Here is a 144,179-nt window from a genome sequence, read left to right on the forward strand (position 1 = left end):
TATGATTACATCCGTCCCCCACTCTGCGGTTGGTTTCCCAACCGAATCGGGGGTCGCGATAATCTATGCCCGCAGGGACGTCATGATGTCGGACGAAGTACGTCCGACCAAGGTCGCAAGGCCAACTCCCAACGACCAACCAGAAAAATGGGTTCTCAACGCGAGATACCCAGAACAAAAGGTCACATTGGGTCACGCCTTATCCCCGACCACCAAAGCGCAACTGAAGCAGCTTCTCTTCAGGAACCAAGACATCTTCGCGTGGACACCCGCAGACATGACCGGGGTCCCACGTGATATTGCGCAACATCACTTGAATACCTTGCCAGGTATTAAGCCAGTGATCCAAGGCCAACGCCACCTTGGGTCAGCTAAAAATCAGGCGATGCAAGAGCAGATCGAAGAACTGCTCTCCGCAGGCATCCTGCGGGAAGTCAAATACAAGACTTGGTTATCCAACCCAGTCATGGTAGAGAAACCTTCCGGGGGCTGGCGCATGTGCGTCGATTACAAAGACCTTAACAAAGCTTGCCCAAAGGATTGTTACGCGCTTCCAGAAATCGACGAAAAAGTCGATAATCTCGCACCATTCAGGTGGAAGTGTTTCCTCGATTGCTACAAAGGGTACCATCAAGTACAAATGGCAATCGAGGATGAAGACAAAACGGCATTCCGGACTCCCACCGGAAATTACTGCTACACAAAGATGCCGTTCGGGTTGCGCAACGCGGGCTCAACCTACCAAAAGTTGATGAACGACACTTTCCGCGGGCAAATAAGCAAAAGTGTCGAAATCTACATGGACGACCTAGTCGTCATGAGCATGGAAGAGGATACCATGCTCACGGACATCGAAAGAACATTCCAAACTCTGCGCAGCGTTAACATAAAGCTCAATCCAGGGAAATGCTCATTTGGAATGGAAGAAGGCAAGTTCCTTGGGTTCATCGTGACTAAAGATGGATTCAAGGTAAACCCGTAGAAAGTCCAGGCGATCGAGCGCATGCCATCGCCTTCATCGATGAAGGATATGCAACGGCTAGCCGGCAGGCTAGCGGCACTCAACAGATTCTTAGCCAACCATGCAGCTAAGTCTTATCCGTTCATCAAGACCCTGCGGAGCTGTTCAAAGAAAGAACAATTTCAGTGGACCGCAGAGGCTGAACAGGCCTTCCGGGAAATGAAGGAGTGTTTGATACAACTCCCAACTCTAACCGCACCACGCAAAGATGAGCCACTCATATTATACCTATCCGCCGCGGATAACGCGGTGGGTGCGGTATTGATAGTGGAGCGAAAGGGGGTTCAAACACCCATCTATTACATCAGCAAGATGCTCAACGACCCAGAGACGAGATACTCAATAATGGAGAAATTGTTGCTAGCATTAGTACACGCTTCAAGACGGTTGCGACGCTACTTCGTAAACCACGTCATCACAGTGCTAACCAATTACAGGATCGGCCCGATCCTATCCAAACCCGACATCTCTGGGAGATTAGCAAAATGGGCAATCGAGCTGGGCGCGCACACAATACACTATAAACCGCGCCCCGCGATTAAAGGCCAGATCTTAGCTGATTTCGCCGCCGAAGTACCGGTGAATCGCATCCAAGAATGCGAAGAAGCACAAACTCCTGCACCAACGCCATCCTCCTCAGAGACATGGGCACTATTCACAGATGGTGCCTCCAACGACGAAGGTGCGGGTGCAGGTCTGCGACTCGTCAGCCCTGACGGCCAAGAGCTTACATATGCAATCTGCCTCGAATTCAAAAGCACAAACAACGAGGCAGAATATGAAGCCCTGTTAGCGGGACTACGTTTAGCAGTCAAAATCGGCGTGCAACATCTGGAAGCACACGTCGATTCCTTGTTAGTTGCAGGACAAATCCGCGGCGACTATGCCGCAAAAGGGGATATCATGATCCTCTACCTCGAGCAAGCCCTGCAACTAATATCCAAATTCGCTTCGTTCAATATTCGCCATATTAACCGAAGCGAAAACAAGTCCGCATATGCACTATCAAAACTTGCATCTACCCGCTTCCAACACTTGGCAAAGGAGATACGCATCGAAATCCTGCAAAATCCTTCGGTACCCCTGCGCCAAGTCAACGTCATTCAATACGGTTCAACATCATGGATGACACCTATTATCGCATATCTACAATCAGGTGTGACTCCCGAAAGCAAATCAGAAGCACGCAAGCTACAATACAAAGCGTGCCACTATCAAATAGGAGACGGTATCTTGTACCGCAAATCATACCTCGGGCCACTACTACGATGCGTCAACCCCTAGGATGCCACATACCTCATCCGAGAGATACACGAGGGCATATGCGGCATACATGCTGGACCACGCATGGTAGTGGCCAAAATCATGAATGCCGGGTATTACTGGCCCGGCATGCACCTGGACGCCGTCAAAGAGTTGCGCAAGTGCATTGACTGTCAACGTCATGCCCCAAAAACCTTGCGGCCAAAGAACAACTTAGTCCCCGTCACAACCGCATGGCCCTTTCAGAAATGGGCAATTGACGTTGTGGGACCATTCCCTGACGCTCCGGGTGCGGTCAAATTTATCATAGTAGCGATCGATTACTTCACAAAATGGGTAGAGGCAAAACCGCTCGCCTCAACCACTGCTATGATAACAAGAAAGTTCATTTGGGAACACATCATCTGCCGTTTCGGATTACCAATGTGCATTGTCACCGATAACGGCACCAACTTCGCTGCCGACGAATTTCAAAAATGGCTAAAAGAACTACATATTGAGCACATATTCTCATCAGTCGCACACCCGCAAGGGAACGGCCAAGTTGAGAGTGTCAATAAAAGCCTAGTCGAAGGGATCAAGGCGCGGTTGGGAACGGCCAGGCGTGGCTGGGTCGATGAACTCCCAAGTATCTTATAGGCTCATCGAACAAGCCCAAAAACAAGCAACGGGGAAACACCCTTCAGCCTAGTCTACGGTTCAGAAGCGGTGATCCCCGCGGAAGTAGGTCTCCCATCTCCTAGAATGTTGGCTATTGAAAAACTAGACAACAACACGGAACGCAGGATCGATTTGGACCTCTTGGAAGAAAGGCGCGAAAACGCTGCCATCAACGAGGCCAAATATAAATCCAAACTTGAAAAGTACTACAACACGCGTGTCCGCGTTTGTACTTTCAACCCAGGAGATTACGTCCTACGTGACAATGAGGCATCTAATGCCGAGCGCCCAGGCAAACTTGCCCCCAAGTGGGAAGGACCCTACCTCATCAAAGAGGTCTTAGGGAAAGGCGCGTACAAATTGCAAACACTAGAAGGCGAACCTATCGCACGTACATGGAATGCACAACAGCTTCGACGCTGTTATATGTAAGCCATGTTCTTACATTCCTCTATGTAACCTATCGGGCCGCAGGCCATTTGCAAATAAATAAATAAGCAATTTTGTACATTATTGTTTGTTACTACTATTACAAATGCGTGTTCCACTTTGCGGTATCCCAAAAACAGATTGGCAAAATCTTCATTCGCGATACCCATACAAAGTGGTATCCACACACAAATATTGTAATAGGCCAGCAGAAGGCAAAAAGACTTGCATATTTATCCGGCCGGATAAACAAGCTTTTTGATAACACTTAACACAATTCCTGAGCCCAAAAAGGCAAACAATGGAATTGACGCGTACTCATACGACAAAGGTATGGAGTACACTCGACCCCATTCACAAATGGGTAGAGTCCCGGATATATGAGTTTTTACAAAGCTTACACAATTCTAAAACCCTAACGCGGTAAATACCAGAATTGACGCGTACTCATACAACAAAAGTATGGAGTATACTTGACCCCGTTCATAAATGGGTAAAGTTACGCATACATACGTTCAGACATGCAAGAATTAAACACACTTGTACAAACTGAACAAAAAACTTTATATTCAAAAAATTCAAGCACCCACGGGATGCTTAATAGATTTACATAAAGTTCCTATTCTATACAAGAGGAAAACAAAACGGAGGCACGCTAGCCAACCTAAATCCTATTTTGTGCCGCTGGTTCCCGCATCTCCTCCGGCACCACCAGCGGGTTCTTCCTCTTCCGCATCCGGATAAAGCATCCGCAAGCGATCAACATAGTCCGCAGTCTCCAAACAACCGTCCAGTTCCTCTACACAGGCAAGGGACGTATCATAAAAGGAGACTTCGGCCGCTTGAAGAAGCGACTCGGTATCCACATCCCGAAAGCCGGATCGATCTTCGATATCACCGCCTATAGACATGACGTTCAGTTGGGAAATACAGCGGTTATAACCAGCTTTAAAACCAGCGTCACGAGCACGCTGCTTGACCAAGTCCAAGCCAGCCGCGGTCTCAGGGGCATCCATGATAGCCTCAACAATCTGCAATAAAAGATCATAAGTCTCGGATGATAATCCAAGCAAATATAAAGGCAACAAATACTTACACGCGCGATACCGTGAGTCCGCAACCACTCACGGTCAGCCTCCAGCTGGTCAAAAGAGGACACCAAGGCATCCTTGGCCTCAACAGCGGCATCAGCCCGCTCCTCCGCAACAGACACGCGGATAGTAAGGTCTGTAACCGCGGCCTCCCGGGCCTGAACCTCAGCCTGTCAAAAAACAGCAAACAGTTCACTCGATAAGCATTTTCGAAACAATGAAGGAAATATACAACAGAGGTAACGACACATACCTGAAGGCTGGCAACAACCTTATCCAAACGAATGCGCTCCGCATTCGCCTCTTCAAGAGCCTTAGAAGAACGGCTCTCCTTCTCTGCGGCCTCTTCAAGGGCCTTTGCAGCACGCGCCCCGGCTTCCTTGGCCTCCTCAAGCGCCCTTAGGGCCTCGGCCTTCGCCTGCTGCGCTTTAACCGCAATGGCCTCAGCTGCAGCTTTTTCCTGGCCCAAGGCAACATTCGCTGCCTTGGCATTCGTTAACTCCTGCCGAGCACGAAACAGAGTGTCATTCTGCTTAGCCCAAGATTCGTTCCACTTCTTACGCTCATTGGACAACTTTTCGTTCCAACTCTTGCGTTCATCAGAAAGAAGTTTGGCAACAGTATGCACCTGTTTCAGCTGAGCAGGGGCAGCCCACTCCGCGGTCTGTTTCTGCTTCTCAAAAGCAGCTCTATCCTTCTCAAGCTGCTCCGCACCCGCATGGGCAGCCTTGACCAACTTCTCCGCCACAGCCCGCATGCGAGCAGCTTCTTCCTCGCGGCGACCCAACACCTTATAATCTTCCAAAATGGCATTTGCCACAATGGAAGATCCTATCAACATTGTTGAGAGCTGGTTTATGCGCAGCTCGCGGGGTGCAGCACGGGCACGTTCCACTTCAAAAGGGGTGCCCAGACCACCCAAAATCTCCTTGCATGCAGAAGGGTCATTGGAAATATCATCCCCCTGCATAACAGTCCAGGGGGTCGGTGATACACAGTACTGCGACCCTGGGTGTAAGTGCGGTAGTAGTACTCCAATTCAGACTCCCCAGGCTGAATTGGAGGACCATCATAACCCGCACCACCGGCAGACGAGCCGGCACCCTTCTCACCACCAGGAGACTTCTGCGGCTCAGCATCATGCTGTCGCGCTTCAGCGCCAGTTTTTTGCGGTTCGACATCAGAATGTTGCTTCCCAGTATCAGCAAACCGCACACTCAAATTATCTCCCTCATTGGGAGAGATCAGATTGTTGGACGAGTCAACGGTGTCAAATATCTGGGTCGCAGCATTCTCTGCGGCACCCTCCTTCCGCACGGATGACTCAGGCACCACCTTCACGGGAGGTGTCGACGGCACCTCCGTTGTACCCGCACCCGAGGCACGCGGGGGTGACTCCGGAGCATCAAAGATAGAAAAATCTTCATCTTGAGGCTCTGCAAAAACAAAGTCAAATAGCTGTCAAAACAAGTTATACATAACATTTCAGACAAGCTATGCAATACTTACCAACAGTAACCGCAGGTTTCTTCAATGTCGGAACAGTCCTCTTAGACTGCAGCCTCCGACGTTTCGGTCCACCAGCACCAGCAGCTGTCTCTTCTACTTGCCTTTTCCCCGCAGCTGTACCCAAACCCTCAAGGGTATCAGATACTATCACATAATCCAAGTTTCTACGAAAAGAAGAGTGAGAGATACATGCCGCCTGCGGTACCAAATGAGGCACAACAGGGACCTCTGATATTTTCCTTTGGCGAAAGCGCACACCTTTCACCGTCTGCCTCTTAGGCACACCCTTCGCATCAGGGTCCCCTAAGGCCCCAAGATCACCTGCATGAAAACCATGCACGACGTGAGTCCGTGCAACCCTTATTGTTATCACAAAGGTAAAGAATTCCTAAAGATACCTTTACCCCGCGGCACCTCAACTGCCAATGCTGCTTCAGTAGGCACCCGGAAGTTATCGCGGATGATAACATTAAACTCCTCCTCCCCATCCGCACAAACAACTTTTTCCACCTGACCCTTGAAGTCCGGGGCAAACATCCTCCATACAGGAGCCTCCTCTGATAACAATCGCACAAGTCAATAACGCATACAAGGATAAGAAAGTTAAACAAATGAAAAGTACGTACCACCACTTTTCTCCCGCACCACAGGTTTCGATTTCTTGTTCCTCCGCATCAACATCATGCGCAACACCCACAACTGGGTGTTGGTCAACTTCACAGACTCAATAGTCTGCAGCCGCGGAAACCACTCCACCGTCTTCACACTTGGGACCGCAATGGTCTCTGCGATGATCGTCTCGGTCACATTCCGAAACGTCATCCTTGCAACAATGGCAGCAGCCTTGATGTAAAAGAACTTCTTCTTCCACATCGTCATCCCCTTGGGAGGAGTCATCAGCTTGGGAGTACTATCTCGCTGACGGAAAGAAAAGAACCCCATGGACATCGTCATTTGATAAAACCGTCGGAAATCTCCAACGGTGGGCTCTATTTCAAGAGCACGAAAGGTGAACTCGAAATTTCGAATCCGAATCATACCAAACGGACTCATTTGAGATATATGGACCTTGTACCACTCCAAAACCTCGACAACAAAAACGGTCAGAGGTAACCGGAGATTGCAGTCACTAAAAAAGTCCGACCACATGGTCACGTAACCGGCCGGAGCGTCGGCACCGGTGTCACCTTCAGATGGGTAGACTGCCCCATATTCAGAGGGCATTTGAACGTCAAGCATTAGACGATCAAAGCTTTTCCTGGTCCACTTTAACGCCGGTAAACCACCACCGGCAGCTCCCTCTTCCTCCTCCTCCGCCGCCACCGGCGAAGATGGCTCTGGGTTTTCACCCTCCACATTGTGTGGATTTGATGGTTCAGCCATCAGAAAATATCAAAGATATGAAAGAACGTGAGTAGAAAAACTAAAAACCTCACCGGAACTTCAAGAGATATCGTCGGAGAAGACAAAGAACAAGGTTTCTCTCACCGGCAAATTTTTGAAATTTCGAACAAGTGAGGGGAAACCACGAACGGTTTCCCCTTATATACCCATCGCAATAAATGCGGAGGGAGAAAACAAATCATCACGTTCAAAAAGAGCGAATCGTATGACACCACGTGTCAAGCGCCGTTTTCGCTGACGGTTATCACGCGCGCGTGGCCGCCCACGCGCCTGACAAAAGAGACGTTTACACTCTTTGCTACAGTGCATTTAATGCCTCGGGCAGTGCAAACGTCCTTTCATTTCAGCACATGCCAGGAAGATCTCACCAACTCACACGTGAGATCAGCCACGTATGCAACAAAAAGCGACTACATTATCCAATTATAAGCGGCATGCGGTTTCTCTGGTATACCGCACCATAACCCATACCGCATGTCGTTTTTTAACATACCCCTAAAAATAGGTAAAAATATATATCTCTACACTGTAAGGGGGTATAATACCTATCCGCACTACCCACGAGCACACGTGGAATATGCGGACATGACACACACGAGCCCGTTCAGGTGTGTCAGATGCTCAGAACCAGCGTTGTCCGTTGGACTGAACCGCATCTCAGACACAGGTAAACCGCATTGCCTTCATTCTCTTCAAGCTTCAAATCCCTCCTGTCCGGTTCACAACCGCAGAGGTACACGAACACCTTCTTTAACAAAAGGAAGGAAGGGAATGTACGCGAACGCACATCAGCAACCCTGTCTCCTGAACCTTCAAGAGCTACATCCAAGCAACACACCCGCTTCGAGCGAATATGGGAATGCAACACCGCAGACACTCATGAGTAGCTGCGGACATAACCATAGCTTCCGCAGACTGGTTGCTACGGAAGAGCCAACGTAACTCCACATCACCGAGCGAAGCTACTTCAAGGCAAACTCGGTATTGGAGCGGGAAGGTAAGTGGCTCCAAAACGAACGCAGATACGCGATCTAAACGAGCCCTTGTCGAACAGCAAGCGTCCGAACAGCGGTAACAAGTCTGCTTATGACTTTGTTTGCCCGCCTATGGGCCGCATAGAATAAACAATGGTGGGCATACCCTTGCCTATGACCATGTTTATTTACCCATAGTACAAATCTACATTGTTCGACCAAACATGGCCAACAATGACGCAACGAGGTAACCGCAAAGGACGTGCGGTTACTAGAGAGCTATGACGACAAACACGAAAACCCAACAAAAAAGGGATCGTCATCTCATGACTAGATGCTGAACATAGCGCTCGAGAAAAGCACTTACAAGCATCAACTACTTTTGATCCAGATCTCAGAGATTGATCAAAAAAAATTTCTTTTCTTCTTCATGCACCAATTCAACAATTGGTTTGAAGAATAGACCACCTTTCAGAAGTGGGAAACCTCTGCATACCTTCAAACCACCATCTCAGAGGTTGGTTCGAAGTTTGTGCAGCATTACTAACAAAGTCTCCAAGAGACTTTCGGCACAACAACAGGTGGCAAGCCACCTGGTGACATAAATCGGCTGAGAATTTCGCATCAGACGAGATTCCTTCACCGATACGGAAGAGGCGTCAGATGACCCTTCCAGACCTCCAGCTTGATTTACACACAGAAAAGACCACACATGGTCTAGGATCTTCTCCAGACTCCAAACTACCTTCCAAACACCATAGTCCAGTACTCCTCCCACATACAACTTGTATGTGGCAGCAACACTAGACTGGGGGGACTTGAAGGGGTATGGTCCCAGATCTCGCGTCAGCATCGACCGCGAGTGACCATTACCCTTATCAAAACCCCCACTAGCTAACAACCTACTTGTGCCCATGCGAGAACGCGTCGGCACAAAGGTTGAATCCAATCTATCTAGTAACGAAGGAGGACTTACATGGAACATGAGAACGGTAGAGTGATGCGACATAGCATCACATCTGGTGTATGAAAACGGAAGTATTCACAGCGATGCGCCATCGCACCTCATCCAGTGAACACTTCTATCAATACAAGAAAGCCTTACCTTAGGCATAGAAGAAGATGAACGTAACGGTGCGGCTGACACCGCACCATATGGGCATTTTCGTCACGACAAGGGATGCAGGCAAATAGTCTCTGCGGACGACGATGCGGCTAGCACCGCATCTCGCGTATTCCTTGATCACAAGTAGGAGACGCGGTAACTTCAAATGTTACCGCACGTAGCGATGCGGCTTGCACCGCATCCTATGCATTCAACAAGTGGGACTGACACCACAGTGCAAGTGGCACCAATGGCAGTTACCTGTCAGAGCCACGTAAGCAATGGACTGACGTGGCGTAACCTCCACAACCGACAAGCCTGACACACCTGCAAAGGTGCAGCACGTCGTCAGTCCATCCATCATCATCCTCCTTCACTCCTCGGCTATAAATACCAACCCCAAACCAGGTTTGAGGTATCTCTTCACAACTCTCTCACTACTACTACTATCTTACTTTGCTTCCCAAGCAAACTACTGATTCTCACGCCGGAGAGTGGTAACAAGGAGCACCCCCACCCCATCCTCCTTGTTACGAGTCACGGCTTGTTTCCTTGTGCAGGAGATCAACCACCGGTGATCCAGCCAGCGATCCTCGAGAGGAAGGGATTAACCCTTCTTGACGAGACCAGTGTGTTAACCCTGCCCGGTTAACCATTGTTTCATCAGTAAAAAAAAATGTTGAGATTAAATTGTAAAAGGTGAAAAGCTTTGAATTGAAAGTAAAAGAAAATTAAAGGGTTAAATTGCAAAAGATGAAAACTTTTGAATTAGAAGTGAAAAATCAAATTAATCAAAGGGGTTAAAATACCAAAGATCGAAACTTTAGACTTAAATTGCCAAAGATTGAAACTTTAGAGTTAAAAAAATCAATTAAACAAAAGAGATAAATAGATTTAGTTAAATTGATATTTAATATTATTATTATTTAATAAAAGAGATAAATAAAAAACTAAGGGTGAGAAATAACCAGAGAATGACACGTGTCCAAAAATGATTTTTGTTTATTAGTATAGAAAGATTATATATGTATATATTTCTCTGTATATATTAATTCTGGATAAGATCAAATGAAAAATTAATTTTGCCTAATTGGATAAGAAGCAATCTTGACATTTCATTTTTCAAATCAATGGTTAGATGAAAAGATGAAAGTGTATGAACAAAAAAAGATGGGTGTAAATGTATTTTTATAAAAGCCTATTGGATAATTTTTTCTCTCACATGCAAGGCACATGCCTATTCATCTCTTATTTTTTAAACGTTTTTAGCTTTTTCATACGACATTATTTTTTTTAAATGCACTATAAAATCGAGGATTTTTATATTTAATTTGAGCACAATATTGCTATATAAAATATGAAACAAAAAACCCCAAAAAATTGTCTTAAATTTTCATGTTGTATAACTTTTTTGTGCTGGATTTTTTGAACTACATTTTTGTGCTACATCTTTTACTAGATTTTGTGTGTTGATTTTTTACTAGATTTTTTTTAAGCTGGATTTTTTGTACTGGATTTTCTGTGCTACATTTTTTTGTACTAGATCTTTTGTGCTAATTTTTTTTTATAAAATACTTTTTGTATTGTATTTAACTAGTAGGGTGCCCGCGCGATGCGGCGGGGGCGACACTTTGCATTGCAAAACTCGTTTCTGGTAGTTTTCTTATTCGTATAATATTTATGATAACATTATTGTGGTGGATATATGTCATAAGTTTACACATATGTAAAAGTTTTGTTCTTTTATAAAAAATAATAACCAAAAGACAAAAAATATTTTTTTTTCTATAAAAATTAATAATCAAAAGACAAAAAATAAAAGATAAATTGTTATAATTGTAAAGTTTGTTTATTTTATTGGTTAAATTATAAAGTATAATTTTATTCTTTAAAGTTCATAACTTTTTATAAATATCCACATAGTACTCATCCAATAAACTTTAAGTTTAAAATTTTCGTTTTTATAAAAATAAAAAATAGTATTTGACTCGTAAGTACGTTTTAGAGCTTTAACTTAAATTGTTAAATTTCGGGTTTTTACAAATATAAAAAATTTATATTTTTATAAGATTTCATAAACTGTTTTTATAAAAAATAGGATGATAAGAGTTTATATCTTTATTAACTTTATATCATACTAAGTTCAAATTTTTAGTTCCTAACTAATCTTATCTATATGAGTCTACTTTTAACTAATAATCCCTAAAAATATGCAACACAATCTACTACTATGTATCTAGTCAAGTTGGCAAATAATTATTTTTGAACTGACTAATATTATCTATAACAATATAGTTGAACTTATAATTCCTAAAAATTTGGAACCCAGTTTAGAATTTATCTATTAAAGATTGTAAATTTCTGGAGTATTTTATTTATATTACTTGTTATAAAAATGTTTATAAAATAATTATTTTTTTATTAACTTTATATCATAGTAAGTTCAGTTTTTTAGTTTAGCTTTAAAGTTTATTACTTTATTACTTTTTAATTAAAAAATACAAATTATTAGATTAATATCCAAGAATAACTGCAATAATTATTTTTTTTTATTAGTTGACTTATAATTCCTAAAATTTTGGGACATAGTTTACTATTTATTTACTAAATATCGTAAATTAGTCTTAAATAATTCCTAAAATTTTGGGATATAGTTTACTATCTATCTACTAATCCGTAAATTAGTATTAAATAATTCCTAAAATTTTGGAACATAGTTTATCTTCTATCTACTAAATATCAAAGTTTTGTTTTGTTATAAAAATTAATAATAAATAAAGTATAGAAAAACTGTTTTAAACATGTAAAGATTCTTTTGTTAATAAAAAATACTAAACAAATGACAAAAAATAAAAAATAAGTTGCTATCGTTATAAAGTAAGTTTATTTTGTTGGTGAAATGATAAAGTTTATAATTTTATTGTTTAAAGTCCATAACTTTTTTAAATATCCACATCATACTCATCCAATAAACTTTAATTTTAAAATTTTCATTTTTGAAAAAGTAAAAAATAGTAGGTGACTTGTAGGTACGTTTTAAACACCTTTAACTAATGTTAAATTTCATTTTTATAAATATTTAAAAAATCATATTTTTATAAAACAGTTTTTATAAAAAAAATAGGATGTAAAAGTTTATATCTTTATTAACTTTATCTTTTTATTTAAGAAATACAAATTATTCGAAAAATCTATAATACTATATAATTAGTTTTTCATATCTCGTGTCGTCCAACTGTTTTTTTTTTATAGAAGGCACTAATGGATATATACGAAATCCTTGTGAAACATGACTGTTAAATTGAATAAGTTTAGTGTGCTTTGTAAATACAATCTTGAATTTACTCCAAACCAAGAGGTAGTTTTCATGTTTTGGCCATTCTTGGTAATCGAATTTATCTCTTTGGAAATGATCAAGTACGAACATGTAAATTATATAATACGAACATGATTAAGTACTAAAGTATATTAGTTCACTCGAGATGTAAATTATATGTCACACCCCCAAAAATCCACACGCGGAGTACCACCGCTTGGAGGCGTGACATGACCAGGATCAAGCCACCAATCATATTGAACATAGCATTTAAAAATTAAAACTAATCAAAACAACCCATCACAATATAATTGGTGTTTATCAAAACGTAACTTGAGTAGCGGAAGCATAAGTATGTAAATCCAATGTAAATCATAAGTTCAATGTTTAAACGTTAACATGGCATCCACGATCCATGTCCCACAACGACCTGCTCCTCCCTGTGCAAGCTCCATATGTACCTAAGGTCCTGCAAGGCATGCAGCAGAGAGTCAACAACTAGTTGAGCGAGTTCACAGTAAGTAAGTTCGTAATAACAAATCGTATATTCATTTAGTGGGGGGCTTCCCATGTATGTATGTACTACTAGAGGGGGTTTTCCCTGATTATATGTATTACTAGCGGGGGTTTCCCATGATTACATTTATTTCCAGTGGGGGGGGGGGGCTTCCCATATTTATACTTACTAGACTATTTGCAACCATGAGTGTTCTTCTTAACCCGAGAACAGGAATACGTACAAGGTCACGTAGGTTTTACGTGAGTGCCCTTCCCCGAGGACAGTGGTACGCGTGGGGTTTACGTAGGTTTTACGTAAGTGTCCTTCCGACCCGGAAGACAGTAGTAGGTATGAGTTTACGTAGGTTTTACGTAAGTGTCCTCCCGACCCGGGAGACAGTGGTAGATACTAATTTACGTAGGTTTTACGTAAGTGTCCTGACTAACCTGAGGACGATGGTATATAGTCTAGCAATAGCGTAAGTACGAGTAATTATCCAATTCAAATCTTCCAACCCAATTCCTAACCCGGGAATCCCATGCCTTGGCTGTGTGAACTCACCTTGGTTTGCTCGGCAGATACACAGAAAGTCAATCAAGCTATAGGGTGGTCAACCACGTCCGGATGAAAGTAGCGATAGGTGATCCGAACAAGGGTCCTCGATGGAACGGGTGTGCTTGCCGTCGGGTTTGAGAGAGAGGATGAGAGAAAACTAGGGTTTTGTGTGTGTTGTGTTGATGTAACAAATGAGAAGTATACACCCCTCCTACCTCGGTTATGCGTGTAAAGAGAGGTGGGCCGAATCCCTCATTTGGGCTGCCCTCGATCCGTGTGCAAGTGTAAAGCCCGAATGCGTTGTGCGATCGGGTGTGAGTGGTGTATTTGGGCCGATTACATACATACATACACAAAGCACGTATCAACATAACATTCATATAATCAACAAGGTTCACATAAGCACGTAACGTTACACAAAGTAGGTTCGAATTACAAGTTGTCATATTATCCCCAACTTAAAAGAAATTTCGTCCCGAAATTTGGTACGTACTCACTAAGGAAGCTAGTTAAGTTGCATGGTTTTCCTGGGGTGTCACATCCTCCCCCCGTTGATCTGGAATTTCGTCCCGAAATTCCGTGGTAGCTTCAGCCTCAGTAGTGGTTGTACTGTTCGCGAACAATTGGGGGTACTTTTCTTTCATCTGATCTTCGCGTTCCCAGGTGAACTCTGGGCCACGACAGGATTCCAGCGAACTCGAACAAGAGGGATTCTCTTGTTCTTAAGGACCTTAACATCCCGGTCCGTGATTTCTACTGGTTCCTCGACGAATCGCAACTGCTCGTCGATAGTGAGTTCCTTCAGAGGAACTATGAGGGTCTCATCTGACAGGCACTTCTTCAGATTCGACACATGAAAAACGTTGTGAACTGCACCGAGTTCAGCTGGTAGGTTTAGTCTGTAGGCCACTTTGCCTATTCTTTCTATGATCTCGAACGGTCCGACATACCGCGGATTGAGCTTGCCCCGTTTGCCAAAACGAACCACACCCTTCCAGGGTGAGACTTTGAGTAGCACTCGATCCCCAACTTGGAACTCGAGCGGTTTTCTGCGTTTATCAGCGTAGCTTTTCTGACGGTCGCGAGCTGCCGCCATGCGTTGTCGTATCTGTGCAATTCGTTCAGTAGCGTCAACTACCATTTCTGGACCTGTAATCTGACTATCCCCCACCTCTGCCCAACAGAGAGGTGACCGGCATTTACGTCCGTACAATGCCTCGAATGTAGCGGCTTGTATGCTGGTGTGGTCACTGTTGTTGTATGAAAATTCCACCAAAGGAAGATGTTTTTCCCAGCTGTTGCCGAAATCAATAACACATGCCCGAAGCATGTCTTCTAGGGTTTGAATTGTGCGCTCAGACTGCCCATCCGTCTGAGGGTGGTAAGCCGTGCTCATGTCTAATCGAGAGCCAAAAGATTTGTGCATCGCTTGCCACAGTTCTGAAGTGAATCGTGCATCCCGATCCGAAATAATAGAGGTTGACACTCCATGCCTCGAAACAACTTCTTTCAAGTATATGTCTGCTAGTGTGGAAAACTTGTCTGTTTCTTTGATTGCCAGGAAATGAGCAGACTTGGTGAGTCGATCCACGATCACCCAAATTGTATCGTTCCTACGCTGGGATCTAGGCAGGCCAGTAACGAAATCCATGGAAATTTCCTCCCATTTCCACTGTGGTATCTTTGGTTGCTGAAGTAAGCCTGCTGGTTTCTGATACTTTGCCTTGACTTTCGCACAGGTCAAGCATTTTCCGACATAAGTGGCAATGTGGGCCTTCATGCTAGGCCACCAATACGTAGTCTTGATATCGTGGTACATCTTATCCGAACCAGGATGTACCAAGTAGCGAGACTTGTGTGCTTCATCCATCACAAGTTCTCGTAAGCCGCCATATAGTGGGACCCAAATACGCCCTGTTACATAGTAGGCGCCGTCTTCCTTCTGTTCCAATCGTTGCCTCGAGCCACGTAAGGTTTCAGCCCTTACGTTTTCTGGTTTCAATGCTTCTACCTGAGCATCTCGTATTTGTGTGGGAAGACTGGACTGAATGGTGAGCTGCAATGCTCGTACGCGCTTAGGTGTAGTATCTTTTCGACTGAGAGCGTCAGCCACAACATTGGCTTTGCCTGGATGGTACTTGATAGCGCATTCGTAATCGTTCAGTAGTTCAACCCATCGCCGTTGGCGCATGTTTAATTCCTTCTGCTTGAAGATATGCTCGAGACTCCTGTGATCGGTGTAGATAGTGCACTTGGTACCGTACAGGTAGTGTCGCCATATCTTGAGCGCGAAAACAACAGCTCCCAGCTCTAAATCGTGCGTCGTGTAGTTCCGTTCATGAACCTTGAGTTGGCGCGAAGCATAAGCAATGACCTTGTCATGCTGCATTAACACACATCCAAGCCCCTGAATGGATGCATCACAATAAACCACGAAATCGTCCGTGCCCTCTGGCAATGAGAGGATAGGTGCACTGCAAAGTCTATCCTTTAAGTGCTGAAAAGCGGTTTCCTGAGTATTACCCCAACGGTAGGTGACACCCTTCTGTGTCAGTAGTGTAAGCGGCTGTGCAATCTTTGAGAAATCTTCAATGAATCGTCTGTAATAACCCGCCAAACCCAAGAATTGGCGTATTTCCGTTGGTGTACGCGGTGCAGGCCAGTTCCTGATCGAATCTACCTTGGATGGATCAACATGGATCCCATCCTTGTTTACCACGTGGCCTAGGAAGTGGACTTCGCGAAGCCAGAAGTCGCATTTCGAAAACTTGGCGTACAGTTGCTCCTTTCGAAGGAGTTCCAAGATAAGCCGTAAGTGCTGCTCGTGTTCCTCCTGACTCTTGGAGTAGATCAGAATGTCGTCAATGAATACAATCACAAACTTGTCTAAGTAGGGTTTGCACACCCTGTTCATAAGGTCCATAAAGACTGCCGGTGCGTTCGTTAGCCCAAATGGCATGACTAGAAACTCGTAATGGCCGTAGCGAGTTCTGAATGCTGTTTTGGAGACGTCCTCATCCCGGACTCTCAGCTGATGGTAACCTGACCTCAAGTATATCTTGGAGTAGTAACTCGACCCTTGCAGCTGGTCGAATAAGTCATCTATGCACGGAAAAGGATAACGGTTCTTCACCGTCACCTTGTTCAGTTCACGGTAGTCAATGCACATCCTGAAGGTACTGTCCTTCTTTTTCACGAATAACACTGGCGCTCCCCAAGGCGAAGAGCTTGGACGAATGAAGCCCTTTTCCAAGAGCTCTTGTCGTTGCTTTGACAGTTCTTCCAGTTCAGTTGGAGCTAAGCGATACGGTGCACGTGCTATCGGTGCTGCTCCTGGTGCTAGCTCGATTTGAAACTCGACCTGGCGTTGAGGCGGTAGACCAGGTAAATCCTCTGGAAACACTTGAGGAAATTCGCGTACTACTGGAATATCTTCCAATTTCTTTTCCTTTGCTGATGCATCAGTGACAAGTGCCAGAATGGTAGTGTGGCCCTTACGCAAACACTTCTGAGCCTTCAGGAAGGAGATGATGCCAACCACTGCACCACTCTTGTCGCCTTGAACTTTGAGAAGTTGCTTACCCGAACGGGGAATGCGAACTATCTTCTCCTTGCATAAGATCTCTGCGTGATGGTGGGATAACCAGTCCATACCAATGACGATATCGAAACTACCCAAAACTATGGGTATGAGATCGATCGAGAAAGTCTGACCCGCGAGGATAAGATTACAACCCTGAACTATGTGCGTGGCCTCTAGACTCTTACCATTAGCTAACTCTACGACGTGTTTGGTGTTTAGGAGAGTTGGTGCACGTTTTAACAGTTGGCTAACTTTCAAAGACATATAACTTGTATCCGCACCCGAATCAAACAAAACAGTAACGTAAAAGTCGTCAAGAAGAAACTTACCCATAACTACGTTCGGATCGTTCCTTGCGTCACCTCGACCTAGCACAAAAGCTCGACCCCTAGTTTCATTGCCATTATTGTTCCCACCGTTGTTACCATTGCCTTGATTGTTGTTGTTGTTGTGATTCTGGTTTATCTGGGGGCAATCCCGCTTGAAATGGCCTTCAGCACCACACTGAAAGCATCCCCTGTTGCCTCGCTGTTGCTGGTTTTGTGGAGCTGGTAGTTGCGGTTGCTGGTTCTGATTCGCAAGCCGTGGGCTCCTACAGTCTTTGGCCTCGTGGCCCATCTTGAGACACCTTTGGCAACGACCCTTGTTGCACTGGCCGCTGTGGTGCCTGTTACAGTTGTGACACTTTGGATGATTTCCCTGATATCTTCTCTGCCCACGACTACCAGAAGGCTGCTGACTAGGACTCTGGTAGTGGTCAGTCTTCTGTTGCTGAGCCTGAGACTGAACTGTTGCTGAACCTTTGCTAGAATCCCCTTCCCACTTTCTTTTGTTGTCACTGGGGGTAGTAGGAGTAGCGGCTGAAGTGGTAGCACTGATGCGTTTGGGCAACTTGTTCTGTTCCACCGCCTGATCCGTGAGGCGATGAGCAAGACGCTGGATGTCTTGGTTGTTGTCGAGGTTAGCCAATGTCACATGGCTCTGAATCTCTGAGGCTAGACCCTTGAGGTACAACTCAATGCGCTTGATCGGAGGGTCCACCATGGTTGGACACAAGATGGCCAGTTCGTTCGACCGTTTCGTGTAAGCTTCGATTTCCAACCCCGTCATTTTCAAATGATAAAGCTCCACTTCCAACTTGTGGATGTCATCGCGTGTGCAGTATTCCCTTTTTATCAATTCCTTGAAATCGTTCCAAGGGGTGGCGTTAGCAGCCGCCAGCCCTAGAATCTGTACTTGCGCATTCCACCAGGTTAGCGCAATCCCTTCCAACGTGCCAGTGGCGTACTTTACCCTGCGAGCCTCAGGGCATTCACACATCTCGAATACCAACTCGAGCTTTTCGAACCAATGGAGGAGTCCAACCGCTCCTTCTGTGCCACTAAACGTGCTTGGACGACAGTCCATGAAGTTCTTGAATGTGCAGACAGGTTGTTGTGCGTGTTGACCTATTGTGTACGAATAGGGAAAAGTTAAACACAAGAGTTGGTCTAGGAGTGTAGGATCTAAAGATCCTAGTGTGAGTTATAACTACAGGATATACCTCCTGCTTGTGCGGCTGCAAGTGCCGCAACAACTTGTTCGTTAATGAGAGCCGTCAACTGGGCTTGAGTCATGTTAACACGTCCAGACATGATCTTCATAGTAAAAGTAGCATAGGTAAGAGAGAAGTTCGTGAAAAGTGCGATGACAGAAGAGAGTAAGCACACAAGTGTTCTCAAGCAATAGTAGTTATGTGTATCCAAGCATACTACGAGCAAAGTTCTATGTGATTCTAGCAAGCAGGTAATAAACATAAACCATATTACCTAGGATGTTGAGTCTTGCACGTGGAGCGAAGCGTCGTTGTGGATCGTTGAGAGCACTGTTCTGGTTATAGTCTGGTTTTAATAAAAACGTTTTCCCTTATTAAAACCGAGTTCTCTATAACCAATGGCTCTGATACCAATCTGTCACACCCCCAAAAATCCACACGCGGAGTACCACCGCTTGGAGGCGTGACATGACCAGGATCAAGCCACCAATCATATTGAACATAGCATTTAAAAATTAAAACTAATCAAAACAACCCATCACAATATAATTGGTGTTTATCAAAACGTAACTTGAGTAGCGGAAGCATAAGTATGTAAATCCAATGTAAATCATAAGTTCAATGTTTAAACGTTAACATGGCATCCACGATCCATGTCCCACAACGACCTGCTCCTCCCTGTGCAAGCTCCATATGTACCTAAGGTCCTGCAAGGCATGCAGCAGAGAGTCAACAACTAGTTGAGCGAGTTCACAGTAAGTAAGTTCGTAATAACAAATCGTATATTCATTTAGTGGGGGGCTTCCCATGTATGTATGTACTACTAGAGGGGGTTTTCCCTGATTATATGTATTACTAGCGGGGGTTTCCCATGATTACATTTATTTCCAGTGGGGGGGGGGCTTCCCATATTTATACTTACTAGACTATTTGCAACCATGAGTGTTCTTCTTAACCCGAGAACAGGAATACGTACAAGGTCACGTAGGTTTTACGTGAGTGCCCTTCCCCGAGGACAGTGGTACGCGTGGGGTTTACGTAGGTTTTACGTAAGTGTCCTTCCGACCCGGAAGACAGTAGTAGGTATGAGTTTACGTAGGTTTTACGTAAGTGTCCTCCCGACCCGGGAGACAGTGGTAGATACTAATTTACGTAGGTTTTACGTAAGTGTCCTGACTAACCTGAGGACGATGGTATATAGTCTAGCAATAGCGTAAGTACGAGTAATTATCCAATTCAAATCTTCCAACCCAATTCCCAACCCGGGAATCCCATGCCTTGGCTATGTGAACTCACCTTGGTTTGCTCGGCAGATACACAGAAAGTCAATCAAGCTATAGGGTGGTCAACCACGTCCGGATGAAAGTAGCGATAGGTGATCCGAATAAGGGTCCTCGATGGAACGGGTGTGCTTGCCGTCGGGTTTGAGAGAGAGGATGAGAGAAAACTAGGGTTTTGTGTGTGTTGTGTTGATGTAACAAATGAGAAGTATACACCCCTCCTACCTCGGTTATGCGTGTAAAGAGAGGTGGGCCGAATCCCTCATTTGGGCTGCCCTCGATCCGTGTGCAAGTGTAAAGCCCGAATGGGTTGTGCGATCGGGTGTGAGTGGTGTATTTGGGCCGATTACATACATACATGCATACACAAAGCACGTATCAACATAACATTCATATAATCAACAAGGTTCACATAAGCACGTAACGTTACACAAAGTAGGTTCGAATTACAAGTTGTCACATTATAAGTGCAATAAAATACCCTTCCATCGGAGCATGTAGATTTTTAGTAATGTTAATACATACAACCAACTATATGATTTTTTTTTACATGTAGCAAGGTTATAATTCAAATCAAAAACCCAAGATTAATTCTTTTAATTAATGCTTATCTTATAATTCAAAATCTTATATGATCGTTCTTTTAATTAATACTTATCTTATAATTCAAAATCTTATATGATCATTCTTTTAATTAATACTTATCTTATAATTCAAAATCTTATATGATCGTGGTGTATCGATTTTGAAGGAATACGTAAACTACAAGTTAGTTAGTTTTGTATATAAACTTCCCCATCCCGTCACTTGTGTTTCAAATTTCTCCAACATATCATCACAACACACCATTAGTTCAAGAATATCAGTTCACCAAGCTTTGAATCATGGAGTACAAAACCCTAGACCTCACACTCGTCTCCGCAAAGGGTTTAACAAAGGCCGGCAAACTGAGTATTTACGCCGTTGCATCCATCTCCGACTCCCGCACAGTGATCAGCAAGGTTCAAAAGTTCAAAACCCCGATTCACAAAGAAGGTGGTTCGGACCCCACGTGGAATTTCCCCATGAAGTTCACCCTTAACAAAGCCGCGAGCCTTCAGAACCGCCTGACCCTCGTGGTAAAGATCAAGGGCGCGAGAATGTTGGTTGATAAGAATTTGGGAGAAGTTCGTGTGCCGATCAAAGAGCTTCTTGAAGGCGTAGATCCCGAAGGGAAGACTACGCAGAATGTGAGTTATCATATGATAGGACGGGATGGTGAAGTGAAAGGTGTTGTAAGTTTTTCCTATAAATTTGGGGAAAAAAGTTCCTCGAGTGGTAAGGGTGTTAGATCCTCGTCGGCTTATGCTCAACCGTGTGCAGCGGATGGACATTCTAGCTCTAGTAATGGGTTTGGAACCAGTTTTATTGGTGGATTGTTGATCAGTGATGTTGCTAACAACGCTGGCTGCGGTGGTGTGAGACGTGTCAATTCTTTTCCTACGTTCTCCAAGCGTGTCTTCAGAAGTCGCGTCCTTGCACCTTTAGTTCGTTAATTTCCATTTTCTATGTTTAGCATGTTACAATTTCCTGTTTTATAGTCCAAATGTTTATTTAGCAATGTGCATTAGATAGGGTTTGAATGTGCCTTTGCTGTTTGAAATTGTTTTGATCAATCATATAGATTGTTTGATGGTTCGCAAATAGATTATCTAACACTTACATGCTAAAATGACTTGATGAACCTCTGAATCAGAAAGTGTTTGTTTTGCTATATATAGCAGTAATACAAAAGGTCTTGTTTTATTAGTTATGTTATCAACCCATCCCATTAGAGGGAGGGGGTGGTCACTAGTGATAGATTTCTATCACTCCCAATATCTAATCAACTCATGTCATGTCATCATCTAATCAACTCATGTCATCATCTAATATTCTATCTAATATTCTATCACTGGTGATAGAAATGTAGTGGGGGTGGTCACCATGATAATTTTATCAAATACATATTCAAGTGAATGTACACGTGTTATCCAAATACGTGATCCAAATACATGCAAGCCTTATCCAAATACATGCAGATCAGAGCCTTATCCAATCAACTCGCAGCATTCAAAATTTTCAACGCGTGATGAAAATAACGGTTATTGATTTCGTGGAAATATAACGCGTGGACGTTTGGAGGCGGGGCGGGATATAACGCGTTATTGTTGGTGGCCGTGATAGTTTAACGCACCGCCCCGGGTGCTCTTAAAGAGCACATGCAGAAGTAGAATTTAAGTTTGAACATCTTTGGGTGTTTGCTTATTTGTGGAATTTCATAGCTTATTGCTATGCCAAATGTTAAGATGCATTGAGAAGATATTTATTATTAGGTATCTCTGCCATCCATATAAATATTTATATAAAGCTCCTAAAAAGGTCTTAACTAGTTAGAGGCCTTTGAGAGGAACTTCATTTTGGGTTGGTTCAAAGGTCTTAACTATCTATCCCAATTAGCTTCCAAGAAAGAATGCAATAAAAAAACAAGTTGAAGATGACAAACTTGATAATTAGAGAGGGTGATAGAAATTGTTTGTGTAGAGATATAGGTTGAATAAGTTGTTGATAAAATGTGTATATATAAAAGAATTTTAAGGATTTTTTTTAAATAGTAGTCGTTCAACGGCTGGTTTTTTCGCAAAAGTAAGAATCACATGCTCTGAGGCCTCGTGAGAAACTTGTTGCCCCCAAGGAGCAACACCGACGATGATGTTTAACGAGGTGGTGTGTGGGGTGTGATCCCCCCTTCACGCCTCGACGCCGGGTAGTCTTACAATTTCACATATAGAGTTGAGTTATCCTACACAATGTTCTAAATCTTGAAAGGATAAAAGAACATAATGGATGGTAAAATATAAGATAATGCTGACCAACATAACACAATGCATAGGAAAATGACACAATGCCAAATAAAAAGAAAGACAATCTAAAACAAAAATTCTAAAATCTAATATCATAGAGTTGACCGAAAATTCTAAAATCTATTATCGTAGAGTTGACCGAGACGTTACAATATCGCTAGAATGATTTCAATCAAAATCTGTTTGATACAACTTATTAGTTTTAAAAGACTATATGTACTTGAACCAAACCTTCATGTATATACTCTAAATGACTCAAATTTTTTTTATCAAATTAATTAGATATATTAGCCGTTCAAAAAAAAAAAAAAATAGATATATCCAACTCACTTTAAATCTCGTATTTATTATTAATTAAACAAGATTTATTCGACCATTAAAGTTTTATATTTATCTTTCATTAAATATACCATTTATAGGATTGTGAAACACGTATATCATTTCATTTATAAGATATCGTCACAAATCACCATTTGTTCAAGAAACATCAGTAGTTCTTCAATATTCAAATCATGGATGACTACAGAACCCTAAACCTCACCCTCATCTCCGCAAACGGACTAACAAAGGCCGCCAAACTGCATGTTTACGCCGTCGCATCCATCTCCGACTCCCGCGCAGCGATCACCGTTCAAAAGTTCAAAACCTCGGTTCACAAAGACGGTGATTCAGACCCCACGTGGAATTTCCCCATGAAGTTCACCGTTAATGAAGCTGCGGGCCTTCAGAACCGCCTGACGCTCGTCGTGAAGATCAAGGTTGAGAGAATGTTGGTGGATAAGAACCTGGGAGAAGTTCGTGTGCCGATCAAAGAGCTTCTTCAAGGCGTATATACCCAAAAATTTTCTATAGAACCGGGGGTCGAAAACGTATATACCCAAAAATTTCTATACGAAAACTACATATATAACACTACTGAGTGAAAAGTTTGGGGGGTTGGTCGCCCCTCCCTGCCCTTCTATACGCCACTGTAAACATGTAAAACTTGTTTTATACCATGTGTTGCTCGGGTAATTAATGTAATGTTGTGACAACAATCTAACCATTGCAAAACATAACACAGGAGAAAAAAACATCAAAAAGGTGTCATGTACTCATGTACATCAACTCAAATCTAATATCATCTGCGTTACATTAACCGATTCAAAATTAGATCGAAAGAAAATTAGATTATATAAACGATATTGAGTCAAAACTACCGATTGTTTTGGTAACCCTATAGTTCGTTGCACTCACACTAGGGGGGGGGGGGATAGTGCACGGTCCTCCCAACCGCCGGAGTGATCTCACTCCGGGAGCCGCTACCCGACCAAGCTAGCTCCGCGGTGACTTCCCCATGCCGAGTTCTTACCCTGGGCGACATATGCCACTCCCAAAACTCGAACCCGGTACCTCTGGGAAGAGGTGGGTGTCGGTGGCCAACTGGGCTACCCCAGTTGGTTTCGTTGCACTCACACTAGCGTTACTGGTATCTAGTTTCAACCAATCGTTGCACTCGCACTAGCGTTACTGGTATCTGGTTTCAACCAATACTCATGAGAATCCAATGCTCCCACAAACCCTTGCATGAATTTTTGTTATATGGTTGTTTAACAATAGCATCTAGGTGAATCAGGTGATATTAGGGATGAGATAAATATCGATCATATCACATAGTATCAATACCAAAATTTGGTTAAACTAAAACTGAATACTGGACGGTACATCTTCACATAGATCTGAATCATGTAGTTTTTGTTTAAAAAATAAAAAAATGAATAGCAACGACAATATGATTAAAATTAAATATCAAATCCAAAATGTTTTAAATAATACATTAATCAGTTATGATTACAATTTGTACTCATAATCTATACTATATAATAAAAGAAACCAATTTCGGGACACTTGTCATCATATTAGACCATGTATCTTATGAATAATTATTATTTAGTTTAATTAATATCTTCTAATTAATTATAGATAAATCTCCTATTAAATATTATTTAGTTTAATCTCTTATAGATAATTATTATTTAGTTTAATTTTAATTTAATCTCTTCTAGAAAAAAAATCATAATTATTTATTAACGAAACATATTTTTTTAATAAATTATCTAACCATAAATTTTATAATTCGTTTGATGAAAAGGGAACACATTCAAATATCTTATTTATTTATTATGGGGATTTTAATTATTGTCTATTAGTTTATTTTAAAAAATTTATACATAGTTAGGTTCAATATTTGTTTTGTCATAGATTAAATTAATATATAACTTGATTGTTCGTACTTAGGTCCTTAATTTGTTTGTCATATTATTATAACTAAATATATAACTTGATTGTTATTACTAACCACCTATAGTGTTCGTTTATTTTTGAAAAATAGAGATTAAATTCAAAAATTTGATAAATCACAGGGATCATCCATATACTTTACTCGACACATTGTTTGCATAATTTATTACTATCAAACTATAAATATATATATAAAACAAAATGTTGCAATACGTCGTTAAAATCAAGCTAAAAATCTAATAATTATGTAAATATTTTTTGGATTCAAATTATTTTCGGTAATGTGCGAATTATAATTGTAACTTTTTATTTCTCATTAAATATAACGTAATACGTAAATATAATAATAAGTATTATATAATATAATATATTTATTTTTTTATCATTTTCAAAGATTACATTATAATAGTAATATATATCATCTTTATATTAACTCATTTATGTCAATTTGGTATATAAACGTCTCTATCTTTGGTTTGCATTTACAAGAAATATTTGTTATATAGTTTAGATTGTTTAACCCGTGTAACACACGGGGAACTAACCTAGTTATCATTAATCATATTCATATCCCCTCTATTTAAAAGCCCCTAATATTCCCACATCCTTATATCTTATTTCCACATCCCTTTTCATTATAGGGGGTTCATTTGAGAAGAATCTTCTTAAAAGAAGAAAAATCGAATTAATCTAGACCATATATTTTTTGGATCGATGGTTGTGAATCAAGATATCATTTTTGTCAACTTTTAATTAATGCTTTAATTACTAAGGGTAGTATAGACATTTTGATGATGTAGAATATTAATAAATATTTTAAAGAGTTACTTAATTCTTATTAATGCAAACATAAATTTCTCCTTCACCATCATTAATGTATTGGCTCCTACACAAATTTTATTAGAAATGACAAAATTATTTAAAAATTTTGTGTCATACACATATTTTATTATGACTCGCAAAATTATTTAAAAGTGTTTGAGCCCTACACATTCGGTATATCCTCCACCTCTTCCATGGGGAAACGGATCGACTCGGTATAGGGTATTAACCCCCAGGTGGCTATGGGACTAAGCTAACCTGCGGAGTGTCACACTCCGACGGTTGGGAGGACCGTGGAATATCCCCCCCTACATACATACAGACATACATACATACATACATACATACATACATACATACATACATACATACATACATACATACATACATACATACATACATACATACATACATACATACATACATACATACATACATACATACATACATACATACATACATACATACATACATACATACATACATACATACATACATACATACATACATACATACATACATACATACATACATACATACATACATACATACATACATACATACATACATACATACATACATACATACATACATACATACATACATACATACATACTACATACTACATACTACATACTACATACTACATACACACATACACACATACACACATACACACATACATACATACCGACATACACAAACACATATATATAGATACTCACGTTATACTCATATGCATACGTCCACATGGTTACGTACATTTAATATTTAAAATAAGGATAATTATATAGGTTGTTTCTTACACATTTGTGACAAATTCTTAAATGTCATAGGAAATGTGTCACAACTTGTATTGGATTTAAGCATTTTGTCATAAATCAGTAGGCAATTGTATTGATACATGGATTGTTTCCTACGCCTTTGTGACAATTTGCAATAGATTTAAGCATTTTGTCATAAATGCGTAGAAAATTGTATTGATACAAGGATATTTATCGGAAATGTGTCACAAGTTGTGACGCAATCCCTACGGATGGTTTATGAATCTATATTTTCTCATAAATCCGTAGGAAATTGTATTGATACATGGATCGTTTCCTACGCCTTTATGATAATTTGCATTGGATTTAAGCACTTTGTCATAAATGCGTAGGAAATTGTATTGATACAAGAATATTTGTCAGAAATGTGTCACAAGTTGTGACGCAATCCCGACGAATGATTTATTTTAATTAATAAATAAATATTTTGTCAGAATTGTGTAGGAAATGATATCATTTTCCTTTATTTATTTTGCATATATTAATATTTATTCGGTAAACAATTATAATTAACCTTTTGTAGATTATTTGTGACAGATTTGTGACGGAACTGCCAATTAAATAGGGTTTTTTTTATTTTTTGTCAGAAACTTGTCACAAGTTGTGACGGAATTCTGACGGATGGTTTAAATAAATTAAAAAATAAATATTTCGTCATAAATGTGTAGGAAACGATATTATTTCTAACAGATTTGTGACGCAACTGTCTATTAATTAGGGTTTTCTTATTTTTCGTCACAAATTTGTAGGAAACGATATTATTTTCCCTTATTTATTTGGCTTACATAAATATTTATTCGGTAAAGAATAATAATTAACCTTTTGTAGGTTATTTCTAAGAGATTTGTGACGCAACTGTCAATTAATTAGGGTTTTCTTGTTTTTCGTCATGGATGCATAAAAAATTCGTAACAAAATCATGAATTTTTTTTTTGTAGGAAATTCGTCATAAAGGTGTTGTAATCTGTGACGAAAAAAATTGTGTAGGAAATTTCTGTAGCAAATTGTCCCATTTTCTAGTAGTGTATCCTACACCAAAATATTGTTTAATTGGTATAGGAAACATTGAAAATGTAAGATCATGTGCAGGATTGTTTTTATTGTGTAAGGTGCACAACTATTTTATAACATAAGCTTATTAAATGATTAGAGTTTATTAATTTGAATAACAAAAAAAAATAATAGACTCATTAAATGATGATTTGTTCAAATTACCTTTGTATTCTTTTTTCTTTTAATTTTTTATTTTTAATTATTCTTATTTGAACTCTCCACTTTCATTATATCCTATATATATATATATATATATGTATATATATATATGTATAGAGAGAGATAAAGGAGAGGGATGTGTGAATATTAACTCCCTATTTAAATTCCATCGTCATTAATTCCACGATTTCTTCTAAAAATATTAGCTCATCAGGGTTTGAATCATGGAGTACCCTACACCTCACTATTGTCTCCGCAAACGGACTAAAGAACGCCGACAAATTGAATGTCTACGCCATCGCATCCATCTCCGAAAAAGGCTGGATAACTCAGAAGTTAAAAAGCCTTGTTGACAAAGACGGGGGGTCCGACCGTGTGGAATTTCCGCATGAAGTGTACCCTTAATGAAGTTGTTGCCCTTTAGAAACCTGACGCTTCGTAAAGAATAACCTTGATAGATTAGTAACTAGGGTAAAGCTAATGAGGAGAAATATGAATATGCCATCTATATTGTGGAACAAGAGAAAATTACGGAACATTTATTTACGGCTTGCATTTTTGCGAATACTGTTTGGATGGGGTTTAGTGTTTGGTGTAACATTCAAAATATATACATATAATATCTTAAAATTCAAAATAATAGTAAATAGTCTAGTTTGACACACACGTAAGGAGCCATAAAAGATTTAAAAAAAAATTAAAACTAATGCTTAATACTAGATTAAAATTTTAAAATAAATATACATAATAATCATCTTAAAATTCAAAATCTTTTATAATTGTAACCGATTTGAAAGATGTCAGTTTCACATTAGGAATACAATTTCTTAGGGACTGTTTGGTATGGCGTAATGGAGTAGATGAGTGAATGGAATGGACGAGGTAATCGAATAGACAAAGGAATGAAATAGATCATTACATTCCATAGTCTTGTTTGGTTACCATGCATGAAAGGATTAAATCAATACATTGTGTTGTTTGGTAGGCAAGAAAAAAGGAATGAATTAAATCGATGATGGGTGGTGGCGATGATCGGTGGCGGCTAGTGGCGGTGGTCGGTGGTAGCGGTGGTCGGTGGGTGACGGTTGTTAACGGTGGTGGCGGCGATGGTCGGGGTTGGCGGTGGTCTATGGTGGCAGGTGGCGGCGATGGTCGATGGTGGTGGCGACGACGGTGGGTGGTGGTGGTCGACGGTAGCTGGTGGTGGCCGTGGAGGATGGTGGTGGTGGTCGGCGGAGGGTGGCGGTTGTGGTCTGGGTGGTGGTGGTCGGTGGTCGGTGGTGGCGGGTGGCAGCGATGGTAGTCGATGTTGGTGGCGACGACGGTGGGTGGTGGTGGTCGACGGTAGCGGGAGGCGGCCGTGGAGGATGGCGGTAGTGGTCGGGGTGGTGGTGGTCGGTGGTGGCGGGTGGCGGCGATGGTTGTCGATGGTGGTGGTGACGGGTGGTGGCGACGATGACGGTGGGTGGTGGTGGTCGACGGTAGCGGGTGGTGGCAGCGGAGGGTGGCGGTAGTGGTCGGGGTGGCGATGGTTTACGATGGTGGTTGGCAGCGATGGTAGTCGATGGCGGTGGCGACGGGCAGCGGCGGTGGCGGGCGGCGGAGGACGGTGGTGGTGGTCGGCGGAGGTTGGTGGCGGGTGGTGACGACGGTAGGTGGTGGTGGTGGCAAATGATGGAGGTGACGTAGGCTGAGAGAGGGAATGGAATGGAAGAAAAAGGGGGAGTGGATGGAATAAATTTGAGGGAATGGAATGACTTATGTAATGGATGATTCCATTACGTTGACCAACCAAACACACTTTTTTCATTCACTCGCAATAGTTCATTCCATTTCACCTCTCATTCCTACATACCAAACACTACCTTAGTTTTGCATATAAAGACCCCTATCTCCTCACTTTGTTTTCAGTTTCTTTCAAAATACCATAACACACCATTTGTTCAAGAAATATCAGCTCATCAAGATTTGAATCATGGAGTACAGAACCCTAGACCTCACTCTCATCTCCACAACGAGTTTAACGAAGGCAGGCAAATTGAACGTCTATGCCGTTGCATCCATCTTCGACTCGCGCAAAGTGATCAACAACGTTCAAAAGTTCAAAACCCGCATTGATAAAGATAATGGTTCCGATCCCACGTGGAATTTCCCCATGAAGTTCACCGTTAATGAAGGCGCGGGCCTTCAAAACCGCCTGACCCTTGTGGTAAAGATCAAGGGTGTGAGAATGTTTTTGGATAAGAATTTGGGAGAAGTTCGTGTGCCGATCAAAGAGCTTCTTGAAGGCGTAAAACCCGAAGGGAAGACGATGCAGAATGTGAGTTATCAGGTGAGAGGGCGGGATGGTGAAGTGAAAGGTGTTCTAAGTTTTTCCTATAAATTTGGGCAGAAAACTTCTAGTAAGCGTGTTAGATCCAGTTCCGCTCAGCGACCGCGGGCGGTGCGTGGAACGAGTGGACATAGTAGCTCTGGTAGTGGGATTGGAATTGGTTTTCTTGGTGGCTTGTTGATCAGTGATGTTGCTAATAGCGCTGGTTGCGGTGGTGGTGGTTGTGGTGGCGGGGATGATGTTTGTGGCGGCGGGGGTGGTTGTGGTGGTGGTGGTGGTTGTGGCGGCGGGGGTGGTGGCCGTGGTGGTTGCAGTTAAGGACTTAGGTGGTAGATAATAGGGTATTGTTGCATACTTGCATTGCATGTATAGTTTTTTTTACTCTTTTTTCTTGTTCTTTTGGTCTTCTAAGTGTTGATGGAATTGAAAATTTTCTAGGTGTATATAAAAAATACAGTTTAGACAAGAAATTTTGAGTTAGTTAAGCTAATTTTGAGTTAGTTAGCTAATTTCTATATCAAACATGAACTAAATACAAACAATTTAAATGATGTATTATAATCTATTTTGATGGTTATTAAAACTATCCGTGTGGTCACACATACTGTCTTCAACATTATTTTATAAAGATATAGAAATAAAGACCAAAATTTAAATGATATATTATAATCTGTTTTTTAGTATTTGATTTCGATCATTACTAAACCTACCCGTGTGGTTACACGGGTACTACACCTAGTACAGATTTAATAGAAGCTGAAATTATAATAGTAAAAATTAATCTATTGCTACAAGAATCTTGCAATATTCATCTCAACAAACCTACACATCAGATTTTAACAATAAAACTGCAATTATAAGAGTAAAAATTCACTAATAAAGCATTGTTTACATTATTATCGTCTGTAATTGAGGTATGTGTGAATTTAAAATGCAGTAAAAAACTTACAAATAACAGTGCTGGAAAACAACACATGAGTTAAGGGGTAGCACGGGCTAAAAAATTATGTTCATAATTAGCCGATACATAAAAACAAGGAGAAAAACATATATTTTGCACTAAAAATGTACTTCGCCAAGAAAGTTGAGGGGTAGCGCAGGCTACCCCTCAACATAAGCTAGATCCGCCCCCGAGTTCACCCAACATGAATGGACCTGGGTAATAAAACTTTTCTACTGTAATAAAGGGAGCCATACTGCGTGTGTTGTTCTTTGAGCAAGTAATGTTGATAATCCACCTTTAATTAGGGGAAAATTGAATCCCAAATTTGAGGTACTTCCCGAGTTTGACCGAGTCATGCTCGAGTTTATCTACGTCTGGGCGATTCATGACCAAGTTCAAACTTTGATCAAGTTGGAAATCCATGTTGATTCCACCGAGTCATACCCGAGTTTAACCGAGTCTGATTCCTAGTTACCGAGTTGGTGAAGATTGCTATGAAGGACCCCCCGATTCCATGCCGATACCAAGGCCTAGTCGGCTGAGTTTTTCAACACTGCCCAAACACAACCAGCGTAATGCACACCCAAACGAAGATCACATAGAAGCCACACTAAGGACAATCGTTAAAGAAGTGGCATTGGCTTGAGCATGGGTGGACGTGTTCGAGGACAATACAACTGGTAATATTTTTTATTGTAATTTTAACTTTCTAGGAATGTTATTTTTTAATTATTGTAGAAATAGTAAAAAAATATCAAATAAATTATTGTATAAAATCGATAACAACTTTTTTTGCAATAGATCTCAATACTTAAAGATTAGTACACTGCCTCGCTTAACAAATTTGATTATCATTATCAAATTGCTTAGGTAATTTTTTACCAAAACAATGAACGTTCATTTTTCTCAAACACCGATTTGTGAGATCTTGAGAAAATCAAGTAAGTGGTCACTGATTTCGTTAAAGAATATATTATTGTATGTGAACTTGCAAAACGATTTAACGTATCTAGATTTTTATAAAAGCTCTATTGATGTTTTAGTTTAATTTTAAAAATTGCAATTTATGACAATCCTAGATTCGTAGGAGCGTTTATTTGTGGAGGGATAAAGGAGGTGACTGATTACTTGTTATCAAATGCTTTTGTGAAAGTCAGGTAGCAACAAATGTTTAGTGTTTCTAGAGTTTTGCTTTGAATCAAAAGTATATTATGATTCATGTGTGTGTAAGGATTACTAACTATACGTTATACAAAGTTACTAATGTATTATTATTAACATACATTTTTTATGTTACCCATGTCACTAGACTCTTAACTAGTTTTACACATATATAAGACCACTTGGTATGGGGCTTGGCAAGGGACATCATGGGGCAGTGGCGGATCTAGGATTCCGACCAAGGGGTAACGTGTTATAAATAAGCCGTAACGAAATCGAAAAAACGTCAAATTTTTCCAAAATTTACACTAATTTTTCCAATTTTTTTTCCGACCAAGGGGTAGCGGAGGTTACCCCTACCATAGAGGTAGGTCCGCCCCTGTCATGGGGTTGCGTCGGGACTCAACACCATTTCAAGCAGAACGTCGGCGTCGAGATCAGTAGGGAAGAGACAGCGAGGACGGGCACAAAAAAACAAAATCCCTCTCACACACATATACATACAACACACACACACATATATATATATATATATGTTAGGCTCGTCCTCAATTTTCTTAGGTTCATCCTCTTTGCCCCATCCTCACATCCATCCTACGTAGCGCTGACGTGGAGGCCCATCCTCCATCAACAGTGGCGGACCCAAGATTTTTTTCTATTGGGGTCCATTTTTTTGTGTTAGAAATTTTCACAACCAGACATTAAAATTTCCAGGTCGGTCATCGTAGTCGGGTCAGGTCGGGGCTAGGAAACAATGTAGAAGAATTTAGTGGACATGAAACCACTACATTATTAATAACCATTTTTAAGAATCAAGTTATCAAAATTGTGATGATTAATAAGTTGTTTGAAACCAATAGCTGCCTAAACAACACAACTACTTTACGTAACTTCAAAATTTTGTTTAAGTATTTTTTTTTAAACGCCACTATTTGTTGGAAGTGTTATTTGGTAATCAAATGTGAAATAAAATCATCCGGAGACATTAAATTTATCACTTTTAAAGAAGCAAATTAGAGGGTCATTGGGTGGTTGTGATGTTTTAAAATACTAGTTTAATTTTGATGGAAAAAATAAACTAAAAAACAATAGGTGTAAGACTTGAACTTGAGACCTATTTGTTGAAACACAAAGAGATTTACCACCATACCATCTTTTCTTTTAATACTATGTGGTCCAACTAATTTATTTTATGGGGTCCTTTAAAAATTTAACATACCGGTTCTACTATTTTTTTTAAAACATTGAGGTCCGTAAACCCCGACCCGCACCATATAGGTCCGCCCCTGTCCATCAACCATACCGAGTAGCCTAAGGAGCCATAAAATACTAAAAAAACATTAAGGAATGTGAATAAAAATCAATTTGATGTGGACAATAGCATAGTGAAGAATGATATAAGTTGTGTCACATTGTATACAACGAGACATGAGCCCGAGTTTAAATAAATCGACCCAAGTACTACATACATTTTACACCTCATCATATCAGGTGTCGTTAGGTCAAGCCCAGGCTCAATCACGATCAAACTCCATGACTAAACAAATCACGCTCGAGGAGGTCGACATGTAAAGGCATCTCACCTTACATCATAGGTGTACAAAACCCGGTTTTGGACCTAAACCGGTTCGGTTTATATACCGGCCCGTTTTTTTTAGTTTGGTCTTAAACCAGTTTGGCCCAAATCGGTTCGGGTTAAGAACTGGTTTTAGAATTGAAAGTTGAAACCCCAACCCACCCAAACCGATCTGGATCGGGTTTCAAACCCGGTTTTAGCGTTTAAACCCTTTTTGTTTCAGAGTTTGGATACTTTACAAACAACAAAAGCCCCCTTTCGCCTGTGCTACCGTTGCTCCGCCGTCACCGCAACCGCCGCCGCCGTAGCGCCGCTTGTGTTCTTGCTCTGGGCCTCTTTTCTCGCCGTTTCTCAGTACTCTCTCTCCCTCTCTCTCTCTCTCTCTCTGTTTCTTACGCATTCAGTTTGTGAGTTTGTGTTCATTATTTTATTATATTAATTTTACTATTTAGCTTGCAAAATTCAGATTGATTGTTGTAATGAGCCTTTGATTATGTTGGATGAATAACGTATGTTAATATTAGGTTGTGTTATTCGAATAGATTAATTGATTAAATTTATTAGTCTCCACAGCTAATACTCTATGCAGTTAATATCGCCGATATATCATCGGTGGTATATAGGTTATCGGTCCGCTGGTGAGATATCGGTGCAACATAGCGGTCAGAATATTGATACCGATATTATCGGCGAGATACGCCCGATTTCCCCGATGTAGTATCTTTCTTCTTAGTTCTACAATTCGTCTTTCTTTTCATTGCTGCTATTAGTGTTTTAAGTCTTAATTGTTAATTGTTACTGTTTTAAGTCTTAGGGGCCGTTTGGCAACATCTGAATGGTTAAGTGCTGAACTAGTAAGAGGTCTGAACCATTAAGTGCTGAACCAGTAAGAGGTCTGAATCATTAAGAGCCTATATAATGCTAACCGTTCAGAGGCAAATGTCTGACCAATTCAAATTAGAGGTCTTAACCATTCAGACTCTGTATAAATCTTAACCATTCAGAGACAAATGTCTGAACCATTCAGACGTCTACTCGTGAAACAAACAGTCTGAACCATTAAGTGCTGAACCAGTAAGAGATCTGAACCATTAAGAGCTTCATTAAGAGGTAAACAAACAACCCCTTAATCATTTCCTACTTGCTACAATTGTTAGTGTTTTGCAAGTTGCAAAAGGTTAATTTGTTAATGGTAAGAGAGTATATTGAACTGTTAGTGTTTAATTGCTATACATATAAATTCTGTCTGATATTAAAATTACCGATATCCCACCGCAATAACAAGTATATGCGTCTTACTACTCTTGTTTAGTTCCTTGGGTATGTTAAGAGTGCGATCGGTGCTAAGTCTTTCTTCTTGATATGGTAACTAGTTAAGGCACTAGGTGATAAACTGATAGTAAATTAAAATTGATACTTAAGCTGAAGTGTGTGGGTTTTACGTCATAGTTGTCGAAGGTGCAATGCACACTAAAGGCGCCAAGGGTGAGCCTTGGGCCTCAACGCAAGGCGCTTAGAAACGAGGTACATAGTATACAAATACATTTTTAGGGGATCTAGACGTGTTTTAGGCTTTTTTTAAGGCAAGTCTAGGCTGTATTACGTCGATTTTAGGTTTCTTTAGGGCTGGTATAAGTGTTTCAGACCTGTTCAAACGATTTTTGGCATGAACTTGGCCTGAAAGTGCGACTTTTGAAGCCAACCTGAATAGTGCGCCTAGACTCGTGCGTGGGTGAGCCTTGACAACAGAGGTTTACGTGTTGGTTTTTCTTTGACTTGTATAGACTATGTGTACATTTATATGCAATCTAAGTAGCTAATGCGGTAAAATATCGGATATCGGTCAAGGACCGATATTTGAGATATCGTTTATTACGGTGGGATATCGGTAATTTTAATATTATGCTAAATTTATATATATATAGCAATTGAACACTAACAATTAAGTATACTCTCCTACCATTAACAAATTAACCTTTTGTAACTTGCAAAACACTAACAATTGTAGCAAGTATGAACTGACTAAGACTTAAAACACTAACATTTAACACTAAAAACTAATAATTAAGACATAAAACACTAATAGCAGCAGTACGAAGAAAGACGAATGGTAAAAATAAGAAGAAATGTAAGATATCGGGAAAATCTGTGATATATTGGTCAAATATCGGTCAACATCGGTGATATTATAGGTACCAATATTCTTACCGATATTTTGGCGGTAGGGGACTGAAATAATTTAATCATGCTGGGTAAAAAATGAAAATCACGTTAACAACAAAGAGAGAGTAAATAAAAAAAAAAAACTCATAGGTAAAAACAAATTTTTTTTTATCATGACACTATTTATCGGCTGATAATAAAAATAAAAATAAAAACTATTTATCGGCTGATAATAAAAATAAAAACCATTCATCTTTCTTCGTATTGCTGCTATTAGTGTTTTATGTCTTAATTATTAGTTTTTAGTGTTAAATGTTAGTGTTTTAAGTCTTAGTGAGTTCATACTTGCTACAATTGTTAGTGTTTTGCAAGTTGCAAAAGGTTAATTTGTTAATGGTAGGAGAGTATACTGAGTTGTTAGTCTTAAATTGCTATATATATAAATTCAGGATGATATTTAAATTACTGATATCCCACCGCAATAACCGATATCCGACTTTTTACCGCATTAACTACTTAGCTCCTAGACTAGAGGTGCGTTCGCCGTGTAAACACAACTAGGCACGTATATTTTCGATTTTTGTTGAGGTCAGACTTCCCGATGAAGTCTGGACTAGCCACGAACCCAAGTGTTCAAGTACAAACCCTAGCAAATGCGATCTTCGAACATTTGGCCCGTGACAGTATTGTTACTAAATAATCTCTGCACAATGCAATTGTCTAATAACACCATTAGTGTTTTTAACAATTTTCTGCATCTCCATTAGTATGATTTCATTGAAAGACAAAATTCTGTTTTTTTTTTAAATATCGTTGGTTTACGAGTCATCAATGTGTACTTGTATAGTTGCATGTGTATGTGACAATGCATTGTATGCATATAGTCAACATTTTAACGCATTGTATTAAACTTTTCGAGTTTAACATAATCTTTTAGCCATTTAGGTTGCCTGCACAATCACAATGCCGCGCAAGCCAACAAGAAGAGCCCATTTGCAGAAGGCTCAGCCCGCTTTCTCTCGTTTGGCCCGTTCTATGGCCTTACTTACGTCTGCCCGCAAGGCGAAACCGCAGAATAACAATTCCACGGTGCACCGAAAAGTTCCTACCAACTCCACAGGCACGAATTCCCCAAAATAATATCTTTCGCAAATATATCTTAACAACTATAATCTGATTCTCACTTTTACGTATCAAAATAGATGAACATGATACTAAAAAGTCAAAGTCAAAGAGGAAAGAGCCACATTCGTCGTCTGAAGACGAGGATTTTGAGGTAATTATTTAGTCACCTCCATAAAATTCGAAGTTTTTAATTATTTGGTAACGAGTAAAATGCCATTTTTGTCCCTGAGGTTTGGCCAGTTTTGCGACTTTCGTACAAAGGTTTGTTTTTCTGCATATGGATCCTAAAGGTTTGAAATCTTGCCATTTTCATCCAACTCGTTAACTCCATCCATTTTTAACGTTAACTCAAGGGTATTTTCGTCTTTCTAGACATTTTTGATGATTAAAGGGTTTGGGTGGGAAGAAAGTCAACAGAGGTGGATCTTTATTTTTATTTTAATAAAAAAATGTCTAAAAAGACGGAAACGCCCCTCATTTAATGTCGAAAAATAGATTGAGTTAACGAGTCGGATGAAAATGGCAAGATTTCAAACCTTTTGGATCCTGATGCGGAAAAACAAACCTTTGGACGCATGTCGCAAAAGTAACCAAACCTCAGGGACAAAAATGGCATTTTACTCATTTGTAATTATTAGAGTTTATCTATTTTCGTTTTCTTTGAAATTTGTAGGGAGTTGTACAAGCCGATTTTGCGTTCTTTGACCCGAAGCCCGATGATTTCCATGGAGTAAAGGTCTTGTTGCAGACTTATTTAGATAATAAAGAATGGGATTTAAGCAGCTTTGTAGACTTAATCTTGCAACAAACTACCGTCGGAACCGTAATAAAGATAGAAGACGATGAAGATAACGGAATTTACGGTTTTGTTTCTGCTCTTAACTTGCATAGATACAAGGTGAGTGTTTATTTCCGTATATCCATGAATCTTGATATTTTGTAAATTACGTATATAGCTTAAGTTTTTGTTTTTTAATTCAGGATTGTAAATGTATGATGGAAGTGAAGGAGTTTTTATTAAAAATGTGTCAAGATAGTGACAAAAAGGATAAGTTGAAATCTTATTTTGGAGAAAGAGCAGCACATGTCGGTCTTCTGGTCTCGCAATATGTCGTGAATCTGCCACCTCAGCTTTTACCACCGTTGTATGATGGTCTCTTCGATGAAATCACCTGGGCTACCGAAGATGAGGTTAGACGTTATTTTTTAAAGGAAATAAAAGATAACCCGCCACAATATTTTATTTATTTATTTATATTTGTTTTATGAAAAAAAAAAGAGTAAAATGCCATTTTCGTCCATGAGGTTTGGCCAGTTTTGCGAGTTGCGACTTTCGTCCAAAAGTTTGTTTTTCCGCATCTGGATCCAAAATGTTTGAAATCTTGCCATTTTCATCCAACTTGTTAACTCCATCCATTTTTCTCCGTTAAATCAGGGGTATTTCCGTCTTTTTGTTAACTTAAAGGGCAATTCGGTTTTTTTCAAGGCTATTCGATTTTCATCCAATTCGTTAACTCCATCCATTTTTCTCCGTTAAATCAGGGGTATTTCTGTCTTTTTGTTAACTTAAAGGGCAATTCGGTTTTTTTCAAGGGTATTCGATCTTTTCACATAAAGTGAAAAAGACCAAATTACCTTTAAGTTAAGAAAAAAAGACGGAAACACCTCTGACTTAACGGAGAAAATGGATGGAGTTAACGAGCCGGATGAAAATGACAAGATTTTAAACCTTTTGGATCCAGATGTGGAAAAAAAAACAAACTTTTGGACGATAATCGCAAAACTGGCCAAACCTCAGTGACGAAAATGGTTTGTTACTCTGAACAAAAACTGCGAAATGGGTCTGAAGTCTTGTGAATTTTGTTAAAAGAACTGGTAAATATTGAGAAAATATTTACCTTTCAGACTTTATTGAAATAAAATGTTTATGTAATTTGTATTTTTGTTTCTAAAGCCGACAGAGGAGTTTAGGAAGTCGTTCCGCTTCAAATATTATTTATTGGTCAGCAAAGTATACAAGGTATCATGGATTGTAACCAACCTTTCTTTTGTTCAACATCTGGACTATGGTCAACCTTTTCTTTTTCGTTGTTGACTTTTAGCATAAAGGAGACCAGAAAAAGAAAGTTGGTAGCTCAAATGAAGAAGATGTAATTTACTTGAAGCCAGAAGATGAAATATTTCATAATGTACCCCTCTGCTTTTATCTTATTTTTTTATATTGAATATATAATATATATATATATATACACACACACTTGAAAATACTGATATTTTGTCAAATGCATCAGCTCAGTGCATGGTCCTTCTGCTTTCCATTGCGCGGTCAACAGGTCACCACCAACGAGGCAAGTCTTGATTTTGACTCATTATAAAAAAATGGAGAATAAGCGTTACATCAAACTGACATGACCCGTTTTGTCTCATACAAAATTACCCATTTTCAACTGTCACGGGCTGTGCCTTTGGTTTTTATTTACATCTTCTGGTAGGGATGGGATCGATACAGTACCCGTACCAGTACCGAAAATACCAGTACCGAATTTGAACAAAAATGGGTACTGAATACCATACCGAATATATTGGTACGGTACAGGTATTTCTGTACGGTACCCGTTTTGGTACCACTTTGTTTTTTTTAGCACCCGTACGGGTACCAAATAGGTAAAATTGGTACGAGTACCAATACAGTACTGGTACAAAATAGGTAAAATTGGTACGAGTACCAATACAGTACGGGTACAAAATAGGTAAAATTGATACGAGTACCATAAATACCATAAATACGAAATAAAAAAAATTATTTACTATACAAAATTCGGTACCAGTACCATATTTTATCTGTACCCGTACGAATACTGAAAGTACCAAATGCCGAAATCAATAAGACTGAGTACCAATACATGTACCAAATACCTAAAATCGGTACGGGTACGGGTATTTGTGAAAAAAGGCCCATCCCTACTTCCGGGTGCCAATTGTAGCTTGATTATTTGTTATTAATTATATTAATACGGTTATATCATTATTTGATGCCATATTTTCTTCATATTGTCTTGCAGCTTAAAAACTACCAACCAATGGGTTTAGTCATGGCTGTTGAAGCGACACGCGTCTCAAGTTTCAAACAACAGCTGCATTCATTAATCGACGAATCATAACTTAAACCCTGCTGAAATTTTGCCTCCCTGATATCATCTTAATCTCCAAATGTTACGAAAACCGACAACCTAATATAGCAGCTTCAAGCCTTAAAACTATTTGATTAAATTAATTATTATTATTATTATTATTATTATTCTGGTTAGTCAAAGATGCATTTGAAGGACAGTTATCAACTTGTCATTAAAGTTGATACCATAAATTTTGAATTATGCATCACATCATATGTGATTATGTGGAGTGGATTAGCGTTGTTTGTTCGGTCTGGTTTGCGCACCCAGCTGGTTACATGGTCCATTGGGGTGGGTTAGTTTTGAAGGGTGAATGGGTAGGGGACCTCATGTGGTCTTCTTTTAAAGATTCTGTACTATGGTGTTGCTTCAATGAGTGGAAGTTGGAATTGATGTGTGAAAGATTGATTTCAATGATTTATGTTTTTTTTTTTTCTTTTTCTGGTGAAACCCCTGAAAAGCAAAGGCCAGTCTCTTTACTTCATTATTTGGTCTAGTGAGAAAAGCGCGAAAGTGCGTTGTCTAGTCGATAACAAGTGGTATGTGCGATTCAAGCGTGACACTTTAGACAAACCTAATATCGTTTTGTTCGGTTTATATTAGAGAATGAGTGACGCCCTTGGAAGTTTTCATTGGGTAAACAAAAGCAAATGGGTGATGTTTTACCGGGTAAAGTGAACAATATTGATTGGTATTGACAGCGATAAAAATGTTTTAAATCTATCACCGAACTCGGTTAAGCATCAGGGTTTTTAGTGTTACTAAATCTTGATTAATGTAATTTTCAACCTAATGCCAAACTCAATTTAATCAAGCATACAATTTAGAGCCTTCTAACATTAACACAGTTTAATCACCAAAAGAGGTTCAAAAGTAGCGAGAAAAAGAAAAAAAAAAAAACATAGTTTTTTGAACAGTGAGAATCTTTAGCTTGTTGTGAGAGAGATCTCACACCCTCCAAAACAGAGGGTCCTAACCCCACTCTAGCCAGACTATGTTGTCTTAACCGGGCTCACGCTGGCGTTAGATTTTGGGAAACCATACCACCCACTGCCAGTGGCAAGGGCTTGCGCTGCCACAAGAGAGAATCTCTCCGGCGCAACACGCAGTGGACTAAAACCCGGGGTGGCTCAGATTCGAACTCTTGACCTAGGGTCTGAGAGAACTAGCCGTTATTGCCTTTATCCACCAAATGTGGCACTAGTGTGGATTGAACTTGAGTCTCCAATGAGAACCCCAAGTCTTTCCAATCACTAGACCACAAGTGATGGATAAAATAAAGGTTTCAATATTGAATAGATTTCATTATTAAGAAGCCATAATAATAACTATTATTTAAAATTTGAACTGAATTATTATAAGCCTCCTTATGTGAATAGTTATTATGATTTGATAACTACTAACAATGTTTTCATTAGAGGGGGCAATCTTGACCCAAACCCTTTCAAGTGGGTCAATTTGGGTTGCTTTTAAAATTTTATGGGTTGGTTTGGGTAAGATATTTTAACTAAATGGGTCACAATGGGTCACTTGAAATTCCATCTTGTTATTTTCGGGTCAAAACGGGTCGACAACATTAAAGAATTGGGTCAATGTGGGTTAGTGTCTTAAAGAAACGCGGTAGGTTTAGGGTCGGAATGGGTTTCGAGCCGGCACAAGTATCCGCACGAGACGGGTTACGGCACGAAACGGATTATGGATCGGAACGGGTTCAGTTAAAATTGAGTTTCGGGCCGAGACGGGTTTCGGCATGACACAGGTTTTAGATCGGAACGGGGCCGGTTCGGGTCGGTTTCGGGCCGACACGGGTCTCTGCATGGGACGGGTTTCGGATCGCAACGAGTTTTGGGCCGACACGAGTTTTCGCACGGGTTTCGACGCTTACCGTTTCGACCCGTACCGTTTCGACCCGAACCGTTTCAACGCGTACCGTTTCGACGAGAAGCGTTTCGACGCGAACCGTTTCGACGCGAACCGTTTCGACGCGTACCGTTTCGACGCGTACCGTTTCGACCCGTACCGTTTCAACGCGTACCGTTTCGACGAGAAGCGTTTCGACGCGTACCGTTTCGACGCGTACCGTTTCGACCCGTACCATTTCGACGCGTACCGTTTCGACGCGTACCGTTTCGACCCGTACCGTTTCGACCCGAACTGTTTCGACGCGTATCGTTTCGACCCGTACTGTTACGGATCAGTTCTGTTCGAATTGTTTTGAGTCTGCACAGTTGGATGAATCAGTTCAACGAGTCTGCACAGATCTGATACAGAATTCGCATAAGTTTGAATTAAATCTGATTGCTGATTCGCATGGTTTGACAAGTCACATTATTCCCAGATCTACATAGACATGATTCGCACTGATTGTTTTTGAAACGAAGGCACGGATAAATCTTTGATAGTCTGCGCAAATCTGTGACATTTCACACGAATCAGAAACATCAGCTGCTGAACAGAACCTTCATTCGCCGAAATTTGTCGTTTTGCGCAGCATTTACACTTGCAGAATCGACAGTTCTCCGCAGAATCTGTTCGACGGACCCGTTTCGCTGATTATTTGTTCAAGGTTTGTTTGATCGAAAACAGCGATAATGGATTAAAACTGGTTGTTTGTTTGATCGAAATCAGCCGCTGCAGAAATCGTTGACTGCAGATCTGTTGTTGTTGTTCAGTCCATACGCTGTTATTTGAAATCAGTCCGTACTGCACAGATCTGAGTTTTGCGTATTCTGTTCTAATTTGGTCTGCATCAAGTGATAAAACAGGTTGTTTGCGGCTGATTATTTGCTGAAACAAGTGATAAAACATTTCTAAAAAAAAAAGACCCGATCCAACCCGAAACCCGTTCTGACCCGGACCCGACCCGACCCGAAACCCGTTCTGACCCGGACCCGTTCTGACCCGGACCCGTTTCGACCCGAACCAAATCAACCCTTCTTTATAATTGACCCGTTTTGACCCGAACCCATTTTGACCCGAACCCGTTTTGACCCATGACCCGACCCAACCCAACCCGACCCGTTTGCCAGGTCTAGTTTTCATCATAATTATTAATTATTAAATAGTGTGAGTTTTGATAATCTTAAAGAAGAAAGTTGGTGGGATTTCTCACCGACCCCCTCCACTTTAGACATTTACCCTTTAAACCTTTTTTGTTTTTATACTTACTTAACTTTTGAAAATCACAATTTTAATCCCTTAAATACTAATTACGAGTTTATGTTACAAGTATTTTCACCCCTAAACTACTACTCCATTTTATAATTTTTAGAATAATTTTGAAATTTGCATTTTTAACTCCTGCTATTACTCCCTTTTGTGCAATTAGCTTTTTCGTTCCTTTACTTAAAAAACTATTTTATGTGCGTATTTTTGTATACGTGTCAGTATAAATTTGAGTTGATATACGTTTTGAAGTAAATTTTTTTTGGAAAGTCCATTTTGTGTGTTTGCCCCTTTTGTTCCTTTGCTTAAGAAAAGCTATTTTTACTTGCGTATTTTTACATGCGTGTCGGTATAAATTTGAGTTGGTATACATTTCGAAGTACTTTTTTTTAGAAAACAAGTCAGATAAAATAAAATATTTTTCGTGCTTATTTTGTGTATGTTTCCGGTTGTTCTATGTTTCGCAATAAATTTAGTTCCGAATCGAGTGGGATGAAATATAATACGTTTACGGTATAAATTATAGTTACTCTACGTTTCAACCACGCCACAACATGCTACAAGTAAAATTTCAATCCTTGATGTGATTATGTCTTTTGATTACACGTGTCAGTTTTCCGTTTATACGTGTTTAATGTTTTTTTCGGTACATCTTCTATGTATGAATTGGTCACATATAAGACACGTTATGATTGTACATTAAAATTTTGATTGCTTTAGGTAATCTTGATCCAATATCAAAATGCTATTAAATTAACTTGGATACGTCAAAACGTGCGCTTTCATATGGTTAACGCATCACATAACATTTGGACTAATCCATTCAAGGTTTAAATGTATCCGCGCCACAACGTGCACGGTTCTAATTACTATAGTTTGGCTTAATCATGTATACGTTTTATTAAACGAAGATAATTATGTGCATTACATCATCCTTTGACTAAATTATAGAGGAATTTGACTTTACCTTACTTCTTGTTCTATATATGTACGAGGAATTTGACTTTAGACCATGGGGTATGGTGGGGCTTGGGTTGGGGCATTTGTTGACACGTGGAATGGGAGCCCCCCCCCCTCCCACTCAAACCCACGCCCATGGGGTATGGTGGGGTTGGGTTGGGGGCATGAGTTTGGTTTGGCCATTGAGAGCACGCCATGTCACCTTACTAGCCCTACTAGCCCGCCCCACGCCCGGCTTCAAACCCACGCCCCAACCCAAGCCCCAGGGTGGTGGCTTGGGCGTTTTCAGCCAACCCACACCCCAACCCAAGCCCCAAGCCCCATATCCCATGGCCTTACGTTCTTCTAATATACACAATTCTATATATATCTATTAGATTAAAACTCGGTGTATTAATGGGTTTAATTTATTTTTTTAAAAGGAAAACTTCATTAAAACAAGACCACGCCGGAAAACCGGACCGGAACCAAACCAAAAACAAAACCCTTACATAATTACAAATTTACACCAATTTAACCAAGCTATAGAATTACATTTGGATCTATGTTTATACCAAAGGAAGGCCATGGATCTAACCTCACTAAAAATGCAATCCACCTTCATAACGGCTTTCGAGAAGGTAGCCTTATTCCGAGCCAACCAGAGACACCAGCAAGCCGTAAACATTATGTCGTGCAAAGCATCCCTTTCCCCGGCTTTAAGTCTTCCGGAACTATGAATCTGCACCAAATCTTTTAACGAGAACGCAAAAATTGGCGGTAACCGGCACCATCTACTGATTTTCTGCTAAAGAATAGTAGCCGTCAAACAAGAAGTAAATAAATGGTCTGCTGACTCGTCCTCGGATCTGCACAACGGGTACAGCCCATCTCCGATAACAATGCCCCTTCTCCTTAACGCGTCTGATGTCGAGATGCGACCCATAACCGCTCTCCAAATAAAAGCGTTGCACTTTAAAGGGACCCATTTACACCAATCAAGCAAAAAAACCACTGTCATTGACAGGAGCACCCTCCAGAACTCTCTTAAGAGAGCCAACCGAAAAGCAAGTTGAACTATCACCCTTCCAAATCCACCTGTCGTTACCGTCGCTCAGGGAGACCGAGTCAACAGCATCAGTCAAAGCCGACAGCTCCATCATCTCATCCTCTAAAGACGGGTCGTGCCTCCATAACCAGTTACCTGCTAACCGATCCCGAACCAGGCAAGACTTGACCACTTCAAGCGAAAACAGATTAAGGTATATATCTTTGAGAGGAGAATCCGTCAACCAAGGATCCAACCAAAAAAGAAGGCTATCACCTCTGCCGACAGAACCTCTAAACAGATTGCGAAGCTTCGAACCACCCTGAACCGGCTTATTGAAAACAGCCACGATATTGTGCCAGACCCACACCGAGGGACTTTTTATCCGGAAGAAACGACCAGCCCGACCCACTAGCATGGATAGAATCAACCACCTTAACCCAAAGGTTATCCTTCTCACATTTGTATCTTCATCCCCATTTGCAAAGAAGAGCAATGTTAATGTTATGAAGATTACTAAGCCCCATACCACCGCTTTTTTTAGGCGAAGCCACAACATCCCAAGAGACCCAGTGAGTTTTTTTACCTCATTAGACCCTCCCCATAAAACCTTCTTAATTTTACCTTTCAAGTCCTTAATAACTTTTACCGGGGCTCTGTATAGAGAGAAGTAATAACTCGGAAGACTCTGGAGAACGGAACGAATGAGCGTTATTCTCCCTACCATAGACAAGAACGCGGATTTCCAAAGAGCTAATCTAGATTCGAATATATCGTACACTGGCTTCCAATTGTTAATTCGATTCATATTTGCCCCCACTTTCAACCCAAGGTATTTAAAGGGGAGGGTGTCCTTTTTACACCCCACCACGTTAGCTAAATCTTCCACCTCCGCACTATTCGCCCCTATCCCATATAAGTTAGACTTGCTAAGATTAATCCTTAAACCAGAACACGCGTGGAAACACCTTAAGATTCTCACGACATTCATAGCGTTGTTCTCACCCCATTCCCCAACAATCAAGGCGTCATCCGCAAAGAATAAGTGAGACAACGTCGGACCATCATTCGGAAGCTTAATCCCCGGTAACACTCCGACCTCCACAACTTTGTCAATAATACACGATAAGGCTTCCATGGCCACCACAAACAAGAAGGGTGAAATGGGATCACCTTGCCTCATCCCTTTACCACAATTAAACTCGAAGGTCGGCGAACCATTGACCAGAACAGACGCCCTAGCCGAAGAAAGAATACCCCAAAGCCAGCTGCACCACTTCGAACCGAAACCCGTTTGACGAAAGATATCCACCACAAAACCCCAATTGATATTATCATAGGCTTTTTCAAAATCGATTTTAAAAAGAAACGCCTTCCTTTTGATTTTTTTTAACCAAGAGCATACCTCGTTAATCATGAAAAAGTTATGTCTTTAAAGTTGTGCGAAATGAATAAATATAATTTTATATACCATATAATAAAAATTATATCTTTAAAAACCATTATTACACGAGTTGAATAAATATAATTTTGTATACTAAATAATATATGAGTTATATATCTTTAAAAAAACCTACGTATTATACGGGTTGAATAAAATCTAATTTTATATACCAAATAATGAAAATGTTATACCTTTAAAAACGCCGTGTATTACACATGTTAAATAAATGTAATTTGTATACTAAATAATAAAAAAAGGTTATATCTTTAAAAAACCTATGTATATTACATGGTTGAATGGCCATTTAAATGATAAAATGTTGATACCAATTATGAAAATTTGCTTTATAAATTATGTAATAAAATCGATATAACATATTTTTTTAATAATGAAAATAAAAATATATATAGTATAGACAATATTTAATATTAATTAATTATATTACTTAATTAATATATAATAAGTAAGAAAGAAAGACGGGGAAAACAAAAAATTAGACACCTTCAATGATATGTTTGACACATTAATTTCTTTTTATTATATGATAATGATAATGATTGATATGTTTCACACATTAATTTCTTTTTATTATATGATATAAATATAAAAAGATATAGATATTATAGATTAAGCTAAGTGAATTATACAAACAAAAATCTATACATATAATAAAAGAAACCTCTTTAGGGACACGTGTCAATCAACGAGGCTATCAAAATTTGAGTTTTTTATAAATATTATTTTAAGTGTGATAATATCTTTTCTTCAATATTTGAATAATTTAATCCATTAAAATTTTTAAATCTTTCATTCAAATTTTATCTAACATTTTGGGTTTTGAATTATTTATTAATGAAGTAACGGAAAAGGGATTAAACGTAGTAGGATATGTGTCATTTTATGCTAACGCTGATTAGAATTTGAAATATGAGATCATACAATTGAATAGTAACTTAATCATTAAGGAAGGTCGATTTGGTTGAATTACTTGATTTCAAAGTTAAAAAAAAAAGATTTTTCTTTTCTTTTTGTACCATTTAATTATATTTGGCTCCTAATACTCTAATATTTTCGTTCAACTTTTCAAATCGACCAATTACATTAAGTTAGCAGGTATTGATTGACACTTTATTTGAAAAAAATCTTTATTGAAAATGAATTGTGTTAATGTGGTCAACAAAATTAATTCTCAATTTTTTTTTATTTCTAATTTTAATATTCTTCCTTTTGTTTAATTTATTCTACCGTATATTATGTTGATTTACTTACTTTAATAATTTCTCAATTACGAATGTTATAATAACTTTACTTCTAAATTACACCAAATAGATCCTAATCTATCCATGCTATTATGTTGATTCACTCTCTTTATTAATTTTTTTAATGACGAATGTTACTTTTTGTGTTTACAGATACGTATAGTGCATTCATAAGTTCCTATATCTTTTAAAAAACTTAAACATATTAAGTATAAGTACTTGGTGTCTTTATAGATAGATATATTTTTCATATAACTAAGTTTTTTCATTAGCCATTTTGGAACAGAATGCTTCACTATAACGAAATCGTTTGTTATTTTATGCTATAACTTTTTCTTATTATCACGAAAACCAAACTTTGTATTACTATGTTATCATTAGTTTTTTTTTATGATACAACTTTTTTTTCTTATTTGGTACATAAAATTACGTTTATTCAATCCGAGTAATACATTGGGTTTTAAAAGAATAACCTTTTTTTATTATTTACAATACAAAATTACATTTATTTAACTCATGTATTACACAAGATTTTTAAAGATATAACTTTTTTTTATTATTATTTGGTATATAAATTACATTTGTTAAATCCATACGATATACGAGTTTTTTAAGGATATATTATTTAGTATATAAAATTAAATTTAGTAAACCCATGTAATACACGGGGTTCTAACCTAGTTAATATATATTACTATCTTCAATTACGTAACCATATAAGGGATAGAGAATATTACTTTTATATACATTAATAATTTGAATTTAAATAGATTGTAATGTAATGTTATCTTGTAACCAAGATAGACAATTTTTTTAACAAAAAAATAAATATAAATATAGTATAGATAAAATTTAATATTAATTTATAAATTATTTAATTAATATAACATAGCTAAAAAAAGAAGTGGGAAAATAAAAAAAAATTAGATGACTTCAATGATTGATACGTGTCACACATTGATTTCTTTTATTATATAGTAATAGATAGATAGTTTTTTTTTTCTTAAATACTTATAATACCTAGTTTGGAAAAATAGATCTAAGTTTAATGTTTTAAATTGAGATAGATATTGTGATTTTAATATTCGTAACACTATGTTGTAACACTATGTTTCTATATTTAACCAATATAATTTTGTTTTTACGAAAAACCTAGTTTAAAATTATACCTAATTATTTCCTTTATCACTCTATGTTCCCCGTTCTTACTTTTATCTCTCGATAAAATATGAGTCTAATCCTTATGACATACATATACTTTAACAAACAAACGTTAAAACATACAATAAATATATATACAACCCACACATACAAATTCACAAACAATGTAAAGTTTATTTGACATGGACAATGAAAAAAAAAACACGAACTTAAATTAAGATATAAAAAAATATAATCATGAAAATTTGTTGAATATGTGTTAAAGTTGTAATTAAACTTGTGATTGTCACATATTAGAATTTGACAAAATGAGGAATATATAAAATTTTAGGACATTTCAATTCCAGAAAATGATGGAAAACGAAATTATAAGTGGGTCCCAATCTTAGACTTGGGTCCATGACACGTGTCAGTATCACATGGTAGGACTATCTGGGGCTGATTAGTTGGGGTCGTTCTTTCTTCCAGTCTTGTGAATGGACCTGCAATCATCACATGCAGCTTATCTCTTATACCACTGTAGCACAAGGTACAACTCAAACATGCATGGTTGTTCTTGTAGTACTTTTTAATGGTAAATTTGTATCACTGACGGACCATAGAAATATTATTGTACTACCAGTGGAACCAGCCGATCATATCCATCTCCACTAGACAATAATAGTTATACACCAATTTCACAGGAAACCCAATAAATATGAAAAAAAAACTCCCTTATAGGAATCAAACCCAAAACTATTAGTACCAAAATTTTATCTCATCCCCAAAATGCTCTTAAGCTACAAAAGCCATAGATTGTTCTTGTAGTACTCATTTGGTTTTATAGAACTTTCTTTTCATTTCTTTGTAACTATAAACTATACATATAAAGATGCCCTATATTGCAATTTATCTGTATTTCATCTCTATGTTTAACTTCTAAGTAAATGCTAAACCAGTAAGATGTCTAAATTATTAAGAGCTAGTATAATGTTTAACTATTCAGAGGTAAATGTTTGGCCATTCCATATAAGAGGTCTTAATTATTCAGACTCAATATAATGTTTAACCATTCAAAGGCAGATGTCTGAACCATTCAAATATCTGCTCACAAAACAAACAATCTGAATCATTAAGTACAGTGGCGAAGCTTGAAAATTTCCACCGGGGGGTCGGAAGTCACCGAACCTAAAAATTCTATATAAGTAAATATTTTTTTTATAAAACCGGGGGGTCGAAAACGTATATACCTAAAAAATTTTACACGAAACGTACATACATAACACTACTGAGCGAAAAGTTCGGGGGGTCGGGCGCCCCTCCCGGCCCCTTAAAACCTACGCCCTTGATTAAGTACTGAATCAATAAGAGGTCTGAACCATTAAGAGATAGAAACAAACAACCCCTTAGTCATTTAGTTTAATAAAAGTATGTTATTTTTTATATGTTTATTTATTTGTGTTTGAACAGAAAAGGAGAGAATAACGTTTATTTATTTCTAGTAGGTTATATAATACCCATTAACAAAATAGAGAAAAAAAAAACTATTATGTTACTGTCTGACACATAAAATAACTTTAATTAAAAATAAGCTTTTGTGACTCTTTAAGCTAACGAGGCCTAGTATTTTGGGACAGTAATATAGTACAATTATTCACAAAAACAACTAACAGTGGTCGTACTCCAATAGTTATGGCTGGTGGGGTAGTGTGTGTTAAATAATATATCCACTTTGCTAGATTCAATTTTTCATCTTTGTAAGATCAATTTGGATAAATTCAAACATACCTAGTATTAATCACCTCGCGTTGCGGCGAGGGTGAACACTAACGTCACACTACTGCCAGCGACCACTAACACTGAAGTTGCGGCGTGTTAATGCGAAGAAATTAAACCGAAACGTAAAACATAAAATAGAATAACTAAGTTGATCTAGGACTCGCGTGTTACGATTAACCCACGTCTATTTTTTCCCGTTTAACTGGTTTATCGTGATCTATATATAATATATATCATTACCACTATACAAACCATAATACATACATTACAACAACCATTGCATCAATATGTTGCAAATTATATGACTATACAAACCATAATTCATGCGTTACAACAACGCAAAACAAAACAAAATATGAGATGAGGAAATGTGGCTAGGCCTATGAGTACAACTAATTATGCATAACATACAACAAAATATAAGGAAATGTGGCTATGGGTACAACTAATTATGCATAACATATTACCCTCAATGCACACATATGTTGCAAATTTATAGTATATAATATAATGTGACATTTATGTGAATTTTTTATACATTTATTACTGTTATTAAGAAATGTAAAAACATGTTAACAAAAAAGTTACGGTATCCAGAAGTACTCTGTTAATCAGTAAGAATATTTCTGAACCATTAAAAGGTAGTGTAATATTTAACCATTTAGAGGTAAATATTTGAACAATTCAGATAAGATGTCTTAATCATTCAGACTAAGTATAATGTTTAACCATTCAGACAGTGGTGGATCTAGCCCAAAAATTCAGGGGTATTCCTTATATAAAACTGAAAAAATAGAAAATTTACACCACGTAGACGGAGTTAAGGGGTTTATTTACACTACAGAGACAGAATTGAAGAGTAGCCAGTGCTACCCCTGCTTGTACACTAGCTCCACCCCTGCATTTAGAGGCAAATGCCTGGACCATTCAAACATATGTTCATGAAAAAAAAAAAAAACAATCTAAACCATTAAGAGCTGAAACAACCAACCAACCTCTTAAAATCTTCTATGAGTTAAAAATGTTTATGTGTAATTATCATCTAATATATGGAAATTTATATAATATATTGAAATTTATATGAAATTGGTTATGTATCGTTTGGATTGACCAAATGATGGACACAAGCTTATATATGCAATAATGCATTTTATTAAATTTATCATTAATGATGTATAGTTTATATTTATGTTGAAGTTAAATGAACTTAATACTACTAGGACTAAATATTTATTTCCTACAAGATAATAACATCACAGGATGGCAACCTAGGTGTAGTTATAGGTATAAATTTAAGTTTCAATGAAGAGGGGCCTACATGTTATTTACAAAAGTTGAGGGTAAAAATAAGTATACATCAAACTATACCATAAAATAATATCCTGTAAAAGCTTGATAAAGAGGAATTAAAGTCAGAATAACGGATCGTGCCGGTTGATTCTATGTTGGTCAAATTAATAGGAATAATAATACTTCATTCACTATGTTTGACCAAAAGTATAGACCATACAACTAAACCATGTGTGCTCAATGCTCATTTTGCACTACACAACACATGTGACTCAACCACCAATATTTAATGGTACAAGTCATATTAATCACGTGGTTCACAACACATTTTTAATCAGGTTGATAACTAAATAATTTAAGGGTGATTAGCTGATCATGGTATGGTTTAGAAAATTTTATAATTCAAAGAGTTAACTGTAATTTACGCGTCTCTGTGTTTTGTTTACTTTTCCCATTTCAGGTCAAATTCAAAATTGCACCGTTTTTCTCCCTGACATTTTGGAAACGTGTCATATTAGTCCAAAAATATCCACGGTTAAAAAATTCAGTTAGCTTAAGAGTAAAATTCGTTTGTTTCTAAGTAGTTGGTCAAGGGTTCGATCCGGGCCAGCTGCAATTTTGATTGTGGTTACCACCAAGCTAACTGAATTTTTTAACTGTTGTTATTTTTTTGGGCTGAAATGACATGTTTCTAAATTGTCAAGGAGGAAAATTATGCAATTTTGAAATTTGACCTGAAATGGCAAAAGCGAACAAACCACAGGGACGTAAATGACACTTAACTCTAATTCAAATTATAAGTTAAACTGTTAGTAACGATTTTTAATTCAAGTAAACCCAAATCAGGTCGTAGATAACTTGAAACTTAAATCAAAACATTATCTTTTAGCATATGATTATGTAATGTTGGAACGTATTAATTACTATGTATTTACTTTTATAGAAACGTAACTTGAGACTTGAGTACAAAGAAAAACAATTTTAAACATGAAAACCTTTAAAACAAACTAATATTGTATTTAACTATTTATCATTGATTGGTTATATACTTATATTACTTGGATTAAGGGAACTATAATATCTTACTAGGTTATAACCCCGTGTATTACACGGGTTTAAAAAAATGTAATTTTACATACTAAATAATAAAACAATATATATTTAAAAACCTCATTTATTAGACGGGTTGAATAAATGTAATTTAATATATTAAATAATCAAAAAATATTATAATTTTAAAAACCTCATGTATTGTAATTTATATACCAAATAATTAAAAAGTTAAATCTTTAAAAACTCTATGTATCACACAAGTTGAATAAATGTAATTTTAGATTAATAGTATATTAAATAAATATAATTTTGGATTATAGTGTATTAAATAAATATAATTTTGGATAAAGTCTTATATATAAATTTATCAATATATCTGATAAATAATAAAAATACTAATAATAGTAAAAAATCTGATTTATATATTAAATAATAAATATAAAAGAAAGGCGGAAAACCCCAAAAATAGATGACTTTAATGAATAACACGTGTCACATATTGTTTTCTTTTATTATATAGTAAGTATATAGATATATATGTTCACATCATCGGTTGTTTCAATCGATAACATAATTTGTTTTCATATCATGGATCGATAACCAACGCAAGTTTGTTTATGGGTAAAATAATTTCTAACCACGCCATGGTGTGTTGTCGGGGTAAAATAATGTTGTATGAATATGTCTAAATTATCTAGGTTTATAACACCATGCCATGTACATTTATAATTTAACATTAGGCTACCATCATCCATCATAATAATATTTTTACTGTTGGATCGTGATATTATTTTTATGCACTAAAGATTCATTCAGATTTTTTATTAAAATACCTTTGCACATCACATAACTAATAATATTTATTCATAAGATATTAAACTAATAATATTTAGTAGAATTGTTATCTATAATATAAGATATTAAACAAAATAATATTTAATAGGAGTATTATCTATAATTAATTAAAGGAGATTAAACTTAAATAATAATTATCTATAAGAGATGGCCTAATATAATGACAAGTGTCCCTAAAGTGGTTTCTTTTATTATATAGTATAGATTTGATACCAGAAAATTTTCAAATCAACTTACAAACTGAATTGTGTAGTCTGGTTTGAAGAAGAAAAAAAAATGCAAATTTGAAACAAGTATAAAAAAAATCGCATGTGAAATAAAAAAGATAACCGGTTCAATATGTTTCACCGATTTAAAGTGAACTATGAACAATCAAACAAGCACATGGAAGACATGATAACTTGTTTATTGCACATAGTATATTGGATACAAAAGTTTTTATAGATGAAAGATCAACATTTGCTTTTTCAGAAAATAGTATAACAAACCATGTTATCTTAATGACTCAAAAGTTTAATTGTCGATTATCGATATGATGTCCTGTTGTACTTTGTGATTCCACGGTTGTACACTATGTTTAGGGAAAAACCATGTTTAGGAACCATATTTGGAAAATGCAATATACATGTAAACACAATAATTGAGTTTTATCAAGTTTGATTTGTATTAATGAATATTTTTTTAATCGAGTTTTATCAAGTTTTGAGATTTGTATTAATGATTTTTTTTTTTAATTTTGGAACGGCAAATTTGAATCATAGATGGATCACTGGAGTATTATCATGTCACCAGCGGAACCACCCGATCATATTAATCTCCACTAGGCAATAATGCCTATACATCAATTCAGAAGGAAACCCAATAAATCTGGGAAAACCCCCTTGTGGGAATCGAACATATGACCTAATGGTTTCTAAGACTTATCCTACCCCTAAGATGTCACTAGGCTATAATGTCATGGGCAAAAGAATGCTCAGATGCACTTTTGTAATTCGAAAGTTCGAACGGCTGTGATAACCCGTATTAATGAATAAGTTAGGATCAAATGCAAAGTGCAATATAAATAAGAAATGTAAGAAAGATTTTAGTCTATTGATCTTAGATTTGGAGGGTTAAAATTAGTTTTAGAGAAAAGAAAAATAGTGGAAGGGCATAAAGAAAATGCTACATTTATTAATTTTCTTTCTCCACATGCAAAGTATATATCAATTCCTCCTATCAATTTAAAACGTATGACATTTAAAAAACATTCACCAAAATAACGTCTAGTAAATATTCTTGAATTGGAAGGAAGTACAAACGTATATTTCAATACATGTATAATAAGTAAGAAGTGGCTGTTTGACTTTTACGAAGTCAAACGGAAAAAAGTTGGTGAAATAATTAACGAAGTGAAAGAATTGTACGTAAGAAATGGAATGTGTGATATGGTATATCATGTACGTAGGGAATTTTTGAAAGGATTACAGGTGAATAACCACCGAATATGATGAATATTTAAGAGAAACTTGCTAATCGCTAATTTTGTAGATGTGAGTGGCAGAATTCCTGATGCGATGAAATCTGTAGGGTTGGTGAATGATGCTCATGGGCGGGAACCCATCACATGAATGAATGAAAACAATCCAAATTTGGTATGGATGTTGTGCCTAGGCTTTGTAGGTTGAATGCGTTAGGATGTAAAAGGTATGTAAGAGTTTGAATAGATAATATGTATGCATGTATTGGAACTATACGAATACGAATGATTAGGACTTGTATTTACGTGTATCCGGTTTTAATATATATGAGCAGTAACGGTGTTAACCGGGTTTCTTTTGAGATTGAAATGAAGTGCATGAACATTATTTTTGGCTCATTGAAGGATTGACACGAAGATGCAATAATTGAAGTCGGAAAGATAACTGGATTGAATGTATATGAGAATGAAACGCGATGTGGTCATTTAATTATGAATGTTTAGATTATGTATAAAGTCACTAAGTACTAATGATGTGATTGTATGTGGTGATTGCAGGTTGCACAGAATCAACGATCACCACCGTGGAGTGTAAGCGGTTGAAGATCGAGTCATATTAAAGATTGTACAAGAGTGTATGGTCATGTAGTTTAGTAAATGTATGTCATGTTATTTCATAAATGAAAACAAGGAATGTATTTATTCTAAAAGAGTCATTTGAAAGGATTTTCACGTATGTTAGAATGTTTATAACGAAAGAAATTTTTGGGTTTGCATTTTCGTTGCGTGCGTTTCACAGTTTAGGGTTTTACATGTTAATTTAGGTTTTGTCAATTGCATTTTATCAGAACATATAACACAATAAAGATAGTTTTATATTTGGGTTTTTTTATACATTGTGTTATTGGTTCTAATTATTGTGTTTTTCAACTAGGTAGGTTTTCTATACCTTATGTTATAGGTTCTGATCATTGTGTTTAGTTTGTTATCCATTGTATTTTAATTTGTTGTCCATTATGTTTTTGTTTTGTTGTCCATTGTGCTTTAGTCTGTTGTTCATTGTGTTTTTAATCTGTTGTTCATTGTGTTTTTTGTTTGTTATTAATTGTGTTTTTAGTTTGTTGTCAATTGTGTTTTATCTGTTGTTAATTGTGTCTTTTATCTATTGTCATCAATTATGTTTTTAGTCTACTTTCCATTCCGTTTCTAGTTTGATACTCATTGTGCTTTACGTTATGTCCACTGTGTTTTAGTCTGTTGTTCATTGTATCTTTTATCTTTTGTTATCGATTGTGTTTTTAGTCTACTTTCCATCGTGTTTATAGTTTGATACTCATTGTGTTTTACATTATGTCCGTTGTGTAATACATAACTAGGTTTTCGATTTTTTTTTAAGTATAACAATAGGGTACTCGTATTAAAGATCATAAGATGCTCGATTTATGGTATATTTTAAGAAAACAAATGACGTATAAAAAAGTTACGATCGTTAAAGGGGGGGGGGGTAGCATGTGACTTGCATGTTCATGTTTCCTATCATGTGAGAAGCATGTGCTGAAACGCCCATCCTTTAAGCGGTCGAAACCAAGTGCTTAAACAACAAAAATTACGCCTAAATTTGACACTATACAACACTAAAATGACTTGATTTTACATACAAGTTAACCATTTAGTCTAGTTATGAAACATCCAACATTTACAAAAGTTATGAAACACAAGTCTCAGGTAATTTAACAACTAAACTTTCATTACATAACAACCAAAATCTTCTGACCCGTTTGCATAAGTTAAGTACGGAAGCGTGTTGAGAGCGGTTTGGGGTATGTTTGTTCCGGGCATAGCATGCTATTAAAGGTTGACTTTACCTATATCACAACAACAAGAACCAATATTAAATTACATGTAAATACATCCTACTAACTTTCAACAAACATGATATGCGTTCATTATACGTTTTCCATTCATTGACCCGTTCGCAACGAATCACGTACATAACCATTCATTAATATAACATTCTAATTCGTTGACCCGTTTATGACGGATCAACATATGATCATTCTTAAACATCACATTCTAGTTTGTTTGACTGGTTCATAACAGATCAACTCATGAACATTCTTTAACATCACATTCTAGTTTGTTTGACCCATTTATAACGGATCAACTCATGAACACCCATTAACTTCACATTCTAGTTTGTTTGACACATTCATAATGAGTCAAACTCATTAGTGAAACCGCTACTTATTTAACAATTTATGATATTTTGGAATGCAAACTTTAGCTTAACATAAACATAACGAAAACACTATAAATTTCTAATACTTGTAAGTATGTGAACTTACCTTTGTCTTGCTTCGCTTGTGACCCAGAATGGCTCGCCTTCTTCTTTCACTCCTAAAAATTCCACAATTAACATGCTTTAATCTCATGCTTTCATTTCATTCTCTTCTTAACATAACAAATTAATAATTCCTCACATTCTCGACATTAACCGTTTAGCATCATAATCACACAAGATCATTGAAATCACATAAAACCTCTATTCTAAGCATTTCATCAAACACTTGGTGTGCATATCCAAATCAAAGCATAATGTACAAGTAGTCAATGCACACTCTTCCTATTTCATAACATGGATTATCATAATCAATCAAATTCCTACATCAATTATATAGCAATACTCATTCATATACAAGTTCATACATCAACGTTACACCTACATAAATGGGCTTGTGTGTTTGTGGGATCCTAAGGTGTTCTGTAAAACTGGGGTAGAAAATTCCATAATTATCTTCTGGTTATTGGCAGGTTTAAGGGGAGTGGGTGTATTTTAAATGTTCTAAATGTGTAGGTTCCACAAAAGAAGGTTGAAAAAAGGAACATGTTGAGTAAAATTGGTTAGGTTAAAGATGTTTCTCAATGTATGCGGATTATGATGGGGTATTTTAATGCAATGAAATGTCCGGATGAAAGACATAATTCCAAATTCAATCTGAGAAGTACGAGAGGTTTTAATCAATTTATTTTTGAGGCGTGTCTTAATGAGTTCGCGATGAAAGGTAGAAGATTTACCTATGTGTCGAGCAAAGGGGATAAGTGTAGTAAAATCGACATGGTGTTGGTGTGTAATGATTTTTTTCATTATATGGGCAGATGCGGTTTTGTTTGCTAAGCCAAGATTTTTGTCGGACCATGGCCCTTTGGTTCTAACCACTTCCCCTTTGAATTATGGAGAGGAAATACTTGGAGTCCTTGGTGCACGGAGCTATTGCGACTTTCTCTTTTTTAGATTTCCCGGAGGTGTGCTTGATGGAAAAATTTAAGCATATTTGGGTGGCCGTAAGGTGGTAGAGAGAACATATAAAAGATAAGGAATGTGCAAAGCGGGAAGGTTTAATAAAAGATCTTGAGGAAATGGATGAAAATTGGAAGATAGTGATTTAAGTGAAGACGATCATTGAGTAAGAGTTGAATATAGGAAAGAGCTACTGGATTTGGGGGCCAAGAAAAATCAAAGACATAAACCAAAAATCTAGAGCTAAGTGGTCTAGTTTTGGAGATGAAAAGACATGCCAAAAAAGTCAATTCTTGGGCTGCAAACTGACATATTTAGGATGCATTTGAGTCGGGTAATCGGGTATGGGGTGGTGTAACACCTCGAAATTTTGTGTCCAATAATGTGTTGACACGTGTCATGAGTTTACACGTGGTATTAAATACTAATTAAAGGACTAAAGTTGACAAACCTTGAAAGTATGTAAATTCGAGGGTTAAAAATGTCAACAAAGGGTAAATATACTGTATAGTAACCCTAAATGATGCTCGTACCTTCAAACGAATGAATCATGGATCGTACGGAGCGAAATGCGGAAGAAAGTGAGAGATTACAAACTACAGGGGTTAAATGTGTCAACATGTTTAATTTACACCTCTGAGTGACCCTTTGACGAACCCGAGACTTTGTAACAGTAAAATACGCTCACTAGAATACACGATATAAATTTCGCGAAGTTCCATTTTAAAACGAGAAAGTTATGATCAAATTCGTATGCGAGGGGTTAAAAGCGTCAACAATAAAAGTTAAGGCTTTTCGGATAGTAATTAAACTAACCGGGGACTTAACAATGCGGGTAAAAGTCACGAGGCCCTTATTTGTAATAAATCGAGGGCCAAATCGCAAAGTTACCCCTTCGAAACCGAAAGGTCAGGCTAATCATGACAAAAGATTTGGAAATCTTGATTTACAGGCCTGAGGCGGGCCGCGTTAAAGATCTGGGTAACTTAATGCGGGCCGCGAGCCATCTGTAGATACGGTTCCTGACATTAGGATTCAGGCGGCCCGCGTCCATATTGCCTGATCCTTAATGCGGGCCGCGTGAAAGTCATAGATGCAGAAAAATGTTTAACTTGCCTGTTCAGCCTTCTAAACATCATGAAATGCATTTGAAACCTTCCAAGTGACCCCTAAACAATCCCTAAGCATTAGGGACACATGTTGATGAGTTGTGGTCAGTGGTAGAGTTGTGTGTCAACTTCTTATGGTGAGAAATGGACTATATAAAGGCCATGATGTGCAACCCATTGTTCACACCTTCATCTGCATTCTTGGATCACTTCTGGAGCTCAAACCTTCTCTCAAGTGGTCACATTTCGTGCATAGGACTTCAGTAAGTGTTCTACTCCTTTCTTATTTGAGTTATCACTTAGTTTTAGCTTAGAAGTCATACCATCGTAACTAACGATTGACTTCACGATAAATCACAAATAGTCCAGTGGTTTATCGAATCGATGGTAGTTATAAGTTGGTAATCATGTGGGCTTTAAACCCCTAAAAGGGCACCCTCTGATTCCCACTCTAACTAGTCCGAATGTCGAGTCAAACGTGCATAGAAAAAGTCAACAGAAATGCTATTTGGCGATTTAATGCATAATCAGTAATATAGATGGCGTGTAACATGTTTTAACACTCATATAATATGATAACAAGTATATTAATTAGTCTAAGCTTGTTTGATCTGACCATTTACTGTTTTGACCCGGTTCGGAGCCGAAAGTCGCAAAACTTTGACTTTTGCTTTGACTTCAGTTCTGACCCGTTAAAGTATGATTTAGACATACCTTAGGACTCTCTTAGGACCAGGTTACATGATGGTATAACCCTCTGTGACCGGTTCGTTGTTTGTCCGAGTCTTTTACACATTTCCGTTAAATGCTTAAAAGTTGACCGTAACGCCTTTTTTTAATTTAAAACGAGAATTTCGGACATGTGAAAGGACCATAACCTTAGTTACTGATTTCTAAGCATGTCCCTAAAATTTCACGTCAATCCGATGTCCAGAATAGGAGTTATGCTAAATAGCGTAAATTACGGAAACTTTAGTAATTAAATAGCGCAATTAGCATAACGCCTATCTAAACCAAGATTTCGACACCAAACCTTTTTCACACTAATGTAAAATAGTATTTTAGGATTTTAAAAGATTTTAATTAATTTTTAACCTGCTCATAACCTGCGGTTATGGCAACGGTTCGGTAAATACCGAATATACCCTTTTCGGACGTAACTTGAGTTCTACAAGGTCTTTTGATCCGATTCCAGTTACTACTGATTTTAAATAATAAATAAAGTATTTTGGACTTTATAAACGGTTCGGGAAACTCAGATTTCCTGTAGAACTCAGAAACCTCTCTTATAATCTTTAAAATGATCGAAATACCCCTACGGGGCATAAAAAGGATTTAAACTCGTTACGTGCATTATGGAAGGTATCCTACGGATACCAGAACCTCTTTAAGGCATATTGACTTAGGAATCTTGTGTAGGACTCTTACGGTTAACCGTTACGCCTTTTGCGTGCACGGTTCGGCTTATGTAACTAGTTTACATAAACTAGCCGACACGGGTCAAACCTTATTGTTTTGACCTCAAAATCCAGAGTGTGGTTATATTACCCATATGAAACAAGTCTTCAAACTTGTTGGGTCCAAATCACATTCCATTCCCGGTTTTCGCCTTTCACGCGATTAAACCATAGTTATCCTTTGAAACTGACCGGTCTAAGCTAAGGCTAAATTAAAGACCCGTTAGGATTTTATTAGGTTATTATAAACCTTCGTTCCAGATTAGGAGCCCAGTAAAAGTACTTGCATTTGCTGTATTTGATTGATACTTTGCTCCGGTAAATACTCTTAACTTATTTCCCTATACGGGCTTGGGATACGGTACTATAAAAGTACCGCTTGGTCGGGTATGTAGTCATTTAAATCGGATTGTGATTAATGTATTTACATAACCCGATTTGTTCTGTATTATTTGATGTATGGCCCTTGGGGTTAAATGACTATGTCCCGGATATCCTTGGCATCATTTTACGAAATGGCCACGACCTAAGCACGGGGTGTAGGCGTACACCTGACAGATGCATTATGTAAAAACTGGTAATCCACTAAAGGAATCTACCTTGTGGGCATTATACCGGTGGCGTGTCAGATAACTTAAACCGGCTCTTCTAACCGGTACTAATGGACGGCAAATAAGTAAATCTGTATACAAGATTATATACAAATAATTGTCCCAAGTTATAAAGATATTTTTGCCGAAGTGCATTCAAATCAATTTACAAACTCTTTTCAAAACGAGTCAGTTGAGTTGTATTTACCAGTGTAAACTGACGTATTTTCCAAAAAGGTTAAGTGCAGGTGCTAGACGTAATAGGCTGGCTACTCCAGACATCATTACTCAAGTCTCGCAAGCTCTAGATGTCAAAGTCTGTTGAACTATTGTTTCTGTTTTATTATCGATCCGCATGTGGATCTTTTTACTCTCCGTTGTAATACTGGATATTACTTATATACGGATTGTAATATATTTATCTTTATGCATCCGCTGTGCATTCATATAATTGTGTTGTTTTACTATTATGTTGCCAACCACGTCACGGTAATCCCCCACCGGGCCCATCGGTGAGACACGTGGAAATCGGGGTGTGACAGGTTAGTATCAGAGCCAACACTGAGTGAATTAAACACTAGCCTTTTGTGTTTAATCTCAGTTACACAATTGCACATTCTTGAGTCTAGACAAGGACATAAGGCTAATCCAAATTCGTTTCATTGGCTTTTAATTACTTCCTTGTTATTTCTGATTAGCCCTTGCATGGGCAAGTCATTTTCTTAAGAAGTCCCGTTTAGGGCAACCATATACTTGTTTAAAATTTTTTTTAAAGGAACGATTATGTTTAAAATATCATTCCTATATTATAAGATCTACCATTATTATAAGATGGCAAAATCTAGAAAAGGACAAGACCTAGCTCATGTGTCATTTTAAGGCAGGGCCAAGATAGTAGTTCCATAATTAGATTAAGATCCTCGTTAACATTCCAATTAAGGATTGTTCTACGTTAATTATTAAAAAGAATCTAGAGGGTATAACCTAGCCTAAATGTCATTATAGACGTGGCCAAGATGGTAGAACCTATCTAAGAGATTCAAATCTTTGTTAAATATCTGAAAGCATATTAACATGCTTGACAAAGTGTGATACAATAAAAATCACATAAGTCATTTTTAAATGGGTTGTTCTAAATTCCCGTATTTATATAATCATCCCTTATGGATGAAGTGCCCACGGGCTATGAATAACGTCCTCTGAGACTAAAGACAGTGGTAGCCTACAACTCCCTGTCAAGAAAAGGTATTGAACTTTGATTCGAACCTAAATGCCTCGATTCTCCGAAATCATGGCTTATAAATTAAACTTGTCTACGTGACTAGGCCTTTTGTGCCAGTATTAACTTATAATTTAGGATTATGATAAAGATCCTGAACAATTTTATCCTTAACAAATTAACCAAAATGTGTATTAAAAGCATGGTTAATAAATCGTTTAAGAACGATAGTACTGAAAGGGCTTATAAATAAACTGTGTCCTTATCTTCTTTTGTAGCAACTAAGACTACATGGCTGACTCTGACGAGATAAACAGTCATCCTTTGGAAAACCACGATGATAATGATAGGGTTAATATAACCAAAGGAGAGCTTCGTTCACTGATTAACACAGCTGTATCTAAAGCTGTAGAAGAACAACTTAAGGAGTATAGTGAGACGCATAGTCGAGCCTCATCTGTACCCCGCTCTAAATCTGTCCCTAAAACTCATTCAGAGCCTCATAACAAGCCGCCCTCTAAAAATGAAGGACCAAAGAAGGATGACGATCGTCATTCATCAAATGAACACAGTGTCCCATCCAGGAAGCCAGTGTTCGATAATGAACCACGTACCAAGTCTTGTACCTATAAGTACTTTGTTTCCTGTAAACCCCGAGATTTCACTGGGGAAAAGGGAGCAGTAGATTGTATGACCTGGTTAGATGAAATGGACACGGTGGTGGACATCAGCGGTTGTGCTGAAAGGGATGTAGTAAAGTATGTATCCCAATCGTTCAAAGGAGAGGCACTGGCATGGTGGAGGTCTCTCATTCAAGCTGCTGGGAAGATCCCTCTCTACAACATGACATGGGAGCAGTTTGTTACTCTCATTATGGAGAACTACTGCCCTCAACATGAGGTCGAAAGAATTGAATCTGATTTCTTGTCATTGGTGATGACAAACTTAGATTGTCAAGCTTACCTCACCAGTTTCAATACCCTGTCCAGACTGGTTCCTTACCTAGTAACACCAGAGCCCAAGAGAATTGCTCGCTTCATTGGGGGTTTAGCCCCAGAAATCAAGGCCGGTGTTAAGGCTTCAAGACCTACTACGTTTAGGTCAACAGCTGATCTCTCTTTATCCCTTACTTTAGATGCGGTCAGGTTAAGATCGCTAAAGAAATCTGAAGAAAGTAAGAGGAAGCGTGAGGATGATAACTCACGAGGGTCAGAGAAGAAGCACAAGGGAAACACTGATTCTAAGAAGTTTGAGTCTGGAAGGAATAGTCAGCAAACATAGGAAAAACCAAAGTGCACGAATTGCCAGAGACGCCACTTTGGAAAATGCAGACTTGAATCCAATTCTAATTCAGGAGCACCTGCATGTGGGATATGCAAGTCTAAAGAGCACAAGTCGATAAAGTGCAAGAAGATAAAATATGCCACATGCTACAACTGCAATGAGAAAGGGCATATCAAAACCAACTGCCCTAAGTATGCCAAGAAACCTGAAGAGGTCAAGAAGACAAATGCTAGAGTCTTTCGATTGGATGCCAAAGAAGCGATTCTAGACGATAACGTGATCACAGGTACCTTCCTTGTAAATGATGTCTTTGCAAGAGTACTTTTTGATTCAGGCGCTGATAAGTCTTTCGTAGATCATAGATTTTGCAAATTGCTGAATTTACCTGTCAAAACCTTGAGTATAAATTATGAGGTAGAATTAGCAGATGGCACCATAGAAACCGTCTCCACTGTGTTAGATGGATGTGTGATATCCATTAAGAACCACTCTTTTCCTCTATCTCTACTTCCCTTTAAATTGGCCGGTTTTGACATAGTATTGGGTATGGACTGGTTATCTCACAACCAGGCCCAAATCGTCTGCAACAAAAAGCAAGTGGTGATAAAGACTCCGTCTGGTGAATCGCTTACCATTCGGGGAAATACCCAGTATGGATTGCCTGAGCAAATGACTATGCTCAAGGCTTCTAAATGTTTAAAGAAGGGTTGTGTCATCTACATGGCACAAGTGATTATTGATGAGCCTAAGCCGAAGATAGAAGACATCCCCGTCATTTTGGAATACCCAGAAGTTTTCCCTGAAGATCTACCTGGCTTGCTACCAGATAGGCAAGTGGAATTCAGGATTGATATCATCCCTGGAGCAGCACCTGTTGCTAGAGCACCTTACAGGTTAACACCAACCGAAATGAAGGAGTTAAGGACACAAATGGATGAGCTGCTAGCTAAAGGTTTCATTAAACCTAGTTCATCTCCTTGGGGAGCACCTGTCTTGTTTGTCAAAAAGAAGGATGGATCGATGCGTCTGTGCATCGATTATCGCGAGCTTAATAAAGTCACGATAAAGAATAGGTATCCTTTGCCGAGGATCGACGATTTGTTCGATCGGTTACAAGGGGCAAGTTATTTCTCGAAGATTGACTTGAGGTCAGGCTACCATCAACTGAAAGTCAGAGATGAAGACGTACACAAAACAGCATTTAGGACTCGTTATGGTCATTACGAGTTCTTAGTGATGCCTTTTGGGCTCACCAATGCCCCAGCCGTGTTCATGGATCTCATGAATCGCGTTTGCAAGCCATACTTAGACAAATTCGTCATTGTTTTCATCGACGACATTCTTATCTATTCGAAGAATCAAACTGACCATGAGAAACACCTTTGATGTATTCTCAAACTCCTGCATCAGGAGAAACTCTATGCCAAATTCTCCAAGTGTGAATTTTGGCTTCGTGAAGTCCAATTTCTTGGACATGTGGTGAGTGAGCGTGGTATCCAAGTGGATCCCGCTAAAGTTGAAGCTGTTATGAACTGGCAAGAGCCAAAGACGCCTACGGAGATTCGTAGCTTCCTAGGATTGGCAGGATATTACCGGCGTTTCATTGAAAATTTTTCAAGGATTGCTGCACCCCTAACTTCCCTGACTAAGAAGAAAGTAAAGTTCGTTTGGGGCCCTAAGCAGCAAGAGTCCTTTGATATCCTAAAGCAGAAGTTGAGCAACGCTCCAGTACTGACATTGCCAGATGGAATCGAAGAATTTGTAGTTTATTGTGATGCATCACACACTAGCATGGGATGTGTGCTTATGCAGAAAGGCAATGTTATTGCCTATGCTTCAAGACAGTTAAAGGTGCATGAAAAGAATTACACCACCCATGACTTGGAGTTGGGTGCCGTTGTGTTCGCACTAAAACTATGGAGGCATTATCTGTATGGTATCAAGTTTGTGATCTATTCTGATCATAAGAGCCTTCAACATCTATTTGATCAGAAGGATTTAAACATGAGGCAGCGCCGTTGTATGGAGACTTTAAATGATTATGATTGTGAAATCAGATATCATCCCGGCAAGGCGAATGTAGTCGCTGATGCCTTGAGTCGAAAGGAAAGGGTGAAACCCATCCGAATCAATGCCAAGAGCATTGAAGTGAAGAATAATTTGATTGAAAGGTTGCTAGCTGCACAGAGGGAAGCTGTGTTGGAAGCTAACTATCCTAAAGAAAAGCTAGGAGTAACTGAGGAGCAGTTAACTCTTAGCAAGGATGGAATTTTACGATTAAATTGACGAATATAGGTTCCAATTTATGGAGGACTACGAGATGTTATCCTCCAGGAAGCCCATAGTTCCAAATATTCTGTTCATCCTGGAGCTGATAAGATGTACCAGGATCTAAAGGCAAATTATTGGTGGATAGGCTTGAAAAAGTCTGTAGCCGCTTATGTAGCCAAATGCTTGACTTGTGCGCAAGTCAAAGCTGAGCATCAAAAGCCGTCAGGCTTGCTACACAGCCTGAACTTCCCGAATGGAAGTGGGAATGTGTAACTATGGATTTTATTACCAAGTTACCCAAGACGAGGAAAGGAAATGATACAATATGGGTTATAGTTGATAGACTGACTAAGTCAACACATTTCTTACCCATCAAGGAGACTTACAGCTCCGACATGTTAGCCCAGTTATACGTTAATAAGATTGTAGCCTTACATGGCATACCTGTGTCTATTATCTCTGACAGAGATACTAGATACACGTCACATTTTTGGAAAAGTTTCCAGCAATCTTTGGGCACACGTATGAATTTTAGTACAGCTTACCATCCTCAGACAGACGGTCAGAGTAAGCGTACTATTCAGACGTTGGAAGACATTCTACGTGCGTGTGCGATCGATTTGGGTGGTAGTTGGGATAAGAACCTACCATTAATCGAATTCTCCTACAACAATAGCTACCACACCAGCATTAAGGCTGCGCCCTTCGAGGCATTATACGGTAGAAAGTGTAGATCGCCCGTTTGTTGGGCGGAAGTTGGAGATGTCCAATTATCAGGACCAGAGATAGTCTTCGAAGCGACGGACAAGATTGTCCAGATTCGAGACCGTCTCAAGGCTGCCCGAGATAGGCAGAAAAGTTACGCAGATCCAAAGCGTAAAGATTTTCACTTCGAAGTAGGTGATAAAGTGTTGCTCAAAGTATCACCCTGGAAGGGAGTGATGCGTTTCGGTAAGAAAGGCAAATTAAGCCCAAGATATATTGGACCATTCGAAGTAATCGAACGTGTCGGATCGGTTGCCTACAAGTTAAACTTACCGGAGGAGCTCAGTGGTATCCACAATGTGTTCCACATCTGTAACTTAAAGAAGTGTTTCGCTGACGAATCACTGGTTATACCGCATACGAATGTACACATTGACGAGAGCTTAAAGTTCATTGAAAAACCTGTGTCGATTGAAGATCGACAGGTAAAGAAGCTTCGAAGGAAGCTTGTGCCTATTGTAAAGGTCAAATGGGATGCCCGTAGAGGTCCCGAATTCACGTGGGAGGTTGAATCCACGATGAAAGAAAAATACCCTTATTTGTGTCAGTAAATCTCGGGTCGAGATTTATTTTAAGGGGGTGAGGATGTAACATGTCACACCCCGATTTCCACGTGTCTCACCGGTGGGCCCGGTGGGGGATTACCGTGACGATGTTGGCAACAATATAGTCAAACCACACAATTATTTAATGCACAGCGGAAGCATAAGATAAATATATAAATTTCAACCTCTGATCATAATATCAATGTATTACAGAGTTGAATATCCACAATGGATCGTAAATAAAGGTAAAGTATTGTTCCATTAGATACTGCAATCAAGCTTGCGAGGCTTATCCCGACGCTAGGGAGCTAATACCAGCCAATTACGTTTAGGTACCTGCACTTAATCTTTTTGGGGAAAATACGTCAGTTTACACTGGTAAATACATTCAACTGACACATTTGAAAATGTTTATTAAAATTGATTTGAATGCACAAGGCACAAACTCTTTCATAACTTGGGAAAATTCATAATGATCTTGTGAACGTTTTACATGTTCTTTTATGCGTTCAGTAGCCCGGGTCGTGCCGGGTTAAAGATTTATAGACACACCACGTTTGCGTAAAACCGTAGTACAGAAACCAACGGCTACGTCTTTTAGTTTTAATGTCGACACTTTATACCGGGTGTACGCCTACACCGGGATGTCGATGGTCGTGGCCATTTCGTAAAATGATGCCGAGGATATCCGGGACAACGGTCATTAAACCCCCCAAAGGCTTATAAGCAACAAAACTGTTTAAATGAGCCGATCATATTTAATCAATTAACCACCTAAGCGATGGAAGTATATAATGCTCAATCAAGCGGTATTAATATACCGTAACCCAAGCCCATATAGGGGAAATAAGTCAAAAGTATTTACCTTTGCAAGTATTAATCCTTAATTAAGATCAAGTCACCGATAGCTTTTACTGGGGCTCCTAATCTGGAACGAAGGTTTTAATTAACCTCTTAGAATCCTAACGGTCCTTATAGTAGCCGTAGCTTAAACCGGTTGATTCCGATATATAGATATGGTTAATTCGCACGAAAAGGCGAAAACCGAGAATGGAGTATGATTTGGACCCAACAAGTTTAGTGACTTGTTTTATATGGGTTTATAATTCATACTCTGGATTTTGGGGTTCAAATAGTATACTTTGACCCATATCGGCTATTGCACGAAAACTAGTTCCGTGGGCCGTACCGTGTGCGCAAATAGGCGAAACGGTTAACCATAAGAGTCGTACGCTTATTTCCTAAGTCAATATGCCTTAAAAGTATTTTGGTATCAGTAGGATACCTTCCGTAATGCCCGTAACGAGTTTAAGTTTATATTATGCCCCGTAGGGGCTTTTCGGTCATTTAAAGACTTTAAAAGGGCTTTTCGAGTTCTACAGGAAATCTGAGTTTCCCCGAACAGTTTATAAAGCTTAAAATACTTTATTTATTATTTAAAACCAGTGGCAATTGGAATCGGGTCAAAAGACCTTGTAGAACTCCCGTTTTGGCCAAAAAGGGCATATTCGGTATTTACCGAACCGTAGCCATAACCGCAGGTTATGAGCAAGGTAAAAATTATTAAAAATCTTTAAAATTCCCAAAATATTATTTTACCACAGTGGGTAAAAGTTTTGGTGACGAAAACTTGGGTTAGATAGGCGTTATGCTAATTGCGCCGTTAATTGTAAAACTTTCTTAAAAGTGCGCCTTTTAGCATAACTCTCATTCTAGACTTCGGATTGACGTGAAACTTTAGGGACATGCTTATAATTTAACAAGCAAGGTTTTGGTCCGTTCACGTGTCCGAAATACTCGTTTAAATTTTAAAAGGTCGTTACGGTCAACTTTTAGGCGAATGACGGAGATACGTAAAAGACTCGGATAACTCATGAACCGACCACAGAGGCATGTACCAACATGTGACCTGGTCCTAAGGGAGTCCTAAGGTATATTTATACCTCACTAAAACGGGTCAGAACTGAAGTCAAAGCAAAAGTCAAACTTTTGCGACTTTCGGCTCCGAACCGGTTCTATATAGCAAATAATCGATTCAAACGAGCGCAAACATGTTTATATACTTATTATCATGTTTTATGATTATCAAAACAGGTTCCATAACATATATATTACAGATTATGCATAAATCGCCAAAATAGCTTTCTGTTGACTTTTTAACCGCACGTTTGACTCGATAATTGACATAGTTAGAGTGGTGATCAGGGGGAACCATTTTAGAGGTTTAATACCCACATAAATACCAACTCATAACCATTTTTGATTCGTCATAAGACTGAATCATTTGCAAGATATTGCAATGACAACCGTTAGTTACGACGGTTGCGTTTATAGGCTATAACTAAGGAAATGTGCCACCACAATGGTTATGAACGACTTACAGAAGTTAACTCTTGATGAGAGAACAGAAGGGAAAGCTAGAGAGCTCTTGAATGATCAGTTATAAGTGTTTTTGAGTTGTGTGATTGGTAATGCACAAGAAGTGGCTATTTATAGCCAAAGAAGGCCACTTATGATCATTACAAGCTCTACTATCAGTCCAGAGCTGATGGGTAGTTGTCCCCTAAATGTATGGGTCATTTGTAGGGTGCCCATGCCCCATAATTACATGCATAATCGTTCACAAGTTCCAAAAGCCAAGTAGTTACCATTTTTCTGCATCTGGGCACTTTACGCGGCCCGCATGGGACTTTCCATGCTTTTTAACGCGGGTCGCCTAAAGTTCAAATAACAGACGCGAATTAGAGGAGGCTCGCGGCCCGCCTCAACTTATGTTGAAACTTCACGCGGGTCGCCTAAGGTTATATTTTCAGGATTTTTAAATCTTTTTGTAATTATTACAGAATCTGGCCATTAATAACGAAATCTTTCGTAATGATTCGCCTGACCTTTCGGTTTTGAAGGGGTAACTTTGCGGTTTGGCCCTCGGTTATTTACCGATAGGGGCCTCGTGTTAATCACCCGCATTATTAAGTCCCCGGTTTATTTATTAATTATATTGGAAAGCCTTAACTTTCACTGTTGACGCTTTTAACCCTCCTTCTACGAATTCGATCGTAACTTTCTTGTTTCATATCGAAACTTCGCGAAATTTATATATATTATTTTAGTGAGGGCATAATACCGTTACAAAGTCTTTGGAACGTTAAAGGGTCACTCAGAGGTATTATTAAACATGTTGACACAGTTAACCCCTGTAGTTTGTAATCTCTCACTTTCTTCCGTGTTTTATTTTTGGTACGATCTATAATTTATTCGTTTGAAGGTTTAAGCATTATTTAGGGATACTATACAGTATATTTACCCTTGTTGACATTTATAACCCTCGAATTTATATACTTTCAAGGTTTGTCAAAATTAGTCCTTTATTTATTATAGATGCCACGTGTAAACAAATGACACGTGTTAACACATCATTGGACACAAAATTTCGAGGTGTTACATCCTCACCCCCTTAAAATAAATCTCGACCCGAGATTTACTCAAATAAATAGGGGTATTTTTCTTTCATTGTAGCTTCGACTTCCCACGTATATTCAGGACCTCTACGAGCATCCCATTTGACTTTTACAATCGGTACGTGCTTTCTGCGAAGCTTCTTCACCTGTCGATCTTCAATCGACAAAGGTTTTTCTATAAACTTTAAGCTCTCATCTATATGCACATCTGTGTGTGGAATCACCAACGATTCGTCGGCGAAGCACTTTTTGAGATTGCAGATGTGGAACACATTGTGAATTCCATTGAGCTCTTCAGGCAAGTTTAGTTTATAGGCAACTGATCCAACTCGTTCAATGACCTCAAAAGGCCCTATGTATCTCGGACTCAGCTTGCCTTTCTTGCCGAAACGCATCACCCCCTTCCAGGGTGACACCTTAAGTAATACTTTTTCACCCACTTCGAAGTGAAAATCCTTACGCTTTGGATCAGCGTAGCTCTTCTGCCTATCGCGGGCAGCTTTGAGACGTTCCCGGATCTGGACAATCTTGTCCGTTGTCTGGAAAACAATCTCTGGTCCCGATAATTGGACCTCTCCTACTTCCGCCCAACAAACAGGCGATCTACACTTCCTACCATATAATGCCTCAAAAGGCGCAGCCTTTATGCTGGTGTGGTAGCTATTATTGTAGGAGAATTCGATCAGGGGTAGGTTTTTATCCCAGTTACCGCCTAAATCGATTGCACATGCACGTAGCATGTCTTCTAGCGTTTGGATAGTACGCTCACTTTGGCCGTCCGTCTGGGGATGGTAAGCCGTACTAAAGTTTAAACGCGTGCCCAAAGATTGCTGGAAACTCTTCCAGAAGTGAGATGTGTATCTAGTATCCCTGTCGGAGATAATAGACACAGGTATGCCGTGTAAGGCTACAATCTTATCAACATATAGTTGGGCTAACATATCGGAGCTATACGTCTCCTTGATGGGTAGAAAATGAGCTGATTTAGTCAGCCTATCGACTATGACCCATATTGTATCATTTCCTTTCCTGGTCTTGGGTAACTTGGTTATGAAGTCCATAGTTACACATTCCCACTTCCACTCGGGAAGTTCAGGCTGTTGTAGCAAGCCAGACGGCTTTTGGTGCTCGGCTTTGACTTGTGCACAAGTCAAGCACTTTGCTACATGGGCGGCCACAGACTTTTTCAAGCCTATCCACCAATAATTTGCCTTTAAGTCTTGGTACATTTTATCAGCACCAGGATGGACTGAGTATTTGGAACTATGGGCTTCCTGGAGAACAACATCTCGTAGTCCTCCATAAATCGGAACCCATATTCGTCCATTCAGCCTAAGAATTCCATCCTTGCTGAGAGTCAACTGCTCCGCAGTTACCCCCAGCTTTTCATTAGGACAATTAGCTTCCAACACAGCCTCTCGCTGTGCAGCCAAAATTCTTTCAATCAAATTATTTTTAACTTCAATGCTCTTGGCATTGATTCGAATGGGTTTTACCCTTTCTTTCCTGCTCAAGGCATCGGCGACTACATTCGCCTTGCCGGGATGGTACCTGATTTCGCAGTCATAATCATTCAGGGTTTCCATCCAACGGCGTTGTCTCATGTTCAACTCTTTCTGGTTGAACAGGTGCTGGAGGCTTTTGTGATCAGAATAAATCACAAATTTGATACCATAAAGGTAGTGTCTCCATAACTTCAGTGCAAATACAACGGCACCCAACTCCAAATCATGGGTGGTGTAATTCTTTTCATGCACCTTTAATTGCCTTGATGCATAGGCAATCACCTTGCCCTTCTGCATAAGCACACATCCCATGCCTGTATGTGATGCATCGCAGTAAACTACGAATTCATCTGTACCTTCCGGTAAGGTCAACACAGGTGCGTTGCTCAGCTTCTGCTTCAGTATCTCAAAGGACTCTTGCTGCTTCGGGCCCCAAATGTACTTTTCTTTCTTCTTGGTCAAGGAAGTCAAGGGCGCAGCAATCCTCGAAAAATTTTCAATAAATCTCCGATAGTATCCTGCTAACCCCAGGAAACTACGAATTTCGGTAGGCGTCTTTGGCTCTTGCCAGTTCATGACTGCCTCCACCTTAGCGGGATCCACTTGGATACCACGCTCACTTACAACGTGTCCTAAAAACTGAACTTCTCGTAGCCAGAATTCACATTTCGAGAATTTGGCGTAGAGTTTCTCACGTTGTAGTAATTCGAGAATGCAACGGAGGTGCTTCTCGTGGTCAGCTTGATTCTTGGAATAGATAAGGATATCGTCGATGAAGACTATGACGAATTTGTCCAAGTATGGCTTGCAAACGCGATTCATGAGATCCATGAACGCAGCCGGTGCATTTGTGAGCCCAAAAGGCATCACTAGGAACTCGTAATGACCATAGCGAGTCCTAAATGCAGTCTTGTGTACATCTTCATCTCTGACCCTTAGTTGATGATAGCCCGACCTTAAGTCGATCTTGGAGAAGTAGCTTGCTCCTTGCAGTTGATCGAATAGATCATCGATCCTTGGTAAAGGATATCTATTCTTTACGGTAACTTTATTCAGCTCACGGTAATCAATGCACAACCGCATTGATCCGTCTTTCTTCTTTACAAACAGAACTGGTGCTCCCCAGGGAGATGAACTAGGTCTGATAAAACCTTTCGCCAGCAGTTCATCCAACTGGGTCCTTAGTTCTTTCATTTCCGTTGGCGCTAATCTGTAAGGTGCTCTTGCTATCGGAGCTGCTCCAGGAATGATGTCAATTCTGAACTCCACTTGTCTATCTGGTGGCAAACCAGGTAGTTCTTCAGGAAAAACCTCGGGGTATTCAGAAATGACAGGAAGATCCTCGATCTTCGGCTTTGGTTCTTCAATTATCACCTGAGCCATGTAAATTACACAGCCTCTGTTCAAACACCTTGAAGCTTTCAGCATAGATACGTCTTCGGGCAATCCGTAGTGCGTATCCCCTCGAATGGTAAGAGATTCACCACTCGGAGTCTTTAAGACTATTTGCCTTTTGCCGCAAATGATTTGGGCCTGGTTATGGGATAACCAGTCCATGCCTAGCACGATGTCAAAACCCGCAAGTTTGAAAGGAAGTAGAGATAAAGGAAAAGAATGGTTCCTAATGGATATTTCACATCCTTCTAGAACGGTAGAGACGGTTTCTATCGTGCCGTCTGCTAACTCTACTTCGTATTTCACGTCAAGGGTTTTGATTGGCATATTTAGTAGTTGGCAAAATTTCTGGTCTACAAAGGACTTGTCAGCGCCAGAATCGAACAGTACTCTTGCAAATATATTATTTACGAGAAAAGTACCTGTAAGCACATTGTCGTCCTTGACCGCTTCCTTTGCATCCAAGCGAAAAACTCTCGCATTTGATTTCTTCGTTTCTTCCGCCTTCTTGGCATACTTCGGGCAATTACTCTTTATGTGCCCCTTTTCATTACAATTATAGCAGGTTGCATCCTTTATCTTTTTGCACTCCACTGTTTTGTGCTCCTTGGACTTGCATAGCCCACAGGGTGGAGTCCTTTGTTGCGACTGCGAACCAGACGCAAACCTACACTTCCCGGAGTGAGGTTTCTTGCAGACCTTGCAGTAAGGTCTTCCATCAGCTTGCCCCTCCTTCTTTGCCTCCGACCCTCTTTTGCCCTCACCGTTTCCACGGTGCTTTTTACCGGACTTTCGTGAGGTATCATCCTCACGCTTTCGCTTTTCAGCCTCCTTGCTCCTTTGTGCCCTCAGACGGACAGCATCAAGTGTAAGAGACAAGGAGAGGTCAGTAACTGACCTGAAGGTCGTTGGCCTAGAGGCCTTTACACTGGCCTTAATCGCCGGTTCTAAGCCCCCAATGAATCGGGCAATTCTTCGTGGTTCTGGTGTCACAAGATATGGCACCAGGCGTGACATAGTGTTAAAGCTTGTCAGATAAGCTTGACAATCCAGGTTTGTCATCACTAGTGAGACAAAATCAGCCTCAATCTTCTCAACCTCGTGCTGAGGGCAGTAGTTTTCTTTTATGAGGGTAATAAACTCCCCCCATGACATCTTGTACAAGGCAGACTTACCTGAAGCCTGCACCAGAGCTCTCCACCACGCCAGGGCCTCGCCCTTGAATGACTGGGACACAAACTTAACCACGTCCCTCTCAGCGCACCCGCTGATGTCCACAATCGTGTCCATCTCGTCCAGCCAGGTGATACAATCAACCGCACCCTTCTCCCCTGTAAATTCACGGGGCTTACATGATACAAAGTATTTGTAGGTGCAACCCTTAGCACTTGACGCATCAGTATATTCTCTATCGCGATGAACGCTGTGCTCAGTAGACGAGTGCTTGTCGTCATCTTTCTTGGGTTCAGAGGGTGGTTTGGAGTGTGTCTTTGGTTTAGAGGGTGGTTTTGACACAGATCTGCCGTGAGACTCAGTATTTTGACGATCAATAGCTGCCTGGACAGCATTGTTGATCAGAGCCTTTAGTTGTGCGCCTGTCAAATGTACTGACGCATTGTCATAGTCATCTTCATTCGTGTGGCTGTTCTCTCCATTGGGATCCGCCATTGTAACTTGAATCTGTTACAGAAGATAACAAAATTTTAATTTAGGAGATTATTATATGATTGTCTTTTATGACAATTTGTCAACCATGGTACAGAGACCATATTTGGTTAACTTATTAACTCATTAAATATTAGGATTTGAATATATCCTATTTTAACTATATAAATAGTATTGGCGGCATAAAGCCTAATCACGATGATGTTTTATAATATTAGCCGAGATTCCAGAGAATCAAAGGCATAGAGAGTTGAACCGTAGTTCTTTTATCTCTCTCTGACAGAGAGTCATAGACTACTACTGCCTTTTGTCTTATAAGACAATTATTATGGCCCATAGGCACTACACTTCTAATGGATGTTTTGATAATATTGGCCCGTAGGCACTACATCACTAATGGATGTTTTAATAATATTGGCCCGTAGGCATTGCATCACTAAATGGATGTCTTTATAATACTGGCCCGTAGGCATTGCATCACTAAATGGATGTCTTTATAATACTGGCCCGTAGGCATTGCATCACTAAATGGATGTCTTTATAGTACTGGCCCGTAGGCATTGCATCACTAAATGGATGTCTTTATAATATTGATCACCTTCATTGGTGATTTAACCCACGATCTATATATCATTTAGTTGGGTTTTGAAATCCTCAAAGGATTGTTGTATAAGTATGACGTGTGTGATTATAACGAATCACATCTGCCATGAATGTTAACATGAGTACAGAGGTTAACAGGGAATCAGAATCTTTTCAGCTAGGTCGTACCATCTTGACTGATCTTAAAAGACCCCAAGCTAGGTTTCACCCCCTTAAGATTCCTTATTAGGCAGATCAATATAAAAGGAATGGTTTTGATTTATTTTTTTTATATCTATTAAAACAAAACTCGTAGCATACATTCCAAAATCTCAAATACAATTACATATTGCCCTAAACGGGTCTTTCAAATAATACATACCTCCATAGAGGTTTTTTTTTAAAATAAGTGACAAGTCCACGCAGGGACTAATTCAAGATAGGTGTCCATGCAAGGACTAAAGATAAGTCCACGTAGGGACTGAAATACGATAAGTTGTCCACGCAGGGACTTATTTCTAGGTAGAAATTACAGTAGTACTACTATTAAGGGCTAGTGGTCACGTTTCTTCTTTTTGCCCTTTAGTAGATTCGCCAAGCCCTTGAGAAATCCTCGGTGGCTTTTCTTTTCTTCCTCGAACTCTCTCTCCACACGATCTAGTCGATGGAGTATTTCTTCCTGTTCAGGAGGAGAAAAACGTGGTTGTTGCGCTTGATGCGGAACGGGAGGTCTGGGAGGTATTGGATACCCATGAGCTGAGTAATCCGGTGGTCCCACGTTTCCATGTGCTCCGTCAGGGTAGCGCGCATTATATCTAGCCGACACCACATATGGGTCGCGCTCATAGCCGTAGTTGTATTGTGCTTGCGACGGTTCAAACGGGTTGTAAGCCGTTGGACCTGTGTAAGCTGGTATGGGTTGGTCATACCCAAATGGTGGCGAATTTCGTGCAGTAGGTGCGGAGTTCGCTTCTTGTATAGGACTTGAAGGTCCTTCTTCATGTAGTGGCGGATAGTGGCTACTACTAGAATGTCGAGGAGTGCTGAAGTGGTTACCCCCTCCTCCTCGTGTAGACATACGAGCATCGGTCCTCCTACGCCTCGGCGGATCAGGTATTACTGGTTGTGCCGGTGGCGGAGGTGGTGGCGTAACTGCCTCAAAGCGTGAATCCCCAGAGGGATCCTGTGGATGTCTCGGTTGCGATGTCTGATGAGATGGTGTGTTGTACCACTCATGTCGGTCAAACAAGGCCATAAAGCTGTCTGGGCCTTGATACTGCGGACCATGATATGAAGATCCATCAGATACTTCTATCGGATGCGTGGGTGTACCACGAGCTGGTTCAGTTGGATCCTCATCTTCCTCCATGGGATCTTCAGAAAAATGGTCTTGTGGCCCTAGTGGAACAAAACCTGAAGGTTCCTGTATGTAGTCAGCCGAATTAAACTGAGCTACGTAGTATGGACTAGGGTCGTCGTAGTTTCGGTGCGATACCGAACGTTGTAGAGGTATGAAGGAAGGTTGTGGGTTGTTGGGATTATTTTCTGAATCTGGCCCAAAGGAGTGCCGGTAGGATGGCGTCGAGCTGTGCGAAGTGGAATGCCTCGCGGGTTCGTAAAGATCTCTTCGTCGTTGTGGCTCTTCGCTCCTTGTCATCGAAGGATGTCTTGTACCAGATGGTCCCGCTTCTTGATCGTGATGTGTCACGATTTCTCCTCGGCCTCTTCGTCCCCTTCCTCTTCCTCGGAATATAACAGGTGGCATTTTCCTGCTCCAAAACTTATTAAAAATCAATTCGAAAATAAAGACAAAAAGGAGTAATAATCCGAATTTGTCCTAAGTTCTTGTCTAGACTCAAGTATGTGCAATTGTGTCACTGAGATTAAACACAATAGGATAGTGTTTAATTCACTCAATGTCGGCTCTGATACCAACCTGTCACACCCCGATTTCCACGTGTCTCACCGGTGGGCCCGGTGGGGGATTACCGTGACGATGTTGGCAACAATATAGTCAAACCACACAATTATTTAATGCACAGCGGAAGCATAAGATAAATATATAAATTTCAACCTCTGATCATAATATCAATGTATTACAGAGTTGAATATCCACAATGGATCGTAAATAAAGGTAAAGTATTGTTCCATTAGATACTGCAATCAAGCTTGCGAGGCTTATCCCGACGCTAGGGAGCTAATACCAGCCAATTACGTTTAGGTACCTGCACTTAATCTTTTTGGGGAAAATACGTCAGTTTACACTGGTAAATACATTCAACTGACACATTTGAAAATGTTTATTAAAATTGATTTGAATGCACAAGGCACAAACTCTTTCATAACTTGGGAAAATTCATAATGATCTTGTGAACGTTTTACATGTTCTTTTATGCGTTCAGTAGCCCGGGTCGTGCCGGGTTAAAGATTTATAGACACACCACGTTTGCGTAAAACCGTAGTACAGAAACCAACGGCTACGTCTTTTAGTTTTAATGTCGACACTTTATACCGGGTGTACGCCTACACCGGGATGTCGATGGTCGTGGCCATTTCGTAAAATGATGCCGAGGATATCCGGGACAACGGTCATTAAACCCCCCAAAGGCTTATAAGCAACAAAACTGTTTAAATGAGCCGATCATATTTAATCAATTAACCACCTAAGCGATGGAAGTATATAATGCTCAATCAAGCGGTATTAATATACCGTAACCCAAGCCCATATAGGGGAAATAAGTCAAAAGTATTTACCTTTGCAAGTATTAATCCTTAATTAAGATCAAGTCACCGATAGCTTTTACTGGGGCTCCTAATCTGGAACGAAGGTTTTAATTAACCTCTTAGAATCCTAACGGTCCTTATAGTAGCCGTAGCTTAAACCGGTTGATTCCGATATATAGATATGGTTAATTCGCACGAAAAGGCGAAAACCGAGAATGGAGTATGATTTGGACCCAACAAGTTTAGTGACTTGTTTTATATGGGTTTATAATTCATACTCTGGATTTTGGGGTTCAAATAGTATACTTTGACCCATATCGGCTATTGCACGAAAACTAGTTCCGTGGGCCGTACCGTGTGCGCAAATAGGCGAAACGGTTAACCATAAGAGTCGTACGCTTATTTCCTAAGTCAATATGCCTTAAAAGTATTTTGGTATCAGTAGGATACCTTCCGTAATGCCCGTAACGAGTTTAAGTTTATATTATGCCCCGTAGGGGCTTTTCGGTCATTTAAAGACTTTAAAAGGGCTTTTCGAGTTCTACAGGAAATCTGAGTTTCCCCGAACAGTTTATAAAGCTTAAAATACTTTATTTATTATTTAAAACCAGTGGCAATTGGAATCGGGTCAAAAGACCTTGTAGAACTCCCGTTTTGGCCAAAAAGGGCATATTCGGTATTTACCGAACCGTAGCCATAACCGCAGGTTATGAGCAAGGTAAAAATTATTAAAAATCTTTAAAATTCCCAAAATATTATTTTACCACAGTGGGTAAAAGTTTTGGTGACGAAAACTTGGGTTAGATAGGCGTTATGCTAATTGCGCCGTTAATTGTAAAACTTTCTTAAAAGTGCGCCTTTTAGCATAACTCTCATTCTAGACTTCGGATTGACGTGAAACTTTAGGGACATGCTTATAATTTAACAAGCAAGGTTTTGGTCCGTTCACGTGTCCGAAATACTCGTTTAAATTTTAAAAGGTCGTTACGGTCAACTTTTAGGCGAATGACGGAGATACGTAAAAGACTCGGATAACTCATGAACCGACCACAGAGGCATGTACCAACATGTGACCTGGTCCTAAGGGAGTCCTAAGGTATATTTATACCTCACTAAAACGGGTCAGAACTGAAGTCAAAGCAAAAGTCAAACTTTTGCGACTTTCGGCTCCGAACCGGTTCTATATAGCAAATAATCGATTCAAACGAGCGCAAACATGTTTATATACTTATTATCATGTTTTATGATTATCAAAACAGGTTCCATAACATATATATTACAGATTATGCATAAATCGCCAAAATAGCTTTCTGTTGACTTTTTAACCGCACGTTTGACTCGATAATTGACATAGTTAGAGTGGTGATCAGGGGGAACCATTTTAGAGGTTTAATACCCACATAAATACCAACTCATAACCATTTTTGATTCGTCATAAGACTGAATCATTTGCAAGATATTGCAATGACAACCGTTAGTTACGACGGTTGCGTTTATAGGCTATAACTAAGGAAATGTGCCACCACAATGGTTATGAACGACTTACAGAAGTTAACTCTTGATGAGAGAACAGAAGGGAAAGCTAGAGAGCTCTTGAATGATCAGTTATAAGTGTTTTTGAGTTGTGTGATTGGTAATGCACAAGAAGTGGCTATTTATAGCCAAAGAAGGCCACTTATGATCATTACAAGCTCTACTATCAGTCCAGAGCTGATGGGTAGTTGTCCCCTAAATGTATGGGTCATTTGTAGGGTGCCCATGCCCCATAATTACATGCATAATCGTTCACAAGTTCCAAAAGCCAAGTAGTTACCATTTTTCTGCATCTGGGCACTTTACGCGGCCCGCATGGGACTTTCCATGCTTTTTAACGCGGGTCGCCTAAAGTTCAAATAACAGACGCGAATTAGAGGAGGCTCGCGGCCCGCCTCAACTTATGTTGAAACTTCACGCGGGTCGCCTAAGGTTATATTTTCAGGATTTTTAAATCTTTTTGTAATTATTACAGAATCTGGCCATTAATAACGAAATCTTTCGTAATGATTCGCCTGACCTTTCGGTTTTGAAGGGGTAACTTTGCGGTTTGGCCCTCGGTTATTTACCGATAGGGGCCTCGTGTTAATCACCCGCATTATTAAGTCCCCGGTTTATTTATTTATTAATTATATTGGAAAGCCTTAACTTTCACTGTTGACGCTTTTAACCCTCCTTCTACGAATTCGATCGTAACTTTCTTGTTTCATATCGAAACTTCGCGAAATTTATATATATTATTTTAGTGAGGGCATAATACCGTTACAAAGTCTTTGGAACGTTAAAGGGTCACTCAGAGGTATTATTAAACATGTTGACACAGTTAACCCCTGTAGTTTGTAATCTCTCACTTTCTTCCGCGTTTTATTTTTGGTACGATCTATAATTTATTCGTTTGAAGGTTTAAGCATTATTTAGGGATACTATACAGTATATTTACCCTTGTTGACATTTATAACCCTCGAATTTATATACTTTCAAGGTTTGTCAAAATTAGTCCTTTATTTATTATAGATGCCACGTGTAAACAAATGACACGTGTTAACACATCATTGGACACAAAATTTCGAGGTGTTACATAACACCTCGAAATTTTGTGTCCAATAATGTGTTGACACGTGTCATGAGTTTACACGTGGTATTAAATACTAATTAAAGGACTAAAGTTGACAAACCTTGAAAGTATGTAAATTCGAGGGTTAAAAATGTCAACAAAGGGTAAATATACTGTATAGTAACCCTAAATGATGCTCGTACCTTCAAACGAATGAATCATGGATCGTACGGAGCGAAATGCGGAAGAAAGTGAGAGATTACAAACTACAGGGGTTAAATGTGTCAACATGTTTAATTTACACCTCTGAGAGACCCTTTGACGAACCCGAGACTTTGTAACAGTAAAATACGCTCACTAGAATACACGATATAAATTTCGCGAAGTTCCGTTTTAAAACGAGAAAGTTATGATCAAATTCGTATGCGAGGGGTTAAAAGCGTCAACAATAAAAGTTAAGGCTTTTCGGATATTAATTAAACTAACCGGGGACTTAACAATGCGGGTAAAAGTCACGAGGCCCTTATTTGTAATAAATCGAGGGCCAAATCGCAAAGTTACCCCTTCGAAACCGAAAGGTCAGGCTAATCATGACAAAAGATTTGGAAATCTTGATTTACAGGCCTGAGGCGGGCCGCGATAAAGATCTGGGTAACTTAATGCGGGCCGCGAGCCATCTGTAGATACGGTTCCTGACATTAGGATTCAGGCGGCCCGCGTCCATGTTGCGTGATCCTTAATGCGGGCCGCGTGAAAGTCATAGATGCAGAAAAATGTTTAACTTGCCTGTTCAGCCTTCTAAACGTCATGAAATGCATTTGAAACCTTCCAAGTGACCCCTAAACAATCCCTAAGCATTAGGGACACATGTTGATGAGTTATGGTCAGTGGTAGAGTTGTGTGTCAACTTCTTATGGTGAGAAATGGACTATATAAAGGCCATGATGTGCAACCCATTGTTCACACCTTCATCTGCATTCTTGGATCACTTCTGGAGCTCAAACCTTCTCTCAAGTGGTCACATTTCGTGCATAGGACTTCAATAAGTGTTCTACTCCTTTCTTATTTGAGTTATCACTTAGTTTTAGCTTAGAAGTCATACCATCGTAACTAACGATTGACTTCACGATAAATCACAAATGGTCCAGTGGTTTATCGAATCGATGGTAGTTATAAGTTGGTAATCATGTGGGCTTTAAACCCCTAAAAGGGCACCCTCTGATTCCCACTCTAACTAGTCCGAATGTCGAGTCAAACGTGCATAGAAAAAGTCAACAGAAATGCTATTTGGCGATTTAATGCATAATCAGTAATATAGATGGCGTGTAACATTTTTAACACTCATATAACATGATAACAAGTATATTAATTAGTCTAAGCTTGTTTGATCCGACCATTTACTGTTTTGACCCGGTTTGGAGCCGAAAGTCGCAAAACTTTGACTTTTGCTTTGACTTCAGTTCTGACCCGTTAAAGTATGATTTAGACATACCTTAGGACTCTCTTAGGACCAGGTTACATGATGGTATAACCCTCTGTGATCGGTTCGTTGTTTGTCCGAGTCTTTTACACATTTCCGTTAAATGCTTAAAAGTTGACCGTAACGCCTTTTTTTAATTTAAAACGAGAATTTCGGACATGTGAAAGGACCATAACCTTAGTTACTGATTTCTAAGCATGTCCCTAAAATTTCACGTCAATCCGAGGTCCAGAATAGGAGTTATGCTAAATAGCGCAAATTACGGAAACTTTAGTAATTAAATAGCGCAATTAGCATAACGCCTATCTAAACCCAGATTTCGACACCAAACCTTTTTCACACTAATGTAAGATAATATTTTGGGATTTTTAAAGATTTTAATTAATTTTTAACCTGCTCATAACCTGCGGTTATGGCAACGGTTCGGTAAATACCGAATATACCCTTTTCGGACGTAACTTGAGTTCTACAAGGTCTTTTGACCCGATTCCAGTTACTACTGATTTTAAATAATAAATAAAGTATTTTGGACTTTATAACAGTTCGGGAAACTCAGATTTCCTGTAGAACTCAGAAACCTCTCTTATAATCTTTAAAATGATCGAAATACCCCTACGGGGCATAAATAGGATTTAAACTCGTTTCGTGCATTATGGAAGGTATCCTACGGATACCACAACCTCTTTAAGGCATATTGACTTAGGAATCTTGTGTAGGACTCTTACGGTTAACCGTTACGCCTTTTGCGTGCACGGTTCGGCTTATGTAACTAGTTTACATAAACTAGCCGACACGGGTCAAACCTTATTGTTTTGACCTCAAAATCCAGAGTGTGGTTATATTACCCATATAAAACAAGTCTTCAAACTTGTTGGGTCCAATCACATTCCATTCCCGGTTTTCGCCTTTCACGCGATTAAACCATAGTTATCCTTTGAAACTGACCGGTCTAAGCTAAGGCTAAATTAAAGACCCGTTAGGATTTTATTAGGTTATTATAAACCTTCGTTCCAGATTAGGAGCCCAGTAAAAGTACTTGCATTTGCTGTATTTGATTGATACTTTGCTCAGGTAAATACTCTTAACTTATTTCCCTATACGGGCTTGGGATACGGTACTATAAAAGTACCGCTTGGTCGGGTATGTAGTCATTTAAATCGGATTGTGATTAATGTATTTACATAACCCGCTTTGTTCTGTATTATTTGATGTATGGCCCTTGGGGTTAAATGACCATGTCCCGGATATCCTTGGCATCATTTTACGAAATGGCCACGACCTAAGCACGGGGTGTAGGCGTACACCTGACAGATGCATTATGTAAAAACTGGTAATCCACTAAAGGAATCTACCTTGTGGGCATTATACCGGTGGCATGTCAGATAACTTAAACCGGCTCTTCTAACCGGTACTAATGGACGACAAATAAGTAAATCTGTATACAAGATTATATACAAATAATTGTCCCAAGTTATAAAGATATTTTTGCCGAAGTGCATTCAAATCAATTTACAAACTCTTTTCAAAACGAGTCAGTTGAGTTGTATTTACCAGTGTAAACTGACGTATTTTCCAAAAAGGTTAAGTGCAGGTGCTAGACGTAATAGGCTGGCTACTCCAGACATCATTACTCAAGTCTCGCAAGCTCTAGATGTCAAAGTCTGTTGAACTATTGTTTCTGTTTTATTATCGATCCGCCTGTGGATCTTTTTACTCTCCGTTGTAATACTGGATATTACTTATATACGGATTGTAATATATTTATCTTTATGCTTCCGCTATGCATTCATATAATTGTGTTGTTTGACTATTATGTTGCCAACCACGTCAAGGTAATCCCCCACCGGACCCATCGGTGAGACACGTGGAAATCGGGGTGTGACAGGTGGAGCTTGGGATTAGTTTTTATTTTTTTCGCGGGTTTGGTATGGGTTTGGGATTTGATGATATACCCATTTACCTAACCTGATCACCTAATGAAGTGTATCCATTTAACCCGATTGTATACCCTGTATAATTCATTTTATTTTTTATGTGTATGTATATATGATATATAAATAATTGACATAAACTATGTTTGTCATCATTGGATTTTAGTATATTTTTATATACATTTTGCCATTTTATTTAGATACATTGTTGTTACTTGATATAACTTATAGTGATAATGTTAAATTTAATTGATTAGTAGTTACCACATAAATACCTAACAACTTTTGGTCGAGTATACCCAACGGGTGATTTTTTAAGTTACCCGAAAACCGTCGGTATACCCGATACTCGACAGGTTTTGGGATGGGTTTGGTACAAGCTTATCTAATCAGGTTTGAGGTTGGGAATACCTAAACCCATCCCAAACATGACCCACTGCGATCCTTAATTGAGGGGCGGTGGGTGACTAAGCCGTTGTTGGTGAAATAGGGGATTTTTACTTTCTTTATAAATCATTTTAATTAAGGAAGATTCAGATTCTTGGCCATATCTGAAATGCTCTAATTTAAAGACCTTATCGGACACTAATTATTGGGCTCGAGGCCCAGACGATTTTAATTTTAAGTTTGTTAAGCGGTTCTAGCATCATTTTGAGGCGGATTTCGAAAGGATTATAGACCATTTTTCCGAGAATAGGTGTATTAACAGGGGTTAGGTCTTCTTTTATTTCCTTGATTGCAAAGAAAGTTTAGTAAGCGGTTCTGGCATCATTTAAAGACCTTGCCGGACACTGATGTTTCCATGCTTGAAAGCTCTTTTTCGGAAGGGGAGATTAAAAAGCGGTGTATGGCTGTGATGATGTTTGGGCTCCGGGCCCGGAAAATTTTAATTTCAAGTATATTAAGCTGTTCTGGCATCTTTTTTAGACGGATTTCAAAAGGATTATAGACCAGGGGTGGATATTCTTTTATTTCCTTGATTGCAAATAAACTAACCTGGGTGATTACCGACCTAAATTCTTGCTAATTGCTTCAAATTTTTTTTTAAGGAAAACACTATTTTAGTAAATAGTTTTTTAAGAACATCAAAATGGTAAATAGTTTTTCCCCTAATACCATTACGGAATAAAAAAAACTCCACAGTTACTATTTTAAGTAAACAAATCCCTAAACCGATAAACCGCTACACAAGATATTCTCATGTATATCCGTGAACATGATAGATAATATGTGTAGCCCGTATTAAGATTTGGTATAGACATCATTTTACAACTGAGCAAACCCGACTGTAATAACAATATGTCATATGTGTAATAAAATTGTTGTTAGAATAATGACTAGGGAGTGTCTATCTCTACTTAGGCTGCAGGATATGATGGGACTTGGGTTGGGGGCTTTGCTCGACACATGGCAGCTGGGGGATCGACAAGGTGTGGTGGGGCGTGGCGGGGCTGCGGCTGGGTGTGGATCTGTGGATCTTCTTTTATTTCCTTGATTGCAAATAAATTAACCTGGGTGATTACCGACCTAAATTCTTGCTAATTGCTCAAATTTTTTTTTAAGGAAAACACTATTTTAGTAAATAGTTTTTCAAGAACATCAAAGGTAAATAATTTTCCCCTAATACCGTTACGGAATAAAAAACTCAACAATTACTATTTTAAGTAAATAAATCCATAAACCGATAAACCGCTACACAAGATATTCTCATGTATATCCGTGAACATGATAGATAATAAGTGTAGCCCGTATTAAGATTTGGTATAGACATCATTTTACAACTGAGCAAACCCGACTGTAACAACAATATGTCATATTTGTAATAAAATTGTTGTTAGAATAATGACTAAGGAGTGTCTATCTCTATTTAGGCTGTAGGGTATGATGGGACTTGGGTTGGGGGCTTTGCTCGACACGTGGTAGCCGGGGGATCGACAAGGTGTTGTGTGGCGTGGCAGGGCTGCGGCTGGGTGTGGATCTTCTTTTATTTCCTTGATTGCAAATAAACTAACCTGGGTGATTACCAACCTAAATTCTTGCTAATTGCTTCAATTTTTTTTAAGGAAAACACTATTTTAGTAAATAGTTTTCAAGAACATCAAAATGGTAAATAATTATCCCCTAATACCATTACGGAATAAAAAACTCCACAATTACTGTTTTAAGTAAACAAATCCATAAACCAATAAACTGCTACACAAGATATTCTCATGTATATCCGTGAATATGATAGATAATATGTGTAACCCGTATTAAGATTTGGTATATACATCATTTTACAACTGAGTAAACTCGACTGTAACATCAATATGTCATATGTGTAATAAAATTGTTGTTAGAATAATGACTAAGGAGTGTCTATCTCTATTTAGGCTGCGGGGTATTAGGGGACTTGGGTTGGAGGCTTTGTTCGATATGTGGTAGCTGGGGGATCCATAAGGTGTGGTGTGGCGTGGTGGGGCTGCGGCTGGGTGTGGATCTTCTTTTATTTCCTTGATTGCAAATAAACTAACCTGGGTGATAACCGACCTAAGTTCTTGCTAATTGCTTCAAATTTTTTTAAGGAAAACACTATTTTAGTAAATAGTTTTTTAAGAACATCAAAATGGTAAATAGTTTTTCCCCTAATACAATTACGGAATAAAAAACTCCACAGTTACTATTTTAAGTAATAAATCCATAAAGCGATAAACCGCTACACAAGATATTCTCATGTATATTCGTGAACATGATAGATAATATGTGTAACTCTTATTAAGATTTGGTAGAGACATCATTTTACAACTGAGCAAACCCGACTGTAACAAAAATATGTCATGTGTAATAAAATTGTTGTTAGAATAATGACTAAGGAGTGTTTATCTCTATTTAGGCTGGGGGTGTAACAACTCTCACTAAAATAAATACTTAGTAGGTTAATTATCTATTAAGGAAACCCTAATTGAGAAACCCAAGCCATTCTGCATAAACCCTAAAATTTTCATAACAATCGGAATCAGAATCAGGGCCCCTAAAACTCAGGGGGGGTTAAACCCTAATTGATATTATCCTCTGAATTCGTTGTCTGAAATGAATTGAACAAAAATGTCAACTCACCCAAGCTACTGGACACGAAACCTACCCTACCCTAAATTGTCACCCGTCGCGCCACGCGAAGGAGACAAGTCTCCCTGTCGCAACACGCGAGGGGGACAAATTTCGGGTATAAATAGGGGGCCTTGGGACTTGCATTCTGTTGTTGATTCGACGAAGAAACTCGTCGTATACGTTGAGTTATAACAGAAACAGTACACAACACACACTAATCTCGAAACGCTGCCGCAATCAGGGTAATAACTCAATCGCTATTACGATTCAACGTCCGATCGATTTAAACTATCCAACGATTGTTTAAGTGCTGCTCAAATTGAGTTTATACTTTGTTATTCATCGTGATTTCGACTTGAATGTTTGAGTGCTGTTCGAACTCGGACTATACTCTGTCATTCGTTGTGAATCCGTTGAATTGTTAAGTATTGCACCTTATTAATCGTTGTGAGGGTTTAATCTCGTGAATTGTCGTAACTGCTGTATTAGTTACTAACCCGTTTGTGTGTGCATTGTTATTTAAATTAGGTTAATCAAGGCTAATCATTAGGCTTATACTCTGCTCGTTAAATCTGCAATGTGAGTCATTCTCTTTTTATCAACTATTTTACAATACTCCAAATTATTTTCGAAGTTATAATTACAGTGATTAAGTTTATGTAATCACCAAATTACAGCCGGTATGTGGGGTATTGTGCACAGTACTATTGTTTTTATCACTTTAGGTGGGCGAACCTAATTAGTGATACCCGTCACCATTGGGGCAGCCAATGGGGGATATGACCACAGTCACCGAAGCGAGTCGAGTGACAAATACTGTGGGTAGTTGGTTTGATATCAGAAACATTGTAATCTCTCTTAATACTGTAAATTATAACAAATGAATCGTTTTAGTAAAAATGAATGATTCACTCAGTATTTCCCCGCTGACAAAATCTTTTTCAAACATGTTTCAGGTGATCTGTTGTGAGCAAAGAAAAAGTTCCGTGGAGCACTACAAGCTTAGAAAAAGTGGCTCAATGTAAATAAATAAAGAAACATGTTTTAAGAAATAAAGATTTCCCAGTGAAATCACCTTACTGTATATTATGGGATTTATCCCTATATTATATAAACGAGCAAGTTTTAATATTAAAAGATCCTGCTTAAAAAGACTTCCGCTGTCATTTAAATAGATACCACGGGATTTCCTGCGTCGCGGCTCTGGACCGGGTCAAACCAGGGCCGAGGGCCCTGACAGGAAATGGTTGTATCAGAGCCACTGATTTAAGCTTACTATTGATTTTAGCCTATTGAAAAAAATTCTAATTGCCATTCTGTGAATCTTTGTTTTATTAACTGATTAATTGTTGAGTTACAGTATGGGTAAACAAAAGCTTTCTGCTATCTACCACAAGTTAGATACTGCATCCACAGAAAAAGGAACCTCTTCCTCCAAACACCCAGCAGATCTGGAAGAAGGGATTTTTGTCCGTAAGGCAAATTATGAAAATCCTCTCACCCCAGATAAAAGAAATTCGATTCTTAGGAAGGGACAGGAGAAAATAAAGAAACCCCAAGTCAAGAAGGTGAGGTTTAATCCAGAAATCCAGGAATTAGGCAATAGTCCACCTTGGGAAGACAAATTAGATGAAAAAATGGGCAAATCTTTATATGCTAGCTACCGTAGCAGAAAATGCAAACCTCTAAACTATCAATAAGCTTGGTCTAAGTAGAAAATTACTACCCAGTAAATAAATAAATCCTAGTGTGTTCTCTTTCCTGTTGTCTTTTGTACAAATTAGTATGCAATAAAAGCTTTAATGTTTATTTGTAAAACTTTGTTCCAAAGTTTTAACTTAGCATTTTTGTGCATTTTGCATATATGCTATCCAGCATGAATGAGATATCGGAAGCATTTCAGAATCTCAACCTATATCCAGTACCAATTGAAGTCTCCCATGACTTTACTGGTTATATTGCTGACATAGAGGAACCTCTGGAATTCCAAGCTCCACCGCTGGAAAAAGCAAAACCTAAAAAGAGAAGAAGATATGTAGGATGGAGGAAAGTGCGCAGGAGAAAGCCAGCCACTAGGAAACTCCCCAAAATAGAAAACCCTATAGACAAAGGAAAAGGAATCGAAACCGGAGAGAGCTCTAAGCCAGCAGAGATAGAAGTCAGGAAAGATTCTAAACAAAAAGGAATAGAAATTGGAGAGAGCTCTAGACAACCTGAAGAAATCACCTTTCAAGATGAAATAGACCGTCTACTGTCAAATTGTGATGTCATCAGCCCTATCCACAATAATCTATATCCTTACCCGGCCGAAAACCAACTTCCTGTAAATCTGGAACTAGCTATTCCAGACCCACTAATCCACACTCGACCTTTAGGCCAAATGGAAGAATGGTGGACAACTGACTGGCAATTCCAAAATATGATCAATAGTCCTTATTCCTTCCTCCCACAGTTTGATCCAGAACCTATCCCCAATCCTCCATTGAGCAAACGAAAACTTAGCCGAACTTCGTCAGTTCGGTGAAGAGCTGATAGGTACAGGGAATAGGATCCGGGAAATGGGAGAACAAATCTCCTGGAAGTACGACGAGAGGGAGCGTCGCTACTAAAACTGCCAGTTGACCAAAGGATAATGGGGTGGGAAGTGTGTCTGTATCATAATAGTAATAGTAAAATCTAACTCTGTAAAATAGGAAATAAAACATTGTAAGATAAGCAGTGTGTATGGATACCTATATAATCTATAAAACAAAAAGAAGTCGAGACATCGACAATTTTGGCTATATATATGTGTGTTATGAAAAAGATTTATGTGATTACTTGCCATTGTTTTATTTACAATCATTTGATACTAATAGTTATATCTATAATAATTATCAGATGGAAAACGCTAGTAATGAACCAGTTAATGAAGAGAATCAATATGAGCAAAATCAGGAAAACCAATACATGACTAGACAAGATATTGAAAATATCATCACTCAAGGTATAGCTAATGCTATTCCTGCAATCATGGTTGCTGCCCAGAAACATGTTGAACCGCAACAAATCATTCCTAGTAAATGTACCCAGGAAGACAATTTTAGTCATAGTATAAATGGAGGCGGCAATCATGACAATAATAATCCACGACAGGCTCCACCTCCTAAGAAAATGAAAGCTGCAACGCCTGGTTGCACTTACAAAGAATTTCTTGCTTGCAAACCTGCTGAATTTGCAGGTAATGAAGGAGCAACTGCAGTACTGCGTTGGTTAGAGAAAACCGAAGCAGTAATTGCAATAAGTAAGTGTGCCGAAGAAGATCAGGTTATGTATGCATCGAATTTGTTCAAAGAAGGGGCGCTAGAGTGGTGGAACACTGTATTACAAGCAAAAGGAAGAAGGATGGCTTATGCTATGAACTGGGAAGAATTTAAGAATCTTGTAGAAAGAAAATTTTGTCCCGAATATGAAAAGGAACAAATGGCAAATAAGTTCTTAAGCCATCGTATGGTAGGCGTAGAGTGTCGTGGTTATACTTCGACATTCTTTGAATATGCTAGAGTGGTACCAACACTGGCTTCGCCAGAACCGGTACTCATTTCCCGTTACGTTTGGGGATTAATTAGTGAAATCCGTAACATCGTTAAAGCTGCGAGACCTCGCACTATTGACGTTGCTGTGGAATTAGCTAATACCCTAACTGATGAACTGGTACGTACAAGAGAAGAAGATCGAAAGAAGGAATTGGCCCAAAAGATTACCCAAGGATTTCGTGTGGGCAATAATATCAATAAATTCAAGAAGAGAGGAACAAGGCAAGCTGCAAACCCGCCTTTTTGCAGAAATTGCAGAAAGAATCACTTTGGAAAGTGTAATGTGACCTGCAATTTTTGCAAATCTATAGGACATAGCGAAGAAAACTGCAAAAAGAGAACCATAGTCTGCTATAACTGTGGAGAAACAGGACATTACAAAACAGAATGTCCTAAATTTATCAAAACCACAGATAATAAAGGCAAACCAGCTGATGGAACAACAAAGAAGAATGCCCGAGCATTCCAGCTAACCACCCAGGAAGCAGAACTCATTCCAGATGTGATAGCCGGTATGTTCTTGGTTCATGACGTTTATGCAAAAGTATTATTTGACTCTGGTGCAAACCAAAGTTTTATCAATACTTCATTCTGCCAAGCTCTTAACTTACCCTTAACCACCCTTAGGCAGATTTTTACAGTCGAAACGGCAGATGGGAATTCTATTAACATAAATAAAGTTTTGCAAGAAGGAAAATAGAACTTTTAGGCCATAAGTTTTCTGCAAACATGTTACCTATGAAATTAACCGGATTCGATGTGGTATTAGGAATGGATTGGTTAATAGCCAACCATGCTCGAATCCTTTGTGATAAGAATTCTGTAGAAATCTGTACTCCCTCAGGAGAGGTAATTCTAGTTACAGGAGATAAACCTCGAAAGCCACTGAAATTCGTTTCAGTAATGAAGTTGGCTAGTTATTCAAGAAAACGAGAAATGGTGTATATGATTTCTGTAATCATTAACACTAAAAGTAAGGAACTCTAGGACATCCCTATAGTCTCAGAATACCCAAATGTCTTTCCAGAAGAATTACCTGGGTTACCACCCGATAGAAAAGTAGAGTTTAGAATTCATCTAATTCCGGGTACAACCCCAATGGCTAAAGTACCTTATCGACTAGCACCTACAGAAATGCTAGAATTGAAAAAGCAGTTAGATGAATTATTAAGCAAATGATTTATACAACCTAGTTCATCCCCTTGGGGAGCACCAGTGTTGTTTGTGAAAAAGAAAGATGGATCGATGAGAATGTGTATCGATTATAGGGAACTAAATAAAGTTACAATTAAGAATCGATACCCATTACCTAGGATTGACGATCTTTTTGATCAACTTCAAGGCGCTAGGTATTTTTCTAAGATAGACTTGCGCTCCGGATATCATCAATTGAAAGTACAAGAAGAAGACATACCTAAAACTGCTTTCAGAACTAGGTATGGTCATTATGAGTTTACAGTCATGCCCTTTGGACTAACAAATGCCCCAGCAGCATTTATGGACATGATGAATCGGATCTGTAAACCATACTTGGATAAATTTGTAACCGTATTCATCGACGATATACTTATTTATTCTAAAAGTCAGGAAGAACATTGCAAGCACCTGCATGCACTCTTAACTTTGTTAAGAAAGGAAAAACTTTATGCCAAATTCTCGAAGTGTGAATTCTGGTTGCAAGAAGTACAATTTTTAGGTCACATGGTGAATCACGAAGGAATTCACGTAGATCCTTCTAAAATAGAAGCCATCACCAAATGGAAGGTCCCGCAAACAGCTATGGAAATTAGAAGTTTTCTAGGCTTAGCTGGATACTATAGACGATTTATTAAGGATTTCTCTAAGATAGCTGTACCTTTGACTAAGCTGACCTGTAAAACCGTTAAGTTTGAATGGGGACCTAGACAAGAAGAAGCTTTTAAAATTTTAAAGCACCGATTGACGAATGCTCCAATTTTAGCCTTACCCGAAGGAACAGAAGATTTTGAAGTATATTGTGATGCTTCAAAATTAGGATTCGGATGTGTATTAATGCAACGCAAAAAGGTAATTGCGTATGCTTCCAGACAATTGAAGAAGCACGAGGAAAACTATACGACTCATGATTTAGAATTAGGAGCAATAATTTTTGCCCTTAAGATTTGGAGACACTATCTGTACGGAAGTAAGTTTACTGTTTATACAGATACAAAAGCTTAAGGTACATATTTGAGCAAAAAGAGTTAAATATGAGGCAAAGAAGATGGATGGAAATCTTAAGCGATTACGACTGTGATATTCAATATCACGAAGGAAAGGCAAACGTAGTCGCAGATGCCTTAAGTCGTAAATATCAGGAGAAGCAAAAGCGAGTCCGTGCTCTTAGATTAAATCTACAAGTAGATTTAATGGAGCAATTGAAGAAAATTCAAGAAATCGCAATCAAGGACGATGCTGAAGAAATGAAAGGATATACAAAGGAACTGGAAAAAGGAAGTGATGGAATTTGGAGATTCCACAAGAAGAGAATTTGGGTACCTAAATGTCTTACCTGTTCACAAGTAAAAGATTTTAGAAGAAGCTCATAAATCTAGGTATACCGTACATCCAGGAAATAATAAAATGTACCAAGATTTAAGAAATAATTTCTGGTGGATAGGTATGAAAAAGGATATAGCCAGTTATGTATCTAAATGTCTTACCTGTTCACAAGTAAAAGCAGAACATCAGAAACCTTCAGGATTACTACAACAGCTAGAAATGCCTGTATGGAAATGGGAACTCATAACAATGGACTTTGTTACTAAATTACCCAAAACCAGAAAAGGTAATGATGCAATTTGGGTAATTGTGGACCGATTAACCAAATCAGCTCATTCCTACCTATGAAAGAAACCTTTAGCATGGAAAGGTTAGCAAAGTTGTACGTAGACGAAGTGGTATCCTTACATGGAGTTCCACTCTCCATTGTATCGGATAGGGATAGTCGTTTCACTTCCCATTTTTGGACTAGTTTCCAGAAAGCAATGGGAACCCGACTAAATTTGAGTACGACATATCATCCACAAATAGACGGACAAAGTGAAAGGACGATACAAACCCTGGAAGACATGCTTCGAGCATGTGTAATTGATTTTGGTGGTAATTGGGTTAGCCACTTACCCTTAATTGAATTCTCCTATAATAATAGTTATCATTCAAGCATCGAAGCTGCTTCATTCGAAGCATTGTATGGACGCAAGTGCAGAACCCCAGTTTGTTGGGTAGAAATAGGAGAAAGTCAATTATCAGGTCCAGAAATTGTGCAAGAAACTACTAACAAGATAACTCAAATCAACGAAAGACTAAAGACGGCTAGGGATCGCCAGAAAAGCTATGCAGACAATCGCCGTAAGCCACTAGAGTTTCAAGTAGGAGACAAGGGGTACTTTTGAAAGTCTCTCCTTGGAAAGGAGTAATATGATTCGGTAAGAAAGGAAAGCTGAGTCTAAGATACATAGGACCATTTTCAGTAATGCAACGAATAGGACCAATTGCTTATCGCTTACAACTACCAAAAGAATTAGCTGGAGTACATGATGTGTTTCATGTATCCAATCTCAAGAAGTGTTTATCAGACGAATCCCTGGTAGTACCTCTTCAAGATGTAGAAGTAAATGAAAAGTTAAAATTCATAGAGAAACCATTGCAAATAGAAGACAAGAAAGTCAAGTTTCTCAAACACAAGCGACTAGTGCTAGTCAAAGTCAAATGGGATTCAAAAAGAGGACCAGAATACACTTGGGAGCTGGAATCAGAAATGAAGCGGAAATATCCTCATTTATTCCAGTAAATCTCGAGGACGAGATTTCTATTAAGGTGAGGAGGATGTAACAACTCTCACTAAAATAAATACTTAGTAGGTTAATTATCTATTAAGGAAACCCTAATTGAGAAACCCAAGCCATTCTGCATAAACCCTAAAATTTTCATAACAATCGGAATTAGAATCAGGGCCCCTAAAACTTAGGGGGGGTTAAACCCTAATTGATATTATCCTCTGAATTCGTTGTCTGAAATGAATTGAACAAAAATGTCAACTCACCCAAGCTACTGGACACGAAACCTACCCTACCGTAAATTGTCACCCGTCGCGCCACGCGAAGGAGACAAGTCTCCCTGTCGCGACACGCGAGGGGGACAAATTTCGGGTATAAATTGGGGGCCTTGGGACTTGCATTCTGTTGTTGATTCGACGAAGAAATTCGTTGTATACGTTGAGTTATAACAGAAACAGTACACAACACACACTAATCTCGAAACGTTGCCGCAATTAGGGTAATAACTCCATCGCTATTACGATTCAACGTCCGATTGATTAAAACTATCCAATGATTGTTTAAGTGCTGCTCAAATTGAGTTTATACTTTGTTATTCATCGTGATTTCGACTTGAATGTTTGAGTGCTGTTCGAACTCGGACTATACTCCGTCATTCGTTGTGAATCCATTGAATTGTTAAGTGTTGCACCTTATTAATCGTTGTGAGGGTTTAATCTCGTGAATTGTCGTAACTGCTGTATTAGTTACTAACCCGTTTGTGTGTGCATTGTTATTTAAATTAGGTTAATCAAGGCTAATCAGTAGGCTTATACTCTGCTCGTTAAATCTGCAATGTGAGTCATTCTCTTTTTATCAACTGTTTTACAATACTCCAAATTATTTTCAAAGTTATAATTACAGTGATTAAGTTTATGTTCACCAAATTACAGCCGGTATGTGGGGTATTGTGCACAATACTATTGTTTTTATCACTTTAGGTGGGCGAACCTAATTAGTGATACCCGTCACCATTGGGGAAGCCAATGGGGGATATGACCACAGTCACCGAAGCGAGTCGAGTGACAAATACTGTGGGTAGTTGGTTTGATATCAGAAACATTGTAATCTCTCTTAATACTGTAAATTATAACAAATGAGTCGTTTTAGTAAAAATGAATGATTCACTCAGTATTTCCCCGCTGACAAAATCTTTTTCAAACATGTTTCAGGTGATCTGTTGTGAGCAAAGAAAAAGTGTCGTGGAGCACTACAAACTTAGAAAAGTGGCTCAATGTAAATAAATAAAGAAACATGTTTTGAGAAATAAAGATTTCCCAGTGAAATCACCTTACTGTATATTATGGGATTTATCCCTATATTATATAAACGAGCAAGTTTTAATATTAAAAGATCCTGCTTAAAAAGACTTCCGCTGTCATTTAAATAGATACCACGAGATTTCCTGCGTCGCGGCTCTGGACCGGGTCAAACCAGGGCCGAGGGCCGTGACAGGGGGGTGTGAGGGGACTTGGGTTGGGGGCTTTGCTTGACACGTGGCAGCTGGGGGGATCCACAAGGTGTGGTGTGGCGTGGCGGGGCTGTGGCTAGTGTCACACCCAAACGATGGCGGAATCATCGGGATGTGGCATGATGCGAATAGGTTGCTCGAGAGAATCCATAACGACTAATTATGGCAATATTTAATAAGGTTCAATTTCCTATACAATCAAACAAATATTCTCAGAAAAACCAAAATGAATTTCAGTAGTTTCTCAAGCAACAAAACAAGATGTAACAAAACTTGCAATTAAACTTAGGCGGGTTTCTAAAATCCTAGACCATTTCCAGCAGTAATCCATCAACCTGTCACATACGTTAAAATAAAGGTCAATACAATAATGTAAAGGTGAGTACACAAGTTTAGCATAAGTATAGTAATAAAGCGTATACGCATAACCAGCATGTAACAAGTAAAGGGGCGAATCAAGTAAGCTATCGACAATGATACAAGCTAACCAAGATGATTACGTGGTAGGGTATGCGCGATACGTGTTCACCACAGTGAGCACGCACGTAAGGTTAGTAAGAAATCCTTAACAACCCCTGAGTAAACAGGTGCTGAGTCCAAACTATAGTACTATCGTTGCTAAGGGTGGTAGGGCAAGTCATCACTGTGTAAACATAGCAAACAAACATTCAGCAATTCATGTATAACATGCGAGAGCGGTTAGCGTTTTTTAAAAGAGCTTAAGCGTTGTGTGCGTCGTGTTTTGATAGAGAACGTATGTAACACCCAAAAAGTGCGTTAAGCGAAAATGAGCCGAGTATACTCCCAGTGCGTGATTGACAGTTAAACACGGTCTGGAAAGGAGTGGAGGGAGCGCCGGATCAGCCTGCGTACGGGAACAGAGTGCATAAGTCTTCCAAAGTGCTGAAACGGTCAAGTTAGAGTGTCGAGTGGAAAAACAAGTTCCTCGTACGAAGGGGTAGTTCGTACAAAGGGTGTCGGTGCTTCGTGCAAGTTGCTTGTTTCCGTGTCCAAAATCCAGTGTTCTTGGCGTCTTTCTTTGGGAAATCGAGTGTTCATCCCTCCAGTCTTAAGCTATTGATTAAACTTAGAGCCGGAGAAGTCTTTTGAGCGATTTAGTCACATGTGGGAACATGGGTTGGTTTGTACGAAGGGTGCCTCGTACGAAGGGGGTGCCTCCGTACGAAAGGTTGCCTTCGTACAAGCTAGTCCCTTTCGAACAGGTGGATGTCTTTGCATCTTCATGCGTTTGGAACTGTGTTTTCGCCTGAATCGGATGTGTTTTCGAGTCCTTTTCATGACGGTTTCAACACTGCTTCGTCCTACTATCCAGTGAACGAAACATATGTTGGTTTTGATCCGTTACAGTGTAAAAATCCAGTTTAAAACAGTTTTCCTTGGATTAAACACTTGGTGAGTGCGAAATAATCAGATTTCTATCTTGGGAAGCCAAAGCTAAGCCCAATACACTCGTTTAGGTGTAAATCCGTAGCAAAAATCAGAAGTTTTGATGAAAAAGGTGAAGGTTTTCGTAAAGGGTTATTGGATTTTATCACCCCAAACTATTGGCTATTGGCTGCTGCCACCCCCAACTATCACTTTGACGTCCGTCACCCCTAACTTAACACTTAGTGTGTTCAGTCACCACATCGTTAACTGATCACTAATTTTAGATCCCGTTACTATACTTTTGGGGGTGTCATAGGGATCTTAGGAAGTTTTAGTGATCTTACGACACCCCAAATGTATAGTAACTTGATAAAAAGTGAGTGATCAGTTAACGAAGTGGTGACAGAACACACTAAGTGTTAAGTTGGGGTGACGGGCGTCAAAGTGATAGTTAGGGGTGGCAACGGCCAATAGTCAATAGTCAATAGTCAGAGGTGATAAAATCCAATAACCCTTTCGTAAATAGAGAAGTTTAGATGAAATCGGAGATAAACTCGTGAAAAATCGTTGTGATACTTGTGAAAATAGTGATTCTTACTTGGGATGCAGAGAGAAGGCAGGTAGGGAGTGTTCTTGTGCGAGTGGCAGCAAGTGGTGAATGAGGGACTGAGCTGGGTATTTATAGAAAGAGGATGTTTGGTGTGAGCTGGGTTCTGTACGAAGGGTGCCTTCGTATGAAGGTGCCTGTTTCGTGCGAGTGATTCCCGTTTCGCGTGTCGGATGTTTGTTTGGTGCGTTTGGTTGCGTTAGTTAGTTAGAGCACTTTAAGTGTTTTAGCGAGGTATTAAGTGTTGCGCTGTGTTGCGTTTTAGCGTGATAGATCAGGTCGCGCGAGTGAGCGATTGAGCGTTTAAGCGAGTATCAAACAAATACAACGCACTTAACATTTAAACACACAAATAATATAAATAAATCCGCGTTTTGAGTTCTCGTTGAGTTTGCGTTGCGATGAGCGTTTAAGTAATAAGCGTTTAGATGCGATAAATAAGCGATATAAAAAATGCGTTTTAAAAATGTAGTTAACCCTTGGTAATCATCGAATCTCGGAGTACAAGCGTTTACGAATGAATCAACGATAAGAATAGGAACAACCGAAATTCGGGTTGTTAAAGCTGGGTGTTGATCTTCTTTTATTTCCTTGATTGCAAATAAACTAACCGGGGTGATTACCGACCTAAATTCTTGCTAATTGCTTAATTTTTTTTTTTACGGAAAACACTATTTTAGTAAATAGTTTTTTAAGAACATCAAAATGGTAATAGTTTTTCCCCTAATACCATTACGGAATAAAAAAACTCCACAATTACTATTTTAAGTAAATAAATCCATAAACCGCTACACAAGATATTCTCATGTATATCCGTGAACATTATAGATAATATGTGTAACCCGTAGTAAGATTTGGTATAGACATCATTTTACAACTGATCAAACCCGACTGTAGCAACAATATGTCATATGTGTAATAAATTGTTGTTAGAATAATGACTAAGGAGTGTCTATCTCTATTTAGGCTTTGTGGCGGGGTAGGGTTCGGGTTTTCTTGGTATCCAAAGGGATTTTTTGGGTCGTATTCACGGTTAAAAGGATGCATTGTAGAGGATGTGGGTTAAATTTATAAAAATATAGAGATAGAAGAAGTAGAGATGTAGAGAAGCGGTAAAAAATTGTAAAAAAGGGTAGTATTTATAAGGTATATATATATATATTTTTTTTAAAATTATACTAGCCGTTGGCTAACGACTATCACAAACGGTTCAAAATTCACCAATCAATCCTAGCTAACCAGATCACACCGCTCCCCGGCGTTCAAATGCACGCCAGCAGAGCAACATCGTAACCAACACTGACACGATGTGGGTTAACTAGCGTTGCCTGACATCCCCACCCCATAAACCCCCCCACTCCCCCAATAGCCTTATATCACAATTTCTCCCCATTTAAAAAAGCGAGAAGAGATTGTGTGTGAGTGTTGTGTTGTCCGATTGTTGGTCCATCGTATGTCGCGCCCACCCCTCACGAGCGTCTCCTCACACCACTTGTATTCCCTGACCCATCTCTCTCTCTCTCTCTTCACCACCTCCATTCACCAATCCTCACCCCCTTTCCCGATCCCCAATCCCACCGCCCTTTCACACCCACCAATTTGATTTCATTTCAATTTATTCCCTATGAAGCGTGAATACCCAAATCAGAATTACGCTGAAACTTCCAGTTCAGCTACTAAATCAAAGATGATGTGGGACGAGTTTCACCCACCCGACACCGGAGTTGACGAGTTACTATTCGATTTAGGCTACCAAGTCAAGTCTTCTGACATGAACGACGTCGCGCAAAAGATCGAACACCTTGAGGGCATTCTCACAAACGACGTCGGTTTGTCCCAACTCGCCTCTGATTCCGTTCACTACAACCCTTCCGATCTTTCCTCCTGGCTTGAGTCCATGATTTCCGAACTTAACCCCATCCTTCAACCACCTCTCACCATCAATAATCCCTTCTCAAACGACATCGTTCAGGCTCAACCACCTGCTGCTGTTATAAACAATAATTCCTTCTTAAACGACGCCGTTCCGGTTCAGGTTCAGGTTCAACCACCTGTTGTTAATAATTCGTTTGTAAACGACGTCGTTGTACACATCGACGATCTGCAAGCCATTCCTGGCAACGCTATTTACCCTCCGCCGCCGGCTAAAAAACTTAAAACCTCATCTCCGTCGTCCTCCGGCGGCGCGTCGTTTTCTAGCACCGGCGCGTCGATCTCCGGCGGCGCGTGTACTTCATTCAATCGGAACCAGAATCAAAACCAGAGTTCGAACAACAACCAGAACCGGACACAGAACCAGATTGTTGTGGTGGATTCACAGGAGAACGGGATCCGGCTCGTACACACGCTGATGGCATGCGCCGAAGCCGTACAAAACGCCGATCAAAAGCTCGCCGAAACCCTAGTAAGCCGAGCCGGTATGTTAGCAGCTTCACAAGCCGGCGCGATGCGAAAAGTGGCCTTATACTTCACCGAAGCACTAGCTTGCAGAATCTACAAACTAAACCCTAAATCACCACACAATTCACCAATCCTTAATAACATTCTTCAATCGCATTTCTACGAAGCCTGTCCGTATCTCAAATTCGCTCATTTCACCGCAAATCAAGCCATTCTTGAAGCTTTTTCAGGTAAAAGTAAGGTTCATGTCATTGATTTCAGCATCAAACAGGGAATGCAATGGCCTGCGTTGTTACAAGCTTTGGCTCTTAGACCGGGCGGTCCACCTAAATTCCGGTTAACCGGTGTTGGACCGCCCGTTAATAATAACAATAATATTGATTATTTACAAGAAGTTGGGTGTAACTTAGCTCAGTTAGCGGATACGATTCATGTCGAGTTTGAATACTCTCGGGTTATTGCCGAGAGTTTAGCGGATATTGAACCGGGGATGTTGGATTTACGCGATGATGAAGTTGTGGCGGTTAATTCGGTGTTTGAGATGCATCAGTTGTTGGCTCGAGCGGGTTCGGTTGAGAAGGTGTTGACCGCGTTGAAAGTGTTAAATCCGGTTATTGTAACGGTTGTGGAACAGGAGGCGAATCATAACGGGCCGGTTTTTCTAGAGCGGTTTACTGAGTCGTTGCATTATTATTCGACGCTTTTCGACTCGCTTGAGAGTGGTGTGTTTGACTCGCTTGAAAGTGGTGCGAGCGAAGAGGATAAGGCTATGTCGGAGGTGTATTTGGGGAAGCAGATTTGTAATGTGGTGGCGTGTGAAGGGGCGGATCGGGTTGAGAGGCATATGACGTTGACTCAGTGGAAGAGTTTGTTTGACTCGGCTGGGTTTGAATCGGTTCATTTGGGTTCGAATGCGTATAAGCAAGCGAGTATGTTGTTGGCGTTGTTTGCGGGTGGTGATGGGTATAGAGTGGAGGAAAATAATGGGTGTTTGATGTTGGGTTGGCATACTCGGCCACTCATTACGACGTCGGCTTGGAGGAGTCGGTCGACTCGGTGAACTCAGTTGGGTTAACTCAGTAGGGTTAACTCGGTTGGGTTAACTCAGTGGGGTGTGGCTAGTTGCTGAGTTGGAAAACTGAAAGTGAGACTGAGACTGAGTGGGTGGATGACACCTGGTTGGTGTCTTTGTTTATCTATTTACAAAAGTAATTTTTTAAAAGTTTTTATTTTATTGGGAGTTGGGGGGTTAAAGTTGGAGTTTAGGTTAATATTGTGTGGGTGGAATGGAATATTGTAATTTTCTCAAGGGGGTGAATGAAAATAGGTCAATGTGAATTTTATAATTGCATAAAGTCAAAGGTTGCATCTTTAGTTTGATCTAAAGTTCTTGAGCTTTGTAAACAAGTTGTCTAGTGACTATTTTCTCCTTTCTAAGTTATTGTGCTTTTGATAAGTTTCATGTGTTATTGACTAGTTATTATGCTTTTGTTAAGTTTCATGTGTTATGGACTACATTATAGTAGAGTTAATTACTGTTTCGTCTTTATGGTTTGTCAAAAATCACTATTTCGGTCCATTAGTTTAAAAATTACGATTTCAGTCCTTGTGGTTTCACTTTCGTAACCATTTTAGTCCATGTGGTTTCACTTTCATAACCATTTCAATCCATTTTATTCTGTAAGTATAGGGACTGAAATGGTTACGAGGTGGACTGACATGTTTACAAAAGTGAAACCACAGGGACTGAAATCGCAATTTTTAAACTAATGGACTGAAATAGTGATTTTTGACAAAACAAAGAGACGAAAACAGTAATTATATAAATGTGTATTGGAAGCTAGAATGGTTATATTATTATTGGTTTAATAGTTAGAACGGAATAAAACATAGGATGACTTGGTGCTTAAATATTATAAAAGTACGTGTATATGATATCAACTTGTTAATAGTATATTGTTAGTTATTTAAATGTGTATATTAGATCAACTTGTTAATAGTATATTGTTAGTTATATAAAAGAATATGGTGTATGTATTGATTTTTGAAAGCAAAACATAATAATACGACCATCTTCACATATTAAGAGATTTCAAATTTAACTATTGTAAAACATAAAAATATTTATAAAACTAATTCAAAACCGGTTTAATCAATGAACTGGTTCGCCGGTTTAACAACCACTCGGTCCAACATCCAAACCGGTTAGGCAATTGGTTTCTGATTCGACTATCCGGTTAAGGTTTAGACTACATTGTTTGGGATGTATTATCTAGATGAAATCGATGCTTATATAATATAAATTTACTAAATGCTACTATTTGGATCTAAAGATTAGTATTTTTCTATTTAGATATCATGCAATATACAAATAAAAGGTCCATATCATATGCATTTGAGGGCAGTGGAATAAAGCTAGCTCCAATCTTCTTTCAATATTTTAACTTGTGAATAAAATAAAAAATATATATATATATTACTATTCAGGTGAAAATGACTCAAAACATATTGTATAACATAATTATTGAACGGTCTTTATAGATATTAACAAGGTCTCCATCAACTTCACACTTTCATTTTCATCTACAGGTACACTTCCTTTATCATTAGGGGTGTAAACAAGCCTAGAGGCTCGAGAGCTACTCGTGATCGGCTCGGTTAAAAGCTCGAACGAGTCGAGCCTTAACGAGCCCGAGCCCGAGCTCGAGCCTGAAATAGAGCTCGTTTTGTTATCGAGCCCGAGCTCGAGCCTAAAATACAATGCTTGTTTAGGCTCGCGAGCCTAAACGAGCCCATACAAAATTTTAATTTTTTTATATATAATATATTAATAATGATGATAACATTGATGAGCCGAGCTCGAGCCGAGCTTTGGCTCGTTTAAGGGGTGTTGAAGTGAGCTCGATCCGAGCTTTTAGCTCGTTTAAGGTTGTTCTCAAAATAGTTCGAGCCGAGTCGAGCCGAACTCGAGCTTTGGGTTTTACTCGCGAGCCGAGCTCGAGTTCAAAGAAGTAGGCTCGAACCGAGCCGAGCTCGAGCTCGAGCTTCATAAAAACCAAACGAGCCGAGCTCAAGCCTGGTCGAGCTCGGGCTCGGCCCGGCTCGTTTACACCCCTATTTATCATTCTTCACAAATTTAATTGTAGAATATTCACTGAGTTTACGATTCTTTTTAGAGCTTCAAACCATCAAAACATATTTGTTTTGTAATAAGACCATTTAGGTTTGAGCTCGGTATCGTACCGGTACCAAAACTACCGATCCTGAAAATTCTTAAAAGTGGGTACCAGTACCGGTACCGAAAATGTTGGGTAGAATACGGTATTGATATGGTATGATATATGACGCAAAAATCGGTAAAAAACCGGTACCGTACGTGCCTAACCAGAAACACCAAAAAATGGTACTGAATTTTGATCGGTACATTACCATTTAGTACCGGTACCGAAATGCCCAACCCTATGTGTGTGTTGGGGTGGGAGGGGGGGGGGGTAAAGGCTAGGACTGGTATAATAGGTGAGCCATGAAAAGATAAGATACGATTACATGTGGTGCTAGACTTGAACACGACACGATAATGTTTAGGTATGGCCTCTAGTCTCTAATTTTACATTGTAGATTTTAGGTTTTGTATAATATTAGGAGCAGCGCTTAGGTAATGGCGGAGCTTGAACGAAAACTTGGTGGGGGCCGGACTCTCAAAATCCAAATCGGTGGGGGTCGTACTCTTAAAAATCCAAGATTTTACACTAAAAAAAATCTCAAAAATTTTCGGTAAAATACACCACGAGCGAATAATCGGTGGGGGTCGGGGCACCCCAAGTCTTCCATTAACCTCCGCCCATGGGCTTAGGATCATAGCCAGGGCAGGCAACGAATAACTTGACCGTAGTCTAGGCATGAACTGATCATCCATGTTTAAACTAGGCAGGGTTGCCCAAAGCTAACCATGGTAATGACTAGCTACTACTACCCCACCCCTTACTTGACTATTTATTGTCTACTCTTGCCTTGATGACTTCTTTGAATTTGAGAGCAATTTATTTCAATTTTTATTTCTTCAATTTGGAATTTTCCTTATCTTTTTCAATGATAACCTCATAGACATTGATGTTGCCTATGATCTCGTCAACCATGTGCATAACACTCAACTATTTGGATTCTTCAATGGTTGATACCTTTGCTATCCACTTGAGTGAGAGTGTCATCCAAACCTTTCTCACACAATTCTTGTTGTTATCACTAATACCATGAGATTTAAGACTAGTAAAAATGTTACTAAATCTAGCATAGCCATTATTTAGTTTCATCCTAAAAAAATTGCTCATAATGTAGTTTAAGTTTTATTTACAGTTTCGCATATTAGACTCTTGTCATGTTATTGAAAGTTCTTTTGAACTTTTATTTACAGTTTTGCATATTAGACTCTTATAAATTATTTTCATTGTAAAACATTATAAACAGTTAGTTTTGTAAAAACCGTGAGGCTCTTCTAGCATTCCTAAAATTAAAGATGTTGATAGGCCATTCATAATTCATACTCATACTCTCAAATATTTCTTAATAGCTATCTGGAACATGAAATTACTACTAATTTTATATATTTTTAATCGACCTACGGTACCTAAAAGAGACAAAAAATAAAAAAAGGTTGGGCCCTTCTAGAACATGGGCCATGTGTGGTCGTCCTCACAGTACACCCTCAAAGACGCATGTTTTTATATGCCTAACTATAACCAATGCCTCCACATTATCGTATTTATGCACATCAAATATTTTCGTTAATTTTAGTTGTAACTTATAATTATTTAAACTCCCACTACTTAACACTCATGACCATTACGACATCTTGTCACCTCTTCCGGCATCAAAACATAACCATTGCCACAAAAATCTCGCATTCGTCACTTCTCATGATCAGGATGACTCAACTTTTTTGAGGGCTACATCGGATTATGAAATTAGCGCCCTTATTGTAAATAAAATCCCTATATTTTTTGCTTAAGACCCTAACACATTGGAATATCTTCACACGCATTTCTTGTATACGGTTTCTAAAACGCACAAAATCACACAATTCCAACATAAAATTCGAGGCCCCAGGAAGGCCCCAAGTATACAATCTTACTTTTTGTATAGTTAAGCTGTCCCTACTATGACCTCTTTCCACCCCTTTCGGCATTAGCAACTAACCATTGACACCAAAATCGATCACCACGCCTCAGTATGGTCAAATTAAAACCTAGAAAATCAATTTGAGAAAAAAGAAAAGAAAAATATAATCCCACTTTCTATACATAAGTAATAAGACAACCAAAGAATGAGAAGCATAATGGAAGGATGATTAGTTTCGTGACATCCCCACTCCTATTCGACCACTAATTAATTATGGAAAACGATCATGCATGCTCTACAAATTTTAATATAAACTGAAATATTTGATACACCTTAAAAATTAGTAATTAGTAATGTCAATATTTTTTTGTGATGATAAATAAGTTCATCATATTTTTTTTTTTGTTTGTGATGATAAATAAGTACATCATAAATAAATCTTAAATCTTAAACTTTTACTTTTATTATATGTTTTATGAAAGATAAAACATATTTCTTTGTCAAAGAATAAGCTAAGACTATAGTCTAAAAAATATTTTAATAAGAAAAAGTAGGTACAACCAAATTATTTAACACATAAATGTCGTTACTAAAAGTAAGAAATAAATTGAAACATTCTGTTAAATAAGTATAAGTTTGTAATTAGATACATACTTAATTACATCGTTAGTCCCTGTGGTTTATAAAAAATAACAAATTTAGATACTAATAGTTTAAAGTCACACAACACTTTAAGGTTCTAACTTTTCATTTTGTAAAATCATTTTTCATATACAATTGTTTATTTAAGATTGTGAATAATTATGGTGACTCTCCCCCAAAACACGTGTTGTTTTTTATGGTTGTTGTACGTACATTTACACACTAAATAGATTTTATACAATAACCCATACCTGCAAAACTGAAAAGAGAAAACCCCACATGTTTTCTTTTCCTTATTTTTTAAGAGAGAAAAATCTGTTTATAACAAAAATGGGACTTTTTTAAACACTTTATACATCTTTAAAATGAATAATTATTAATTAAAGCATCTTGAATAAAAGAAATGATACAGATGTAGCTCGTTTGGGTGAGTTTCCAACTCAAACCTTTCGGTTTTGTAACTTTTTATAGATTAACATATGATTAATATAACCCACCTTTCAATTTATGTCCATCATTGGCCACCAATAATGTTAGTGATCGATACCTTTTGAAGATCTTTGATGTCGATGATTGTACGAAGAATTAGGTATTTGTTTTTTAAAAGCTAGATACATAAGAAAGAAAAAGAGGGTAACCATCACGATTATGATTTGTGAAAATGACAAACTATATTGTAGGAACCGTTCGTATATAAAATAAAACAAAAAATAGTTTTGTTAGAATTACAATATAATAATCAAAAGAAACTAGTAAATAAGTCCAAACTATTACAACTAAAAAAATAGAAAAACAAAATACAAAACAGAAAGGTATTTGGTTGAGCATCGCGTTAAACACGGGTCTTTTAAAACATATTTCAAGTCTCCAATGAGAACTCGTTTGTTTTTCAGGGTACAACAACCTAAACAGATGAACTGCCAGAGAAAGACTCAAAATCCCGAAATTATACCTTGTAAACGTAGAGCAAAAAGATCTAAAGGATTTGTTGGAAGTTTTAGGGTGTTTTTTATGTCTAGGTTTTGCAAGTGTTTTTAGATACTAAAGGAACCTTTAGTATTTATACTAAAACGAGATGACATAGATTTGTAGAAATTAAACGATGTATGAAAAGCCAGATGTATATACATGTATAAAAAGGAAAAGCGGGTAACCATCATGATTGCAATGAATCTATTTGTATCAATCACCATACAAAAGGAATATTTTACAAAATAGTTATTAAGTTTTAAAAGTGTTTCAATTAGTTCACTTATAAAAAGCTTTGTACTAATTTAAGTTTATTTAATATTTTAATCCTATATATTTTACCTAAAAAGCTGGTCACCAAGCCTACAAGACAATTTTTTTTTTAGTTTTTCTCTTTTTATTATGTGTGACATGACTTATAAATGCTAACATAGATTAAAAAGTTGCAAAATAGATTTTAAATTGCATAAAGTTGTAAAATGTGTTGTGAAAATTTTTAATAAATTGCAAAAATATTTAAAAATTGAGAAAAAGTTTTAAAAATCGTGAAATGTACAAAATAATGTGAGGTTTTTTTTTTAACTGCGAAAAATTTTTAAATTTGCAAAAGTTTAAAAAAATTGCAAAAATTAGTTAGTTGATAGTAAATTTTTAAATTTTTTTGCAATATTTTAATTATGCATATAAGCATCCTCATTTATTTATATTTTTCTCACAATATCTTGAAAACATCACGTTTATATGGTTCACATCAATAATAACTAATATATATATGGGTGGAGATATAATAGGAAGTTTATTTGGCTAGGAAGGCTAGGAAGTGATCTTGACCATCCATTTACTTAATCAAGGGCTAAGATTAAATCAGGGAAATTGAAAGTAAAAAAAGAGGCGCGTGACTTTTTTCAGGGGCAATCTAGTCAATCCAAGCCAATAGTTTCTCTCTCCTCCAATTCCCCCCATTTTTTAAACGTTAATAACTCTTTCATACGACATTATTTTTTTATAAAAATTGCACCAAAAAAACGAGTGTTTTTTTATCTTTAAAACGAGTATACTATTGCTATATTTTGAAAAAAAAAATTTAAAACCCAGTTGCGTAAAACGCAATAGAAAAAACCCCAGTATCGTAAAACGCAATGAAAAAAAAAACCCTAAAAAATGACATTTTTCTAAAACGCAATGCACAAAAAACACAAAGAAATGACTTTTTTGTAAAACGCAATGGCCAGAAAACACATAAAAATGTGTTTTACCTAAAACGCAATGCACCAAAAACAAAAAAAATGACTTATTTGTAAAACGCAATGGCCAGAATACACTTAAAAATGTCTGTTTTCTAAAACGCAATGGACTGAAAACACATAAAAAAGTGTTTTACCTAAAACGCAATGCACCAAAAACACAAAGAAATGTCTTATATGTAAAACGCAATGGCCAGAAAACACTTAAAAATGACTCATTCTAAAACGCAATGGACTGAAAACACCTAAAAAATGTGTTTTACCTAAAACACAATGACTAAAAACACTTAAAAATGTGTTTTTTTCTAAAACGCAATAGCTGTCTGTCACTGTGAACTGTCTGTCACTGTGAACTGTCTTATTTCTAAAACGCAATGGACACATAAAACTGTCTGTCACTGTGAACTGTCTGAATTGTCTACGAATTACTGTCTTCGAAATGAGCCAATTTATGGAAATTTAATTTTTCTGATGCGTTTTTAGTACAGCAATTTAATAGACACATAAAACTGTCTGTCACTCTGCCCCTTGGACCCCGCCAGGGGCTGCCGCCCCTGGGACCCCGCTACCGGGGGCTGCCGCCCCCGGACCCCCGCAAAGATCGTAAAACGCAATGACTAAATAAAAAACCCAGATCATGAAAATGAAATTAAAGAATTTCTTACATGGATCGAAGCCGATTTCTTCATCAATTGACGGAATTTGAATGATAGAAACACTTATCAACGCTCGAATCGAACGAATCGAGTGATTATCTCCAAAATCACCGGAAAAAACGAGATTTTTTTATGAAATTAAACTGGGTTTTCTTCAAAAAAAAAACTGAAGAACACGTTGATCGGGTTCTGAATCATTGATTTGTGATGAAAATCGCACTATAATGTAGTGATTATTGAGATATAAAGTGAAGAAATAGTTGAAGATGGTGGATTTTGAAAATGATGGGTTTTTGAATTTACTGGGTTTTGAAAAAGGAAGAAGAAAGAGTTGGATTGACTAAAATACCCTTTCTCTTTATTTTAAAATTTGCCACATGTCATAATCCTATGGCTTCCTATCCTTCCTAGAGAAAATTAACTTCCTATTTGATCTTTACCCATATATATATATATATATATATATATATATAGATATCATATATCTTTATCCTTATCTTTATCTAAGATTAATAAATAACATCAATTATGTCATATGACATTTTCTCCTTCAATCTTTTAATAATATTTCTATTAAATTATTAACATCTCTTGAACTAATATAAAAAGAATTAATTCATAAATATTAAACTAATCAAAGAATAAAAAATAAATTGAAACCATATCATGTATTATACAGATAATAATAGAATTTACTCTATTAATATATAATATATAAGAGTTTATTTAAGTTTTACAAAAATAAATTTTTAAATTTTTTTTGTGTAATTTATGATGTTTACCTCATGTATAGGGTTTTATTTTACTTTTTTCATTTCTAACCCAAAACTTTTCTTTTTTTTCAATTTAGACCCTTTGTTTTTTACTTCTAACCAAAAGCTTTTCATTTTTTGCAATTTAACTCAAACTCTTTTTTATTTTCAATTTTGGTCCACATACTTTTCATCTTTCCCATCTTTTAAGTTTTTTCGTTTTGTTCTAAATTTTGTGAGTTAATGCACCGCAACGTGCATGTAGGGTTCAACATTTTTTCGTAAATTTTTTTCCCGTTTGACTGGCCTGTCGCAACACATCTATTTTTCTCCGTTTAACAAGTTCGTCGCAACGTGTGGGTCCTGAATTGACTTAGTTATTTTTTCCATGTTTTACGTTTTGATTTAATTTCTCTGCAATGAGCACGCGTGATTCAAAGATTTTACGTATGCTTTTCGCTCGGCGTTATTTTTTCCGTTTTTTATTTATTTTGTTTTTACGAGCTTTTTCGGTGTTGGTGGTCGCTGACAGTGGTATAGCATTGGTACTACTTGACATAGTTTTACCACAATCGCTGCAACGCAGAGGCTTAATACTAGTTAATTTGATATAGTAGAAGTAGAATAACACTCACCATTAAAAAAATGATTATGTGATTTTTTAATGTGTTGAAGGCATCATAGGCTATGAACAATTTTCATCTTTTTCTGTAATACAACCAATCACAATCTCAGATTTAATCCTTAATCATGATAGAATTAAAGGCGAAGATAAACTCAAAATGAGATAAAAAGTTTACAACTTTTTATCCATCTACCCATGATGTGAGGTTACTGATAATGTTTGAGTTTGAGTTTTTATTTGAACTTCAATCACCTAATGACACGATGACTCTAAAGCAAAAATCATCGGTTGTAGTTATAAAAGTTTTTGAGATTTAAAAAAACAAAAAATCACTTGAGGACCTTTTTTTATTTTTTATTTTTACTTTAGTTATATCATGTATGATTATTAACACACTATTAACGAAGTTATAGTGAAACATAAAGACATTTCAGTAGGGTGTCGCTTCAAGTTTATAGTTACATTTAATGTTGAATTAGTTATTTTCCAAATATTTTGTAATCATTGTTATCTTGTTGGCAATTTCTACATCCTTTACGTACAAGAAAATGGTGGGCTCATAAGGAAGTCGGAATGTCTAATGTCAAATATCATCGATCTGTTTTGGACGTATTGTTATTTGTGGATGAGAGAACTCCATAGTCAATCAAGCTTGGACGCATAGCGTTCCCTTAATGACAGAAAAATTTATCACTTCATGAAATTCTACGCAACGTTTTTATAACAATAATACGCACTACCTAAAATTCCATCCGAACCATGTTTGGTTTTGTTTATTTATATTAGAGTAAATTACTTTTTGAGTCACTGTGTTTTAATGGTTTTAACAACTAGAATCCAAAATAAAAATGTTTAACGCTATGAGTCCCTTACTGCTCATTTTATAATATTTTGAGTCCAATTTTTAACACTTGTACTTATGATTTTGGACTCAAGTGGTTAAAACCACTACAATACAGGAAGTCAAAACGTTATAAAATGAGCGGTTAAGGACTCGAGGCGTTAAACTTTTTGATTTTATACTCAAGTAATTAAAATCAGTAAAACATAGGGACTCAAAACTAATTTACTCTTTATATTATTATCATCTTATAATGATCATCAAGACCTGCCCATTTGTGAGAATGCTTGAAGTTTTGACATTTTTTTTATTCGTTGGGCCGAGCTAAGCCGAACACTAAAACACAGCCCAAACCAAACTTTGAGCCCGCCATAAAAGAAAACACACTCGGACAGTTGGACATAAAAAGAAACCCAAACCAAGCCTTTTTTATTTAAGCTTTTTTTTAGTAACAACACCACCCAACACCAAGATGGAGATTAGGTGTTCTTCTTTTGCATGCAATAGTCAAAAGAGAATACAATCATCAATCATGAATACATGATTACATGCCAACCTTGCCTCACCAACAATCTTTTTTTTTAAAAGAAAAAAAAAATAATTCCCTACTTGTGGTGCACAATGCACAGGCCCACCCAGCATTTACCAAACTCCAAACAAAAGAACAATGATACAATGCTTCTCATAGCATCACATGGAACCTCACATTCTCAAGGGCGGATCTAGGCTACTTTTGTGGGTTTCTAGGAACTCATTCGGTTTAGAAATAATGGGAAAATTAGTGAGAACCTCGTATGATTTGGAAAAAAAATAGTGAGAATATACCAAAAGGAACACAGTGAAAAAAGTACTTAAATCCGCTACTGCACGTTCTTGATTTGATTCAACAAGAGCAAAGCAACTTATACATAAAGAAATACTAGATTAGATGCAATCATGAGCTGCTCTTATATGTATCATTTAAATATGAAAGGCCATGGCACAATTTAATATAACTATATTAAAAATTATAAAGTTAAATAAACATGTTACAAATGGAGGTTGTAAAACCACTAAAAAGGTATTTTAAAGTTTATTCATTTATTAATATAGTGAGTTAAGTCAATTGTTTACTTCAACTAGCATTTGATGATTTGGAGAGTTTTTAATATGTATAGCTTTTAATTTTGAATGGAAAAGCTAAAACCAGACTGAATTAATTTTTTTTTTTGAAATATATATTAGCCTCAAAATTCTTTAAAATATGATAATATTTAGAGCCCAAAGACGATGACAGAGGAGTGACCCAATACAAAAACAGAAGTAGGAGCTTTAGATTTAGAACTAGGGATGGGCATAGAGGTGTATAAATCGGTTATTAAAAAACCGATTTAAAAAAAAACCCGGTTTTTTCACCGTTTTTTCACCCAAAATAAAAACCGGTTTTTTTTATAACCGGTTCCGGTTACTAACCGGTTTTTGAGGTCCAAAACAATGACCGGTATAACCGGTTGGGACCGGTTTTTAACCGGTTTTTCCCAAAAAAAAAAACGGTTTTTTACCGGTTTTAACCGGTTTTTTAATAACCGGTTCGGTTAATAACCGGTTTTTGAAGTCAAGAATAGTAACCGGTATAAAAACCGGCGGTTAAAAAAAACCGGTTATAAAAAAAACCGGTTAAAAAAAAAACCAGTTTCGGTTTTTTTTCCGGTTTCGGTTCTAAAACCAGTTTTTTTGTACACCTCTAGGTACCAGTACCGAATTTCCTGTACCGATTATTATTTGTACCGAATCGGTACCCACTTTTAAGCGTTTTCGATAATTCAGAATTCATCTGAAATTTAGGAGGCGATGGATGATTGCAACAAGTAAGTTGTCATTGGCGGCAATCAATGTTGTTTAGATTTCCTCAACAGGTAACTGGAAATCGAAGGCACGGATGGTTGTTTTGCGGTTGTCATGTATGTGGAGATAGTGGTTGTGGCGAGTGCTGACGATGGCGGTGATTCACGATTTTCGAACGATGGGGGTAGGCCAGAGATGGAGGTCGACGACTTGGTTGTCCATGCCTGTGTTTCCATGGTTAGTGATGTTAGAGACCAAGTTCATAATTTTTCGAGGATTCTCGGGGCAGGCCATAAGCTGAGGGACCAAGCAAGTGTGTAACTAATTGCAAAATATGGATTAATAAAAGCAAATTAAATAAAAAAAATAAATAAGGTTATTCGTTGACCATAAGGTTCCCATCTAGCTCGGAAGCATAAGAAGGGAAGAAAAAGGGGACCACCATCTCCGATTGCTTGATACCGTTTACCCACAATCTTCATCACCATCCTTGCCCGGAAAAACGGCCGGCCGGAGGCCATGGCCGACCTCCATCTCCGACATTTGTTTGTTGCGGTTGCATGTTGTGTTTTTTTTTTTTTGGAATTGCCATGTTTTTAGGGTAGATAGGGTTTCGGTGGGATTTTAATATACACAAAAAGGATAAATGATTGAGCTTTTGGGCCGGTAGTAGTTTTTAAAAGATTTGAAGTGGTGTTTGTTTTTAAAATGGGGCATAAGAAATATTAAATTCAACATATATGGGCTCATGCTATTTTTGAAGTAACTGACACTTTTTCATCTCTGGCTTTATTTTATAAGTTTTAGTTGTTTTTAAATTAGTTAAATAAAAAAAATTAACAATGATTGGAAAATTATAAAGCTTTATCCCACTGCATGACAATTAACAATAAATCCCGTTGCTTACATGTCGCCTACGTGACACAAATATGGCGTGATAAAGCTCCTAGAAACTTTATTCCACACCATATATAATAAACGTATCATCTAATTTAAGACCAAAAAGAAGTTTGGAAACAGTTATTCTTAAATGGCGGATTAGAATATTCAAGGTCTAAAATACTAACATGAAAGAGAGAGATTTGTTGGGTGGTGATGAGGGTTGACAGGGTCTCCTTGCATATTTTGGTCAATACATAGCATCTTTCTCTCTCTTGTTTGAACAAACAAGAAAGTTGAATTGGTTGGTTAATTCTGCCATTTTTTCATCAAAGTATTGCATATATCAATCAAGAAACTTGTGGGTAGATCGATAAGAATGGAAGGAGTGATAGGATTATTGAAGTTGCGAGTGAAGAAAGGAATTAATCTTGCGGTTCGCGACACCAAAACCAGCGATCCATATCTAGTCGCAACCTTAGATAGCCAGGTCTCTTTCCATTTTCGATCTTCATAACATTTCAAATTATCACATCTGTTTCTAACATTTACGTACCTTTTGTTGTTATTTTGCAAAATCAGTTTTCTTATTGTTTTTTTGATTGTATTAAGATGTTTCTTTCAAAAATGACCTTTTTCTAATGTTTTCAGAATCGGACCGGACGTCGAACCGGTCTTCTTACCGGTTCAATGGTCCGACCGGAAGGTATCGTAAATATTATAAAAATTAATAGGGTTAAATCTGAAAAAAATATATAAAAAACCGGTCCGATCGGCCGGTTTCCCGGTCCAACCGCCGGGTCGCCGGTTCAACTCCGGTTCAATGCATTTCCGGCCCGATACCATGACCCGGACCGGCTTAACCTCCGGTTCCCTGTCCGGTCCGAGTCTAAAAACACTGCCTTTTCTACGTTATATATTGTTGCATATTTATGTTTGCAAGGGCAGAATCAGGGGTCCATTTGTGATAGGAATCCGTTGATTTTTGGTTGTCAAATATGAGTTGCTTTTGTTTTTTTAAGGAAAAACATGAGTTTGACCCTTTAGTTGTTGTTGTCAGTATAGAATAATAGAACTATAATGATAATCGAGCATTTGACCCATGATCATTCTGGTCACACGATTCATTAATTATAATCGAGCCCCACCAACGTGTGATTTTATTGTACATGTAGGGTTTTGTATAAAGATCACAAGTGTATATCTTTCTAAATACGTATTTATTGTTGTCGTTACGTTACATAAACCGACCAACTAATCCGTATTGTTTGATATGACGAAACTAAACAAACACATGACGATCCAACTAAACGAAGATTCTTAATTTCCAAAGTTTGAAGAATTTGTGTTAATTTGATCTCATGCAGAAAATAAAGACTAAGGTTATTAAGGCAAACTGCAACCCTGTGTGGAATGAAGAACTGACTCTCACCATGAAGGACGCCAAAGCTCCAATACACATTGTAAGCACCCACATCCTAAAAATACATATGATCAACCAAAATTATTATCATATCGCGACTTCTTGTTATAAAAAAGGATGATAAATGTCGTAAAATTAGAGTTAAGCACAATAAGGTTACATAGCGGGATAATAAAACTTTGTTTTTTTGGTCGTGTTTTAGGCTGTGTACGATAAAGATAGGTTTAGTAACGATGACAGCATGGGGGTGGCGGAAGTAGATGTAAAGCCGTACATAGAATGCCTTAGAATGAAGTTGGACCTGAACAAAGTCCCAAATGGTACTAAACTTGACCGCGTTCATCCTAGTAAGCACAACTACTTAGTTGAGGAGAGCGCAATCGTTTGCGAGAATGGAAAAGTGGTACAAGACATGATCCTAAGATTGAGAGACGTTGAATGTGGTGAAGTTCTAATCCAGATAGAGTTGGTTCCTCTTCCTGGTCGTAAATTAAATATCTAGATACGTATATAACATTACGATGGATTCGATCTCCTTCCTTTGGTGTGTACAATATAATTCAGAATAATTAGCATTGTAAGTAAACAAGATTATAGTGTGGTTTAATTTACTTAGGATGTTTTGTAGCTATATATGTTTTTTTTATGAAAGTTTGTCAGGCTTTGGAGTCGTTTCTTTTGGAGAACTACAATGAATGAGAGGAAACTAGTTGTATATAAAGATAGTAATAATAGAAATTGTTTTTTAAGGCAATTTTTCAGGATGAAATCTTCACCCACATCCACATCCCACGCCATATTTTCCCGACGGTCCACCGCCAACAGATCACCGATGGATTTTGCCTTCATCGGGGTGTCAGTGACAAATGAGTAGTCGTTGAAAGCCTAATGATTTATGGTACAAGACATGGTTCATCACATTCACCAGCATCCACATTCAAATATATTTTTTGGGCTTTTGAACCAGGCATTCCAACAGTGTCAGCCTATTATTTGTGCTAGATAGTTATGCCAGTGAGCCAGTCTGGTGTTCTGCTTGACACAAGTGTTAATAACTTGGGGTTGGCCCATCACCAGGCCCAAAATCTATGGGTTACGTTATCCCAGTGCCTGACCGCTGATGCTTGTGCTTGTGTTGGTCCTATGCGTTAAGATTTTTGTCAATCGTTTTTTTTTTTTGATTTCTAAAGTCTCGATTTCATTAGTGTAAAGAAAATTACATAAATGACAGGTAAACATGCAACAAACTGCATTGCAATCCCCATTTGTAATCAAATTTTAAACTAATAAGTCAGTTTCTGTTAATTAATGTTTTACTTAAAGTATTAAGCCACTTTTGTAACCGGTATTTTTCGTTTCAAAACATTGAATTAACTTCGTGGTCACTATTTTATTTATTTATACGTATAATAATAAAATAAAATAAAATAAAAACTAACCATTATTCGTCATCTAATGCCATTTAGTGACCACTATTTAGTATAGGTTACAATTTTGCAGCAACGATGAAAATCCAGTGACAAATGCTGTGGTCATGCATCACCACTAAGACATTGGTATTTGGTATAAAATGATTTTATTTTCATAATAAAATAGTAACAGTTTAGGGATGGCAAATATTTTTTTTTTTTTGAGCTGACGGGTATAACCAAAGCTTGAAACATTGGGGACGGGTATATTTGAAGCTTCACGGGTATAGGACAAGGTATGGTATTAGTTTTAAATATTTGTGCAGATATGAGACCAGTATGAGATTAGGTGATATTTAACCCGATTACTCGAAACCACATACTCGTCTGTCTACCCGTATCATATTCCCGAATTTTTAGTCTATTTTTATTTTCCCTTCACCCTCGTATGCTATGTGGAAAATTAAATTTTCTGATAAAATATGTATTTGATAATATTATTTATATTTTGTATGTTGTATGTAAAGTTATATGTAAAATGTTATAAAAGTTATAATGATATTATTTATTTATAATAAAACTTATATGCATGTGATGTATCAAAGTTTAGTTTGTATTAGTTGTCATATAAATAAAAATTATATAATAATTATAATAGTAAAAAAGAAATGTACTTGGAAATCCCAATAAGTAAATATGACAAACTAATGGGCAAACTGACGGGTATGCCCGATACCCAACGAATACTTGTCAAACAAATACCCGATGGGTATTGAGAGTTGAGACACTAGTGTACAATCAGGTATAAAACTATGATTACCAATACCCCGACCAATTATCATTTGTAGTGTGATTGAGGATTTGCCCAAGGAACTGAATAGTGGTGATGATGTGACCTTAAGTACCAACATATTGTCGGTCCATGTAAAAAAATGAGAAAGTCAATGCGAGGTGAAAAGGATTGTGGTCCTGGTCACCCTAAAAATTTGTGAAGAGAATGGGGATGAAGGGGTGACAGGGATGTAGGGTATCCATACCCATACCATGTGGATGAATGTAATGAAGGGGATCCACACTGAACACCCTAAAAAGTATGTTGGATTACATTGAGATACAGGGTTGGCTCTTGGGCTGGTTAAACTGTGTCAACAATAGGGGTGTTCATGAGCCGAACCGAACCGAGCGGAGCTCTGCTCGTGCTTGGTTCGGTTTGAAACCGAGCCGCTCGGTCCGGTTCGGATTTAGGAAATCGAGCGGAAATCTTATGCTCGTGCTCGGTTCGGTTTAGAACCGAGCCGCTCGGTTCGGTTTGCTTTTGCTTGGTTTTATTTAACATTCCTACACAGCCATTCATTCACCAAAATTCACCAACTTATATGTCCCACACACACTTTAACAATTTAACAAAATAAAAACATAAAAAGTCCCACAAAAAAAAACACAAAATGTCATCCAAATGTTTTATCTTTAAGAACATCTAAAATGCAAAATAATTTCCAAAACGCACGTTGAAGTCATTCCAGACATCTTCAATCAAAAACTGAATTCAAAACATAAAATTTGATACAGGATTCTAGGGGCTGGATAATTGGATATGCTACATGTTTATTATATTTAATAAATATAATATATATATAATAATAATAATAAATTTGATCGAAACCGAACGAGCGACGAGCGAGCGTACCTATGCTCGTGCTCGGTTCGTTTTTAAACCAAACCGAGCTGCTCGGCTCGGTTTTAACCGAGCAAGGAATCGAACGAGCAAATTTCCGAGCTTTTTCGAACGATCGTCGAACGATCTTCGAGCGCCGAGCAGTTTGGACACCCCTAGTCAACAATCGAGATCCAAATTTTCAAAGGGTCTGAAAAGTCTTTATAACTTTTATATATTTACTAGGTTATTACCCGGGAATGCTTCCCGGGCTCGAGAAAGTTATACATGTCACTTATTATTTATAAGCAATAAATACTTAAATAAAATGATAAAAAAATAACTAACATGTTATCACCCAGGAATGCTCACCGGGTTGTTTATTTTTATTAGTTAATAAACATGTTTTTTTCGTTAAAATGTAACATATTATTTCATTAAACTTTTACACAACATTGATTAATTGTTAATACAATAATAAATTAAAAAATGTCTTCATAGATGTTAACAATAACAACTTAAGTAAATAGTGTTATTCAATGACATAAAAATGCGAAAAATTTAACCAGCTTCATTTGAGTGATCAAGAAATTAAAGAAAAACAGAACTCCACTACTTATCATCCTAACCAAACTCAATTCCCACACGGGATACATTTAATAAACATAATGACCCGACGCGACCCAACTCGAACGTACCGACCTTCAATGCTGCATCACTTGTGATACCAAATTCAGCAAAAAAGACGGCTAAAATCTTGTTTGTGTTCTCTTTCACCTCTGCTCCTTCATCTTCGTTTTTGAAACACGCAACTGCACAAAATATTCTACACACACATTGGTTTATCACATAAACAATCCCTTATTTCAACTAATTTCAAAACAAAAATGATTGATCGATGAACAAAGTTGATTTTACACAATAACTAACCCGAAATTGACACTGAATTTCGGCTTCCAAAAATCAATCAAGAACAATTTCTTCATTATTTCTTCTAATATGAATAAACTTGCTGAATTAAAAGCACACGTAAGAACCCTAAAAACATATATAAAGATTAAAAGATGAATACAAACCTAGCAAGTCGAATCTAGACTCGGATTCTCATCATCTATGTCGCATCCAACCCTCATTTTTGAAGAATATGGTTCGGAGCTAGGGTTTTGAGAATGGAGACAGAGAACCTCTATACAGAACGCATCAGAGAAGCCGGACATTACACGACAGACACTTTGATATTCATCAGTGTCGGGATCATAGCAAGCCATGAGAAATGGATTGTACCTGTTATTAAACGTACGTAAGATACATAATTAAGAACTGAAAAGGGTAAAGCTAGTAATTTAACGGTACTATATTAAGTTGTTACCATCCAGCATTCCTTCCATTCCCGTACCAAGCACCAATAGGAACCAAGCCCAAGAAATCATTTAAACCTTCGAAATAATTTCACTTCACCTGCAAATGATATTATACCAATTGAGTATTAAAAATAATTTAACACCGACTCATAAAACAAATACAAAGAAAAACGATACAACTCATTCGATATTAAATAGTATTACAAAATTCTGATTTTGAAAAATAGTAAAAATTAAAAATTATACATTACAATTAACACTTAATAAGATATCTCGTTCTCTCGCCTTCTTCCATTCAATTTCATTGTTTGTTTTAATTTGCAGATCAGCAAGCATATCACAGGTCTTTTGATCTTGTTTCAGCAGATGTGTGATAAACTCTTCTGCTTTTTCTTTAAACTCTGATGGAGGAGAACAGACCACTTCATCCAGCAGTGCAATGCTACTCCAGGTTTGCTTATAATATTTATCACTCACCATAGCAACTTTTTTGTTGAGTTCTTCATCTTTTCTCTGTTCTTCAACTTACCATCCTAAAAATTCAATTTTAAGATCGGCAGTTTCAGACCAGTGGTAGAAGCTTTTGCTTGCCATTTAGAAAGAGTGTTAGTGTTTTTTGGACAGTTTGTTTTAGGGTGAAGGGTTTTTAAAAAATGAAGTGTTCATGTTTTCAAGTAAAGTAATCATGAACCTTTATAGTGTGTAAAATGTTTGATGTGGTAAATGAACAGGCATTTCCTAATTATGATAACCTTTTTTGAAGGTTTAAATTTTGTTCTTTGGTTTTCTAGATATTTAATTTTACTTGCTTTCCCATTAAATCATTAAATGTACATGTTTTTTAAATATAAATTTATACACGTTTTACCATTAAATCATTAAATATACATGGTTTTTAAATATAAGTTTTTATTTAATGATTGCTTTTAAAAATGACCTTTGGCCTGTTACAGATTCTATATAATACGATTGGCAATTCAAATGTTGTTTTATCATACACAGATTCATTCACTGAAAGCCAAAGATCAATTGTTATTGTTTGCTTTAGTTATTATAAATACATTAAAATGGAGTCATATTCTGACGATTTCAAGCAACGCTTTATTAAACAAATCGAAGAGCAAGTTTTGGCTGATAGGTCTACTCTTTAATAGTTGAAGAGGTGTTTTAACGGACTACAACTTGGTCTCCTGACAAGAGACCAGGTTTCGAGAAACCTGAGGGCGATGCCAACTACTTCCGTTCGTGACCTATATATTGCGAGTAATATAGAGTGTGGAGGTAGAGACCTAGAGTTCATGAGAAAGATCAATGACATACATCGTGAAGTTCAGTGCTCCATGGAGTTGAAGTTAAAGTTTCTTGATTCTTGCTATTAGAGTTTAAGTGTCTGATTAGTTTTGTTTTTTATATGTAATTGTTACTTTTTAAATTTAAATACTTTATATGGATGATCGTATTATTTTTACTTCTTTTTAAACTTTTCAATTTAACAATGTTTAATCTTTATTTAATTTTCTCCTTTAACAATTCTCGAAGCCAAACAGTTTCAACAAACCCGAGTAACTTTTATCTGAATTTGGATTATGTTAAGATTGTTTGGTAGTTGTATATATTATTCTAGGGCAAAAGTCGAAAGATCCATTAGGGACAGCAGCACTCAATATGCTAGTCTTATAGAGCCAAGTTTATATCTTTTAATATATGTTCGTTTATTTAACAACATATTTTGATAACAAACGAAGGTGAACACGAAAATAATTTTATAGCACTGAGATTAGAAAAAGACGTATAACAGGCAAGAAAGTAATTTTATGAAACCATGTTCAGGTAAAATGAGAAAAACAACCGTGTAGTCATTTAACATGATTTTCGTCCTAATTTACAGCAAAAAGATGACAATAAAAACCCTAATGAAGGCTACCTTCAACCTAAATAATCCTAGAAATCAACCTAAAACAGTCTACAACACCCAAAAGTTAGAGTTTATACTATGCGGCTTGCTTAAAAAAAGCCTCGAGAAACACACAAACAGATTCAAACTGAAACTAAGTTACAACATAGCAATGTTGAACTTCTACTCTAATCACATTGCTTAACACCATGAATGACAATATAAAGTTTAGGCTTAAAGTACATACCAGAAGTCTTTAGGATAGAACAACCATTAGTTGTTGGAAACATGAAGCTTTGACATATCAAAAAGTTTGATAGCTGTTTGGTATCTCCAATGGCCTAACTACACTTTCAACCCGTTAAATAGCTTTAAACCTTAACATAGCTACAAAAAATGAAAAAAAAAATCAAATAATCAACAACGTTTCTATTGTTTTGTTAGAAAGAATTTGAAGGCAAAATTTTTATATATAGATAACTGCTATTTTGGCCTTACCTTGAAGGAAGAGTAACACTAAACAATACTGTTTCAAACTTGAGCGAAAACATGTTCAAGATAACCTCTTTCGTGTTCATGTGAGCAAGAAGAGAGAAAGACACAAAGGATGTGTCAAACACAGTTCACATGATACATATTTGACACCTGAACCTGTATCATCTGAACTATGTTTCACACCTCCTTTGTGTCTTCCTCTCTTCTTGCTCACATGAACACGAAAGAGGTTATCTTGAACATGAGTAATAACACAACTGTCTTCTACATCCATCGCTAGATTCAAAGGGCAAATATGGTGAAAATCAAGAAACACAAGATTAATAATATTTAATGTTTTGAATTTGATGGTTGATACCTTTAAGATGAAATCGAAGTGGTGAACCGTCTTACATCAGATGCAATATACCTACGCAAGAGACAACAATTAGTTTCAGCAAATAGAAAGGATCTTTGAATTACCTAAATACCTAATTTCAAGACCTAAACAGTGTGCAATTTAAATTATCAACAATTTTCATCAGCAATTTTAAAACTGAGATCTTATACCTGATAGAAGACAGTTGACTGCAGAGCACTATGAAAACACTACATGTAATGAAAAACCCCAAATTAGAACCATAATTTCTAAAATACAGTAAATTACCACAAATAAAGCTTTTAAATAAAGCAAACTTCAAAGTAAAATAAAACACGACATGCAATAAACAAATTTCAACCAAAATCAAGCAAATGACAACAAAATTACAAAATCCTGAACTAAAACAATCTGGCTTTACAACTACTCTTAACAGATTTAATATAATTAATAACAGTTTTAATAACAATAGATTGCAGCAATATAATATAATATTGCTGTATGGGTGATTTGGATTCGGACTTTAGGGCTGCGTTGGATGGTTTACAAGCCGTTCTTCCTGATGTTGACCTTGGCGGTTTTGCTAATAAAAGCATCGCCCCCCGTGAACCTCAAACTATTTTGGCGAGTGCTTTTTATGGTAAAACCGTGAAGGAAATCAATGGTGTTTTCGGGTTATCCCCTCGGCAAAAAGCTGTTTTTGATTGTTTACGAGCCCCCCATGCTCAAGATTTCCTTACTGTTATCCCGATCGAGGGCTTGGGGCAATGTATGTCGGCAGTAGAATATCGGTCTGTCCTCAAATATCGATTGATGATACCATTGTACCCTGAGGATGAACCGTGCCCTGTTTGTCGGAAGGTGTGTCTTGATAGCTTCGGGGAACATGCCCTTCACTGCAAAGAGCTTCCTGGCTTCAAGTACAGACACGATCTGGTTAGAGATGTGTTGTTTGACGTTCTCAAGCGAGCTGGTATCGCTGCTAAAAAAGAGGCTCCGGTTAATTTCCTAACGGACCCGAAGGAGGGGAGGTCTTCCCTTCGTCCAGCCGATGTGCTGGTTTTTGGATGGTCCGGGGGTAAGCATGCTTGCATTGATTTCACGGGGGTGTCGCCTCTTGCCGGTTTCAGGGGCAGTGGTTTTGTTTCAGGGCAAGCGACGCAGAAGGCTGAGGCGGGGAAAATATCCAAGCACGAGCAGGCCTGCATAGATAATCAACATGCCTTCCTTCCTTTCGCGTTCGATACCTTTGGTTGTCTGGCCCCTGTGGCGTCCGGTTTCTTGAAGCGGGTTCAAAAGGCAGCACTTGCACATGCGACAGTGTCTGTAGGCCATAGTTATGTGTTTAGCCGAGTAGGATTTGCAATTCAAAAGGGGGTGGCGGCGCAGCTTGTTGCCCGTCTACCAACCCATGATTTGTAATTTGCTCTAACCTTCTAATGGTAATGTTACTTGTTTACTTTCTAAAAAAAAAATATAATATTTACCGTAGGAAAGTATTGGCAGCCCAATGACCACTGTTCGTTTCATCGCCACTTCTTTCTTCTTCGTTCTCGGATCTTTAGCAGGCTGCACAGCAATTGCCATAGCTTTACCTAAACCCAGAAACAGGCGTATAATTTGCAAACTTGATATGGTATTGTTCATGAGAAAATAGTTAAATTAACTGGGATTATAGTGGCCAACAGGTTGATATTATTATTTTTTCCTAAAGAAACTTCTTTGACTGCTGAATTCTATTACCTAATTATTATTTTTTAAGCAACTATGATCACTCAAGCTAGACCCAGAAACAGGCGTATAATTTGCAAATTTGATATGGTATTGTTCATGAGAAAATAGTTAAATTAACTGGGATTATAGTGGGCAAATTTGTTGTTGCAATTCATAAGAAAACGGGTTATGGCCCGAATTACTCATTCATAACAAAACATGTCGAAATTACTTCTATTAAAGGAAGAAAAAAAACTTGCAACATAAGCAAAGAGGAAGATATCCCTCAGCTAGCATGTAAGAAAGATAAGCTATGAGTATCATGATAGCAACTTCTCGATCCGTTGAATGCCTAAACTCCATTAAACCAAAAAAGACTTGGTGTCATCGATAATGTATACGTTTGAACACGCTAGGCGGCTTTTGACCCTTGAATCTTTTTAACCCATTTTATTTTTGTGAATAATTTTCAGATTTTACTTGTTTGACCCATTATCAAGGAAACTAAATAACCAACTTAAGACCTCTAGATACTCTGAATGAAAACGAATGAATGTTTTAGGTTATTTGAGCATGAGAAGAAAGGAATGGTAGAATCTGAAACTTTTTATGTAAACATGTAAAAACACACCTAATCCCCGGAGACGGTATCCGAGGACCAAACCCAGAACCACCTAATGCAGGACATCCTCTAGCAAAAAAACAAATCAACGATACTCTTAACTAACATCAATATAAATAACCTTAAAATGCATTGTAATATTGTATATTACCTTGGTTCTCTAGGCCTGGGACGCTTAGATGAAGATCACCTCTTGAATCTTGATTCTAGTAGGACCCATCTACATATCAAACATGGGAAATAAAACTTTCAATCAACAAACTTATATAAAATTCAGTCGATCAATCAATAAAAAATTTAAAAGGTGAAAATTTGAACCTTGAACAGGAGATGATCAAGCCGTTTCTGAACATAGGGTAAAAGCCAATCAAACTCCCCAGTTAGCTGTTGCGTACCCTATCGAACTGCCCAGCTAGCTGGTGTGTAATATTGAACCACATTCCTTGTAAAAGGTGGATGACAATCTGCTTCAACTTCAACTGGTGATATATACATAAAATTAAAAAACTCAGTATGTAATGCATAACATTTGCTTTACTATTGAAAGCACAAACGAAATAAAATGGTAATTTTACCTTTGCTCCCTGTTGTGTCGTTGCTGCATATGGTGCTGGACATGATAACCGGTTTGGATGCTTTCACAGTTTTAAAATAAGTCGTGAAACTTTTATTCGTACATAAATTATGCAAACTTTATAGTGGAGGTGGCAATGGGTCAACACGTGTAATTATTAGTGTGAGTTGAACTGGGTTGGGAAACTGGGCCACAAACACATCATTTACTATTTTTGGTTACACAAAATTCGTATCATTACAATGTATTGTAACCATTTATAAGGACTCATCTTATGTTTTGGTGTATTTACATGCACTTCCGCTAAGTTTCAAACCGTTTGACCAAGCTTGACTCATCTAATCAGTTAGATTCATTCATCCCATTCTCTTTAGTTAAATCATTTAAAACATAATATGTTTGACCCGTTTAAAATAAAAAAAAACAAATATTAACCTACTATTATATAGAAGGTAGGGATGAGCATTTGGTACTTGAGACCAGTACTGTACCGAATTATTTTCAGTACCGACTCGGAACCCACTTTTTGCCGTTTTCGGTACCGATACTTTTGGTAGTAAAATACCATTTTTTTACATTTAAATACCGGTACGACATCGATCGGTACTGGTACCGGTACCATACAAAACATTTTCAGTACCGATACCTAGTTTTGGCGATTTTCGGTAGCAGTACCCCCAGTTTTGGCGATTTTTGTTATCGGTACCTAGTTTTGGCGATTTCCGGTACCGGAACCTAGTTTTGGCAATTTTTTATACATTTTCAGAGCTTGAACACTTGTACCAGATAGAAACTTTATAAAGCCAAAATCTTTCAGGAAATGAAACATTTTTTTGAATTAGATATAGTTTTTTACTCAAGAAGCACCTCCCTAACAATCTTGAACCCATCCTGAACACGTTTCTCTTCTACTACCCTCTCAACTAATAAATCTTGTTTATGCTTCTTTAGCTTTGAATAAAGAAATCTATTAACTCATCCAAGAAATTATAGGAAAAGGGTAACTAATGCTTTAGCTTATCATAGCTCAAATCTTTAAACATAAACATGAACTGAACTATTATAGTAAAAGGGTAACAACACTTTTCCTAATCCTAAACCCCAAAAACAGAAAACCTAAGAACTTATTATAGCGAATTAACCAAATTTAGACCCGTTTCACATACTCGGCTCATTGACATGTTTATTATTATACCCGTTTCACCCGTTAGATATTTAACAAATATTACTTTGTCGGTTACTTTAAATAAATAAAAATCTTTCTTTCCAACCCTGACATTTGGCTTCTAGCTGACTAAATTAGTAATCTTTCTTTTCAACCCGAACCATGAACCTTTGGCACTTTTGCAAAAAGGTCATGGTTCAGGTTGACCCATTACCATTTTCCCCTACTTTAAAAAGCAACCAATATAGAAAATAGAACTCTTATTAGTTTATAATTAATTGTTTTCGATTAAATAATATACATGAACAAATATATGTATCAACAAATATACCCATCTGACCCGTTACCCAACCGAGTCCATTTAGACACATAATTATAGCCATAACAACACATACCATCAATAACATGGTGATCACAAATCAACGTGACAGGCATGTATGATGCGAAATTCCGAACATATATTCTCCAACTCCTGAAAACATATATAGCTAAGTGGTGAGACATTGACAAATCAAAAAAGACAAAATAACAAAAAGATGTACTCAAAGAAATCCATAAGAACTTACAAACTTTTAAAAAAAGGAACCCATTTTCCCTTGGGCACCTGACAAAAAAAATTCCAAAATAATAAATAATAATGAACAATGTGTCATAAAAAATGAAACTAACAAACTACCACATAAGTTATTTTCATGACAGAAACAACTTTAGTCCACATCTCTTACTTTACAAACACCAAATTGCAGTATCATATGTGCAAAAAATGATGGCAAATATGTCATTTATAATCAAGTACATCTTCATCCATTAGATAACTGCAAGAACGAAAATAAATGAATAAGAAAGTTAAATTTGACCTAAAGATTAGTCGGTACATCAGAAAGTTTATCAGAACATGTCATAGCTAAACCCCCAAACATCCTTCCGAAAACAAAGAGTAATTCCTTTTTCGTCAACACCGGTCGGTCCAGATCTAAAAAACCCAAAGAATCGCGAATATCAGAACAAATTAGTCCATTCGCTTGACAGATTTCAGTTATTCATCCACTCTAGGTTATAAAAAAAATACACTATCACAAATCACCATCAGATTAATAAACATAATATATAAACAATCACATAATGTTATACAAAAGCTTTTCAATCAAATTACTGGCAAATTTATTAAACATTTGTAATTGAATACTCTTAAAACAGATCATTTTCATCCGATCACAACATCCAAAACCTTATTACAATGACCTTCAAAAAAAAAACAAACAGTAAAAACCCTAAAACGATTAGAACTGACGAACTCACAGTAAATCACGAACAAAATTATATGAAAATAGGATATGCAACAAATCAAATCTGAATAAGAGGATTAAAAATGAAGTAGAAAGATACCGATTTATGTGTTGGTGAAACCCTAGCCGCCGCCATTTCGTTGTTGCGTTAAACCACAACCATCATAAGACCACCACTGGGAAAACCTAAATCAACCAATGTCGTTGTCATCGTTCCTTTTCAGGCCACCACCATCTTCCTCATACGAAACAGTCAAAATTTTAGAAAAAAACTGAGACGATGAAACAAATAAAACGAATAAAATCAATATCGACTAAAGAATCCACATACTTGTAAGTGAATCGGTTTGATTTTGGAATCCTTTATCAGTCGATTCAAAGCACAAGCGACACCTATCTTTTCAGAGAAAATTAGATGTAGAAGCTTCAAGGAAGACGGAGGCTAGGGTTTGGTTGTGAAGCGGTGAAGGAAAAGAATGGGGCTACAGGAAATTAGGTTTTTTTATGTAACTTATATACCCGGGTCATAAAACGGGTCGGATCACATCAAAATGGGTATCCGCGGATGATATAAAACTCAACTCATTTTCCCGCCAAAATGAATCCTGAGAAGCCCTAAGAACGTGCCACATCAGCCCAAATCTTCTTGTTTATTATATATAATAGAAATAGATTAAATTATATTTAGGATATTCATTTGTTCTCTATATAGAAAAAGTGTTGGTGGTGTAGTGGAAAAAACCATCTCACGATGATATAAAGGTCTAAGTTTAAGTCTTGGCTCCACCACTAAAGTTTTATTTTTTTAATTCATTTCCTCTTAAGCACAATTTTGGGTCCAATTCTTTTTTTACACCCGAGGCCTAAATTTTTTTGAGAGTTTTCGGGACGACACTCTGTAACATCTTCCCTTCTGCACATGCGTGAGCTTGTTGAGCCAGGTGACGTCTATGACACTCATCTTACGCGGAGCCGTACATGGTTATTTGTGGGAAGCTGTTCATGATGAAAAACAGGGTTGAACGAGATGAGTGAGGCCTGTGAGTTTCCATTTCCTTTTCCTCGTTTTGTTTTCTATTGCATTTTTGTTAGTAATTTGTAAAAGAAGTTATTTATGTTTTAATAATTTGTAAAAATTTTGTATATATAATGCTTTGTATGTCAGTTGTGGACCTAAAAGAAAAATGGGTATCCTAATTTTTTTTTATCACCTTAGGCCGCCCTTGAGAATATGGGCCCTTAAATACATGTAAATGATAATCATCTTTTTTAATATATTATAAGTAAAATAATCCGATCTAAGCAGAGCCGAGCTACCAAGCGAGCCAAATCAAGCCAATCTGGCTCGTTACGAGCCGAACCGAGATGGCTCGGCTCAGTTTCAAACCGAACCCTCTCGAGCGAGCTTTTTTCTAGCTAAATCCGAGCGAGCTGCGAGTCGCGAGCTTTTTGGACAGCTCTAGTAACGCTTAGTATTTTATAGATTCTCATGACACGGATAGCACGCCATACTATCTCCATGTCAACTTGCAAGGAAAAACTTGTAAAAGAGAAAGTCTCATTTACCAACGAAACTGACATCTAAATATAAACGTCATCAACGAATATGATATATTACACAAACACACAAATTCACTAAATTGATTTGGTTACACATGTATACACTCATACATCTCAACAAAAAGAGGAAGATAAATTTATGATAAATTAATGTTGAAGACGAAAATAAATATGTGATAAAATTTGGTCATAAAGGAAGTATAAAAATAGTTTAATATATCAATGATTAATAAGGGGCACGTATTTAAAACTTATATATCTTGATATTGAAAGCTACAACATGGTAGCTAAACACGCATAATCGGTTCCAAAAAAATGTAGTTGTTCACCTAAAAGTTTATTCTAATTAACATGTCTGTCCCATTCATAGTTAAGTTTGATAATTTCATGCTTGCTGTTAGACATTATGATTGAGTAGAAATGAAAGTGACATCTTCTGGATATGTAACACATGATTCATGTTAAAATATCACATTAACTACTTAAATTTTTTAGCTAATTGTGTTTGATCAAAATGTGATTGTGACAGTGGCGGAACTAACATTAACTCAGGGGTATCAAAAAAAAAAAAAAAATTCATCGTGCAATCATATAATATAAAAAAAACGACAATAAATAAATAAAGTAAAACAAATACCTAATAGATTTGTCTTCTTCTTTTTTTTTCATAGCTTGAAATCGTTCCATCACATCGTCCTCTTTTACTTCATGTAAAAATCATTTCCGATCGCACAAACCATATCATTGTTCAAAAATTCCGGGCTCATTCGATTGCGTAAATCCGTCTTGACAAGCTTCAATTTTTAAAAATATCTTTCAACGGTTGCGGTTGCAACTGGTAAACCAAAGCTAGCTTCACTACCCAATAAACTGAAGGACAAGAACTATGTGGTATCCTTCAGTGGCGACGTTTGATCCTTTGATTTGGGGCTAACATATAACATTATAACTGGTTTGGGCTAACATATAACATTATAACTAGGCTTTTATAACAATTGGTTGGGCTTATTATTTACAATCTTCATTATTGAATGTAAGCACTTCATAACCGAGCTTTAATAACAATTGGTTGGGCTATATAAACTGATTCGGGCTTATTATTTACAACTTCAATTTGGGCTTAAAATTTTTTTAGGGGTGTCCTCGTAATTGTTTAGAGATGTCCTTTGTATAAAAATCGAAAAAACAAAATTTTAGACTACCGGTACAAAGTTGAGCCGTAGCCCGTGCTACGGCTGGTTATACATCAAGTCCGCCACTGGATTGTGATGTTTTTATTTATAATTCATGATAACTAGGGGTGTTCACCGAATCAAATAATAACTTTTCAAATTATTCGAATCAAAATTTTGAATATTTTTATTGTTGCTTTAATTTGTATTCGATTAAAAACAGGCCAGTTTGATTCGAATTCATATTCGAATAAAATCAGATAAATTGTTTTTGATTCAAATTGAATTAAAATATGTAAAAAACTACCAAAATCATAACTTTAACACAAGTATAGATTTTAAAGTAGCCACAAATCACAGTATCACATTAAAAAGTTCAAAACTGGTGTTACGATACGTGATGGTGGCTGGTGCGACAATGGGGACGGGGGATGGTTCGCTGATGGGGGATCTGGAATGGTGGCTAGTACGGGGATAGTGGATGAGGAATGGTGGCTGGGAACTGGTGTTATGGCCGATGGGTGATGGTGTTATTGTTGTTTCAGTGGGTTAAGTTATGGTTGTGGCTGAAGCAAATAAGTTAGGTTAGAATTGATATATTGAAGATAGGTTTAAATTATAGGCCATTTGGACTTTGTATTTTAAGACTTAGAATAAATTATTATCTATTATCTATATATATTAATTCATAACATTTTGACGAATAGTGATATTTTTGTCTTTTTATGGTTTTGTCTTTTTTTGTGTGTGTGTGTGTGTTTGTAATAAAACTTTGATTTTTTTATAATTTTGCCACAAAATTTAAATGAGTTTATTTTTTTTGTTACTTTTGTTTTACGTTTTTCCGGATTTTGGTCGAAGTTTGGTTGGTGCTTAACATTGTATTTGGTGGTCACATTTGGTCCCTTAGGTTTTTTTAACCCCTCGATTTTCTAATACGTGTCGGTATAAATTCTATTTTGACTACATTTTATGGCATGTGACTCACTTGGTGCTAGAAACTCGTGTTTTTATTTTATTGTAATGCTCCGCTTTTTCGTAACTTTCCTTAATTAGAAAATTGTCTTGTAATTCTATTTTTTTGAAAACTTGTAATTGTATTTCGTTTTGAAACCTTGTAAATACGAGACTTGTTTAATCGTTACAATACTTCTTTTATTATTACATCACAAAACCTATGTTTACATACTTGTTTAACACATGTTTTCATGCCCCCTTTGCATATTAGGACTTGTTACATGTTGGTCATATATTAAATAACATGTAACAGCTGAATATACAACAAATATGTAACCTTATAATGTTAAAAAAATAAATACAAAAAGATATGGTTGCCCAAATCAGCGACCAGCCCTATGAGCTGAAGTTGTTGGTCTTATTTTAATGTTAAATGCCTACTATCTCTTCCAAAGCCCGGCCCATTGAAACCCTAATCATTCCCTATAAATACCAAGTCATCTCCAAGCCATTTTCACTTTTCTAAACACTCACAACATTCTCTAATCACTCCCAAATCACCCAAATTTGCAGCTGATTGCAGAAGATTGGACAGATTCATACAACTTCACTAAAGTGAGCATAACTCACTCGTTTCTTATCCGATTCACTCGTTTCTTATCCGATTCACTCGATTCTTTTTCCTACTTCTTTGGATTGATCTTAGCTACGTTTCCAGAGGTTTTCCCTGGAAAACCAGAGCCTGGAACGTCGCCAAAAAGGCTCCAAAGTTGACTGATTTTTCTGTTGTGTACAAGAACTTTGATAAACTTAAGGAAACTCATCTCAAACCTATGTCCTTATGCTTATAACCACATCTATGGTTAGTTAGGCTTAAAAACAAGGTTGAGACATTCAAAATAAGAGGTATAAACCTCACAAACTTTCTGTTTTGTTCAAGGGTTTAACCCACAAGTGATGATTCAAGCTTAAGACTCGATGAATGTGTGATTTAGGATTAGCTTGGGCTACCCTATTTGAAAATCCACACATTGCTTGATGTTTTCTCATAGATTAGTTGTTCATATTCTACTGTTTCTTATAAGTTCATGACCCTCCTTGAATGTTCATAACATCAAGTGTAGTGGTGAACATCTAAAGGTACCTAAATGGAAGACTTGTTCTTCCTACCTCCTACATGAATTCTATGACACTAAAGAGGTTCCTAAATGGAGGATTCAACCTCCTACCTCATGCTTGAACTATTGGACTTATTAATATACATAATCTATATAATACTTATATATACTATCCAAATATTCGAACCTTTGATGATGAAATTGTGTTCATTCGTCCAAGTACTAGAATACATCATCTAAGACCTAATAACTTGTTATGATTCTAATGGGTATTCTACCTATGAAAAACGTTTTAAACCCTTGAGGTTTCATAGTGTCAAACAAGTATTATGTGTTAAAGATGATTACCTTTTCTTATGTTATTTTCATATAGTTAAATTTCCGTATCTTGACTCTAAACATACCATGAACTCCAAACCATATACATTCAACCTCCTAAACTCATTCACTCGTCAACACTTGGATAATCGGAAAACATAAGCGATTTGTGAGTATACTTGACCCATTTTACCGTTTTCACACCTTTGGGTGTAACATGTTTTTATATACAAAACACACTTAGTATACATATTCTTATGCAAATACATAAACAAATAATCCAATACATGCTTACTATTTGTTATGCTTGATTCGTGTTTTCTGGGTGATTCTTATGTGATGAACTTGTCATTAGCTTCGTACAAGCCTCCACTTAACATGTATAATGCTATAGGAATAACGCACCACCCGTGAACGAGAGGTCATGTTAGGTTTATTCATTCATACTTGCATAAACAGAGGGTTGACTTGTAAATCGCATGCCAGTTTATACGTTTATCTTGATAACTAGGTTTGCCATGTGGATTGTTCCTTATCATTTTTATACTTATATACTACGCACCAAACTTGTATGCTCGCCAATACTTTTGTCTTGAACTACACTTTTAAAACATGTTGCAGGTCTAGCAATGACGTTGGTGATGCATGGAATCTAGTAGGATGCTTAGATACACACTTTAAATTTGTATTCTTATTGTATTGTATTTCATCATTTATATTGTAATTGTTTCAAATCCTTGTAATTGACTCTTTAGAAATGAAATGAAAATTTACTATTTAAATACTTGTCACAAATAGTGTTATGAAGTCTCTTGCAATCTATTTCGTCTCACTCCGATGTTTCCACCATCGGTTGGGGTGTGACATTTATGTTTTTTCCGGTTTTGATCAACGTTTGGTTGCTATATAACATGGTTTTGTATCTCCCTGCAACGCTGGTAGCACGGTTTTACGCCCCTCACCGCAACGCGGGGGAGCTAAGACTAGTTTATTGATTAATTTGTACTATAGCCTAAATCAAAGTTATATGTGTATGTTATATATAAATATAATTAATAAATATGTATAATTTGAATTCGAATTATCGGATCGAATTTAAAATTATAAATTTGTATTCGATTCGTATTTGATTTATTGGAACTCGAATTGAGTCGAATACGGATTCGAATTTTTGCTAATCGAAACAAATTCTTGATAATCGAATCAAATTAAGTCAAATTTCGAATATTTCAAATCCAAATTGAATTCTAAACAACTTCAATGATAATATATCACAGGGGTGTTAGGAGTTTTACCACAGTAGGCATTCGAACGGTGAACATCAAACATTTGTGGGATCTGTTTGATTCCATCTTTGGAAGAAAATTATGGGGTCGATATTCAATTTTGGCCATTTTTGGTAGGGGTAGTTGTGAAGACTGAAGAGTCATAACTCAAACCAATTATTAAGGGCTCACACTAGCCATTTCAATTATGTATGTACACCAATACTTTATCTAGAAGATGATATTCATAAATGTACACCAATAAAATACTTTATCTAGAAGATAATATTCATAAAAATCAAAATACATGTGTTTAAGATGGACACCCCTGACCCTTTATCTTGAAATTGTCGGTGACAATAATAGTCATTCTTTCGACTCAAAAAGTCGAGTTTGAAAAATGTGATGCACCAACGGAATCGTGATTCTTTTCTCTCGACATAATCACAATTATTCGGTATATGTTTTTTTATTGAGATACTTATGTCAGGTTGAGTTATTGATATATTTTTAATCGATTAGAGTTGGATTATTGAAGAAAGACTCGCTTCTGATGAATAGTTTGTAAAAAAACTAGTAACAATAATATTAAAAATCAATAACATAATTATTGTAAAAAATTACAGATTTTAGGAAACAAAATAGAAAAACATAGCGTAATTTAAGATTTACAATGTTCCTAAGAGCATTCATATCTCTTCCATCATTTCTACACTATAATTACACTAAAAACGATTACAATTTATCTCTTCATTCAATAATATAATACGTTTTTATATCTTTATAATTACCTTTTGTATCTCATCTACTCACAACAACTTTTGAAATATATTAAAAAATGATAGAGATTGAATAGTGTGTCTCAAATATACAGCTAAATAATAACATTTTCTCTTTTACTCTACTCACAATCACTTAGGCTGGAGGGCGTGGTTGGAGCCCCTAGGGGCTTTATCAGACCATGTCAACGCCACCTAGGATCCACCTCAGCCATGGAGCCCCCTTTAATTTGCATGGTGTGGATGGAGCCCTATATTAAACAAAATAAAAAAAAGATTTCATTGGTGCAAAACAAGTGGGCCCCACCTAAACCCTTCAACATTGGCGTTAACACAACGGTGAGTACACTATGGCGTCCCCCTCTTAAAATGGAGGGTGTAATGATAGAGCCCAATGAGGCGCTATACATGGTGAGCTGGGGGGAGTAACACCCCCATACCCTTCAACCTTATAACCTATCTTCCAATTTGATGGAAAAATTGTGAATGCTCCTCTTTCTTCTTTCATGCAACTTGCATTTCTCCTTTCTTTAATAACTTTAACAAAACTAATAAAAGGGAAAATCACAAAATAAACCAATGATCCACACAAATTTCGAATATAGCATCTGTAACGTCTCCATGGAGACTCCCCCTATCTCAGGAGTAGAGTTTCCATAGAGATGCTATAGCGTTTTCTATTTTTCTCTTTTTCACCATGATTTTTAAATGAACATAATTTTTTCATACAATAATGGTAAATTGGATTTAAATAATCCTAACTTTTTCAATTTGGTCGATTTCAACTTAGTTATTTGCCAATAATAATCCGAACTGGTCCACTTTTGCCCGATAATAGTCTGCGTTAAAAATAGCTTAACGGAGTTAAGTTTTTTTCCGAATTACAAACCGATGTTTTAGGGCTTTTGATTGGAGCGATGATACAAGTTGATTGATGTAAAAGTTACCTCGAAATACTGCCCCAAACGAATTTAGGAGGACTGGAGCGAGGATACCCATTTACACCATTCAAATTTAGGAGGATTGTTCATCCCTCTATCATCAATTAACGCCTTTTTGACTAACTTCACTGAAAACCCTCCGACTTCATCTCCTTTCCACAGCCAAGAATCCTTGTTACTAGAGAGGGTAACCAAATCAAGAACAGTTTGACATTCCTGCCACTCCCTAAGTTCCGCATCCGAACCTGGCAGTCTTTGCCAGTTCCATACACGATCGCGGGCATTTTTCTATTCTCACTAGACCCCGCCCAAAGAAATTTCCTCATTTTAGCTTCTAACAAATTAATGACACCTACCGGAACTTTGTAAATAGAAAAATAGTAAATAGGAATGCTCTCCAAAACCGAACTAATCAGAGTAAGCCTCCCCCAATTGAAAGGGTTTTAGATTTCCACAACGACAACATTTTATCAAAAACCTCTATGACCGGATTCCAATTAGAAATTTTATTCATATTGGTTCCCACCGTTATCCCCAAGTAAGTAAGCGGGATATTGTCCATTTCACACCCTATCACCTTAGCTATCTCATTGATTTCCCAGTCTTCCACACCCAACCCCACTAAATTTGATTTATGTAAATTAAGTTTTAACCCCGAACACATGTAGAAAATCCTCAGAAATCTAGCCACATTAAGCATACTATCCTTATCCCTTTCCCCCAGTATGAGAGCGTCGTCAGCATAAAAGAGATGAGAGATTTTCGGTCCGTTATTAGGAGTTTTGAAACCTTTAAACAAACCTGCCTCACCAGCTTTGACAAAAATATTAGATAACGCTTCCATAACCAAGAGAAACGGGAGTGGGGATAAAGGGTTAAGATCTACTGTTGTCATATTTATCAACATATATTGTTTATATGTATGCGGTGGCGGTGATGAGGGTGTGAGGGGAGGACCATCACACAGGGCCGTGATTTTGAGGGGCACGTGTTTTTTATTTATTTTAAATCTGATATATATACATGTATTTTTTTTTAAATAGTATACCGATAACAACTCCAAGATTAGCCCATTTACAAAAAAAAAATATGGTTTAGAAGTTAGCTCATTGGCATTAGGTTTAGTGAGCCGAATACCAATTTGATTTTAGAAGATAATAATAATTAAACATTACGGAAATACATATTTTTTAGAGCTCGAACATGATATATGAATTCTCAGAGACGCCATTATATGTATGTCATTGTAATTTTATATGTAGAATATAATATTATGAAAAAGTGTATTTTGACAAATTAGAAGGTATAACACTCTATATACATTGTATATCTAAATTAGTTAAGCTTTAAAAGCCTTTTTGGACTAAACCCAGCACGATGAGATATTTATACTACATAGACCCACAAGCCAAGGGTGTATAAGGTGAATCAAAATGATACGAGCCATGTAATGTAAGGACACAGTGAATCAAAGAGGAAGGCATTCGACGAACACTTTGAGAAGTAATAAATCTGTTGAGATTTACTAATTAAACGTATAGTTCCTCGGTGTCCTTTTTTTTTTTAACAAAGTAGAAGTCAGCCTCTACATGTTTATCGTGTGTACGCGATTTTACATGAAAGACACCATGATTTCCAACCATAAAGTCAGATGTACAAATTATGGAGCTATTAACTCATAGAGAAGATACGAATTCCACGTGTATTTTTTGTTGTTATACCATCTCTGATGTATAGTGCATTTACAATGCATTTGGAGAGCTTGAGGTGATATGAAGGATGACTTGTAAAAAAAGGTAAGATGGGAGTGATGGAAAATCGTTGGATAAGTGCGAATCTTAAAAAAAGGAGAAAAAACGTGTGAGTGGTGGGTAGGTAATGAAGAATTAGAAAGTCAAAAAAAAATGATATTTTATATTGATTTGCAATTATATTTCTTCCCATTTTTCTATAGAAAAGAAAGAGAAACATTGTTACATATACAACACTAATGGTAAAAAGATACAACACTAGTGGTGTATATCTGCTTTTTAGATATTTACACTTTCATCATAGACTTCAAAGGTGCACTTTCTTTTCTAAAATATAAGCCACTTGTTTGATGTTAAATCTAATTATTTGCTTGTTCAACTTAGAAACACTTCTCAAATATTATGAATGTACGGGTGTTATCATTAATTCAAACACGGTTTACTCTGGTTTATATATAGTTTACTCTCATTTCTTCTAGATAAATTAAGCAAATGAAAACAAGCAAAAGAAGTCATCTATATTAACGACTTAGGTCCCAGACCAAGGTTACTTCAATAGAAAGATCTGACACAATACTATTAAATCTAGGCTAGTTACGCATGAAATTAGGTTTTATGTTATGCAACACATTTCAAAATATATGAGTAATAATAATGACCAATAATAATAATGATCATGATGTTTTTGTGTGAAATGTTAAAATATTATTAAAATAAGCATAAGTGTTAGTCTAAATTCCACTCAAATCAGACACTTAGTCTGCAGGTGTGGGGGTTTGGGTTGAAGGCTTTGCTCGACACGTGGTGATTATGGGCTTTACCAGACCACCCCAAAAAAAGTAGGGTGTGGAAGTGGCGTGGGTTAGCGGCGTTGGAGTGCCATGTTGGCTGGCTTTATATTTTTTATATACTTAGATTTATAAAATAAAATACAAACTTATATTTAAAAAAAAAGTTAGATAACATCCTAAAAAAATTTAAAAAAAAGTAGTCAATAATTCCTAAAAAAATAAAATTACAGAGTTCGATAAATGTTAAAGTGGGGAACCCACTTAAATTCCGGATTCCCGTCGTGCCTCCACTCGATCTTCGCGATCTCCATTCGATCGTCATGGCTCAAGTCCCCCGCAGGGACACGATCGAAACAAACTTTAAACTGATCCAGCTTCGGTTTTAATTCACGCCACTTGTGTTGGTAGGCGTTTAAATTGTGGCGAGTGTTACCAACGTGTTGTTGGTATTGTTGGAACTCTTGTCCCCAATACCCGGTTTGATCGTGTTGTAACGTACGTTGTGCATCGACGATCGAAGTGACAAGCGCGATCTCCTCCTCTGTGCAGTGCACCATTTTCGGTTTTGTTGTTTGGTTGAAAAAAAATTAGTTGTTTGATGTGAGATTGGTTGAAGAAGTATTGTAAAAATTTGTGGGTTTGGGGGGGGGGGTTACTTATAGGTAAAAATTTGTAAGTTTTTTTTTAAATTTGATTTTTACCATTGAAACCGCCACGACTAACGGCTATATCTAACGGTCCAAAATTGAACAGCCAATCCTGGCTAGCCAGCTCACACCCCCCACCTCCGCCCAACGCCGGGCTTCAAAGTGATGCTGGCTGAGCAATGCCGTGGCCAACGCTTGCACAGAGTGGGCTAGCCAGTGTTGCCTGGCTTCCCCTGCCCCATAAACGCCCCCCTCCCCGCAGTCTTACTAGTTATGTAATTATGCACCCTACGCTTCAACAAATGTTTTGGTGTTGGAAACATAAAATTCCAAAAATAAATAATTATGTTATCTTTATCAGAAAATAGAATGACTAAGAGTACAGAAATGATTATGATAATCTAGATACTATGTTAACTAGGTTTAAAAAAGTTCGTCGCGTTGCAGCGAATTCTTTTTGTTATTTAGTCTGTGTTTATATGTGTTTTGAAATAACTACGAGCGTGTTGCGAACGGAACTGCTGACAAGAATAAAAAGAAAATGTAGAAAAACACACTAAAAGATAACCGAAAGAAAATTAACCAAAAAAGTTGTATGGTAAAGATGTTGTTCGTATGAAACCCGTGGTCAGAGATGAGCAAATTGTTCTGGGTACTGTTACCAAATTTGCCGAACCGAAAGATCTTAAGTACCAATTCGGTACCGAATTTTGGCGTTCCTGGTACCGGTTCACTACTGTTTTTTGCCTTCATATACCGTTACCGTAACCGGTATTTTCGGTATCAGTACCGATTCTGTATCGGTTGGCACTAAGCTCATCCCTACCCCTGAAACAAAAAAAAAATTAAAAGTTGAAGAAAATCAACAAAAAAAGTTATACGATACCGTTGTTAGTACGGTAACCGTGATCAGGGATGAGCAAATGGTATCTGGTAGCATCACTGAATTTCCCGAACCAAAAGATTTCCAATATCAATTTGGTACCAACTTTTGACGTTTTCTGTATTAGTCTCGGTTTTTACCTTCATGTACTGATACCGAACAGGACCGTCCCGGTATTTTTGATACCAGTACTAGTTCGATACCGGTTGACACCAAGCTAATCCCAACCCCTGATATTAAAAAAAGATTAAAGTTAAAAAGTAAAGAAATAACTATTATTATAATATTAAAATAATAAAAATATTAAAAAAACTATAAATTATTATAATATTAAAATCACTATCCATTTCAATTCGTTTAGTAATATATAGTAATAATAATAATAATATATAGTAATAACAACTATATAGTTAAACATATTACACTTTAGTACCCTAAATTATCACTAGGTACATAACTGGTCTAATATTGCCTTGTAAGCTACATGCGAAAAGCGTTGTGTCTTGAAATGTAAAGACAATTATTTTTGTTTCTCGACTAGATCCAGTAGCTTTTTGTTATGAGAAGTAGTTGTGAATCCTCGTATCCCGCAACACTTGCAAGACTCAACTCGCGCATCCTACAACTCGCACATGAGGTTTTTCTTAGGTTGTGAACACTCGCATGAGGTTGCAACTCTCAAATGTTGACTTTTGCATGTCACTCTCGCATGACATTCATATGAGAGTGTCAACTCTCACGTGAAAATCTCGCATGGTTGTATCTTCCCATCGAGGTGTAGCTTTCGCCTAGATTTTTCGCATACACCATCCATGCTAATGTATCTCTCGCATGAACGCACATCTTGCCGCTATTGTATATTGGTGCGAAGATCTGAGGACGGCAATAGCATTGTGTTGTGTTGTGGTAACAATGGCTAGGGTTCCAATTGCAGGTTATTTCTGCGAACCCTTGGAAGATCGGGGAGAGTCCGCGGTGATGTAGCTACGCTGAGATGCAAACGACGGTTTTCTGTGGTAGCGGTTGCATTAGGGTTTAACAGTGGTTGTTGTGATGAAGAAACGATGCTTAAAGTGGATCTATCTTGAACACTAAGAAAGTTGTAAATAAGGAAAGGTCTTCCGGTGGCTTTAGATAAGGTAAAGGTGGCACACCGCTAGGCTAGGGTTTCTACAAGGTGTTTGAGCTCTAGCTCTGATACCACATTGAATCCAGTAAAGTTTGATAACAAATTACAGAGCTCTACCTCTACAAGGTTAGAAGATGGCCTCGTTATATAGAGAGGCATATTATACTTTAGTACCTCGATTATCACTAGTCGATCTAATAAATGCCCTTTTAAAGATATACATAGACTAATTACGTAATTTAATAAAAAAGTAATAATTGTAAAAATAAGAGTTAAGAAACCCTGACCTCGACTACTTTGTTGTCCTCCAAACCCACCCCTTGAAATTTCGGATGCAACGCCCACTATGGGTTGTGACCCCTTTGACTAGCGATACCACCACTCACCGTATCCACCTCGTCTCACATTTGTTGACCTATTGAACCACAATTACCTCTTTTCCTGACATCACTTACCGTTTGTCGATGTTCGATTCTCGTTGATTCACCTTTCTTTTGTTTGAATTTCCAGACTTGACCACATAGATCAAAACTCACCATTTGTTGTCCTCCTTCTCCTTCACACCGCCTTATCACCACTACAACATTACCTCAAAAATCATCTTATTCCGGTGTAGATTTTCTAACACCCCCCTCCCCCCACAGTTTGTTGCTCCTTCGTAAATTTTATCCTATTTTTTTCAGATTTTGGGCTCCATTGAAAAAGAAAACCATGAGGACGTTTGTTGCTGACATCTAACTCAAAACCTAAATCGGTTAACTGTGTTGAAATTAAACCAAAAACAAGATACAAATATGTGCTCAAATAGAACTTGGGCTTTCCCGATTTATCATCATTACTCAAAAAACCATACACTATATTTTTTTTTGCACTAACCTCTAACCTTATCTTTTTTTTTGAGCGGCAAATTTGGATCACTAACGGACCACTGGAGTATCATCGTGCCACCAGCAGAACCACCCGATCATATCCATCTCAAATAGGCAATAA

General features: G+C 37.7%; 10 protein-coding genes and 1 long non-coding RNA gene across 15 annotated transcripts; 6 read left to right on the forward strand and 5 right to left on the reverse strand.

Annotated features, from left to right (window-relative positions):
* The first annotated feature begins 21,107 nt into the window (after window positions 1-21,107).
* On the forward strand, window positions 21,108-21,758 carry LOC110869493 (protein SRC2). Its single transcript, XM_022118742.2, has one exon. It carries the CDS (start codon window positions 21,108-21,110, stop codon window positions 21,756-21,758), a length of 651 nt encoding a protein of 216 aa, XP_021974434.1.
* A 1,838-nt stretch (window positions 21,759-23,596) lies between these two features.
* Window positions 23,597-24,055, forward strand: LOC110869494 (protein SRC2-like). The gene has a single exon (XM_022118743.2). It carries the CDS (start codon window positions 23,618-23,620, stop codon window positions 24,026-24,028), a length of 411 nt encoding a protein of 136 aa, XP_021974435.2. The 5' UTR covers window positions 23,597-23,617; the 3' UTR covers window positions 24,029-24,055.
* A 5,230-nt stretch (window positions 24,056-29,285) lies between these two features.
* On the reverse strand, window positions 29,286-30,053 carry LOC110869495 (leucine-rich repeat extensin-like protein 3). Its single transcript, XM_022118744.1, has one exon. The coding sequence runs from the start codon at window positions 30,051-30,053 to the stop codon at window positions 29,286-29,288; it is 768 nt and encodes a 255-aa protein (XP_021974436.1).
* Window positions 30,054-30,218: 165 nt separating this feature from the next.
* Window positions 30,219-30,893, forward strand: LOC110869496 (protein SRC2). Its single transcript, XM_022118745.1, has one exon. It carries the CDS (start codon window positions 30,219-30,221, stop codon window positions 30,891-30,893), a length of 675 nt encoding a protein of 224 aa, XP_021974437.1.
* Window positions 30,894-34,467: 3,574 nt separating this feature from the next.
* LOC110871934 (protein BCCIP homolog) lies at window positions 34,468-41,149 on the forward strand. Of its 2 annotated transcripts, none has more exons than XM_022120694.2 (9): window positions 34,468-34,609; window positions 37,356-37,538; window positions 37,621-37,694; window positions 38,217-38,441; window positions 38,525-38,734; window positions 39,498-39,563; window positions 39,646-39,732; window positions 39,835-39,891; window positions 40,606-41,149. In XM_022120694.2, exons 2-9 carry the CDS (start codon window positions 37,382-37,384, stop codon window positions 40,702-40,704), a joined length of 975 nt encoding a protein of 324 aa, XP_021976386.1. In that variant the 5' UTR covers window positions 34,468-34,609; window positions 37,356-37,381; the 3' UTR covers window positions 40,705-41,149. The 2 variants fall into 2 exon arrangements, with proteins under 2 accessions (XP_021976386.1, XP_021976387.1); XM_022120695.2 differs by having other exon boundaries at window positions 34,472-34,609; window positions 37,364-37,538.
* A 4,669-nt stretch (window positions 41,150-45,818) lies between these two features.
* Window positions 45,819-47,051, reverse strand: LOC110869497. Its single transcript, XM_022118746.1, has one exon. It carries the CDS (start codon window positions 47,049-47,051, stop codon window positions 45,819-45,821), a length of 1,233 nt encoding a protein of 410 aa, XP_021974438.1.
* A 54,322-nt stretch (window positions 47,052-101,373) lies between these two features.
* Window positions 101,374-103,833, forward strand: LOC110871923 (DELLA protein GAI1). Its single transcript, XM_022120678.2, has one exon. The coding sequence runs from the start codon at window positions 101,602-101,604 to the stop codon at window positions 103,435-103,437; it is 1,836 nt and encodes a 611-aa protein (XP_021976370.1). The 5' UTR covers window positions 101,374-101,601; the 3' UTR covers window positions 103,438-103,833.
* A 12,282-nt stretch (window positions 103,834-116,115) lies between these two features.
* Window positions 116,116-118,021, forward strand: LOC110871920 (protein C2-DOMAIN ABA-RELATED 9). Its single transcript, XM_022120677.2, has 3 exons — window positions 116,116-116,414; window positions 117,292-117,387; window positions 117,550-118,021. Exons 1-3 carry the CDS (start codon window positions 116,304-116,306, stop codon window positions 117,847-117,849), a joined length of 507 nt encoding a protein of 168 aa, XP_021976369.1. The 5' UTR covers window positions 116,116-116,303; the 3' UTR covers window positions 117,850-118,021.
* A 2,907-nt stretch (window positions 118,022-120,928) lies between these two features.
* On the reverse strand, window positions 120,929-121,933 carry LOC110870788. Its single transcript, XR_004864617.1, has 2 exons — window positions 121,780-121,933; window positions 120,929-121,694 (listed from the first exon to the last, which is right to left on the reverse strand). It is a non-coding gene; the product is annotated as an uncharacterized LOC110870788 (long non-coding RNA).
* Window positions 121,934-123,997: 2,064 nt separating this feature from the next.
* LOC110871919 lies at window positions 123,998-130,538 on the reverse strand. Of its 4 annotated transcripts, XM_035976410.1 has the most exons (9): window positions 130,210-130,538; window positions 129,979-130,113; window positions 129,318-129,565; window positions 129,159-129,196; window positions 128,988-129,064; window positions 127,429-127,451; window positions 127,249-127,332; window positions 127,005-127,073; window positions 126,321-126,922 (listed from the first exon to the last, which is right to left on the reverse strand). In XM_035976410.1, exons 3-8 carry the CDS (start codon window positions 129,372-129,374, stop codon window positions 127,029-127,031), a joined length of 324 nt encoding a protein of 107 aa, XP_035832303.1. In that variant the 5' UTR covers window positions 129,375-129,565; window positions 129,979-130,113; window positions 130,210-130,538; the 3' UTR covers window positions 126,321-126,922; window positions 127,005-127,028. The 4 variants fall into 4 exon arrangements, 1 of the variants encoding a protein (XP_035832303.1); XR_002553996.2 differs by lacking the exons at window positions 129,979-130,113; window positions 130,210-130,538 and adding an exon at window positions 123,998-124,436 and having other exon boundaries at window positions 126,863-126,922; window positions 129,318-129,721; XR_004864616.1 differs by lacking the exon at window positions 126,321-126,922 and adding an exon at window positions 126,032-126,113 and having other exon boundaries at window positions 127,172-127,332; window positions 127,429-129,064; window positions 129,450-129,565; window positions 130,210-130,532.
* Window positions 130,539-138,400: 7,862 nt separating this feature from the next.
* LOC118480909 lies at window positions 138,401-138,883 on the reverse strand. The gene has a single exon (XM_035975892.1). It carries the CDS (start codon window positions 138,881-138,883, stop codon window positions 138,401-138,403), a length of 483 nt encoding a protein of 160 aa, XP_035831785.1.
* Between the last annotated feature and the right edge of the window lie 5,296 nt (window positions 138,884-144,179).

The sequence above is a fragment of the Helianthus annuus genome, chromosome 8 (assembly GCF_002127325.2).
Source record: "Helianthus annuus cultivar XRQ/B chromosome 8, HanXRQr2.0-SUNRISE, whole genome shotgun sequence".
Lineage (NCBI taxonomy): Eukaryota > Viridiplantae > Streptophyta > Magnoliopsida > Asterales > Asteraceae > Helianthus > Helianthus annuus.

Excerpts from the sequence above, each read along its gene's own strand:
- LOC110871919 (XM_035976410.1), bottom strand. The coding sequence starts at position 129,374 with ATGACATATTTGCCATCATTTTTTGCACATATGATACTGCAATTTGGT. Across the intron at positions 127,333-127,428 it reads CGACACAACAGGGAGCAAAG|TTGAAGTTGAAGCAGATTGT; the intron begins GTAAAATTACCA and ends ATATATCACCAG. Across the intron at positions 127,074-127,248 it reads TAGCTGGGCAGTTCGATAGG|ATGGGTCCTACTAGAATCAA; the intron begins GTACGCAACAGC and ends TTTGATATGTAG.
- LOC110869494 (XM_022118743.2), top strand. The coding sequence starts at position 23,618 with ATGGATGACTACAGAACCCTAAACCTCACCCTCATCTCCGCAAACGGA.
- LOC110871920 (XM_022120677.2), top strand. The coding sequence starts at position 116,304 with ATGGAAGGAGTGATAGGATTATTGAAGTTGCGAGTGAAGAAAGGAATT. Across the intron at positions 116,415-117,291 it reads TCGCAACCTTAGATAGCCAG|AAAATAAAGACTAAGGTTAT; the intron begins GTCTCTTTCCAT and ends GATCTCATGCAG. Across the intron at positions 117,388-117,549 it reads CCAAAGCTCCAATACACATT|GCTGTGTACGATAAAGATAG; the intron begins GTAAGCACCCAC and ends GTCGTGTTTTAG.
- LOC110869497 (XM_022118746.1), bottom strand. The coding sequence starts at position 47,051 with ATGAGGCAAGGTGATCCCATTTCACCCTTCTTGTTTGTGGTGGCCATG.
- LOC110869495 (XM_022118744.1), bottom strand. The coding sequence starts at position 30,053 with ATGAAAAAAGTGTGTTTGGTTGGTCAACGTAATGGAATCATCCATTAC.
- LOC110871934 (XM_022120694.2), top strand. The coding sequence starts at position 37,382 with ATGCCGCGCAAGCCAACAAGAAGAGCCCATTTGCAGAAGGCTCAGCCC. Across the intron at positions 39,564-39,645 it reads TGGTCAGCAAAGTATACAAG|CATAAAGGAGACCAGAAAAA; the intron begins GTATCATGGATT and ends GTTGACTTTTAG. Across the intron at positions 39,892-40,605 it reads AACAGGTCACCACCAACGAG|CTTAAAAACTACCAACCAAT; the intron begins GCAAGTCTTGAT and ends ATTGTCTTGCAG.
- LOC110869493 (XM_022118742.2), top strand. The coding sequence starts at position 21,108 with ATGGAGTACAAAACCCTAGACCTCACACTCGTCTCCGCAAAGGGTTTA.
- LOC110869496 (XM_022118745.1), top strand. The coding sequence starts at position 30,219 with ATGGAGTACAGAACCCTAGACCTCACTCTCATCTCCACAACGAGTTTA.
- LOC118480909 (XM_035975892.1), bottom strand. The coding sequence starts at position 138,883 with ATGACAACAGTAGATCTTAACCCTTTATCCCCACTCCCGTTTCTCTTG.
- LOC110871923 (XM_022120678.2), top strand. The coding sequence starts at position 101,602 with ATGAAGCGTGAATACCCAAATCAGAATTACGCTGAAACTTCCAGTTCA.